At 31.9% G+C, this 143,880-nt stretch overlaps 17 protein-coding genes across 27 annotated transcripts; 7 read left to right on the top strand and 10 right to left on the bottom strand.

Moving 5' to 3' along the window:
- Positions 1-1,228: 1,228 nt before the first annotated feature.
- On the top strand, positions 1,229-2,360 carry LOC25499451 (transcription repressor OFP13). Its single transcript, XM_013594718.3, has one exon. It carries the CDS (start codon positions 1,400-1,402, stop codon positions 2,261-2,263), a length of 864 nt encoding a protein of 287 aa, XP_013450172.1. The 5' UTR covers positions 1,229-1,399; the 3' UTR covers positions 2,264-2,360.
- Positions 2,361-17,590: 15,230 nt separating this feature from the next.
- LOC25499452 (transcription repressor OFP6) lies at positions 17,591-18,806 on the bottom strand. Its single transcript, XM_013594719.3, has one exon. It carries the CDS (start codon positions 18,560-18,562, stop codon positions 17,963-17,965), a length of 600 nt encoding a protein of 199 aa, XP_013450173.1. The 5' UTR covers positions 18,563-18,806; the 3' UTR covers positions 17,591-17,962.
- Positions 18,807-20,796: 1,990 nt separating this feature from the next.
- Positions 20,797-28,374, bottom strand: LOC25499453 (lipid droplet-associated hydrolase). 4 transcript variants are annotated; one of them, XM_013594720.3, is made up of 14 exons: positions 28,221-28,374; positions 27,966-28,070; positions 27,793-27,866; positions 27,220-27,291; positions 27,094-27,122; positions 26,972-27,022; positions 26,736-26,786; positions 26,212-26,271; positions 26,023-26,105; positions 25,558-25,705; positions 25,005-25,055; positions 24,504-24,608; positions 22,807-22,954; positions 20,797-21,187 (listed from the first exon to the last, which is right to left on the bottom strand). In XM_013594720.3, exons 2-13 carry the CDS (start codon positions 28,034-28,036, stop codon positions 22,808-22,810), a joined length of 942 nt encoding a protein of 313 aa, XP_013450174.1. In that variant the 5' UTR covers positions 28,037-28,070; positions 28,221-28,374; the 3' UTR covers positions 20,797-21,187; position 22,807. The 4 variants fall into 4 exon arrangements, with proteins under 4 accessions (XP_013450174.1, XP_039683705.1, XP_024626967.1 ...); XM_039827771.1 differs by having other exon boundaries at positions 20,925-21,201; XM_024771199.2 differs by having other exon boundaries at positions 20,925-21,187; positions 22,779-22,954.
- Positions 28,375-31,391: 3,017 nt separating this feature from the next.
- Positions 31,392-34,163, top strand: LOC25499454 (putative HVA22-like protein g). Its single transcript, XM_013594725.3, has 8 exons — positions 31,392-31,597; positions 31,784-31,933; positions 32,018-32,057; positions 32,181-32,279; positions 32,751-32,807; positions 32,897-32,960; positions 33,130-33,345; positions 33,819-34,163. The coding sequence occupies exons 3-8, from the start codon at positions 32,026-32,028 to the stop codon at positions 33,924-33,926; spliced, it is 576 nt and encodes a 191-aa protein (XP_013450179.1). The 5' UTR covers positions 31,392-31,597; positions 31,784-31,933; positions 32,018-32,025; the 3' UTR covers positions 33,927-34,163.
- A 134-nt stretch (positions 34,164-34,297) lies between these two features.
- Positions 34,298-34,977, bottom strand: LOC25499455 (uncharacterized). Its single transcript, XM_013594726.3, has one exon. The coding sequence runs from the start codon at positions 34,883-34,885 to the stop codon at positions 34,424-34,426; it is 462 nt and encodes a 153-aa protein (XP_013450180.1). The 5' UTR covers positions 34,886-34,977; the 3' UTR covers positions 34,298-34,423.
- A 4,400-nt stretch (positions 34,978-39,377) lies between these two features.
- Positions 39,378-43,414, top strand: LOC25499456 (2-Cys peroxiredoxin BAS1, chloroplastic). Its single transcript, XM_013594727.3, has 7 exons — positions 39,378-39,722; positions 40,929-41,003; positions 41,078-41,159; positions 41,242-41,321; positions 42,394-42,519; positions 42,783-42,896; positions 43,029-43,414. Exons 1-7 carry the CDS (start codon positions 39,519-39,521, stop codon positions 43,143-43,145), a joined length of 798 nt encoding a protein of 265 aa, XP_013450181.1. The 5' UTR covers positions 39,378-39,518; the 3' UTR covers positions 43,146-43,414.
- An 825-nt stretch (positions 43,415-44,239) lies between these two features.
- Positions 44,240-46,239, top strand: LOC25499457 (uncharacterized). Of its 4 annotated transcripts, none has more exons than XM_013594728.3 (3): positions 44,243-44,811; positions 44,923-44,986; positions 45,839-46,239. In XM_013594728.3, exons 1-2 carry the CDS (start codon positions 44,398-44,400, stop codon positions 44,983-44,985), a joined length of 477 nt encoding a protein of 158 aa, XP_013450182.1. In that variant the 5' UTR covers positions 44,243-44,397; the 3' UTR covers position 44,986; positions 45,839-46,239. The 4 variants fall into 4 exon arrangements, with proteins under 4 accessions (XP_039684209.1, XP_013450182.1, XP_024625857.1 ...); XM_024770089.2 differs by having other exon boundaries at positions 45,858-46,239; XM_024770088.2 differs by having other exon boundaries at positions 44,245-44,811; positions 45,914-46,239.
- Positions 46,240-53,715: 7,476 nt separating this feature from the next.
- Positions 53,716-55,581, top strand: LOC25499458 (probable aspartyl protease At4g16563). Its single transcript, XM_013594730.3, has one exon. The coding sequence runs from the start codon at positions 53,820-53,822 to the stop codon at positions 55,227-55,229; it is 1,410 nt and encodes a 469-aa protein (XP_013450184.1). The 5' UTR covers positions 53,716-53,819; the 3' UTR covers positions 55,230-55,581.
- Positions 55,582-61,384: 5,803 nt separating this feature from the next.
- Positions 61,385-62,510, bottom strand: LOC25499460 (NDR1/HIN1-like protein 10). The gene has a single exon (XM_013594732.3). The coding sequence runs from the start codon at positions 62,371-62,373 to the stop codon at positions 61,687-61,689; it is 687 nt and encodes a 228-aa protein (XP_013450186.1). The 5' UTR covers positions 62,374-62,510; the 3' UTR covers positions 61,385-61,686.
- A 7,401-nt stretch (positions 62,511-69,911) lies between these two features.
- LOC25499461 (uncharacterized) lies at positions 69,912-71,886 on the top strand. Of its 4 annotated transcripts, none has more exons than XM_024769763.2 (3): positions 69,912-70,063; positions 70,517-70,877; positions 70,971-71,886. In XM_024769763.2, the coding sequence occupies exon 3, from the start codon at positions 71,088-71,090 to the stop codon at positions 71,778-71,780; it is 693 nt and encodes a 230-aa protein (XP_024625531.1). In that variant the 5' UTR covers positions 69,912-70,063; positions 70,517-70,877; positions 70,971-71,087; the 3' UTR covers positions 71,781-71,886. The 4 variants fall into 4 exon arrangements, with proteins under 4 accessions (XP_024625531.1, XP_039683189.1, XP_024625533.1 ...); XM_024769765.2 differs by having other exon boundaries at positions 69,922-70,063; positions 70,548-70,877; XM_039827255.1 differs by lacking the exon at positions 70,517-70,877 and having other exon boundaries at positions 69,921-70,063.
- A 10,775-nt stretch (positions 71,887-82,661) lies between these two features.
- LOC25499463 (protein DYAD) lies at positions 82,662-86,694 on the bottom strand. 2 transcript variants are annotated; one of them, XM_024770262.2, is made up of 8 exons: positions 86,656-86,694; positions 85,973-86,072; positions 85,644-85,744; positions 84,728-85,323; positions 84,201-84,584; positions 84,024-84,099; positions 83,808-83,891; positions 82,662-83,433 (listed from the first exon to the last, which is right to left on the bottom strand). In XM_024770262.2, the coding sequence occupies exons 3-8, from the start codon at positions 85,644-85,646 to the stop codon at positions 83,197-83,199; spliced, it is 1,380 nt and encodes a 459-aa protein (XP_024626030.1). In that variant the 5' UTR covers positions 85,647-85,744; positions 85,973-86,072; positions 86,656-86,694; the 3' UTR covers positions 82,662-83,196. The 2 variants fall into 2 exon arrangements, with proteins under 2 accessions (XP_024626030.1, XP_039683397.1); XM_039827463.1 differs by lacking the exon at positions 85,644-85,744.
- A 9,351-nt stretch (positions 86,695-96,045) lies between these two features.
- On the bottom strand, positions 96,046-96,955 carry LOC25499465 (NDR1/HIN1-like protein 10). Its single transcript, XM_013594737.3, has one exon. It carries the CDS (start codon positions 96,857-96,859, stop codon positions 96,176-96,178), a length of 684 nt encoding a protein of 227 aa, XP_013450191.1. The 5' UTR covers positions 96,860-96,955; the 3' UTR covers positions 96,046-96,175.
- A 1,898-nt stretch (positions 96,956-98,853) lies between these two features.
- LOC25499466 (uncharacterized) lies at positions 98,854-102,351 on the top strand. The gene is made up of 5 exons (XM_039828328.1): positions 98,854-98,958; positions 99,263-100,017; positions 100,362-100,604; positions 100,795-100,944; positions 101,775-102,351. The coding sequence occupies exons 3-5, from the start codon at positions 100,371-100,373 to the stop codon at positions 102,036-102,038; spliced, it is 648 nt and encodes a 215-aa protein (XP_039684262.1). The 5' UTR covers positions 98,854-98,958; positions 99,263-100,017; positions 100,362-100,370; the 3' UTR covers positions 102,039-102,351.
- Positions 102,352-112,994: 10,643 nt separating this feature from the next.
- LOC25499467 (NDR1/HIN1-like protein 10) lies at positions 112,995-113,987 on the bottom strand. Its single transcript, XM_013594740.3, has one exon. The coding sequence runs from the start codon at positions 113,850-113,852 to the stop codon at positions 113,169-113,171; it is 684 nt and encodes a 227-aa protein (XP_013450194.1). The 5' UTR covers positions 113,853-113,987; the 3' UTR covers positions 112,995-113,168.
- Positions 113,988-118,691: 4,704 nt separating this feature from the next.
- Positions 118,692-119,453, bottom strand: LOC25499468 (NDR1/HIN1-like protein 10). The gene has a single exon (XM_013594741.3). The coding sequence runs from the start codon at positions 119,375-119,377 to the stop codon at positions 118,694-118,696; it is 684 nt and encodes a 227-aa protein (XP_013450195.1). The 5' UTR covers positions 119,378-119,453; the 3' UTR covers positions 118,692-118,693.
- A 6,377-nt stretch (positions 119,454-125,830) lies between these two features.
- LOC25499469 (NDR1/HIN1-like protein 10) lies at positions 125,831-126,717 on the bottom strand. Its single transcript, XM_013594742.3, has one exon. The coding sequence runs from the start codon at positions 126,634-126,636 to the stop codon at positions 125,941-125,943; it is 696 nt and encodes a 231-aa protein (XP_013450196.1). The 5' UTR covers positions 126,637-126,717; the 3' UTR covers positions 125,831-125,940.
- A 13,467-nt stretch (positions 126,718-140,184) lies between these two features.
- LOC25499471 (NDR1/HIN1-like protein 1) lies at positions 140,185-141,333 on the bottom strand. Its single transcript, XM_013594744.3, has one exon. The coding sequence runs from the start codon at positions 141,133-141,135 to the stop codon at positions 140,503-140,505; it is 633 nt and encodes a 210-aa protein (XP_013450198.1). The 5' UTR covers positions 141,136-141,333; the 3' UTR covers positions 140,185-140,502.
- Between the last annotated feature and the right edge of the window lie 2,547 nt (positions 141,334-143,880).

Consider the following 143,880-nt stretch of genomic DNA (forward strand, 5'->3'; position numbering starts at 1 on the left):
GTATTAAATGTGGTTGTTGAGAGTATTCAATTTAGCCAGAAGACTGTAGTAAATAAACACTATACTGTACAATGAAAATCGCAGTTCAAGGATTCAACATAATTGAATAATTTTGTTGAATATAAGGATATACATTTGAATGATATATAATAACTTCATGCAAATAAATGAAAGATGAACACTCTAGTAAGACTGACATCCTTTAATATTGATTTGCAAAAACACATAGTTACACATTGTTTCTATTTGCAGCCATTGATTTTGAATTGGACAGTTCAGATCAAACACAATCAAAATCAACTATAAACAATTGCGGACGTCGCTCTTAGATCGGACAGTCAGGATATGTAATTGTGTGACGTAGTTATCTCACTAAATTCGATTATGGGGTTTGATATCCTTTAATGTTAAATAGATGTAACATATTTATATGGATAAATATATAGGTCATGCTAACATTTTATCCATACCAATAGTATGTATTTATTAAAAAACATTATTATCAAAAGTTTGAAACATAAATCGACACAATTTCAAAGACATAATTTTCATCTTTGATATTTTAATATACGTCATTATTTCTTAAAAATAATCATGTGTTTAAGGGTACATGTTAACATTTCTTTCAATATCATTATCATCAACATTTTTTTTTTTTGGTACAAATTATCATCAACACTTTATTCTCTAAAAAAAATTATCATCAACATTTTTTATTATTGAAAGATTATATGATGACATGCATGTCTGCTTATATTTATCTCCTTAATTCAGTTTACACACATATGTAATATGTTATCTAGGGTTTTAGCAACTTTTTTTTCTCTAGAGAAAGAGACTCACATAATATGAAATTGGACTAGAAAATAAGTAAGTTGAACTAATAATTGTTTCATTCAAAATTAAAATTTAGCCTTCTTCTAAATCATTCACATAGAACTCCTTAATACTACTTGAGTCCAATCATCTCGTTATTTATATACTAAAAAAAATATAATAAAAAAATGTTTCATATTCAACAGATTAATAAAAATATGTTATTTTACAGGATAAATAGAAATATTTTTTTAGGCAAAAAAATTATGTTAAAAATTGTAATATTTGTAGTATTGTCCATGCATTTACTTCTAAAGCCTGTAAAAATTAAATAAGAAACTACTGTAAGGTGACCCCAGCAAGTAATGTACAGCTCTCTAAATTGTCCCACCACATCTTTAAAATCTTCCCCCCACAAGCAGATAACCACATCTGACTTCCCATTAATGCCCCCAATCTAACTTCAATACTCATTTCTTCTCAACCTTCAAATTTCATTTGAAACTAAATTTATTCATTTCCCATCCCTTGTTTAATTTCTTCCCCCCTAAGAAGAAAAAATAAAAATAAAAAAACTATAGAGATGGGGAAGAAAAAAACATTGAACATCTCTTCTCTTCTCAAAAACACAGAACTCAAATATTCATCTTCTTCTTCATCATGGCCATGGCCATATTGTCACCAACCAAAAACACTCTCTTTTAGAGCTGATAACATCAACAAAGATGACACTTTCAAAACCATTAACTCAGTTTACTTGGATGCTTCTGAATCCTTCTCCACTGTTTCTCCAAACTGTGATTCTAGCTTTTCAAAAGCTTCTAATGATCAAGAATCCAAACAAGTTGATTCGATCGAAACTGTGATTCGTGGATTATCTTCTGATCGGTTTTTCTTTGAGCCAGATGAGACCAACTCCATCTTAGAGGTTAATAATAAAGCTGCTGCAATTGGAGGTGGTGAAACTCAAAGCTTGCCATTCAAAGATAGTGTAGTTTTATCTATGGAATCTCGAGATCCTTATGTCGATTTTCGAAAGTCTATGGAGGAAATAGTAGAAGCTCACGATGTTAAAGATTGGGAAGGTCTTCAAGAGCTTTTGAGTTGGTATTTGAAGGTCAATGAGAAAATCAATCATGGCTATATTGTTGGTGCTTTTGTTGATTTATTGGTTGGTCTTACATTTGCTTCGACTTCTTCGTCATTTTCTACTTCATCTTCTTCGTCTTCTCGTTCTCCTTCTTCTCCTTTATCGTTTTATAGTTCTTCTTTGTCTTCCTCTTATAGCACTCGTTGTGTTTCTTGTTCGGAAGCTCGCGAGGAAGAGGTTGATACTCCTAGTTCTTCTTTGTTGTTAGAACAAGTTAGGGAGGAGATTGATTGTGAAGATGAAGTTGAAGCTTCACAAACTCAAGCTTCAACTTCATCTTCGTCTTCAAGTACTTAATTTAAGGTTGAGGGGAATGATTTTAATTATGTATACCAAATAGTAGTAGTAGTGTATCATAAAGTAACATTTTTTGTTTCATTATTTTTCATGTTAATTTCCCTCTTTTGCTTACGTATTTGGTTCTTTGCGCTGACAGATTCTTCACATTCACATAGTTGAATGATATTTTGAATATTAAAATCAAAAGTATAGTTTACATCTGTTTCAAGATTATCTGATCTTGACTGAATGACCATCGATATCTAGACTCTTGGCTACCTGAGTGCGAATCCTCTTTTAGACAATGTCTATTTGAGTTTGTGTTAGTGGTCACACGTGTGGTTGAAAATGCAACCGTGCGAGGGTATATTTGATTTGAGTATTTGAGTTGAGATGGTCACTTTCTATTTCCTTTTAGTACTGAATGGGAAGAAATAGTTGTGGAAATTTCTAATCTTGTCTCGATTAATTATGTCATGCGTACCATTTATGTATAGTCATTATCTTTTGTAAATCTATATACTTTTTTATGTAGCTATATGACAGCAAATCCTCTATTGCTTTCACTGAGAAAGACAGTGTATCCTCTTTTCTCATTTTGAACATTATTTTTCTAGCCAAACATGACTTTATTTATGGAAATTAATAAATGTACGATAGTATTGTATTATGAATATGGTAGATTGTTAGGTTAGTGTTTTGCTTCAACGGCATTCTATAATTTATGACATACACATTTCCGTGCGGGTAACCTGTTAGTTGTCCTACAAATGATTAAATATGGCAAAGGTTTTGTTAAGTGGGGAGACAAAAAAACATAAGTTTTACAAAAAATAACTGACTTTTTTATTAAGTTTGTTTGTTTATTTAATTTAATTTAATTTTTTTTTTTAATTCTTTGATTTAAACTTGTACAACCACAATCAAAGCCTTCATTTTTTATACTTGGTCAGTTTCAAACGCTTATTAAAGAATTAAAAAATAAGAGTTTTTTATTGAAACCATATAATATTTGTTAGTAAGGAAAGGGAAATCGTAAAACAATGAACACACGGTGTTTGGTTACAAAATTGGTCGTTCAATTATGCATACTTCGCTGATTACAAAGCAAATGTATTTCCCTATTAACATTACTTTGGTTGAATGGAATAGTGGCAGTTTACAAATCTTAAATAAATACTATGTTTCATAATACAACAACACTCTGAACTGTATCGAGGGGGTGCACAACCACTCCGTAAACAAACAGTTCGGCCAAATAACAAAGGCAGAGGTGAAGTTTGCTCCATTCGCTACACTCACTTTCCCATGCCTACTTGCACTACTCAATTTCGTCTTTGGGGAGCATCAAACCTCTATGAAGATTTACTGCATGACGATCACATCTTAATGACTCGACCTTCTTAACACTAAGAAACATGTAACAACTTGAATTTGTCACATCATGTGACTTACTTGGTCAACATATTATTTGCATTATATGAAGTATGACGAACATTTTCATGTAACATTTGTTCAAATGCATGTAACTCTCAGATCTTGTAAAACCTCACATCAATATGCTTGATCCAGGTGAGATACACATGATTATTTGCGAAATAAGTGACACTCTGAATATCACAATTCATTTGATCTCATGCCCTCTACCTACTTGACACTACCTATAAGTCATACTCAACGAGAAGTATTCCATGTATTAAATAGTAATTTTTGAAGTAAATTCTTACACTTTGTAACTATATATAGCATGTACATTTTTTGTGGGATGGTAAAAAAAATATAAAAACATTTGCTATGTTGGGACACGACTCAAATTCATAACAACACTCTTTACCGCACTTTGTGTGCGTGTGTGTAATTTTATCGCCTCATTTTTTTTTGTTAAACATCCTAGTGGCTAGAACTCACATAATTAAATTATGGAGAAGTTGAGTGTCCAGGGTTCGAACCCCCAGCCCCTGCATATTAATATCCATACCAGACGAGCTACCCAAACATTTGCCAAAAAAACAGTGATTCTGTGTAACTAAAACTTACGTACGTAGTTACCCCACAAGTGGGACATCTACCATTGGAAAACATGAGGATGATCAGAGCCGTTAGTTTTGAATTATGTAGTCATTATCAAATGATGGGTACAAATCCAGCGCAGAATTTTGGAATGGTCCTGCTTAACTAACGTCCTCTGCACCTGCAAAGCAACAACATTATCATGCAAGGTCTTTGGGCCAGAGAAAGAAACTCGGAATCTATATATATCACACCACTTGTGTTGAAAAACATTGTCTCTATATGTCTCTAGTCTATACTATGTCTCGATTTAATTTCAAATCTAATATTTAGCTACCTTCACTGCAAGATTTAGGAATCGTACAAAAAATCTGCCATTCAATTCAGCTTTGCAATGACAAAATTAATTATTCAGACCAGCAGAAAAACATTGTGTCAATATTTTTTTTTTTTTTTTTTTACTGCATGAAATCGGTTTTAATTTAATATTTTATTTAGTTTTATAACGTGTTTAATAATAATAGTTCACAATATAAATTCTCAATATAATTTCATATTGATCATTATCCTAAATTATCCACCTAATAACTGAAATCATTGTCACTCATTTTCAAGAATACTAGTGGTTGATGTAAAAAACAAGAGAGGCGACATGTTATTGAGAGGATGAAAGGAACACACTATTTAAATTTGCTATCCCTCGTGATTTTATTAATAACAATGAAATATCTTTACTAAATCCAGCACCTACAAGTCCCTCTCTATCCTCCCTCGAAATAGTAAAATGAAAATACTTGTAAAACCAAGTGCATTATTGGTCTTCAAAATATACTACTTTTGTCATTTGTGTGAGTTTGTGCTCAATGTTTTGTACCTTGCAATTGAATCTAAATTATACCTCTAACTTATCCTAAGACAGAGCTAGCTATTCAAATTCAAAAACAAAATCACTGCAACATGCAGATTTAATTAGTTTGACTTTACCATATGATGCTATTTTTCAGTGATACAATGCGATGTCAAAATGCTATAACGACATTTAATTTAGATGAGGGCTAACAACACACTCTTTTAATTCACACACCATCTTAAATTGGTTGAAATTTAAATAAATTCTGCTAAATCATGTTGGTCCATATAAATTTAGTATGATTCGTTTGAAATCCAATCGATTAGAGAGATTTATTCAAAAGAATGTGTTTCAGAGTGTATTGATGGCATAATTCTTTAATATGTACATTGAACGGTATATATTTTTACATACATGTGTTCCTTTTCTTTTGACAAAATAAAAGGCCGTTACTAGTTACAATCAATTATAGTATAAACAAATGGTTGAGATGTGAAATTGGGATCACCGAACTTAAACAAATTAAGAAAACCAAACCAAACTTAGAGATAAGTGTAAGTAATAAAGTACTAATAGGTTGCTAACTCCAAAAACTAGTGTCCCCTTATGCCTATCTCAATTTGCTTTGTTTTTAAAACATAGATTCCTAGCCTATGATTTATGTCAAGCACCGATCGAAGTTTCTAAACCTGGATTCTATAAAATAAATATGAAAAATCCATTTTACAAATACTCCCAAGTAAACCTAAAGTTGTCTGCATAGTAGCTTCTAAATATCCGGGGAGGCAAAGCACAAATTTAATAATACTATTTGTTGATATCTTGTTTTGTAGATTAGATTTGAAAAGTTTTATAAAAAAATAAGCTTTTATTCAAAACGTTGGTAGGATTGGTTCTATTTAGATGAACATGAAAATAACAACGGACTAATGATCAAAAATCGTAAAAAGATCGAGAGAACACATCTTTGACAAAATTTATGAAAAAATATTAAATATATGAGTCACATCGACAAAACACAATTAGAAGAGAGAAAAAAAAAAACAAAAAATAAACTATCAACAACCTCTCCACAACCTTTAAAAAAAAAACAATCTCTCCACAAAATATTTTTAATGCATACCTTCACCAAACCAAACTTAGAGATAAGTGTAAGTAATAAATTACTAGTAGGTTGCTAACTCCAAATTCTAGTGTCCCCTTATGCTGCCTATCCCAACTTGCTTTGTTTTGACTTAAAACATAGATTCCTAGCCTATGATTTATGTCAAGCACCGATCGAAGTTTCTATACATGGGATTTTATAAAATAAATATAAAGGAAATGTTAACGTTTATCTTTAGGGTAAGATAAGGATCTTAGAATAAGAATAGTAATAAACAATAAATATTGTATTAAAAAAATAACTTTTTAAGTTTTTAATGTTATGAATGTACAATTTTCAATGTTAAATTTTTATTTAGTTTCTTATATTTTGTGTCCTTAGGGCACAATTTTTTTTTATTTAATTTCTTATTTTGTGTCCTTAGGACACAAGTTAACAAAACCTTAAATATAAACAATCCATTTTTCAAATATTCCCCAAAGCAAACCTAAAATTTTATGCATAGTAGCTTCTAAATATCTTGTTTTGTAGATTAAATTTGAATTTTTTTTATAAAAAATAAGCTTTTATTTAAAATGTCGGTAGTATTGGTTATGTTGGATGATAATGGACCAACAATCAAAAATCATAAAATGATTGAAGTATCACATCTTCGACTAAATTCATAAAACTCATTAGATATATGAGTCACATTCATACAAGACAATTAAAAAAACAAACAAACAAACTCTCAACAATATATCCGCAAAATATTTGTAGACACTGGCGGAGCCACGTTTAGCAATGTGTGGGCTTGTGCCCCCCCTAATTTGTGAAGATTTCTTCATGCATATGCATACACATTACACACTCTATACATTTATTATTTATTTAAAACATTTACTCAAAAAAATGTGTATTAGAACCTATGAACAAAAATACTCACTGCATCTCTAACATCAATATCTTTTACCTTTGTTTAATTTTTTTAATAAATAATAATTAATATATAATATTAATGTAACGTAATATTATGGAAAAATTTAAAGGTATTGAATCAAGAAGGGTTATCAATCTTTCTATTAAAATTACAAAAATAAACTTTGTTTTTTATTTGTCATTTTGATTTTTAAATGTGTCTTTAGTCAGTTAATTTAATCTTTATATATATTTTTCAATAATACTATACAATTAGTAACAAAAGAAACATTTGAAAATGTGTTCATAGTTTTGATAAAATTCAAATTGGTATTGGTTTTAATCCTTATATATATATATTGTTTTGATAAAACATCACACATGTAGAGACCAAAATGACTACTCTAAATTGGTATTGGTTTTTAAATTATTATTGTAAATTGGCGTCTAAATTATTTAAGATAACCCTGCTACAAAATTAAAATAAGATTTCCAAATTATTTACAATGACCTTGCTGCAAATTTTTATATATAGTGCCCCCACTACTTAAAGTTTATGGCTACGCCACTGTTTGTAGACCCTCTCAAATACCTTCACAAGATATTTGTATACCCTTACGTATGGTGCAATATCCCTTACCAAATACTCCCTCCGGTCTTATATATAAGAAAATTTTCAAAATTTTTTTTGGTTCTATTTATAAGAAAAAGTCACAACTTTTGAGATACATTTATTGTTTAAAAGATTTTTCTAATTCTCATTTAATGTTGGTCTTTTCAGTATTAGTGGATACTCACTCCGTCTCACAATAATTGTCTTTTTACCCATTTTTCTTTTTCTCAAAATAATTGTCACTTTAGAATACAAATGCAACATTTATTATTTTTTCCAATTATAATACTCTTATTTATTGAACTTCATCCAACTTAACTCCTCCTCCACTAACTACAATTAATAAGGGTGTTTTAGTAAATGATATTAATTTTACCATCAAAATCAACACAATTAATCATTTTCTTAATAACCGTGCATCAACCTTAAACGACTATTATTTAGAGACGGATAGAGTATATTACTTCACAAGTTTTTAAGAGGGTATATTTGTAAAAACATGAAAAAAAATTGCAACAACTAATGATTGTCTTGATTTTTGGTTTCTTTTCTTATATAAAGGACCGGAGGGAGTACTCCACTAAACTCATGTTTTTTTTTTTTTTGTCTTGTTAACGAGTTCCCCCGAGCACTCTCTAAGCATTTTAAAACTAGTAATTATTCTTTTAAAAAATCAACTATTACAATTTCAATGCATTTAATACACAATTTTTCATTAAAACTTGCTATTTAAAGTGTATAAAGAATGCCCCGAACACTCGTTAACATTTTTATTTTTTTTTTCCCTTCTCTTGAAGACAAATAAACAAACACACCGCAAGTTTTACTTGTGTAATTAAGAGCTTGGGGGAAACCAATCCGGGATGCAAACTTTAATGTTGAGTACTTCATGCCATAAACAATGTTATTTAGTGAGATAATGACCTTACAATGACACCCTCATTTTCCGAGAAATTTAATATTGAAATAATTTCCTCTATAAATTGTGTTTCTCATCTCATTGCTTTCTGTAGTTTTGCATTAAATGCACTTCTGAGCACAATTCACTATCCCAGGTTGGCCCTTTTGAGTTTTTGGAAAATGCACAACAACACACCTTCTTTTTTTGCGTTACTGGGTGATTTCAAACATGCATCAACGCTAAAAAACAAAATACGAGTACCAGTAAGAGAGAAAAATGTCAAATCTTATTTAGATTAAGAAATGTCAAACTAAACGTTACCGCTCTTTAATCCTGTAAAATAAATTACCACTCTTTTAAATTGTGATCTGTTTGACCAAAATAATTAAGTGATCTGTCAAGTAACGATCGAAGATAAAGGCAACAGTGGTGTGTGATGCTTCGGTGCAGCGGCGGTGTAGTTTTCATGGTAGAGCGAGATGTGTCTGCAAGCACATTAGCACTCCAACCCTCAGTTAAACATGAGAAATGAGGTTGAATGTGTTAGTCTATGTGAGAATACGAATTGTATCTACAAGGTGACATTGAGTCACCTATATATAGGAGAACGAGGCACTAACGACTTCCGTGAAATGTGGCAATTTATTAAAGAACTGTCGGAGGCCATGTGTACGGTGTAGGAGTGACAGGGCTGTGTTTCAAAACGGTGATCTACACCGAAATTAGCGTGTTCTCTCAAAATGATACGTCTTGTTCTGATGGGTTGGATCCACATGGCTCCATGGAATTAGGCACTCTAGCTAGTCCAAAACAAGAAATGTTTACGTAAAGTGAAAGTAATTCAGAAGACTGATTGTTTTAACATTCTATGTGGTTTTGATGATTTGAAATTTTGCATTTATCTTAATTTCGAAAAAAATGAAATGTTCGCTCTAAAGAAATTTTGTGTGGACGAACTTGTGCAAATTCTACTGTGCACCACCACATATTTGGTTTAGAGACAGTTTGACAATATGTTGGAGGTGGATCTATGCTTTTGGTGTGACTAAAATAATAGTCATAAAAAGTAGCCCAATAAAATAAAGAATTATGTGTTATTTAATTCAAAATAATAATTTTAGTAGTTTTGTTTGGGCTAGTTTTATTAATTCAAATCCATTTGTAACTCTAACAAATGTTAAATAAAACAAAATAAGTCACCAATGTTATGAATATATATATTAGTGGATGTCCATCTATAACCCTTCCAGATGCTTGTAACTTCCACTAGTAAGTGGGTTGTAATGTGATCATTCATGTACCTATATGTGTCCTATAAATAGGACCAACATTACAATGTAATGACACACTTTTGAAGTAATACAATATACTCTCTTGTTCTTCCTTTATCCTTTCTCTCTATTCTTATATACTTTACAATATCTTGCAAAGCTCTATCAACATGAGATTTACCATTTCTTTCAATCTAAACCAAAAGAAGAAGAAAAAAAAAAAGGAGTAAAAATATAATACTCTTCATCAACCGGGTATGTCTAAAGTATGATTAAAATATAATTGAGTATTGAATCAACTATTAGTATTTTTTACTATTCTAATTTTTCTCTTCTCAATTAGATTTTATTTTGTACATTTATCTTTGTATAATCATAAAAAATTCTTTGACTTGTATAATTATCATTTGTTTCTTTATTATTCTTGTTAAATTTTAAAGGATTTAACATTGAAGCGTCCTTAAAGGATTGCTTAAACAATGAAAATCTTTTATAATACAGTTCCTGAAAAACTAAATATATATGAAGATCAAAAGAATTGTCACTGAAGGATTGCAAACAATCAAATTTTTATCATTATTTATGATGGATTGAGATATATATAGTTCTTGAAGAACAAAATATTTAATATCAAACATCCTCGAAGGATAACAAAAATTATGATCTTACTTTGTGTTGATAGATTTACGATTGAAAATAAAATCTATTTTATCTTTTAGAAAAGAAAAATAATGTATCGAAGAATTAATGTTATTTTAAGAATCCTTGAAGGATTGCTCAAATAAAGAATTAATTTGTCAGTAAAATTTTACTATTGGATGTATGTGATATAGACTTATGTTTGCTTCGCATATAGTCACTGTAAATCCCTCCCAACCATCTCTTGTTGTTATTTGTTTTAATTAAGTTTATGAAAATATTTCTTTCTTGGCTTCTTAACATCTATTGTTTATTTACCAATTATGAATTGATTTTGATTTTGAGCAACACTTTTTTGTCTTCTTGGATATGGATATTAGTGCTACTTTCTAAATTGTGGTGTTTTATCTTCTGAAATTAATTTAGAGAAAAATATTACATTAGATGTTATTCTAATGATCGATAATTGTATCTAAATATGTTTCTTTTCATGTTGAAGTTTTTACACATTAGGAGCTATTACCATTATGAGTAGCATGTTAAAATATCCATAATTGTTCATGTGTTATACCTATAATTGTTTCTTTATTTTATGAGCATAATCAGATCATTTGATGTACTGATCATTGCATCATACCCGTGAGTATACTTCCTATGTGTAAACAAAAGAAGAACTAAAATTTAACATTGAAAAATTGCTCAAACAATGAAGATATTTTATGATATAGTTTTTGAAAAATAATTTTTTTTTCTTGTGATATTATTAATGCATCTCCGAAGGATTGCTCAAAGAATGATTTCTTGTTGATAGAGGTTTGTGTTTGAGTTCCTGAAGAACAACACATTTAAAACTTGATATTTATAAGATCTATTTGATCTATAAAAATAAAAGAGAGAGAATATGAGACAATATGTATATTTCTATGTCATTCGAAATGCTTCTGAAGTAGCAAAATAGGTGAGTATCTTCAAGAATATTTTTGAAAGATTAGTCACATTTGTAATTGAACAAAGAGTAACTCTTGATCAAAATGGTAAAAGGTCGCATTGAACGTCATTCCTAGAAGAGAATGGTTCATACTATTTGTTTCATATAACAAAATCAATGTTTTGGTTATGGTAATTGATTTAGTAGAGTCTACTATTGATACAATGCATGCCAAGATCATAAAATTTCATTAGTATGGACTTAGATCGTTTGGGAAATTAGTGTTTGATCAAAGATTTTCTTGATACGATCATGTCTCTCTATTATATGGATTGAAACGTGCAATATTGTTTCCTTATTCTATGATCAAAGTTTGGTTATAATTTTCTTCTTTCTTATTGCATATGACTTCTAGAAGGTCTGAATTATAAGGTAAGTAAGCACAAGCTCTTTTCTACAGAATTCTTGTAAACATCTTATATGAGTTACATTCTCTTATTTACTTCTAAATCCTTCAAGATTATTATATGTTAGATATGTATATTTTCTTTTGAAATAAATTTATTTGATTTTGATCTTATATATAATATAAACTTTGGAGATGTCAAACTTTAAAAATATATTCTATTGATAGTTTGTGTTGTCTATCTACTCACAGGATAAATGTGTATGAATATATATATCAGTGGATGTCCATCTACAACCATTCCACATGCTTGTAACTCCCACTAGTAAGTGGGTTGTAATGTGTTCATTCATGCACCTATATGTGTCCTATAAATAAGACCTACATTACAATGTAATGACACACTTGTGAAGTAATACAATATACCCTCTTGTTCTCCCTTTATCCTTTCTCTCTATTCTTATATACTTTACAATATCTTGCAATGCTTTGGATTAATTTCATAACAACCAACTTGTTCTAACATTCATTTTATAGACATCCTTTGTATGTAATAGTTTTAATTTGGGAAAAATTTGATGCGGTTATAGCCACAACAAGCTGTATAATGCATCTGCCCCTCCTATATGCAATCATCTCACTCATTCGATCAAGATCAAACAATTTAGATATTAAAAACTTTTGATTTTTTAAAAACAATTTAAATTCTAACATTCGTTTTATATACATTGTAATTTTCTATAATAAAAAAAAATACATTGTAATTTTTACCTTCCTCATTCACCTCCCTAAAATCTAGTTAGAGTTTTTATTTTGTTTTCCATAACGAGAGGCTTGGGAGTCAGACGATAGAGCTGCCAAACAATGTAAAATAGACAGTTCACACAAAATATAAGATTGTGGGTATAATTTGTTGCGATACAATGTAAAATCTTCTGACATTCCATTGAACAGGAAGAAGCCAAACAAATCTAAGCTACCACCACTCATGAGTCATGGGTGTATGTGAGAGTATTTAAGAAAATACTTTAAAAACGGAGGGGTGTGAAGAGAAAAAATGGGGTAGCAAATCCTCAAAAAGAAAAAAAAATTAAGATCCATTCCCTATATAAAACTAAAAAAAAAATCAACAAAAATAACTTTTAAGGTTACTTGTCTTTAATTTCTAATTTTATCAGTAATATCTAGAAAACATCACGAAAATGCCAAAATAACTTACTGTCGATGAATGTTAATCGCGGTAGTTAACTGTCGATGGAAATTGAAGTTAAATTTGTTATTTCATGGTGTTTCTTATCCTTGTGCAAAGTGTAAACAGCAATTTTTAATAAAGTACCTTCAGTTGGGCCTATAATGCAGCCCAAAAAATTTAGTAGAGGCGGTAGAGTTTATTAGTAGTAATGTGATACTCCCTCCGTCCCAAATTATATGTCGCTTTATAATACCAATGAAATATTTATGTTACTTTTCCTATTATATCCTTAATTATTAATTACTCTCTCTTCTTTCAATTATTTCATTTATCTTTTCCATACCATTTATTAGGGATAATTTTGTAAAACAACTCATAATTTCTCTTCCCCATGCAATATTAATTACATTTCTTAATACGTGTGAAATGACCAAAACGTCTTACAATTTGGGACGGAGGGAGTAGATAAAGTACTTTGAGTGGTTTAAGTGATGAAAACCAAAAAAGATAATAAATTTTGATAACCTAAATGTGAACTTAAAAACTGAACTCTTTATTTATTTTGTTATTTCTATATTTTATTTTCTACACAAGTAAAAAAAGAAATAATAATTGTATTTGTCACTACCCCTAAAAAAGTATTCTTTGTCGCTTTTTGGTTAACAAAAAGTTTATGGCAGGTTAGGTCCCACAGATCATCAAGGTTAGCGTTATGTTTCAATAAATATTTATAGGCTTAAATGCAATTTTACCCCCCATATTTTGATTGAATCTGAATTTTACCTCTCTTATTTTAAAATTTGGAATTTTACCCCCTCTATTTTGATTGAATCGGAATTTTGCCCCCCTTATTTTAAAACTCGGAATTTTACCCCCTCTATTTTACGTTTTTCAGAATTTTACCCCCTATTTTAAAATAAAGAACCAAAAAATACTAGAAAAATAAAGAAACGATTAAAAAATATTAATTTGGTAAAAAAATATAAGGAAAACAAGAAAACCCAAAAAAAAAAACTAAAAAATAGAAAAACAATGAAATTACAAGAAAAAAATCAATTAAGAATACATGAAAAAAACTAGTTTGCACATCTAAATATTTGCTATTTTCATGTATTTTCATACTAGTATTTTATTTTATTTTTAGAGATCATACCAGTTTTATGCATTTTTTTCTTGTATTTTTTATTCATTTTTTTTAGTATTTTTTTGGTTTTATTTTTATTTTTTCATTAAAAAACATTTAATACAAATAATTAATTATGTGGATAAAATAGGAGGAGGGGGCAAAATCCTGAAAAACATAAAATAGGGAGGGTAAAATTTCAAATTCTAAAATAGGGGAGGCAAAATTCAGAATCAATAAAAATAGAGGGGGTAAAATTCCGAGTTTTAAAATAGGGGGGTAAAATTCAGATTCAATCAAAATAGGGGAGTAAAATTGCATTTAAGCCATATTTATAAAAGTATTTACGGATCACTCACTAAAGTCAAAAATATCATCATGGCAACATGATATTGATTCAAGAGCGGTCATATTTATATATCTAATTGATTCAAAAGCAGTGATATTTATATATCTAATTGATGATAATTTTGGTGACAACCTTGTTTTTCTCTATTCTTATTGATTAAAAACAATGGAGAAAGAAAAAGTAAGAGATAAGATAAGAATGTCATGTGAACATAAGATAGAAAGTTTTCTAAACATTATTACAAAGTGGTTGTACAAATATCATTTCTCTTTGATTCAAATCCTTACCAACTTAATCAATTGACATTGTAATATTCATTATATCAAACAACTAGACAACCATTTTACGTTTTTCTTTTTTACATCTCAGTTTATTTTCTATCAAACTAAACAGAACAATAATGTCAAAGTTAATACCGTATCACAAGTTCACGTAAAAGCATCTTTATTTTTTGATAATATAAATATACTCAAATATGCAAAGACCAGTGACTCTTGATGATGAAGGTCCCGTCTCACTTCAATTAAAAGTTGTATGTATTAACTATAGTCTTCAATGCTTTGCCTCCATAAAAATCAATTGTCATCTTACTTCAATGTTTGCAGAACCTGACGACAACTATACCAAATGATGATATTTCTTTTCCCTCATTCAATTAATTGCCATTATTTCAAAAATCCAATAGTAGGATCCGAAATGGAAAATCTAGTTCTAAGTTGCAACTAAAAATTTTCATCTAATTCAAATTAATGATACAAGATCTCGTTAACTTGTGTCTTGAGAACATGCGTTAAGGATTTCAAAAGAAGTAATTTTGCATTGATATGAACATTTTTTTAACTTTTGAAACATCATGTGCACGACTTTTAAGACGTTATTACTACATTAAATTCTTTAACATATGCCCTAAAATTACATGTGTACTAGAGACACATTTTATAGCATTCTCTGATGATCATGAATCTAAATATAAAAAACACATGAACAGATCTATGTGGATTGTTTCTTGTTATCTAAAAATTACTCAGCTAATCTAATCTTATTGTTAATTAACAAAGAAAATTGAAGTCTTTGCTGTCATGATTTAAATGCTCCCTGACCTTTATCATCTATTACACACTCTACCCCTCTTGTGTAGTTTAAATACACAATTAAAGCTGCCTGCAGATATATTATCAATGCCTAAGTTAATATACGAACTTGAATTGGACGCATGCACTGTCACAGTAGTAATGAGAAGTGAAAACTGATACTACTGGGACACATACTTTAATTGAAGCAATCTTACAAAAAACAGTAAATGGTAAATATTCAGCTCAAATCTCACAAAGAACCTGAAGATTTTGTTAGTAATACAAAAGAATGTACTGTCAAAGCCTTAGATTTTTCTTGATCCTTATGAGTCCTCAAGACTTAAGTTATCTAAATTTGTGTTCATAAAAAGTTTAATTGCAACTTTAATCTCCTATTATCTCTCGATCACGGAATTAGTCCCTCCATTTTAAAATCTATCGTCTATGATTGGTTGCTCAGAATTTTTAAACAAATATGGTGATTTGTTGATTTTGTATCAAATGGCCGACTATGTTTCGTGCTATGTCAATACAAAACCTTTCTACTTCACCATTTTTTGTTTAAAAATAGGAAAATGTTAACAATCGTCCCAAATACACTTTATAAGAAGTCGAAAAAAAAAAACTTGCATGCTACTTCAATACGAAAACTTTCTACTTCACCATTTTGGGTTTTAAAATATTAGTGAGATAAAAAAAAACTAGTAAAAAGAGAACAATTCCATAAAAAAGTGAAAATATGAGATAAGTATAGAATGAAATCTTAGATAGAGAGAGATAGAGAAATGCAAGTGGCAATTCCTTAAGTGTATATTACTGAAAACAGAGAAAAGAACTTAAATATCTTACCTTGGAAAATGCAGTGATGTCAGACCCTAAAGTTTCTATTCTCATCTCATTGAAAGGGCATTAAACCATCTGTCCCTAGTCCATCAGACCATTCTTCTTATATTATAAAATTCAAATCCCTATGTCTATATTTTCCCACCACCATCCGTGGTAGCAGTACCATACCAATACCATACTCCACTTAAAACTAAGCATTTACTTTGACCAAAATCCTACACGCCAAAACTCAACTCAACTCAAGGAATCAGACACAGTTACATACATGGATACGGGTCCTAATCCATTGTGTATTGTGTATACAAACACAACATGGTCCATGAAACTAGGAAATTAGCACATTAATCAATTCTTAATTACTACTATAACTTGTCATCTTATGATTTCTAGGGAAATTCAAAGAAGATGAATTCCACTTTGCACTCAAGGAATATCAAATTCCATGATTGTTGTGAAGAATCACCGGATGATAGGATTATAGATCATACTCCTATTTATAGAGCTCAAGAAAAGGAGCATAAAAATGCTCATCACTAGGTAAAATCTCAAGAAATCATTTTGATTTATAAAAGTAGCAAATTTTATACATAATACCAGTAGTCCTATTTATAAAGTTCAAATATATCAACTAATTGATTAACTAACTTATAATTCATTTCTAACAGACTAACTAATATTAACAAACTCTAACTATTTTAACAATTGTTGTTGCATTGTCAAAGGTTTTTTCATATTTCTACTTTATGAAAGTGACAAAGACATTAGTGATGTGGTCATTCTAAACACTCAAAAGGATCATTTGATGCTTGAACTTTGGATTTTATCATGAGTAATCAAACAAGGATGCAAAACCTTTAGATTGCAAACCTTAAGATTACGGAAGATACAATAAATTGTAGTCGATACAGTCAAAATTATGGTTGCAATACCGTTCTGGAGAGAAATTTAAGGAGTCTGATTTTAAATTGTGGTTACGCTGCAAACTTTGATACTGAGATGTTATTGCAGAGATCTTTAAACCTTTTATATTGTGGTTACAATTCCAAACTGCGTTTTAGAACATTGATAAGGAGACTCACATCATTTAACCGAATATGAAAAGAAATCCTTGATAATTCTAAAAATAATTAAGGATCATTACATGACTGAAAAAATGCAATTTAAATCTTGATTTCCAATAAGGACAAACAAAAGTACCATTTTTAACACTTGGATGATAATCACCAAAATGTGCAGCACAATACAACGTTAGCAACTTCATTAATTAGCATAGCTCCTAATAAGATATAGCTGGACTACATTCAACCTAATACATAGTACATAGTGCAGCTTTTTACACAACTACTTGGTTAACAAAAGACCTTGCACTAGAGAACTTAAAGCTTGTTTGGTATCATAGTGGGTTTGGCAGCCGCCATGATTTTACAAAAGCTACATTTTTGTAGCTTCTACAAAATCACGGTGCTATCAGGAATTTGTCAAACCCACCCTAATACCAAACACAAACTTTATAGTTAATGTTGACGTGGCTTACGGGTACGGGTATGTGTACGAGATGTATGCAAACTGGGTGAACTAGGCCTCATAATGGAAACTCCATTCCAAATCTCAGTAAAAGCTCTAACAATAACACCATGATGGTAAGGTGCATTCAGCTGAAGAAAACAGTTCAAAAGCTCTCTAAGGTCATCTTTAGAGTATATTTCATTCTCCAATATCATTTGAAGCATGGAATGCCTGAAATCAAGATAAGGATCTTCAGAATCTTTCTCCACCGCCACGCCTTCTCCTCCGGCTCTTCCTAAACCACCTACTCTCCTTTGGTCCTTTGCATAGGCATCTGAGTCAGAAAAGTTTGAGGAATAGTAGGGTGAAAATGTGGTGGCAGTGTTTGTGGTTGTGGTGTTTGGGGTGCTTGTGCTATCATATTTGTCTTCAGTCCATGGACCAGATGAAGAGTACTGGTTATTGTAAAGTTTGTGTTTTTGGTAAGTGGGGTTCTTGGATTTTGGTTTTGGGCTGAATATGTTACTCAGTTTTAGCCTTCTGCAGCTTCCACAACCTAGTTTCACCGACACAGTGTTCAGAAGAAGCTTCTTTCTTGAACCAGACATTGCTATGTTTTTCTGTGTTATGTGACTGTTTGGGAATTAGAATATGAAAAGAGATAAAAGGAATGGAAGAAGGTTGCCTTAGTCAAAGGGTATAGTGTTGCTTTAGAAAGTGGCTATTTATTTATGAAGATGAGTTTGTGATGAGGACTGTATGTATATGTTAGTGTTGCACGTGAACTAATAAAGGATGCTTTCTTTTTCATTTGCTTGGTTAACTTTGTGGACAGCAAAGTGATCTGGACCATAGATTTTTTAAAAGCAAACCATCATTTTGGTTTTTAAATGTGTGACTCGTTGCAATAGTTATCGATCGTGTAAAATTTATATGAATATATGAATGTGTTTTTTGTTAATTATTTTAGTCTACAAATATGTCTTTAGTCAACCAATTTAATTCATAAAATTATTAACGAAAGAAATATTTTAAATGCATTTTAATTTTGATACATCCAAAGAACGATAAAAGTAGTTCACAAGTTAAGGACAAAAAGATTTGGCCATCTGATGGCATGCATTGAGTATCATAGAGGCATGGTATGAATTGAATTGAATATTCACAAGGTGATCATTTATTTGTCTTGCTAATGTGATAGGGGTTTTGATTTGGAAAATAATAAATATGCCTACTTAACTATGAATTAAATATGAGATTTTGAAGATCTTGTCTTTAATGACAAATACAAGTAGGAGCTCAGCTCATATGACAGCAGAGCAAGACTAAATTTTTCGGTGTTTTTTATTTTCATAATATTAAAAAAATTGTACGGATAGGAATATCCCTTTGGTTTTGTAATTTTAAGATATTTGTTATTTAGTTCGATCTCTTTCATCAAAGAGCATATTATAGGAGAAAGAAAAACAAATTACGATTCTGTATATTGTGGCCATGATAGAGCCTGTAAAAATACAGAGGCATGAACCATTAGATAAAAGAGGAAACGCCCAAATCAATCATCTAATAGAAATGTAAGACATTAAATGAGTTATGTCCTTCGTGTGATTTCTAATCTAATAGAAATTATTGCAATTCATTCTTGGTATACTTTAGAGTATAGGTCCATTCTATTTCTAAAAAAATGGAGTTCCATTACTATATAATTTTATGTGTGTATAAGTGTTCTTCATTTCTTTTGAGAAATGAGAAGTATCTCAACTCCATCATTAGTTATATGTGTGCATTGTAGAACGTCAATAATATGATGTCGTTGAACTTGAATAGGACCATTTTTTTTTCTGAAGGAGTCTTTTCTTGACGTAAAAGAGAAGGTTATCATTTTTTTTCTTTCAAATATCATTTATTTATAAATACGAAAAAAAATATCATTTTTAAAACGGTGTACATAATGTGATTAATCCTTCATTTGTTTATGATCATGCTACCGTTCTTTCGTTGCTTGTAAGCAACAAACGAGTTTTTCAAAATATTCCGATTTCAATGTTATATAAGTGGCAGCCATACATTTCATGTACCCAATTTGACACAATTGGAGAATTATTTCAAACCTTTACTGCGGAGCTAGTAAGCACCTGCAATTTCTCAAAGATCCAACTGATGAAAATTTGTGATCAAATAAAAAATAGCAAAGTAAATTACTCTCATCTTGAACAACCGACAATGAATTGATTGTTAATGTTGTTAAACTCGAGTTTGCCCTTTAAAAGCATTATAGTTTTTATCTTTTTTTTTTTAAGGAAGAAAGCACTATAGTTTGTGACACACTATTGCCTAGGCGTAGATGCAGATATTTAGAAAGGAATCATGTTTATTCATATAAAGAAAAATTAAGGTAATTAAAAAAAACATTTGGTTTGAACAATCACATGTAGTCACGGGGTACAAGCTAATTTAGATTAAGCTTTCTGAAAGACACTCGTGATTTTGCTTATCTTCATCACCAATTTTGGTTACTTGTTATTGATGGCATTAATTATTTTAGGTCATTCTTTTAATTAATTAATACCTTTATCAAGTTAGTATTTTGTTGTCAAAATATTACAGTGGGCATAAATTCTAAAGTAAAATGATATACAAAATCAACAAGGCCTAGCATAACCGGTAATATCGACATTGTTAGGTTCGATATCTTTCGTGGTGCTCGGACCCAAACCCGGGATTTTCCACTTTGCGTGTGAGTTTATAGTGGTGTTTGCCACCACCAAAAACTTCCCCGCAGTAACAGTTGTCAAAGAATGGCAAATTCTACAAGTGCATGGTCCTACAACAGACTTTGAAGTTTAAATTTATTTATTCCTTTGGTTTTTCAATTGATTTAACTCTAAATTTACAACTGGGAGACGACACCACCATTGTCATAGTAGAATAGAGTTGGCTATGATAAAATTAAGAGAAACAAATGCACTATTGACACTGATAAAGATATGTAACTCATTTTTTAAGCTATAAATGTTTCAAATTTATCAATCTTTCTGTCATTAACTTAAAACTCACATAACATTGGCCACAATAGCAAGAGAATCAGACCTTATTGGTTTGTACATGCTGTCGGATTCTTGATAATGTTTGCCACATGTTGAGCCACCCATGATGAACCAGCCTCAGTGCAATAGAAACCACAGGTGTAGTTTTCTCCCGCAACCTGCTACTTGGAACCTGCTTTGAAATCTCTGGCCAGAATAAACTATATATTATGCTACAATAATCATTCTATGCCATAGTAAATGAGGAAGAAAAAAAAAACTTGAGAACAAACAGATTATTAGGGAAGCTTATCAAAGAAACAGAAGCACCGTGATCATGGCTAGTTGTCTTAATTACAAAAGTATTTACCCCACTCTTTCTACAACTAAGGTGGTTTTCACTTTTTACGACGGGGAGACAAGCGCTACAATGTCATAGAATGCAGTTGGCATCTGGTAGTGTGTGTCGCATCTGTATAGTTGCTCATGTTTGAGTAGTTAGTAGATCTACCTAACTTTTTGTTTGGAAACTTGGTATCTGGCCCAAGGAACGACTACTCCGGGGGGGACCAATCCCATCGTCCACTACCGAAGGGACCAATTGAAGCCTAACACAGGAATTGTCGCCACCTAGGAAATTCGAACATGAAACCTAGAGAGGAGCACACTCCTAGGTCCCAAGCCTTCTACCTAACTTTGTTAGTTGTTACAGTCCTGTTGAAATTCAATTAATTAGAGCATTAAGCAAACTACTTGTATCTCTATAAGGAGGTGTTTGAGTAAACAACTTAATCCAGCGTTTTTCAATAAGCACTTATATTAGAATTCAACCTAAGTTAGGTAGATCTACATAGATTTTGTATAAGTCATTTTTACAAACGAATAGAACATGAGGGTAGTCTCTGCATAGATTTTGTATAAGTTGTATTCTATAAGTTAACTAAGGAGCTTATGAAAATAACTGGAAACAACCTATAAGCCTATCTTTAGCTATCTGCAAAAGTTCTTTTAAACACTTACAAAGTGCTTATAAGTCACAAGATAAGTCTATACACACTCTTCCAAACACCCCCTAAATATTGATTCGGTATTCATCTGGATTGGTTTTTCTCATTCAAATAAAACCACATAATTACTTCATTAACTTTTCTCGAACATTCTCTTCATTTCAAAAACCCTACAGATCTAATAGCTTTGATTGTTTTATAAATGTAATAGGCACAACATAGTGGATAATATGAAAATTATAACTGGTGATTGAAAAATCAAAAACTGTATTTGTGATAAATTATATGTACTTATATAGTATAGAAAATTATGAAATTATAATGTTCTACCATGTAGGTTTTTCAATCAACAATGTACTTATACATTTCACCCTTCGAAATTCATCACTTTCTTAGGAAAAAGATAGGTAGACACCCTTTTTTATACACCTAGCATGTACACCCCATGTTTCAGGGGTATTTTAGTAATTTCATCTCTTTTTTCAATGTATTTGCCACATATCACAAATGTGTGTGGGTGTATGCCACCTAAGGTGGTTCATGTCTAAGCTCTAATTCTTAAAGGAGTCAAATTCTGATTTTTACCACTACATTAGGAAATGAGCACTACAAAGTCATTGAATACTCTTAGCAGGAAATGAGCACTACAAAGTCATTGAATACTCTTAGCGATGATAAGCATGAAGAAAACAAATGCATTAGTAGCATTGATAAAGAAATTCAAGTAAGCTTTTTTGAGCTATCATTATGAAATTTATCAAATATTCAATCCTTTTAACTTGGAAACTCACATACAAACCAATAGCCAAAGAGCCAGACCTCATTGGTTTGTACATGCAATCTGATTCTTAATTAAGTTTGCCACATGCTGAGCCACCCATAATGAACCAGCCTCAGTGCAACAGAAACCATGGGTGTGGTTTTCTCGTTCAATGGATAAAGCAATACCCGGAACCTGGTTTGATATCTGTGACCAGAATAAACTAAGAGTTATGCTGTGATAATCATTCAATACTTCATAAACAACGAAGAAGACTTGAGAACAAACAGAAATTACTAGAGAAACTTATGAAAGAAAAGAAGCACTACATTTGTGGTAAGCATTTCAATCAATGGTTGCCTTTATTACAAAAACTATTTACCCCGCTCTTTTCCCATAATTTACTGTTAACACATCTTATATCACTGCAAAAACTTACTAAAAAAAAAATTAAAAACAATCCCTTCCTGGAAGTACAAATATTTTACTGGAAAGTTTTGACTCTAACTAGCTGCCTAGTTTACTCAGAAAACATGAAAGGTGATGCAGAGTACACTGGAAGACTCTGATATCCAACTTTGGACAGCTGGTTGACTGGGGCAATTTCTTTTCAGTTTCATTTATGCTAAACAACAGTTCATTGGTTTTTCCAAATTATAAGAGCCCAATTACTTTGAAGCAACAAAGAGAATGGTAAAAAGAAGGTGCTCCAGGTATCGTAGATGTATATATTATTTAGTACCATGTTTTTTATAATCAACGTATTGCAACTTTACATGCACCTGTTATGTAATAGTATATTTTTGGCTTAAACGTACTTTTGGCCCCCTAAGTTTGCACTAGTTGCGATATTGGCCCCCTGTTAAAAAAAAACCACATTCCAACCCCCTAAGTTTCCCCCTTTTGCAACTTTCAATTTTGATCATTCAAAACAAGTGGGCAGTTTTGTTGAGCAAGTTTCAGATTCATAGGGTAAATAATATGGCTTGCGACTGATTTCTTGATCTTTTACTGTCTTGAATGGTTGATTTTGAATGATCAAAATTGAAAGTTGCAAAAGGGGGAAACTTAGGGGGCTGGGATGTGTTTTTTTTTTTAATAGGGGGTCAAAATCGCAACTGGTGCAAAGTTAGGGGGCCAAAAGTGTGTTTAAGCCTATATTTTTAATTTTACTGATTGAACTGAAAACAGAGAAAATCAATTAAACTTTCTTGTTTTGTGTATAATTGAAGGTCCACAGCTTATGGTAGGGAAATATAAGAAGAGGAAGGGGAAGATCAGAATCATCAGATCATAGTTCTTGTAAAGATCTCAACACAGACCAAAACTTCAGCTTAATGGTATGGACAGTTGTAAGCTTGCATATTGTAAGCAAAATCTACAACTATAAAACTTTCTATTAAAAAAAGAAGATAAGGTTCTTCTTGCTTCAAGTCGAAAATAGGTACTTACTTTTTCACTGTTAATATTTAGACTTTAGAGAGAAAACTTCTGCAAATTTTGATACAAAAAAATATTTCCTCAATGATAAAAAGGAGGCTCAACTTTAATCATTTTGTTGGATCATTTTGGGACCATAAATTATCATCAAGACTATGGTACAAACTCAAGCATGTAATTATCCTATACACACAAACACACACTGAAAAGGAGCCACTCCTGGTCCCGGACTACGCTTGTGGCACAAATCTTCCTTGAGAAGATGCAAAAGCTTTCAAGATAATAATAACAGTAACCAAAATACACAATAACATACCTCTTCAAGCAATTGAAGCGGGCCCCAATGATCACCAACACCAAATAAAAATGCACATTGATCCTTCCTTTCTCTTAAAAATGTCCAATCTGGTGCCTCCGCTAACTAACATAGTAAGCACATGACATGACTATCAATGCAGTTGATATTTTCTAATATAAGCACTACTAAATTTGTGTTCAAACTTCAAAATAAGATTTGTATACTTGATCTCTCAGAATACAAGAAAGTTGAGTAGAGACTCCCCCATTCTCATAAAATTACTACACTCCAATATGGAGAAATCCAAAAAATTGTTTAAAAACTATCTTGCTCCTCTAGGTGACAGAGGACAGCTGAAAGTACATGCTAGATATCAGCAAAACAAAACAGCTATGATTGTTTATTAATGGAGGAGGGGGTTAATTATTTAGGGGGGAAAATGTTACATGCAAAATGTAAAAGAAAAATATACTAAATGGTAAAAATAAAAGGTATATTGATAGAAAGGAAGTAATTTACCTTTTTAAACTCAGACATGGCCATATAGAGAACGTTTCGCATGGTATGGTACTGTTAAGTTATCAAAGTTAGAGAAAATCAATACAAAAAAGATGCAAATGTAACCCCACCGTGAATAAATATAATCAGTATCATAAAATAAATGTAGATGTTTTATTAATATTCCCATTTCCAAATATAACTATATAAGAAAAAGGATCAATAATAAAAAAAGGGTAAACCACAACTCCCTTTGTTCAAAAACTTCGGTCGTTTAAGCGTTTTCATTCTGTTTCAAAACTTTGAGGTTTTTTAGAAATCCAAGTTGCCTTCCAAATATACCCCTAAATAGGATTAACATCATTTTCTTTTTACAAGATTATTTATGAGATATTTAGAATTTGAAAAAAAGGGGGGGGGAGGGGTATTTTGGTACTTGTACATATGAATTAAGTAATTACTTAATCTATGTGCAAATATTTTAAACGACCACAGTTTTGGAATAAAGGGAGTAATTTACATGTTTAATGTGACCTAACATTGAAACCCTTCTTCATTCAACAGTAAAGCTAACCTGTGACAAGTGAGAGCATGCAGCCTCAACTGCATTGGCGGACCATGACTTCCCGAGAGATTTTCCGACAATAAACCTCAAAGCCTTGACTGGTAAAAATCCTAATGATGCTGTTAGGTAGCTGAGAGCAGCAGCTACAAATTGGTATCTGAAATCCCATTAACCGTTTCAAAAAACATCTAGGATTTTTAAATTAAAAGCATCATAAAAATTAGTTTTGATGATAAGTTGATAACTGTATTTCCGTAAGAGATAGATAATTATAATTACCAATTTTTAATGCGAAATGTATTTTCAGATTAAAGTATAAAAATTGTGTAAATTGAATCTCATCAGGTATGAAAGTCTGAATCAAATCAGAAATGTGATGTCTAAACTCATAACATCACTACTAGTTCATGTCATATCTAAGAAAGAAGGCAATATCAAAGGGGTTTGACTTTGAGGGGCAAATGTCAGACTTACTGTGCAATTTTTGCAATAATTAACTGTGTTGTTGAGTGTGGGTTTAGTGTCAAAAACGGATAAAGTCCAACACAATAATTCACCTGCAGAGTCCAGGAGAAATGCAAGCAAACAGTTCACAAAGATCAGAAATTATGGAGGGTGGAATGATGCGTTCATGCTTAATTAAATATGCAGAATTCGGGTCACCTTCTCTAGAGTCTTCTTGAACATTTCAATAGATATGTACGAACCTATAGAGTGCCCAACCTGGTAAGAAAACTCTAAAATTAGTTATCAAAACTTCATTTGAATAAAAGTTATTAAACTTCTCTGTATGCAGAACAATTTTTTGCATAAAACAAGTTTTACTTGAAGAATATAATTAAACCTTCATGTTAAAGAGTTGCTGGTTTCTCATTCCAATAGATATTTATGTTGTGAAAACATAGATGACATTAAGACAACCGCTTTCAAATAGTTTAGCGAAGAACCAGACTCGTTTAGTTCATTTTTTCCAACATTGTTCTCTTTTAAAGAATAAAAGGATGTTAGCTGACACATGCAATTAAGTTTTGAACTCGGTATTTCTAGCGACATCCTTCATTCCTTATACTCAAAGGGGAAAGGAGATTGATCAGATTGCAGCAAATTGGTGTTATAGTTCATACAACTCTACAAATCAGAATAACACTGGAGAAAACAATTGGAGGTGTTGATGTAAAAGAACCCACCAGTATTATAGGAATCTCGATATTTTGCAGTTCTTCTTTGATAAAATCAATCTACAAAAACACAGAAAAGAAGACTACTGTTACACATCAATACAATGTTAAAAGTATATTTATCTAAGTCAAGAATGGAGAAAAATGGCAAGTATATAAGTATCCCAGTTAAACCAGAAAACAAATACAGGAATGCAGTATTTGGTCCAGCCGATGATATGCGAATATCAAAATATCGAGCATACTTTATGATCAATCTGATCTTGTAAAGAGAACAACCGTCCATGCTCCCAATCCTAACAACAAAACACTGTATAAGAAACACACGAATGCCACTGACATTTGAAACAGAACAAAATGCGCGTACCTTTCTTGAGTGAGAGACTTGGCCAATAGCTGATAAGTGACAAATAAACATGAATAGTAAGCATATACTAGTTAATCAGAGTTCCACATTATAAGTAACAACAAAAAAAGAACAACCTTTACTTGCCTGTGACAGATGCCGTTCCCCCAAGAAGTTCATACAGAAATTCCACAAAGTCCTTGTAGAATAAAATAACACCTGCAGTAACAAAAGACACTGAATGTCACATTGGTTATCAGTATGTTAAAATACATGTGAGTTGTATTTCGATTCGATACAAAACTAAACCCAATCAATACGAATCTTTAATGTATAGCTATTTTAATTGAATACAAATCTCATTCTGGATTCTGATTTATTATGATGAATCTTGATTCAGTATCTCGGTTCACTAGCATGGATCTCGATTCATTCTAATGAATCACCACATTCTAATGGATCACCACCTAAACTTAGTGTAACCAACCACTTTTCTTTTATCGTTTAATTTATGACTCAAATCTTCAATAATTTTGAGGTTCATGTATAATATATGAACTTTTAATTTTGTTTATGTCATTTAATTTTACTTAAAATGACATACTTTTATTAGTAATGTATCTGAATATTCATAATAAGATTCAATTCACATATTCGAAAATAAGTCTTGGAATCTCCAGTATAATCTCGCGGAGAACGAGAAACAAATAGAAGCCACACCTGGGTTTCCAGGAACAAAGAGAACATGCAAACTTGGAGCATCAGCTTGTATCTCCAGTATTTCAGATGTATAACTAAATAAAATTACAAAGTAATTCATAAATCATAAACTATAAAAACAATTAATAAAAAACATTGTTGTCAAATTCAAAGATAATATAACTATTACATACTTTGACAAACTGCATAATCGAAAATTAGCACGCTTTCTATCCTTGGAAAGCAAATTATTTTCTTCATTCATTTTCTCGTTCAAGCACTTTGCACTAAACCTTGTCCTAAAAAAAATGTGATAATAAAATATTTGTGTGGTAAATTAAATAAATCAAAGTATGAGACAAATGTTATAGATTAGATTAGGGATATTCTATGTTATTGCAAATGTAACAGATTCGAAATGAATTGGAAGGTACTAAGTACTAACTAACCTGGAAATGGAAGAAGGAAAAAGCGGAAGAGAGTGAGAGTGTTCTTGGTCGAGTAATCCAATATGCAAGACGTGGAAGCATTTCAGAGTTTAACATCTGGAATTCATAATTTCTATGCACTGCAACAAAAACGAATAAACATAAACAATTTATTTATTTCTTAATCTATCAACAAAAATATTATTTCTTTCTTTCATAAAAAAAAATAATAAAAAAAAAAATCTTGTCCCTAACAAGTTGGTAGCTACCAGGATAATTTGTGTATAGGTCGAGGTTCGAACTTCGGATTTCCTGCTTAAACGGGGTTAGTTTTAAGTTTATTATTAAATGAGTAAAACAAAAAAGAGTGAGTAGTCAATTGCGTTTAAAAGGTTAAATTATATCGGAGGTTTTTTAATTTATTTAATTATAATAAAATGGTTTTAGGTTTTTTTTCACATAACTTAAAGGTCGTAAGTGGTACGAAAAAAACTTAATACCAACATCTTATAATTCAATAACTTAAATGACCTAAAATGTAATTTAACCCCCCAAAATTGTAACTTAAGTAAAAAAAATCCTTCTGAATTTTGCAAAACTTCAAAATCCCTTTAAAATTGTCAAACGACGTTAGTCAATTATCCTCACCCGTCAATTTTAGTCGTTACACCCTATAACATGGCAGTTCACCATACATGTGGCACATCCATGTGGACTAAAGGTTATGTTACTTCGCATGGGTAATTGACCATTTATTTATTCACCTTCAGCCTCGAAATTAATTAATAGAGAACGAAATCGGCTTCCAAATCTCTGACATTTGTCCAACTTTTATTCAATGAAAGTTCATTAGCAAATTGTAGGTGAGAGATTCCCACCCCTTCTACCTATACGATTTTATAATCGGAAAGAAACCAACATCTACAGCAGAGTTTAACATTACATTCAACCCTTCAACGATTATCCAAAAAATAAATGGGGATAGAGGATCACCTAGACGTAACCTTCTTTACAAAGAAAATTCAATAGCGAGACTACAATTTGACAAAGAACCGATGGTGGTGCCCTACACACATATATTCCATTATCCACTTATGCGCAACATTGGAATATTCATTTTGCTCATTATCGCTTGCAAATAATTTAATCAAGTGAATCGTAAGTTTTTTCAAAATGCACTTTAAACAACAATAACTCCTTTAATTTGCGTGTCTCATCCACCACCTCCATAGCAATAAGAATCTCATCTACAATCTACCTCCCTTTTATAAAAGCTTATTGCGACTCATAAATGACACTCTCAATAGCCTTATGAAGTCTATCGGTCAACTCTTTAGCTAAAATATTGTACATGCACCCATGACCCAACTAAAAAAATGTATCTGAAATCCGATTAACTCTAAGATTCTCAATTTTTGTAATAAGTGTTAATAATAGTACAATTCAATCCTTTCACATGTTTCTGATATGTTGAATTCAGAGACAAACCTCATGACATCATATTTAATTGGATTAATATATGTTTACCCCCTGTAATTAGCGATTTTTGGTTTACCCCCTATAAAAAAAATTGTTTAGATTCTAACCCTGTAATTTGAATTTTTTTTGATTTTGGACCTTCATGACATCAAATTACAAAATTTAAGGTACTTTCGTCCCTTGTAATTTGAGAGAATTTCGATTTACCCTCTGTCATATCCTCGATATTTCATGTTACTCCCCTGCTATATCATTGATTTTGTACAATCAAAGTTCATGAAGGTCGAAAACCAAAAATCTTCAAATTACAGGGTTAGAATCCAAACAAATTTTTTTACAGGGGGTAAACCGGAATTCACTAATATTACAGGGGGTAAACATATATTAACCCTATATAATTTCAACCCAAAAATCCTTTATGAAACCAACATTAATTCCATTAAAACTTTTAAAACTGTCATACTCTCATACCGCATATTTAACCTCCTCTTCAGTGAACGGACGGTCTAATGAGTTCACCACTTTTTAAACTAGAGAGTTGTTTAAATGTAAAGTTTAATGAACGGTCTAATGAGTTCGTCACTTTTAAATCGGAAAATCGTTTAAATGTAAGTCGTCCAATTCAGGTTTGATCAAAGTTGGTGATTTGAATTGAATAGAAAAATGATTTAATACAATCGCTCTAACATTTGCCACCCTTCAAACTGAACACCATTGGCATTTGAAGTATTAAGGGCACTCGACCTTAAATTATTGGATACTCGAATGCTCAATTAAAGAACATAGTCCTCCTCATCCATTAACAAGTCTTATAATGTCACTCTTGTACAATTAAAATTGCTCCCTCGTCATCTTCACCACTTTAATTTTTTATTATGTTTTTCCAACAATGATTATCGGAAAACCATAAGTATAATAGACCACTTGTATATATTAATAATACTGACTTTCGTGGGAAAGTTTCGGGATTAGGGGAAGTTTACTCCTAAAATTTCCATGCATTATTATATACCATTCCACAACATAATTTTGTGTGAAAAGTTCGTGGAAGTTTTATCCTTCAATTCAGGTTGAAATCACTGGTCCAACTTTGATACTTATCTTGTGTTTACGATGACATCATGTTATGAATGAAACTTTTATTATCCCTATCCTTCACTTAAATATAATAACTCAACGAATCACACAATTTTGTTGCGTTTCGCCGCTACGATGGATATATGAAGGTAATTAAGTGATGACGAACACGTAATGATAAAAACCAGTAAACAGCTTTATTATACGACATATATAGTTGCTTAGTTGGCTCAACAACCCATCTCTTTATGAACAAGTCAATGCGCGTTATATCATCCTCTACACTAGCATTAACTAACTAATCTACCTTCCTAAAACAACACTCATCTAGTCTAAGTCTATTTCCTTTTTAATAAAGAAAGCCAATTCCATTTATTTTTACGTGTGTGGACATTTTCTTCATGTTAAAATAATATTATGAACAAGGAAAAAACTTGCTTTAACCTCTGATGATTAAGGTTCTTTTCCCTAAAAATTAGATGGTTAACACCAAAATATACACTTCATGGGTTTAATTGTAACCACTCATTTTTTAGACATTAGAATATGACACAGACATCGTATTTTAATGTCAATTTTGTATCAATGTATTTTATACGGTGTGTGTTTGTATACGTGTAAAAAAAATTGTCCAAATATCAGTGTCATAAAGGAAACGGTAGAAATTATTAACAAGCAAAACTGACAAGTATAATGTATACGAAATGGGGTTTAAATAGATCGGTGCGTGCATTAACTTGGAAACGGTGGTGATTCCATGATACGAACAGAAAGAATGAATATCCCCAAACCAAAACCCCAAGCAAGCAAGAGTGGCGTCTAAGATTAAAGAAAATCAAAGCGTACGTGGCAAGAAATCTTTCTCTCTCTCTCTCTCTCCCCCTTTTGATTTTTTTATCTATTTTATCATTTCAATTGAGAAAAGTAAAACAAAATTCCTTTTCCTTTATATATATATACTCGGACTCGATGGAAGTTAGTTATTATTCCTCCTCTGATCTGACTTATCATTTTTTCATTCTCTTCAGGCCTTCTTCCATCCATATAGAATAATACAAGACTATTAAACCCTTTTTCCAAATCAAAAGTTTCAAACTCTCATTTGAACTTGTCAATTTTCTTCAACAGTTAAGCGGTTTCAGTTTCGGACTCTGTCAAACGCGTGTGGGACTAAACAGGTAAATGCTTAACATCTTTATACTATTTATTTCATGCTGTGTTTCGGAATTTTGATGAATTTTTGTTGTTGGTGCTGTTTTAAGGTTTCAAAATGTTAGGGGATTTCATTACTCGATGTCTTATGTAAGTATATAACTACTTTTTCCATTTCTTCTTGTTTCCATTTTCTTATTCTTCTCTACATAATGTTGTTGTTAATTAATGTATAATTATAATCTAACACTTTTGTTTCATTTTGAATTTCAGATTGCTTCTCGGATATGCATATCCTGGATTTGAATGCTACAAAACCGTTGAGAGAAACAAAGTTGAAATGGATGAACTTCGTTTCTGGTGTCAATACTGGTATAATCATCATTCACCTTCTTCTTCTTCTTCTTCTTCTTCTTCTACATCTTCATTGAAAATACAGTTCTGAAATTGTCTGTTTGTGTGATTGTTTTGATATAATTAGTGCACTAAACAAATTTACATGATAAAATTGCACTGAAATTGTTGTGGATGGTGACAAACATGATTACAGAGAATGTTTAAAGTAGAAAGAAATAGGTAAAGAGCTTTACTAATGATTTAGTATAAGTCTTTTGAGTTTGTTCCAAGAAACGGATCTGCTTTTTAAATGGCTATATCGAGGTCAATAACTTAAAAAGCGGTTCAATCATTGAACAGAACCATGTGCACCTTTATCAGAAGCATGTTTGGTAGTAGTATACATAATTATATGCTATGATAATGTTGTCTGGCATGTGCAAATGGAGTTAATAATCATGGTTTGATTTGATTTATGTGTTTGTTCATCATTAATTTAATTTGCAGGATCATTGTAGCTTTTTTCACAGTACTGGAAAAGTTTGCAGATGTAGTTATTGGATGGTGAGTGCTTGAGTTTTTAGTCATTTGTATATTGTTGAATTTTCATTAATAAGATTTGTACAAAAAATTAATGCTGGAACTTTTTCAAGGTTGCCCATGTATGGAGAATTGAAGCTTGCCCTGTTCATATACATGTGGTATCCCAAAACTAAGGTAAGAAGAACATATCATGTTTAAGACAATGACTATTAGGCAACTTTAACATATTCTCTTTTTCTCAACACTTTTTTTTGTGTGTTTAATTTCTTTTCCATTTACCAAGGAAAGTGAAAGTTGTGTCTATTCTTCAGTTAGATAATGAGATAAATGTTGCTTGATGCAGGGGACAGGATATGTGTATAATAAAGTGTTGAGACCATATGTATCTAAGAATGAAATTGACTTTGACAAGAAGTTTCAAGAGTGGAGAGTTAGAGGATGGGATTTGGCAATTTTTTACTGGCAAAATTGCACTGAGTTGGGGCAAACTGCATTTTTTCAAGTTATTGATCACTTGGCTGCTCAATCCAAGAGATTATCAGGCAAATCCTCCAAGAAGGTGAGTTGCAGCAACCTCTAACCTTCTCTAAATTGACTAATGAAGCGAAGTCTCCTATGAGATTAAGTGTGTCACCGTGTCAACACTCCAGACACATGGTGTTCGACACCGACACATATATTTAGATTCAATTACTTAATTTTTTAAATTTTTTAAATTTTTTAAATTTTTTACCGGCGTCGACGACGACCTGACGTGACCGGTTCGTAGCTAAGTTATCATTGTTAGTAAACAAATTTGCATGTTGCAAGTTAAATGTTTCCAAATGGCCAAGTCTCAATTGTCTGATAACAGACTACAAAAACACACAGTAGTTGCCAAACAAAACATATTGAATCAGGTCACAATCACAGAACAGGCATAGTATATTACATACATTTGACCATCAATTTTAAATCATTGCTTGCTTGTCATTTTTTAATGTTTAAATCGTTGTTACCAGTACTGTTACTAAGGATAACATTATTTTGCAGAAAAAAGATGGGATGAATCCTGTTCCTAGTGCCCCACCATTGCCTGAAATACGATCAGCATTGTTTGAACTCCACCAAAATGATTTCGTGGGCCGAAAGAAGAAGTAAGGAACCTCCAAAGTCCAACTAAGTTGAACTAACCCACATCAATACAGTGATACAGCCTAATCTGGAAGCCTATTAAGTCCACTTCGTGTTGAAGTGTAACATTTTTGTACATACTCAAATCAAGCCCAGCAATGGAAGAAGAAGAAAAAAAAAAAAAACATTGACCATTTGACCATTGCTGATGCTTTCTTGTAAATAGCAACATTAACATTGTGTTTCTGAAGATTGATTGATTTATTTTGTTTTTGTTCATTTCCATTGTGAATTGTGATCAAATGACTATTCTTTTATTAGATTTCACTCTGAATTTGAGGCATAATAACAATTGCGAACCATATGCAAAAACTATACAAACTCTATGCAAAGGGAAATAGAAAATGAAAATTGAGAAACATAGGGTATATGTTCTTCAATATTGAAATTTTAAGTCAATCTAAGAAAAAGCAAAGGATTACAAAATAAGCGTCCACTACTCCATTCCATTATGAAGGATAGTGTTATGTTCTTACTTGGCCACGGAAAGTATGGAGTATCTGATAAAAAATTCGGGTAAAACCCGAAACCATGGAGATGAAACAATCCGTAAGGTGGTTGGCGGAGGAGAGACGGTGCCAAAAGCGGCGGAGGAAATTAGGAGCAGAGGAGTTCCCGACGGAAGAACACATGGGCTGGAGATAAGACCTGGCAGCTTGCTTGACAAGACGGTTGCGGATTGAGATCTCATAGCCGGAGTTCATGGTGGCAGAGGAAGCGGTCGGAGAGTTGACGGCGTGAGGAGAAGGAAGCATGTCTCTGAGTGATGTGTATGAAGTGAAAGAAGAAGGAGATTTGAGTAGAAGAAGCTCTAAATCCAAGCTTGATGTGCGTATTGGTGGCTTTGTTGGTGTTATCGCCGATATGGAGTTATGGCGGCGGAGGGGTGAATTGACGGCGGCGGCGGCAGTGGTGGAATCAGCCATGTTTAACGGCGGTATCGAGAAACACGTGATTTGGAGGACTGAATGAAACAAAAAATGAGGAAAATAAGACACGGTGATAAATACTGCACTATCAAAATAAAAATATTTAAATAAATATAAAATATTGATGCTGTCTATGTCAATTGTTTGAATTATTTTTTATGTTTTTATTTTTGTCTTTATCTTTTTTTCCATAATAATTCAGATTCTCCTCTCCGCTCCAAGTTGAATAACCAATTCTAAAATAAGGTGTATTAATTAAATTCGGATTCTCAATCACGTGTTTGGCGATTTTGATTGGTTTGTGATTCGTCACGGATTATTATTTTTCCTACTATAGCTTGTTTCCATTAAAGCTTATTCCAAATCACTTCATCTATTTTTCCTAATAAGAAAATTATAAAGTTTGTACCCAAAAAAGAAGAAGAAAAAGAATAATTTAGTCAAAAAAAAGAAAAAGAAAATTCATAAATAAATCAAATAAACAATTTTACCAAATTAATCTTACTAAAAAAATCTAAAAGAATCTTATTAAAAATTTTGTGTGTTATGTTATCACTAGCGAAAAGACGGCCACTCATGTGTCATCTTTCCGCTCTTTTTATTGCGCTAGCATTTGAAAATTATGAACGGTGTTTTTTTATGAAACTTAAATTTTGATTAAAAGTAAAAAATATAAATGTTTTTTGCTTTCAAATTATAACAAATCAAACTAACCATAATTATCTATTTCAATTAAATCAACACTATAACAAAAATATATAATCTAAATTCTTATTTTTTTTTTAATGCCATCAATAACAATCTTTATTTTAGAAAAAGTTTTTGTTTAAGAGTGGGTATAATTGGAATAATGAAAAAGTAAGCATAAATACGCTAATCTAGTTTGTTACACTTTTATTTTAATATTTAAAATTATTCTTATCTATTTGTTACATGTGTTATTTATATCGAGAATTGAAGGTATATATATTGAGAATTGAGGGTATTTTCTGGAAAGATAAAAAGTCAGCACAAAAGAGTTGAAGATGTTGTTTTCTTTATATACGTATAGATAATGAAAAGTTGATTTTTTTTTTTTTAAATGGATTGGAAATAAGTCGAGTTGAATCAAACTTCCCTCAACTCGAATCCATTAGATAGGAAGATTCAATAGAAATTTATTTAGCTCGAAACTCTACCTGAGTTTGATACAAACTTCTTGTTTAACTCGCATTCATTTCGTTTAAAGCTCACAAACAACTCGATTCAACTTGTTAGATTTTACTCAAATCATATAATTTAAATGTGTTTTTTTTTCTTCAAAAACAAGTCAAAATTTTGAGATTTTAGACCTTTTAATTTCTTCTTAAAAAGGAAAAATTGAATTAAAATAAAGGAAAATAATTTAACATAATTTTTGAAATATTTAATTAATTATCAGTGGTTGAGGTAGACAGTTTTATAAAGAAAAAAACTTTTAAAGTTTAAGTGTATAATTTTAAAGTTTAAGTGTATAATTTTAAAAATAAAGTTTAATTGTACAATTTTAAACTTTTATAAGCCGGATACCAAATATTAAGGCCCCGTTTGAATAAACAGCTTATATATATGCTTATAACATTAGAGCTTACATCATAAGCTCTTATATTTGATAAGCTATTTATGTTTGGATATGTACACTAAAAAGTACTTACATAAATTGAAGTGTTTCGATGTGACATTACATAAGCAATTATCGAAATTTTAAATATTTTTAATTTAACAAAAAAATCAAAGAATCGAACCACAATTATCAAGATTTTTTTTGATAAAATTAACCAAGATGTAAAAAACAATATTATAATATATTAATTATAATTATATATATAGTATAATCAATATTCGTCCTTAAAAAAAATATCAATATTCATATAAGACAAAATTAACATTCGAGGTGTAAATAAATAGTCTAAACATCATTATACACAAGTATAATAATATATTATAAGCTTTCTTTTAAAAAAAAGTATAATAATATAAATATAAACTTGAGAAATTATGATCGTAAATTTACCATATATATAGATATTAATGTACAGTTTGTTACCAAAAAAAGACAAGTTAAGTTTATTTTTTTTATCCAGTTTCATTTTATTACGTAACAAAAAAATAATAAAAATCATCCTCTTGTTGTAATTTTTAAACTGCTTGTATCGTTTTAAATATTCTTTTCGGTACATCTTGTGCTGAGGGGGCTGCTTTAGCAGTGTTAATATAATCCATTTTTGTTTGTTCAAAAAAAATAAAAATCATCCTTAAGAAAAATTTTTAGTTACGTGTGTTACTTTAGTAAGATAAGTATATAGCAATTTTGTTACTCATGCACAACCAAAGATAACTAACATTATAATTAAAATATATGTTTTTTTTTTTCTAAAAACAAAAAAATAAAATAAAAATATATGTTTTGAAAAAGTGGATCCAGAGAGAATCGAAGGAGGTTACATAAATTCATAAGCTCCTTGTTAAGCTGGAGGGTAAGCTAAAAATTTAGGCTTATTAAAATATGGCATAAGCAGCTTATGAAACTATGATAAGCTATTTTTATTTATTTACCCAAACACCTTTAAAAAGACTTATGGGAGTAGATAAGCCCACATAAGCTCAAAATAAGCCAATCCAAAAGGGGCCTTAAATAATTAAATAAATGTCTTAATTGCACTTTTGACCTCATTATTTTATCAAATTTATGAAAATAGTCTCTTTTTAAAAATAAAAAAAAAAATTGTATTTTATGGTCCCTCTATCAAATTAAAAGTTGCAATTTTAATCCTAAATCCCCATATTTCTCCTAAAAATGGTGATTTTTGCCGAGAAAAAAAATGATTCATTGCTCCAATGTTGAATCTAAAGAGAAATATCACTTTTGAAACTAGAATTCACCATTTTTGGAGCCAAAAGTACCCTTTTGTCCGAAAAAAAAAAAAAGGGTTATAGCCCAAAATATCAACAAATGTGAAAATAGAGGGATCAAAAATTATCTCACAATCGAACACTGAATTATTAAAAATGCTGATTTTAATAATTGTTCTTTTTAAATATGATGTTTGTTATGCGACGAACAAAATATATGGATAATGAGTCACTCTACGTCTATTTTTAATTAAATTATATAAAATAGTGATTTTTGAATGTATTCATGATGGACTTACTTGATCCCTCAAAATAAAAAAAATGATGGACTTACTTGTGATGCCTCTAACTTTTTTTTATCCATTTTAGGTGATTTTTGGCGTCACTTTTTTTTCGTAACAAAGCTATATTGTTGAGTTTACTGAATATGCAAGCAAATTATTTTTGTTCGCCATTTACCAAGGGTGACTTTCCTCAACAATTATTGTTTTTTATTCTGCATCCTCTATCTCGATGATATGTTATGTTGTTTTGCAAAGGTGCAAAGGTGCATTTTCCAACATTAAGGTACTCTCATACTTCTTTGAAAGCTATGCTCAAATTTAAGACTAACACATTAAACTTAAAAAATCTACAATCTTTGTTGGATCAATTTCTCATTCGAGACTGTCTATGATAGCTAATTCACTTGGCTTCAATACTGGATTCCTACCTTTCGTATACACGGGGTACCTATCTTCAAGGGAAATCCAAAGTCGTTTACTTTTAGTCAGTAGTAGACAAAATCAAGGTGAAGCTTGCTTCATGGAAGGCCTCACTACTTACTTTGTAGGTAGACTGAAACTTCTCAAAAGTGTTATGCAAAGCATGGTTATCCACTCAATCACAATTTACTCTTGGTCGATAAGCCTCATTAAGGAACTTGAGAGGTACATGAAAAATTTCTTGTTGTTGTTGATGATGATAAGAAAATTGCAAAAAGGTACATATTATTAAAAAAAACATAAAAACTGGGGGATATAAAACCTGATCCAGTGAATTCAAGTGCATGAATTCTAACGTAAAATACAATAAAAAACAGCAGCACGTCCGATTAAACCCTAGTCAATTCTAACAAACGATGTTTGCGAGCACCAACCGGGTCTATAAGTTGGCGAATGAGGCTTTCACGTCGGAAGAACACCAAATTGAACAACTACACTACGACGAGAACAAGAGAGAGCCGCCATAGTTCTCCACCGGATACAAACAACGTCTGTCGTAGGAAAACAGAGCCGCCATTGAAAGAACCGACAAAAGAGGACGATATGGATGTCTTGGCCATCATCGCACCACTAAAGTTCTACTGCACTTTAATTGTTGAAAAAAAAGTGAATTTGGAATACGAGTAAGAGAAAGAAAATTTTTAAAAAATTATCATAAAATGGTTATATAAATACAATTTCTCAAATAATGAGTACATCTATAAATATATAAATAGAGAGTTGACAAAGTTCTAAATAGATCATCCTTAAAAAAAAATTCTAACCAAAAACAATAATATGTCGAAATTGATAAGGTTAGAGGTGTTAAGAGACAAAGAGAGTATTTGATGAAACAAAGCGAGTTGAATAGTTTGTCCGAATGGGTGGAGGTGGAGCATAGTAACATCCATCTTATTTTTTAGGTGGGGTTGGAGCCTTTGAGGTATAATAATAATAACATACTTTATCTCTCTATCTTGGCTTCTTCCACCTCACAGGCTCACACTCACTCAAACATGGCCTGCTGCTCAGCTCCATCTGCTTCTCTCTTATCTTCAAACCCTAACATCCTCTTCTCTCCCAAATTATCTTCTCCACCACATCTTTCTTCTCTCTCCATCCCCAATGCCTCCAATTCTCTCCCTAAACTACGCACTTCTCTCCCCCTTTCCCTCAATCGCTTCACTTCTTCTCGCCGCAGTTTCGTCGTTAGAGCTTCTGTAAGTTCTTCAACAATCCCTCTTTGTTGAGCTTATGTGTTTTGTTGTGGTTGAATTTCTGTTTGCAGCATTGTCCAGCTTATCAATTGATAGTCTATGTTTGGATTTAAGTTTATAAAATTACTTTCGATTATACTTCTTTTTTGCAAAATTAAGTTTCATTAAAATATGAGTTTGGATAACTTTTTCTCAATTACATGTATCACATAATGTAATTTGTTTAGTGATACTTATCAAAAGTGCTTTTGAATGAGTAATTCGTATGACTTTTTATAATGCAGTATAAGGGTCTATTTGGCAAGTCCAAATTTTTAGCTTATAACTTATGTCTTATAAGTCCATTTGATTAAAAATGACCCGTTTGGTAACAATCACTTTCTTATGAGCTTATAACGTTTTTCGATAAGCTAATTCAAGTAGCTTAAAGCTTATCACTATTTATTCAAATTTTACCCATGTATTCTTAATTGAAAAAAAAAAAAATATATTAACTAAATATATTATCTTTATGTCATTTCATATTTATAAGCTAGTACAATGGCTAATTTACTATCTTTTACAAATTCAATCGGCTAGCTTATTAACCAAACATTACAAATTCAATCGGCTAGCTTATCTGCTATCACCTATAAGCTAACTTATCGGCCATTCACTATCTTTTACCAAATAGAGGCTAAGATGTATAGGGTAAAATGGTAAATAAAAAAGTATTAGAGACATTGCTTTCATGGACACATGCACAACATCAGGTAGCCCAATGAATCTTTGGATAGACTTTGATACCATCTTAGAATTTTAGGTTGGGCAGAACTTTACCTTACAAAACCGACTTGTAAGCTGAAGATTGCACTCACTTATAAACCCATGTTCAGACCTTATATCTTCCAATGCGAGTCTCGTAACAAATATGAGCCATTGTTGCATTGCAGTGAATAATTTTTTTTTTGTAATGATTGTAAATTTTGTAATTAGAATTTGAATAGTTAAAAACAAGATGCGCAATTAGGCATTCCTGACTCTTCCTCCTTGAGGCTTGTAAGCGTTGAAATGGAATCTCTAAAATATTTCATTCATTTGTGTGCTGGTCTTCATCTCCAATTATTGACTGTTGTAACTTCATTACTAAAGTTGAGAGCACAAGCTATAGAGCATACTTTTTCTCTTGCTTTAATCTGTGAATTAATTTTTTATTTTTCTGTATTAAAGAGCGAACTACCATTAGTTGGGAATGCAGCACCAGATTTTGAAGCCGAGGCTGTTTTTGATCAGGAGTTTATCAAGGTAAACAGATTGTTGCTTGTGAATTGTTTTATTTCATAATTTATTTATCTTTCACTAAAGCAATGTTTTTTCAGGTCAAACTATCTGAATATATTGGGAAAAAATATGTTATCCTCTTTTTTTACCCATTGGACTTCACATTTGTTTGTCCCACAGGTTAGTTGACCCTTTAGTAAACTATAGTTGTAGATGCCAAATCTTTTCTTTTTTCATCCTAACATCTGTTAACTGTCTACAGAAATCACTGCTTTCAGTGACCGCCATGCAGAATTTGCGGAACTTAATACAGAGATATTGGGTGTTTCAGTTGACAGTGTGGTTAGTTCTGACCTTATCTTTTAACTCATATAGATTTTATTGATATGACATTGTTTGGTTCACGCTGCTGATTTTGTCTAGTGGTAAAAGGCATTGCTTGCTGTCATTTTTTTTCGTGATATGAATTACTTATGCGTGCCCATGCATATTTGCCAATGAAGAAAATGAAGGGTGTTCAAAGACTTGGATCGCTTGCAGTCTCACACATTTTCCACCTGTGCATAGTTCATGTTTTGAAGTTCTTAGTATAGTAGGCAAATCTGCATGGACTCCTTCAGTGGCGGAGCTACTATTGGGATGGGCTGATGCCATGGCACCGTTAATTTTTTATATACTAATCTAGGAGAATTTCGACATGAAATTTGCACCTGGCGCAGTAGTTAAGGCCATTGTGTAGCTTAGAGGTTGAGGGTTCCAGTCAGTCTGAACCCTGTTTTAGAATTTTCGTTGATGTAAATCCTCCCTTTTTTACACTTTCTTTAGCAAAAATGTTGAATGTCAGTTTTGAAATCAGTTTGTATAGGTTAAAATCACAGCAAAACTAATCACTAGACCAGCAAACTAATTTATATATTCTTTATAGATATGACACTTACAAATTTCGATCATGCTCCGCAACTGGACTCCTTAGTTTTAATTTTCCTCTGCAACTGGCTACATGTAGTATGGAAAAATAGAATGGTTTGGGGAAATTCCTTCCTAGATAATGGAAAGTCAGAATATCAGTTGGTGAACTCATTCAAAATTTGTTAATTGCAAATGTGTTTTCGTTGATCTTCTGACCACAAATGCAGTGTGACACAAATTTCCTACTAGCACATGCATGCATTATGTGGTGATATACTATATCTGTACATTCACAGTTATCTTTTTATATCCAATCCAAAGACATTTAGAGGTTAATGAGTTGGATCCAAATATGGTTTATGATTGAACATTATCGTATAATTTGATCCATGTAGCCGACCCCACTTAGTGGGATAAGGCTTTGTTATTGATGTTGTTGTCCAATCCAAATACACTTTTAAAGTCTGCTTCTTCTTGATTAGTGGTGCTATTGTTATTATTGTAGTTCTCGCACCTTGCATGGGTTCAAACTGACAGAAAGTCCGGTGGTCTCGGCGACTTGAACTATCCTTTGGTTTCTGATGTCACCAAATCCATATCAAAATCTTATGGTGTTCTGATTCCTGATCAGGTAAATTTTGACACCACGACTTAAATTGTGGCTATTCATTTTCTTCCTATCAAATTCAACATCTGTTGTACTATGATTTCAATATATTCTCTGGAATGAAATATAGGATGCTTTCTATGTAATAGCTTTACTATCTTGCATGAAGTAGCTTTGTGACTTGTCTAGGTAGTAGGTTCAAATGCAACGCTATGAGCTGTTGTTTTTTATTCCACTTTTTTTACGGATCTGTGTTACAATGATTGCAAATGTTTCTGATGATTTAGGGGATAGCATTGAGAGGATTGTTCATTATTGACAAGGAAGGGGTTATCCAACATTCTACCATCAACAACCTCGGAATTGGTAGAAGTGTTGATGAGACAAAGAGAACTCTCCAGGTAATTATATGTGATTTGCACCATACCAGGATTTACCACTTTTTAGTTATCTGTTTTTTCTCTTCTTCCTTTTACCCTTCTAAGTTCTAGTCTTAAATAATGTTTGACCCCATACATGCATTGGATTTGCAGGCCTTGCAGTATGTGCAGGAGAACCCTGATGAAGTTTGCCCTGCTGGGTGGAAGCCTGGTGAGAAGTCCATGAAACCAGACCCTAAACTTAGCAAAGAGTACTTTTCTGCAGTGTAGGGTGGCGAATAGTAGCACTTAAGAGTATTAACTGCTCATCTGTATCGATTGGGGATGTAAAAGGTTTTCGTTTTATGTAATTCAAGCCATTTTAAGTTATGAGGCGCTAAAGTGTTGTTATAAAAGCATGTTGGTGTACACCTTGATTTTGGAGTGAATTATGTATTAATATTCCAATTCTTCTGTTCTTATCTGTATATCATGAATGTGTACGAATAATACTTTCATTTATAATGGAACTTTAAGCAGTCCTTGTTCTTTGATTTAAATAAGCAAGGAGCTATTTCATCTAAAGAATAAGAAACCAATTTTAGGTGTAGTTAGAAACTACATCGTGTGTTTGACAGTGTTTCAAATAGAATCACATCATGTGTAAGTAACTTATGCGGAAAAAGAAGTTACCGCCCACCACTACCAGGCAAGTACATGTAACGTGCAACTAGGTAGGTCATTGTCTTTATCGGTTACTTTCTCCTTGACTCGTCCATGAAGTGCTAGTAGTTAACATATGGTCTGAAAGTACGATGGGTTACAAATCTTGAAACATTTTTGTACTTGGTAAGTATTGCATTAGGTATAGCATCAAGTATCACGTTCTTTCAAATCAGTCAATGAAACAAGTTATTGTTGCATGGAATCCATACAATCTAGAGTAGTTGAACTTTGAAATCAAATTCTAAGTGGTAATTTTTTTTTACTGCATTGACACATTTGACGCATCTGTGGTCGTTTTATCAAGATAGGTCGGTTCAAATTTTAATTTGTTTTAAAATAGTAAACACTAAGCTTAAAATTTGGACCGTATAATCTTGATCCACCAATTGAGGATGTGTCCAGTTTATTTTAGATGAGAGAGAATGTTGGGCGAATGATTAAAATAAATTATTTAGATGAGAGAGAATTGATGGTTAAGAGAGAGATAGAAACAAAGGCACCAAAGACAAAGGCAAAGACACTGAAGTGCGGCCCGAGAAAACGTAGATTATTGAACTTATTACAAGAATAGTTTTAGTCGCTATTAAAGTTGTTTATGATCCCTTTTGCAAGAGAAATCCCACTTTTTTTTAACTAAAAAAATAATATTTTTAGTGAACTTATTTACTGGCTGAGTCAGACAGTTGTAGTTGTAGTGCTTACGGGTGTTCTGTTAATTATCCATATCCTATTCTCAACACTCCTTTGGTTGTGCTGTTTCCTGTCTGAAACTCTTGCTATAGAAATTCAGGCATATAGCAGTGTAGATTGAAGGAGTATGTCCCTATCCCAGAAGGCACTGTCACTGTGTTGTAGCTCACTTAAACTATGTCACACTACCAGTTACTCTACACAAAAACCTCCATTCATGACACCCAACATCCACATGCTCAATTATCCACTTCTCACCAGTACAACAAGGTGCAAACTGCATAGGAAGTTGAAGCCTTTATCAGCATCTCTTTCGGTTGAACCACCACTTGACCTCACAGAAGACAACGTGAGACAGGCTTTGGTCGATGCTCGAGGTGAGCTTGGTCAGATCTTTGACACTTCTGTTGGTATGACAGGTGTAGTTGAACTGGTGGAGTTGGATGGACCTTACGTGACCATTAGCTTGAAGGGTCGGTTTTGGCACAAGCGTTCAACTGTCCTTGCCAGACTTGCTAATTATCTCAAACAGAGGATTCCTGTAAGTCTCTTTCTCTTCTGCTTCTTTCTCCATTTTTTTTTTTTTAATCCAAATTGTTAAAGCAACCTTCAAGATTACAAAACTTGTTCAGTTTTTATGTTTTGATTTCAGGAGATTTTAGAGGTTGACATAGAAAACGAAAAACAATTGGATGATAGTCCTGCGAATTTCTAAGGTACTATATTACGCACGGCTCTATTTGGTTTTTGTTTTATTTTTTTTAGGTTCATATATCTGCATATTTGTAATGTATTTACTATGTGCTTGTAATGTTTGTTACACTTTATTTGTTCTCATAATTCTCATTATCATCACTTTTTTTTTTTTTTTTGTTTAAACTTTTGTTTCACTTTTCTTTCTTTATTTATGAATATTAACTGGGAAAATGTTACCTGAACATCCTTTATTCCTACACTCCATTGTACACCTCATGTATTAGGGATATTTTGGTAAGTTCATCTCACAACCACATTTTATCTTCTATTTGTGTGGGGTCCAAGTTGCCACGTGTCAGAATTTTGTGTGGGTGTAAATGGTGTATTGCCACATAGGATAGTACATGTATCATTACTCTATTAACTGTGGTCCTGTATGCATTTGAGGGTGTGCAAATACACATCTAGCTTTAGTCCATGATCATCAAAAAAGAAATCTAACTTTGGTCAATTAAGTTGGTTTTAAAGTTTCATTTTAGTTCTGCACATTTCTAATGTTCGCCTATAGGCATTAGATATTTTTTTTACAAGATGAGAATGTCTGAATGACGCGTTCAAATGTTAATGTGGCCAAGTTTGGTTAGAGACGTGACTACAGAAATTATGCTTTTAAAATTTGCAAAAACGGCACAACATGGATTCAATTCAGAAACACAGGGACAATGAAAACAACTTTGCCGATAGGCCAATACATCTATTCGATATATATATTATTCTATTGTAATTTTTCATTGAGGTTATTTGTTATGCACTGACATGGTAAATCAAATTTAAAATGCAAACTTGAAAAGCGAGTTGTCTGATGTTTTCAGAAATTGTTCTACTTAGCAGTTAGGATGCTAAAGCTTGTTGCACCTTTTAAGAGTTTTGTTTCCTCAACTATGCAGTCTTCGATATGAAAGTACTTCTAAACATGTATGAGAGATGATGATCAATAAATCCTTCTCAATTTGAGAAGCTTGGATAAGGGGATGCTCACTATTGACTCTGAGAGTTGCGATGCGCAGTTGCAATATTATGTAGTTTTCCACTGATGCTTCAAGCTTCTTAGTACTATAAGTAGTAGAGAGCATTTTGAACTTGTATACATTTTAATACGTAAATGCTCAAAATACTTTAAGTTTTTCATCTGAGAGTATGTTATCATGGAAACATCACAGGAGAGATTTCTCGTAACAACTTTACTATGTTATCTCATTGTATTATTAGCACATCTTGCGCTTTTTATTTGTGAACATATACGAAATTAGGTGATAGTTTCGGTCTGATCTTTCCTAGATATGAAACTAGTGACCATATTGTCGAAAAAGTTGATGTCTTGGATGAATTTGCAAGCAAAGGTTAGAAGAGCCTCGTCGGCGTGAACGAGGTGGTGAAAAGAGTAGGAGGAGAGAGTTTAGATTTTTCACCACCTCGTTCACGCCGGCGACGCTCTCCTAAAAACTCTTAAATTTTTCAATGATTTTTTTAATATAAGTTTAGAACATTACAAAAGGTTCGTTTACTAAAATTTAGAATTATTTAACATGGAATAAATTAAATATGATTTTTTTTTAAAAGACAAAAGTTTGAAATAAAAGTAACAAAAATCTGGACGCAGAAATAAAATTTTGAGATAAGTTTTTGGAGATGAACTTTTCGTAATGTTCTTGACACTTGTGCAAAAAATTGTTTAAAATCTTAAAAGTTTAAGCATAATTAAACAAATGGATAATGTTTCATGAACACCTTTGTTTCCATACACACATTGTACACTCCCATGTAAGAGTGTGTGAGTTTTTTGTGTGTGTGGGGACCATATGAACACATGTCACAATTGTATGTGGGTGTATAAGTGGTACATGCCACCTAAGGTGGTTTATGTATCACTACCCTAAACAAATTTAGATTTAGTAAGGACTAAAATTGAGTGCATAATTTTTTTATATGAACTAAAAACACTATTAAAATTAAGTAAGGACTAAACTTAAAAGGTCCCAATTTTATAGGGATAAAAAACATATGATGTCATTTACCACATGGCAGCCATGTCACTTGAAATGTCCATGTGGCATGTCTGGGTCAGCATTCCGTTAGCCTAGTCAGCACTGTTTGACGGCAAAAACCAAACTTACAAACGGAAAAAAAGGTTGGGGATGAAAAATTTAATAAAATTTTAATAGGGACCAATGTTAGAAGCTCGCTTATTTGTAGGGATCTTAAACATACGGCAAATTCTATGGTACACCCAAACATATGAGTGCATTGGTACACCAAATCATTAAATTAGTAGTTAAATGTGTTATTTTTTGATGAGAAAAATTGTTTTCTATCACCTATAATTATAATAATTAAATCTTATTTATCAAAAACATCGACGAAATAAAATTTGATTTTTCTGAATTTTTAGTACTCGTAATAGAGAATTTTGATTATTTTTTACAATAAAATGTAAAAAAAATTAGTATGATTTTTATAAACAATGAAATGATGTTTTTTTCTTATGAAATGATATTTTCTAAAATATAAATATCAACAAATAGTTTTTTATTTCATAAAAATAATAGTTAATTTATAAATTTTTGAAGTAAAAATATCGGTACACCTTAATTTACGGATGTACAATAGAAGTTCCCTAAACATAATAATTAACTCTAAAACAAACTACGACTGATTTCTAATAAGAGATGTATACACGGTTGTTTGGGATTGCCGTTTCTTTTCTCTTTTGAAACTGATTGTTATGCCAATTGCAATATCGAACCTTCCATCCATATCCATATGCCATAATCTCTCCATTCTGCTCACAACCGTCATGTGATAATCGTTCCTTCCATTGAAAGATATCGAGTCTCTCAACTTCAATAAAACAGTCACCTACTCCATCTCTAGTTTCATACTAACCTCTCATTTTCGACTTTACAAAATATCTCCCACCATTGCTTCTTTATCGTCAGCCACATTAAACAACCGATTAAAGTGCTCTCAAAAGCTCCTGCCGTCTAGCCATGGCTCCTTTATCGTCAGCCATGACCTTTTAAAAAATGTGCATTAATTTTGCTTTGGTTTTTTTATTTTTGTACTTCTGCTCCTAACTTGGGATACTTATTGATCGTCCCTTGATTTTGTGTGTTCTTTCACATGATCTATTGTTTCAGATTGATCTTGTTTTAGGAGAAAAGTATATTGCTTGAGTCATACCAGCTGGTGTCACAAAAATAGAAACTTTTAAAAGGGATTTCCTTATGCCTCATCTCTTGATATTTAAAAGATTCCTTCTGTTGGATCGTGAGCAGCGTGGGAGATCATCACATTAGGTCATACTACCATTGTTAGGTTATGAAAGGGTTTGAGGATCATCACATTAAACTTTGAGAAATCACATAAGTAACTTGAACACCATATTTTAGCCCTAAACCTTAAGACGGTTCAAATCTCTAAGACAGTTTTAAATTTTTTGTTTAATATAAAATTGCGGTATTGAAATCAGGGTCTATTTTGAACTAAATTGCAGCCACTTTGCTTCATAAATCGGGTTTTATGAAAAATGGTTTGGTTATCAAACTAAAACCATTTAAATGGATTGGTTCTATGATTTGGTTAACCATGCAGACCCCTGGTGGGTTATCCTGTATTTTCCACACTTATAAAATAATCGAAAATCATGATCAATGTGTAAGACTCGGATATATTTTAGAAAATTGTGACATAGGCAGATGGAAATAGTTTTTCTAGAAATAGTAGGGAAACACTATATTTTATGGGGACAACTCTTTTAGTATTTAATTTATAGGGGACACCCTATAATAGATGAAAGTAGGTGAAACTAGTTTTTTGTATTAAGAAAATATTTTTCTAAAGCTTTAGTGATCAATTTAATGTTCTTTTCCTAAAATCAAATTTTTTTTTTGTCAAGTAGTCTAGTAGGTAGAATTCACCTTTTTTAAAGTGAATAAGTGGAGTGTCCGTAGTTCGAACCTCGATCCCTACCTATAACAATGTATGTCCCTGTCAGAGCTGTCAAAATAGGTCGGGCCCGTTTAGCCCAATTAATTATAGGGCTTGGGTCTTAAATATTGAGCCCAAATTTTAATAGGGCTTTTTAGCCTGGCCCTAAAAAGATAGGTACCCATTAGGGCTAGCCCGAACGGGCCGCGGGTAGCCCGTTAGCCCGCATAACAAAAAAAATCCTATAAATTATATATATTTTTCAAATAATTCTTTCCTTAGTTGATTATCAAAGTAAAAAATAAAAGTGAAAATTCAATGAATTAACACATGAATGTAATATAAAATTATATTTACTCGTTTCGTTATTTATAATTTTAAAGATCAAATATATAAATATCTATAACTTTTTTTTAGGAAAGTAAATATCTATAACCATAACGTATCTAATTTATATAAAATTGTTTTCCTCGCCGTTTTAGTTTACGACTAGTGTACGAAAATGTTTACAATTTATTTTTGTGCTGGACATTATTTAAACATATTAAAAACTTATTTATAGAAAAATCTATAGGAGTATTTTATAGTACTTTTTTATATAAAAAAAAATGTAATTTTTAATACGGGCCGGTCCGTTAACCCGCTGCCTGTGTAGGGCCGGGCTCGGGTAGTATATTTCAAGTCCGTTTTACAACCGAGCTTTTTGGCCCGGCCCAATAAAACCCGAAGCTCGGTAGGGCCGGACCGCCTATTTTAACAGCTCCCTGCCAACTAAACTATGCTCACGGGACAAAATCAATTTTGTTTAAACAGTTCTTCTGTAGCACTAATTGTGTTAAATAAATAACTTATTTTTATATTTTACTTCCTTAACACAATCAACTTTTTACGTTATACAAATTAAACTGTAATATTGTATATTTAAATTAAAAAATTAACTGATGTATTTTTATTTGAAATGAAAACCTCAATGACAACTACTTTTCTACGAGTCATATTACCAATTATTTGATTTTATTTTATATTAAATTTGTGGATTAATAATAGTCACTAGAGGTGGAGATAGGTTGGACTAAGTTAAGTTTTGCAAGATCAAAGTCTAACCTGTCAAAAAATTTAAGGCTTAAGCTTGATCGGTAGCTTATCAAAGACTTATATTTTAGGTATGAGTCTGATCAGTCAAAAATATGATATTACTTGTTAGCCTGTTTACAACACTATAACATATGGACGTATTTAAATAAGTAATCTGATATAAGTTTAAACAGATTGAAAAATTAAAGGATCAAAGCGCTTGAACACTCTTAGAGACTAATATATTACCAAATCAAAGTGACATTCCTAGTACAAGATGTACTAAGGAAGACACAAAAGAGTCTGTACAATATTTACAAGCTAGAAATAGGAAAGAGCACTAAAAGCAAAGAAATAACTATCAGTCTATGCCCAATAATATGGTAGACAGACTAAGCCACCAACCATAATAATTGAGGAAAAGAGAATCAACTTTAACCTTCAACCACATGAAAGTGAGGGACTTAATCTTATTTACCAGACACACAATTGAGCAAACCTTTTGATATTTAACTAGAGCTTTTAAATTTTTTGACCATGTTTGATATCATATACTTTATTTTAATTCTAGTTTACAGTAATACATTTAAATATATGAAAAATTAATATAGAAATAAGCTTAAATTTAAAAAGTTAACAAATTTATAATTTAATTAAAAGTATAAAATTTAATATAATAATAAAAGATAAGAGAAATTCCGAGTTTTCTAGTGAGAGAAACTCTAACTTCTCTCTAAACTTTCTTTCTCCTTCGTTCATCGAGGAGGGGTGGTTTTAGGTCATTTTTTGACCTAGAATCACCACTCTACATCTTTTTCTCCCCTTTTCGATCAATCTAAATAAGTGGTTTTCACATATATAAAGTTTTTCCTTTTGTGTTCTTTTGTGATTTCGTCGTCTAAGTGCGGCGTTGTGTTGTTCGTCGTCTTGTGCGGCGTTTGATTTCTCGTTTTATCGCGGTGTTCGTTTAGTTCTTATTGAAAGATCGACATCAGTCAATAACAAATTCAACCAATGATTTGGGCGTCAACGTTGCAGATCCGGAAGGATGGGTATTTCGGTGACTTAGGTTTTATCATATTATATGTAGGCATTTTGCCGTTGTATGCTATTAACTTGGGTGTTGTGAGTTCGTTCGCAGATTCACCCTTTACGTTTTTAGCGATGTTTGTATCTGATGGACTCTATCAATTTGAATGAATATCGTTTTGTTTTTGTCAAAAAAATATAATAATAAAAAAATATTGTCATTCTACTTAAATATGCCGATATGGTAATCCTAAAGTAATTTTCTTATGATTCGTAACTAGTTTTTTTTTTTTTTTTTTTTTTTTTAATTAAACAAAAGATTTCTAAAAAAAACCTTAACCTTTTCTAAAAAAATCGGTCAAATGCATCTAAAGGTCCTTTAAGTTTTTCATTTTTTCAAAAGTGTTCCTTTTAAGTTTCAAAATTCTAAACAAGTCCTTTTAGTTTGTGAATCGTTTCAAACAAGTCCTACTGTAGATAACATAGTTGGTAATTGCTTCGTTGAACTCATCTTTGATATCAAATCTGACTCCTAACATCCACTTAAAATTAGTCATCTTTTTAGGCATGTCAAATTGTGGATAATGCTCTTTGTTGCTATCATCTGAATCATCACCATCATCCTCTAAAATGACTTGTTTGAAACGATTTAAAAACTAAAAGGACTTGTTTGAGACTTTTGAAACTTAAAGGACTTATTTGGAACTTTTGAAACTTAAAGGACGACTTTGAAAAAAACGAAAAACTTAAAAACCTTTAGATATATTTGACAAAAAAAATTCGACCTAGGCCAGAATGTAGGGTGGTCAACTCCCATCCTTAATAGTCACGCATATTTTGTCTTTTGTCAAAGAAAAAAACAAGTTGCTCCTTCTTTTTCCTTAGGTGTACTACATTAATTAGCAAGTCATACATTTCAACCTGCATTAAATTTGTTACCAACAAAAAAACCTAAATTAAATTTAGAGTTGAACTTAATAACATATACGTGCATATTATTCCTCTTATTATTATGGAAGAATTTGTCAAATTAGTTGTTTTTTTCTATATATAAAAGAAATTTAGGTGAGGGTAAAAAAGACATTAAGCTCAAAGAAAAATTACCAAATGGTTTATATTTATCTTTCTCCAATAACTTTAGCAGGCTTGAGCCTAAAATCTCTAAAACATGTCTTTTTATCACTAGGTTAAACACTTGACATACATCTTTAAAATTATACTTTACTTTCTTATTTATCATGTTATAGATTTGAAGTTTTCACCTCTGTTTGACAATGACTAATCTTCGTCACATAAGTCGAATTCTTCCTTCCCGATCGATTTTTTTCCGTACACAAAAATAAAAATCGAACTCTTAATCACTTAAAAGATACAAGTCATTTCAAACTTTGGTAAATCCATTGTTGATAGTATAAAATGATGATTTTATAAGGGTGTGTTTGGTAAAAATAAGTTATAAGCTAGCTGAAAAGTTAACTTATAGCTGATGACTGATAGTTGATAGCTTATAGCTGAAAAGTTAGCTTATTAACATAAAAAGTGTTTGGTAAAATTAGTTGTTGAAGTGCTGATAAATATAAAATGACGTAAAATAGTATGTTTGTTTAATTATTTTTATAAATCATATATACAATTTTTTTTGTTACATATATACAATTTTTATTACTTGATGTATTTCTTTTAAAATGTTAAAATTTATTTCAAAATATTTTCATCTTCACAATAATAAACGTGCTTTATGAATTCAATTGACATTTTTTATTCGACAAATAATAAAAGAAAGGTCATAAAAAATAGAGAACAACAAAATATAAAGAACTATAGGTAACTAGTTGTGAGGGAGGTTGGTTGCCGTAAGCAATTAGTGGGACCGTGGGTGGTTTATTTTTATATAAAAATAATAAAATTAAATTGAAAGAAATTATAAGAAGCTATAAGCTACAAGCTTAAAAGCTACTTTAAATAGCTTTTCAAAAAAAGTTATAAGCTCATGAGAAAAACTTATTACCAAACACGTCACATTTTAATCCAACAAACTTATAAGCTAGTTTTTTGTTTTACCAAACACAGTCTAAGTGATACTAGTAACTTATTAATTTTGATTTTTATACGCATAGTTAAGTGTGTAGACGTACGTAACATTATGTGTGTTAGTGAACATGAATTGAATATAAAAAGTACCTGAACTGAATGTTTCAAACTTACCATCATGAAAAATTGGAAGCGATTGTCCTTTAGGGTAAATATCATCGTATTTTATGCTCACGTATCTTTTTCCATCATTTATCCCATTTATCTTTATTTCTCCTCATATCACATGTAGTAATTCTTTCGTTCTCCTAATTTACATCTCTAATCGACGGATATAACAATTTTATCTTGTAATAGAACCCAAAAATGGAGAGGTGCATGCGTACATTCAGAGTGTGTTAGCACTCAGTATTCGAGTCCATAGCAACAACAACGTGAAACCTCAAATTCCACCGTTACCGTTGGGGCGTCTAAATGTATACACAAAATGTAATCGACCGAAATCTAAATACCCAAACCACATATATATTGGATTTAATCTATTCTTATAAAACTTATTAATAAAAAGAACTCCCTTATGTGCCCGTTGGGGTTGCTTGGCTGCTTGCTAATGTAAACCCAAACTAATAATGCATTTATAAACAGAAATCCCATAATTCATTTCATTTCATTCCATTCTATCTACACTTCTCAAAGGACACACACTCCCTCCACAAACACCCACCATTTCCAATGGCTTATCCTAACATTCTCTTTATCCTTTCTCTTCTCTTTCCCCTCCTCACATTCTCTTCTTCAAACCAAAACCCAAACACCATTACCCTCCCTCTTTCCCCTCTATTCACCAAATCCCCATCCTCAAATCTCTTCAACTCTCTCAAAACCGCTGCTACATCTTCTCTAACAAGAGCACACCACCTCAAAACCCCAAAATCAAATCACAACAAATCCAAATCCTCTCCCTCCACCAACACACAAATTTTCTCCAAAAGCTATGGTGGTTACTCAATAAACCTCAATTTTGGAACACCACCACAAACCTTATCATTTGTCCTAGACACAGGTAGCAGTCTTGTTTGGTCCCCATGTACCTCTCGCTACCTCTGTTCCAATTGCAACTTCCCAAACATCAACCCAACAAAAATCCCAGTTTTCATCCCAAGAAACTCATCAACCAACAAAATCTTAGGCTGCACAAACCCCAAATGCGGTTATATTTTCGGACCCGACATCGAATCTCGTTGCCAAGGTTGCAATCCAAATACACAAAACTGTAACAACATCACTTGCCCTTCTTATTTAGTGCAATACGGTTTAGGTTTAACCGCTGGTGTCTTACTATTAGATAACCTCAATTTTCCTGGCAAAACCGTAGCAAATTTTCTCGTAGGTTGTTCCATTGTATCTGACAGACAACCCTCTGGCATCGCTGGATTTGGTCGTGGAGAAGATTCTCTTCCATCGCAAATGGGTCTTAAAAGATTCTCTTATTGCTTACTTTCTCATCAATTTGACGACTCACCGGAAAATAGTAACCTCGTTTTGCAAGTTTCTTCCACCGGCGATAGAAAAACAAACGGATTAAGCTACACACCGTTTCGAAACAACCCATCAACGAACAACACTGCATTTCTTGAATACTATTACGTGAATCTACGTAGTGTCGTCATCGGAGGAAAACGTGTTAAGATTCCAGAAATTGGAACCGACGGTAATGGTGGCACTATCGTTGATTCTGGATCAACGTTCACTTTCATGGAACGTAAAATCTACGATTTGGTGGCAAAGGAGTTTGAAAAACAGCTTTCGAATTTCACAAGAGCGAAAGATATTGAAGGTGAATCAGGGTTGAGTCTCTGTTATGATTTCACCGGAGTGAAAACAGTGCCGTTTCCGGAGTTGGTGTTTCAGTTTAAGGGGGGTGCAAAAATGAAGTTACCGAATGACAATTATTTTTCTTTAGTTGGTGATGGTGAGGTTGCTTGTTTGACTGTTATAACTGACGGAGTTTCAGCACCGGAGAGAAGTGGTGGTCCGGCGATTATTTTGGGGAATTATCAGCAGCAGAATTTTAACGTTGAGTATGATTTGGAAAATGAAAGATTTGGATTTGGACCTCAAAGATGTGAAAAAAGTGCATAATTTTTTAAGTTTTGATCACAGATTGGAAATTATACCGTTGCATGTGAACATGTGGTAGCTAATTAAACGCCGGTGAAAATGAAATCACGATGGTCATCGAATCTACGATGCGGCGTGGCGGCTAAGTTTATTATTTATGATTTTTTTTTTTCTATTGTTTATGGGGGTCAATGGTGTAAGCATAAGATTACCCTTGGCTTTGTTTTTTTTTTTAATTATTTACTTTTGCATAAAGTTACCAAAAGTTAATTTAAATTTACATAAATAAATAAATGTATGCTTACTCATCGGTTTATCAAATCAAATCAAGTATATAAAGTAGGAACATGTAACATTACTTTTGGTGTTTAAAGTTGAGAAATTAATAATGGACATATAGTTTGTTTTTTTTTGAAAGAGCCAAAGAGTTATATTTCTTCCGTCCATATATCTAAGCATCAATTTGATTTTATTTTTGTCTTTAAATATAAACTCATTTTCAAATTGTTAGATCTATTTATTATTATTTTCCTAAACATACCATTAATTAATACTACTAACTTGTCTTGAAATATGAAAAGTCAAATTTAATACACATACAAACATAAGACAATTTAATAATATTAACATATAAAAGAGACACATTAATTACACCATCAACTTTTTTCTCAAGAAACGTGAAAAATGTAAAAGGGGCTTACATATGGGGTAGAGAGAGTATATATAAAGCATTTTTATTTAATTCTCTTAGACAAAGTGATATACCATGTAAAATTGAATTCGAGCCATCTCTTTCATTCATTGTCTATTTCTTTCTTATTTTACGATTTGTGTTTATCTTTATCTAAATTTTTGGGAGAAGATAAATTTCTTATTTTACGATTTATGTTTATCTTTCTCAAAATTTTAAAGAGAAGACAAAGGGAGAGAGAAAAGATAAAGAAATTCAAGAGAGAAAATCAAAAGAGACACATTTTAGAAGGAAGGAGAAGGAGAGACCATTTTGCATAAAATCACGTTGATGTACAATGTGTTTGGTATGGCCTTAGGACATGTAAAAGTACGGTAGAAAATTATGTTGTCGTAATAACCATGTTTTCCAGCTTCTGTCTTTTCACGCTGAAGGTGCATTGAGAACTGATATTTGACTTCCAAACGTATTTTCAAACACACGGATAAACTAATAAGAGGATAATAATGTTCGAAAAAAAAAGTTACAAATCGAATCTTTTACACATTCTAAATATTTATTAATTGAAAAGAAGTAGTGAATTTTTTTGAGCAAAAAATAAAATAAAATAGTAAAACAACCAAAAAAAGTAAAACAGAAGAATCGAATATGGTATTATGATCCAAGTCAATAAAAGAATGATATTATGATCATTGCCTGGCATGGAGTGATTCCCAAAAAAGACCTGCTGCACATGCCATGAACATATTCTTTAGTTTATTTTTGCGTTTTCCTTTAATAAAAATATAAGCTAAAAGAGCATGTTCTTTCGAAAAAGAAAAAAGAAAGTTTTCTTTCACGTGTGAGGAAATTAAAGTAAAGCGGTGAGTTTCTTATTATTCGTTGTTGTATTGTGGCTTCTGTGTTGTGTTATTTGGGTTTCTTATTTGAACTCTAATAAATGAAATTATTACATGATATAGTAAGCTCATGTTTCAGCTAGATATGAAATTTGAGAATGGCAATACTAATAATAGATGCGGTCCTCCTAGTTGCTAAACGTTACATGTAGTCATGTACTGCAGAGCAGTATTATTTTGTTATATATTGATACCGACATACTAGGTCAAACAATGCCAAATTACTACTTTGTTGCTATTTGTCACATGCATATATTATAACTTACTTCGTCTAGTGACTTTATGATATATATACAGCAGAAGCGCAAGTCATTCCAATTACTACTTTTAACTGCGTCGAATGATTCAGAAAAATGATATGAAATGTATAGTAGTTGTAGCAGGAAAGACAGGCATCTGTTTGGATTGTAGCGAGGTTTAGCTTATAGCTTGAGTGGTTAAACCCCTAAGTCAACCAACCCTTAGACAAATCCACCACAAGACACTATAGATCTTAGAAATTATGGTTGAGTCTAACACAACCTCACAAAATCGACTTGTGAGGTGAGGATTGCCTCCACTTATAAACACATTGTCAAACCATCACATATCCGATGTGAGACTCTTAACAATAGGTGCCATCACAGAATGAGTTCATGATCCCACTCATAGAAGGAACACGTGTGATTATAATGTTTTCTTAAAAATCACATTCATGAGGTGAATTTGACCATATCCATCACCCGAAGCACATATGTGTCCTTCCTAAAAAAATATGCAAGCATTTTGAGATCTGCACAAGGATCACACAACAGATTGTTAGATTAATAATTCGGTGCCATCAAATCTCCACAAGGACAACTATCTCATCTTGATCTAACAATTATCGTGGTATAATTACAAACTTTTGACAAATGAGTGGAATCCAACTTAATAATTTGGAAAGTGTGCATTCGCATCGCACACATTTAACATTTTCATTGGATGCATATATTGAAAATAATGATGTTAGCGTACTGAAAAAATGCTTGATCCCTATAGAAAAGTGTACTGCACTTCCTTTTTAACCGTTCAATTAAGTGTTTGATTGGGTTGCTGGATCCATTCAATACAAATCAAATGATACATGCAACATTGATTACATTTTACTTATACTTACGTCTAGATTAGTCATGACCCTTTTTCTATGAGGAGCAGGAGGATTAACAGTTCAACACAAAAATTCAAAAATAAATAGACAATGACTAAATGCGTTCATAATGTGGGAAGGTAGGGGTGCAAATAGTAGTGCTGGGGTCGGACATTCAAGGGACGAGGATTCCCTACATAACGTGCTGCACAACCAAATACAATTCTTATGTTTTTGTCACCGTTTGCACATGTTGACACTTCCTGGCTCCTGCCTGGCTTACAAGCTTGGAGTTGAAACAGTGGATTGGGCTCACGTGTGTGATTAAACCAGCTTATACTACTACCATGTCCCTATAAAAATTACGAGTTCTCAAATCTAGATTTTGTAAAATTTTCATAACATGTTTAGTACCACTTATTTATATTATTGCTGCGTAAGATTTTATTATTGTCCCATCGACACACATTTTAACACAACTTTTTGGCACATTTTCTCTGATTGATTAAAACTCACACGAGTCCACCAAATCATGTGAGACCCATTTAAATTTGGTGGGATCTATGTGAATTTTAATCAATAAAAAAAAATATGTTGAAAAATGTGTTGCTAGCATTTCTTTTTTCCGCTAAATCAACTTGGATTGTTTGGTGCTGAGTTGGTTGACAAAGCTCCATGTCAGCGTTATACAATTAGAAAATGGAAAGATCTTATCAATTTTTTTTTTCTCTAACACGTCTCTCATGTTTTATCAATCTCACAATTGAACGGGTTTATTTTCAAATTATATATTAAAAACTCATTGCACCGTTTCCCATTTAATAGTAAGATCTATAAGCTGTGAGACATGAGAGAAACAAATTGAAAGGATTTCTTCTAAAGTTCAAAACGAAATTTTGAGTAAAGCATTTTCTGTCCGTAAGATTTTCTTAAAGGGTAAGTTTCAGTTTCATTTATACAATTGTTATTGTTTCTCGCACAAAAATGTTTGTTTTTAAAGGGTAATTAATACTAGGTGATAAACTATATAAAATCATGCCTTCAATAACATATTTCACCAATTGGACTCTACCCATGATAGACAAAAGACAGCCTTTTCAAGATGAGGGTTTCATCTTTATCTTATTAACAATAGGCCTAAGGCAAATTTCTTTAGGCTTGCTCTTAGAAGATAGGAACACCATTACACCAAGGTAATTGAAAGGAAAGGAAACTCACCATGTGCAAAGCCAACAATGACAAAGTTTCTTGCTGACAAAGAACCAGAGTAAAGTTTGCATTTTTGACGATTAACATGTTGGTTAGCTGTGTTACCATTGAGCTTGAACAAAGACATAGCATTTTTTAAATTCTTTTTAGTATCTTGGCAGAAATCGTAATCTCATCAGTATAAAGAGAATGAGTATGAGTTTGACACTCCTATGATTAGCTGGACATTGGTTTTCAAAATTTATTTTCAATGAAAATCCTTAATTTTAATTTTTATAAACGATATGTGCCATAATAGATATCATTTGCCAACCGAGATTGATCTAGTTGATAAGTAGTTGACTTATATTTTACAAAGGGTGAATTCAACCTCTCTTATCTTTGTTTGTAAATAAGAACCTCGTTAAGTATCTCTTCCTGCGCTCTTAAATTTTGAGGTATGTTATGATCCTGATGAACTCCCATGACTCAATTTTTTTAATGAAATAAATAAATAAAAGCATCCACAAATAATTTTGAATTTTTTTTTTAAACTCAAACAATCCATCAAAATTGAAGAAAAAAAAATCGAACACGAGATTTTGAGAAACACACTTCAAATTCTTAAATCAATACCATCAAACCTACCCAAATTGTTTAGTTTTTTTTTTTTTTTTTTTAACGAACCCAAACAGGTTAGTAATTTTTTGAGTTAGTGGATGTAAACTTCCAATCCTATTTAATATAGTAAATATGATTTCGTTCGGGGCTCAGAGAAAGTCTTAGATGGGCACTTTTGATTTGAGCACACTCACAAAACATAGAAAAATTTAAATGAAAATAAATTAAATGATCTTAATTGATGTGACTGATTTATTTTTGTTTTAATTTTTTAATTTTATATATGTGCCTAAATCTATTTGATTTAAGGTTGTGACTATATTAAACTTTCTCCTAGGCAATGCCCATGTTATATTTATATTCTAAAAGAAGTTTTTTTCAACAAAAATTAAAAACTATCAATTGAAACCCGAGACACCAACTACAAACTGCAGTTAACCAAACACATACTAACAACGTTGAAAATGCAGTCACAACCTCCCCCATTAGAAGTTTTCAATATGTATGCCACAATAGGAAGAAATTTGGCATCTCTTCCAATTATAAAGATTTTTTTTTTCTTTTATAAGAACTTGAAGGAAAAGAAAGAATATTTGTCTAAGTATATATGAGCATATCTATATTGGTATGGTCTATACTATTTAAGACTCGATATCTCCAATGTAAAAAGAAAAAAAAGTTGGAGGTCTCTTAAGATCGGGTTTCACTTAAGACTCCAATCTTAAGTGTTCTCACACTACTTTTTACTAAAATAATTATTATTTGAGTTGTTTTTGTTGCTTTTCATTAATAAATAGTTATTGGTGGAACCCGTTTAATTACCTATTAGATACTATTATTAAAAAATAATAAAAAAGTGATGTGCCAATGTGTGACCTGTTTAAGACTCATATTTGAGAGTCTCTATTGTAGAAGCACTAAGAACCTATTTTAAAAGTCAACATCATTATCATACTTAGTTGTTACATATCTAAAAAACAGATGTGTAATTCTTCCATATGCATATAATCGTTTTTTTTTTTTGAAAGAATATGCATATAATCGGTTGTTTTCAGACTTTCAGTAGGAAATAGTTTTTTATATTATCTCCGCTAAAAAAAAGGTTTTATATTTTATATTGTCTTTCGCTATCACCTTGTACAAAAAGAAGTCTTTCGCTATCACAACATGTTACATACGTACTTCTTTTCCTTTGTAAGAAAAAAATAAAATTCCATTCCGTGGGCGGTTTGGCATTAGTCAGTAATCAACTATAATGTTTTTTTTAAGGATAAATAAGTTTTTTGTCTCTTTAAATATAATCAATTTTAATATAAGTCTCCGTAAAAAAAATGGCATTTTTGGTTTCTATAAAATTTACATCACATATACTTTTAGTTATTGTCAAATTAAAATATGTTTAATAATACTAAGATATTTTTAAATTTTTGAATGATTTTTTACATACTTATTTAGAACATAGTACAAAGTTCCAGCGTAAAAAATAGCTCAAAATTGATTTTTATATCCAAAGTTTTATTACTTTAATCTTAAAATTTTGGTGTTTAAAAAAATTCATTTGAATTCATTACATGTTCATAAATATAATTTTTAATAAATTTTTTTTTTATAATGTTCTTAATTTGTACGTAAAATATCATTCAAAAATTTAAAAATGACTGTTTATATCTAGAGGAAGAACAAGGGAGAAATATATTTATTCATTTAACAATATAACAAGTATATATGTGATATAATGATAATCCAAAAATAATATACCCTCCACCAAATGCAAGCATTATAGGAGGAGGATATAAATAATACACATAATGAAAATATAAAATCCCGAAAATAACCCTCTAGAATAAGTATGACTATGTCCAAAAGACCAACACTGGTCTAACCAATAAACTACAAACAAATAAGCATATGATACAAAACAAATAGAATAGTCATAGAATCGGGTCAAACACAAAGATCCAAAAGAATCCATCAACGATCCCAATCACACTTGGTAGCCTCAAAACTCCCACCCGCCGGCGAACCACCGCCGGAATTCAAAGGAACACGTAACTCACATGTAATCTTTGGCTTCATCTTCCTTGTCTTAAAAACTCCCAACTTAAACCTCACTTTAAGATACATCTTCACATCAATCTCATAAACACCTGAATCCTTCTCTTTATTCAGCTCCAAACTTTGATCGCTACTAAGAACAACAACTTTCTGACCCTTAAAGGAAGGGTTCAAAAAATGAGTTGTTTTGTGTCCTTGATAAAAAGGATCAAGAATAATAGAGTCAACCCTAGCATCATGGTATAAAGCCCTAGCTTCGATGGAATCGTAGTAGATGCCAAGTCTTCTGTTAGGGTTGCGGATTGTTATGTTTAAAGCAAGATTGTAGTTGAGGTTGCTGTTGTTGTTTGTGTAGTTGAATTGGGTCAAGGTTGCGTCTGTGACGTGGACTTTGACAGCGTTGGGACGAACTATGAGCCAGAAGAGGAAGACGGCGATGCCGATGATTATTATGACGGTGAGGATGAGTTTGAAGATTAGGTTAAAGATACAGCCGCAGCAGCAGTCGAAACCGCCGCCACGAGATGGACGGTTGTAGGATCTTGTTGGTGGTGGGATTGATGGGCCGTAGTAGGCTCCGTTTAGTTGTTGTTTCTCATGCATGGCTAAAGCAATTTAGAGAAGAAAAGAAAGTGTGGAAAGAAAGAGGTGTATGAGAGAAAAATAACGGAGGACTTGTAATAAACTTGTCCTAGTTTGTGATATGAAAAAGTGTGAGAAAAGTATTCGTATATATATACAAATTAAGTAATGATTTTAATAGTAATATTAATAGAAGCGGAGGTATGAATGGGAAAATGTTCCATTTGGAGTAGATAAGAAGAGAGGTGAGAAGCTAACAAGAAAGAACAAGTGACAAAACGCGTGTAATAGTCTCACATTAGATTTTAGGCCATGTTTAGTGCTTTTAGTTGGAAAGAATTTTTAAATTAGTCCTTTAAGTTTTGAAAGTTTTAATTAGGTCATTTTAGTTCGACAGAATTTTCAAGTTAATTTTTTAAGTTTTAAAAGTTTTAATTATGTCATTTTAGTTGATACACTATTTTACCGTTACCCATGTTGTCAGTTAATAATTAATTGATGCTAATGTAGCCGTTAAGTTGTTGACTTGGATCAAAACGCTGCCTTTTAAAAGTTATAGGGTGTCAAAATGTTACGTTTAATCGTCACAGATGATCATTATAGCATTATAAATGTCGTTTAATAGTGCTAGAAAGACATTTGTTGTTGTAAATAGTTGTATTTCTAGCACTATAAAAGATCATTTATGACTATTAAATGTAGCGTTTTAACACCCTTGAGTTTTTAAAATTCAGCATTTTGATCCAAGTCAACAACTTAACGGCTACATTAGCATCAGTTAAATGGAGACTAACAACAGGGGAAACGGTGAAATAGTTTATCAACTAAAAAGACCTATTTAAAATTTAAAGATTAACTTGAAAATTCTGTCAAACTAAAATGACTTGATTAAAACTTCCGAAATTTAAAGGATTAACTTGAAATTTTTTTCAAACTAAGTATTTGACCTTAAATTATACCAACTAGTTGAGAAAATAATTACGGCAAGAAGCATTTGGAGTAGTGGTTCGTTTTCGAAACGCGCAAACGTCTTGTTTACGAGTGTTCAGCTCAGCGTGTACAATCTTTGAATTGTCGCCTCCTTTTTACAATATTGTTATGGAAAATATTTGGTGTATACCCTATAAGATTGTGATAGTAAGAGAAGAATAAAAATAAAATGTTTAAAAACACACAATTCGATACTAACTATATTGACACTTTGGAATTTGATTATTGGTTCACCATTTTATGTAAAACTAGTCACTTAAAGTTGATTTGTGATTTGTAAACGCAAGACATTAATTCAATTGTTACATAAACATCTTATTTGTCACATCATCAAAATTTAACTTCAAATATCAAGCGAGTAAAAAGTCTACATTTTAAAAACTAAAAGACCGGTCAAAACCGTGAATTTGAAAAAATGAGAAATAAAAATGTTACATGAAGTATTTGGACCAATATTGTAAATGTACCAATATTGTATTTGGACCTATTTTTATTAATATATTTTCGACACTAAATTAAAATTATTGAAGACTCTATAAAAGCCAATATATTGTTACATCGGAGAATATAGTTACATATTTAGAATGTAATATATTCCTGTAACTCTCATATAATTTTATTATGTTTGAAGAATATTATTCTAAATTTATAGCATATTGAAATAAAAACGAAAGAGATGTTGAATATCTCTATATTATGAGACAAATTTTAGATAAAATAAATGCAGTGAAAAAGTTACATATCTTTTTATATGGATTGACTACGATTAGATTAGTACAATTGAAGCACATACTATTAAAAACTTAAAAGTTTACGAATCATATTAAGTTTGTCACAATGACAACTTTCAAATGGAATTATTCGCCATTGATAGAGCAACTCAGAAATCACACTTTCAAATTAAATATATCTCTTGGGCTTCTTCCTATTCCTTGAGTCATAATGCAATACGTCGTATATTTGAACAAGATCAAATGTAGGTTGATCTTCTCATTCTTGTCCAGATGGTACATAAAATCCTGGTCCGAGTTGTTATAGTCAGCAGAGTTGTCTTTGAGTTTGGGGGTGATGTTGTCCTGAAGGATTTTATGCCTAATTTTGAATTTGTTGTGGAGGTTGGACACCTTGAGTGACTTGGGGTTCCTGGAGTATGAAAAATCCAATTAAAATAAAGAATAAACAAATAAGTATAAGAAATGTCACAACACCAAAAATATATATCTTAAAAACTGACAAGTCTAATTTCCAATAAATTTTATTTATATTTAGCTTATATTAAATGATCTAAAAAGTAAACAAATTAAATTTTGCTAAGAAATTAGCCATTGCAACATTTAAATTGTTGTAAATTGATTCACAACTTGCTTGGATCAACCGGCAAAGAGAAGTATTTTAGAAACCAATATCAAACCATAGTGAATGCATATTTTATTAATTAAAAAATATAAAAAATACAATTAATATATCATTAAGTTTAAATATTAAAAAATAATTTTGAAAATTTGATAAATCACGCAAAATTAATTTTCTCCAATTCTCATGAATTAAACATGATCGTTGGAGTCATGCATTTCAATCACAAACAACTATGCCAACTACATGGATGAACCACCAATATTAGTGGCAAATAATACATATTTAGCTCATTCTTAATGTATTGAATATGACTCTTGGTGTCATATCTTTCAATCGCAAATACCACCACCAACTACATGCAAAAATCACATATATATCTTGTAAAAAATACATATTTTTTCCATTCTTCGTGTATTAAATATAACTCTTTGAGTCATGCATGTCACGTGAGAATAAATATTATATATGGAAAAAATAAAAAGTAGTTGTAAACTTTAATCCCTAATATATTTATGTATTCCCTCTGTCCCTATATATAACCACCATTTGACTAAAAAATTATCCATAAATATAAATCTTTTTTCAAATACTAGATGTATTTATTATTTTTTTCCTAAACTTATAACACTAATTAATATTATTAAATTATCTTGAAATATGAAAAATCAAATTTAATACACATACTAACAAAGGTTAATTTGATAATATTAACACATAAAATAGACACGTTAATTGTATTAACAACTTTTCTTAAGAAATGTAAAAAAAAAAAAAAAGGAAAAAAAAGGGATATATATAGGGACAGAGTGGGTATTATGTATCTATAATCCATTAAATAAGTGATTTTTTTTTTTGTTACAAGTAACCACATAATATTTTGTAATGTTTTATTATTTTATGAAAAACTATTATAATTTACATCGCTTATCACTTTGAAATTAGACGAGGAATCTCAGCATTGTTAATTATATATTTAGTCTCTCATTTATTCTTTTGTATTTTATCTACTAACTATTTATTAAAATTAATGCCATATAAATTTACAATTTTGTCCCTAAAAGGGGCAATTTGGTAATTCCATAATTTCTTAACTTTGGGGATTGCCACCTCATCCAATTTTTTTTACTTTTGTATTATTTTCTTTTTTATATTTATTATTTTTTATTTATTTTATATTATTTTCTTTTTTATTTTATATTAATAAAAATAATCTTAAATTCAGTTGTTTCTACATTGCCGTTGTGGGAGATTAAGGTATCGTTTGACGCGACTTTTTCCAACTTCTCTACATTTTTAAGGAGAAGTTAGACTAAACACAATATCAATTTAGTACTTACTAAAAAAAAAAAAATTGAATGCCTAAAATTGAATGGAATGAACTTTGGCCAAAAGTTGTTGAATTTTACTTTAAAAAACTACTTCTCGATCATTTATTTCACAAGCATCTCTTTTGAACTCACGCTGGGAACCTTTTATTTTATTTTATAATATTATATTTCAATATTTTTTTTTTCTTCCATTTAACTTTATTTTATTTTTTGAAACCGTTCCATTTATTTTTTTTAAGGGGGTTCCATTTAATTTTATTATCTTTTTTTCAAGTGAATTTTATTATTCTTTTATCACTTATATATTTAATTTCAATATCGTTTAATCATCACGCTGTCATTTAATAATACAAAATATTTTTATTTGCTTTCTTCAACCTCGCGAATATATACACAAACACATTAACGTTTAGAGTAATATTTTATGTCGGTCTGTCTGTTTTTTTGTTACGCGAATGCATATAATTTTTTTTATTGTTGATTGGTTGAGTGCTACCTCACCTATTTATTATTTTTTTTATCTATTTTTCAATTTTAATATTTTAAAAAACTTTTAACTATTTTTCAATTTTTTTATTTTTAACTATTTTCCAATTTTTTCTCCCAAATTCAGTTGCTTCTACACTACCATTGTGGGATATTAAGATACCGTTTGACTCGGTTTTTTTTCAACTTATCTACATTTTTAAGGAGAAGTTAGGCCAAATAAAATATCGATTAAATACTTATTTAAAAATGTACTTTTTTAATGCATAAAATTGAATGGAAATGAGCTATGGTCAAAAGTTGTTGAATGCTACTTCAAAAAACTATTTCTCGACAATTTATTTCACAAGTATCTCTCTTCAATTTATGTTTGGAACCTATTCCTTTTTTTTTAATATTATATTTCTATATGTGTTTTTCTTCCATTTAATATTTTTTAACCGTTTCATTTAATTTTTTTGAAGGAGGTTCCATTTAATTTTATTACCTTTTTTAAAGGAATTTTATTATCTTTTTATCACTTATCTATTTAATTTTAATATCGTTTAATCATCACAACCTCACAAATATTTTTATTCACGTTTTTCAAATAGTTTTATTTTCTTTCTTCAACCTCGCTAAAAAAATATGGTATTCTTATAACGAAATTTGTTATAGAGTATAATTGAAATAGAAAAAACTAACTCTTTTGATATTATTTATGTTATTATTTCAGGCTTCTTAAATTGTTTCTCCTATTCAAATATTTAACAAGTCATTTATATGATGATACAAATTTGTATTCATGTTACACAAAATAAACGTTATTGAGTAAATATAGTATTTGTCAAAAAATATCTTTTATTTTTTAACATATTTAGCCTTCAGAAAATATTTTAAACATTTTATTATTTATTATGTTAATTCATAATAAATTCAAAGTTTTGTCCTTGTGAGCTTAACTCAGTTGATAGGAACAATGCACAAATATATGTCAGGTCCGGGGTTTGAACCCCGGACACCATAAAAAAAAATTCAAAGTTTGTACAATATTTTTGCAAACAACATTTAACTTAAAAATAGCTTTAAAATTAAGAAAACAAAGAAACCAAACAACTTTAGATTCTTTCTTAAAGGCCTTTATTTTAACTTTGTTTTGAAATAACATTTAGACCGTAAAAACCATTGGTCAAACGATATCAGAGTTCGGATGGGAAAACTGTTACACTTTCTTCGTCTTAAGAGGTCATTTTCTTCCTTTTTTTCATGGTTCTGAGACCATGCATGACTTGAGTTGACTGATTTTTATGGCTTGAGGGGTTCATTTTTTGACACTGTTTGAGTTTTTGCTTCAACATAGGTGATTTTCTTCCTTTTTTCACGATTCTACATTTTAAGAGTTTTTTTTTTTTTTTTTTTTTCCAATTGTTAGTGGATTATGTACCAGAAATTTTTATGTTGCATGGTTGTAGAAAAATCTTCCTTTGTTCTGTGGAGTATAGTAGAGGTCATGATGATTGAATTTTAGCTCATGGTAAGATTTTGACACAATTGTTATTTTAGCTTCTCGTACTATAGTTGAAAAAAATTGATGCATGTGAGTTATTTTAGGTTTTCTGAGTAATCATAAAGTTGTAACAGTTTTCATATTTGATTTATGATCAGGTTGATTTGATGATACAAAAATTGATCAGGTTTCTTTAGCTTAAAATTTGTCATGCTACCTTCATTTTATAAATTATATGTAACTATATTCCCATACATCTTATCCATATTAATATGCATTAGACTAATATTGCAGTTATTTCCCTGTTTAGCATTTCCCAAAAAAGGTGTCAAGAACAATTATGAAAGAAAAGCGCAAAACAAACATTCTCATTGATGACCAGACACAGAGAAAGTATAAGTGTCGCCTCATTACCGCCGAAAGAGCATGCTATGAAAAATACTTGGATGGGCAGTGGTTCAATTTCTGCAGAGAACGTGTCATGGAAGAAGGTGGTAAGCTCATCTTTGATCTCGAAAAGTCACTGAAGAACTTGCACGTTCGAGTTAAAATAGATCTTTGCTGCTGAACTATTTGAACTTCTACTATTTTGGCATACCGTTTTGGACTGTAATCGTAAACTATCTTGTCTTTGGGATGCCATTTGTTCTTTTCATTTTATCTGATGTAAATATTGGCAAAAATCCCTTTTTTGTTAGTCTATGACACTTGTAGTCTCTTTTATAAACCTAACTATTATGTAACGTTAATATGCACATTGTTGGTTCCTTCGTTGGTTTCAATTAGTATCATGTTAATTATAAAGTTGTTTTCCTAATCTCTTGAACAAAATAGAACATGCTCTTTTCCTACATCAAATCTTTATAATGCTTTGGTAAATGTTTTAGAAATGTAAATATAGTTGAGATTTGTGCAATATGCTTGCTTGATTTTGACATTTATGAACGACAACATTTTCTTAAGAAAAATGCAGATATTTCCCTTAATTTGCTCATTTCTTCTTTATAACAAAGTTTTTCAAAAATACAATAAAAGTGATTCATTTATAATATCCGAGTTTGTGCAATATTCATTAATTTGCTCATTTTTCCTTTGGAACAAATTTTTTACAAGATATGTTATTCAACCTGTGCGAAGCACGGGTTTGTAACTAGTTTTAAGAAACAATAAAATACCCTCTAACGAACCCACAAATACCAAAAGTTATATACCTTTAAATATTAACATAGGCTTAATTGCACTTTTGGACCCCTATCTTTCCAAAAGTTGCGGTTATGGACCCCTAACTAATTTAAATACAAAACAGCCTCCTATGTTTTGATTCTTTGGCAGTTTTAGACCCCAAAACAAAAAAACAAAAAATTGACACGTGGCACCTCACTTAGGGTGCCACGTCAGCGTTGACCGAGTCAACAATGGACTGGGGGTCCAAAACTGCCAAAGAATCAAAACGTAGGGGGCTGTTTTGTATTTAAATTAGTTAGGGATCTATAACCGCAACTTTTGAAAAGATAGGGGTCCAAAAATGCAATTAAGCCATTAACATATTAGTGGCCTCTAAATATTTATACATTACTATAAAAAAAATGGTGTCCATTTATGTGTGGTGTAGTGGGTGGTCACTCACCCATTCTGACCGTGCTTAGCGCCACCAATGTACGGAAATTGGACAATCACATTTTAGGCTGTGTTTAGTAACACTAAAAAGTTACTTTATAGTTTGTTGGACTAGCTTATAAGCTCGTTGGATGAAAACGTGATGTGTTTGGTAACAAGCTTTTCTCACGAGCTTATAGATTTTTTTGAAAAGCTAATTCAAGTAGCTTTTTACCATATAGCTGATAACTTTTTACATTTTCTTCCAATAATAACCTTATTAATTTATTTTTATTACTTTTTTACCCTTCTGTAAACAAAGCAACCTCCCACTCACTCACCGCTCACTCACGTTTTGTTTTCCTTCTCTGATACTATTTCATTGTTTCATCCACTATCATATCACTCCTTGCTAAGAATTGAAGAACCATGTTCAGAGACTTTTTACCAGACACAACAATTGATTAAGGTAAAAACTTTCATATTTGTGTTTTTTCTTTATCACGTTATAAATTCTTAAAATTGTTTGAAGGTTTTCACTTTTTTTTTCATTAAGTTTTCAATTGAGTTAATTGGAAAAGAATTGGGTTTCTTCCTCAAAAATTCAGAAACAAGAACTAGAAGAAAATATGTTATTGATGGTAGTTTTTTTATTTGTGATAAATGTTTTGATTTATATATATTTGTTGTGTTTTTAAAACAAGTGACATACCTTACCAGTTACCAGCAACTAATGAAAATATGAGGAAGTTGTTTACACACAAGTGTGTGTGTGTGTGGGTGGTTGAATTGAATGTGTTAAGCTTGAAAGCAGAAGGTTACGAGTTCTGTTGTTTTTTTAGCAATATAAGGTGACATTGCCATTGCTTGATTAAATGAGATGTAGAGGAAAACTATTTATCACAAATTATTTTTGTTATAGGAAATTGATCCATTAGTTTGTTTTGATAAAGTTATAAGATGGCATCAAATGGTGAAAATATGGACGGAGGAATGACTTTTAAATGGACCGAAAATGACCATGAAAATATTTTTTTGAGCTCTGTATCAAGTTCATTAGGAAGAACGGCCGTGTATCATTTAGATGGAAGGAGATTAATCAAGAGTTTGAATCTATCATTAAGCGGAAATGTGTGGACAAAACTTTGAAAAATAAGTATGATTATATGAAGAAGGATTGGCGATTGTGGAAATTTTTGAAGTTTGGAGAAACTGGCTTAGGATGGGATCCTCTTACAGGAAAGCTTAGTTGTTCAGATGAGTGGTGGGATAGAAAGATTAAGGTTAGTTTCTTTCATATGTTCATACAATTAAGTTAGAATAAAAAAATGTGGGTAAGATCTCTACTTTAATGTTTCAATATTCCCCTTTTGTAGGAGAAACCCGAGGCTAAAAAGTTTCGTAATAAGTCAATAGATCCTTCACTTGAGGAATTATAGAATCAACTATTTGAAGACAGTTATGCAGATGGGACAGAGAATGTGGCACCCTCTATGGATCCTAATTCTGTTCGACCTGTGAAACATTTGATTGTGAATGTTGAGGATGAAGATGATGAAAGTGGCGGAGAAGATATGAATCATTATGAGAGTGGAAAGGATGTTTATGCTGAATATAATCGTTATGATCCTCGTATCAAGGACTTATTAAATAATGATAGTGCATTTTGGCCTGATTTTATGGAAGGGAGTAGCGGCCAAGTGCCTACCCAAGGTGTTAGAGCTACCCAAGTATCTAGTCAAGGTGATGAAGCTACCCAAGTACCTGCCAGACGTGTTGAAGTTAACCAAGTACTTAGCCAAGGAAATGGTACAAAAAAAACTGCATTTACTCCAAAGGTGGCTAAGAAAATCGTCAAGGAAAAGCGGAAAGGAAGACAATCAGGAGGGGCAACAAAATTAAGCAATCAAATAGATGCCTTAATATCAAACACTAGCACTGCAGTGGAGCTATTGAATTCTGATGACAGTTCGGGTAAACATGATAACGCTAACTCAACTGTTGCAGCTGCAATCACAGTTATTAATAGGATGGTTGTTGAAAACAATCTAGAAAAAGGGAGTGCTTTGTGGTGTTTTGCACCTACTCTGATTGAGAATGAAGTGAGACGGGACATTTTTATGAACATTGAGGATGATGATGGAAGGAAATCTTGGTTGATGTATATGCAGGCTAATCAGAAGTGATTTCAATTAGTGTATTTTTAGTGGATATGTAATATTTAAAACTTCTATGAGCATCATATGTTTGAATTATGAGATGGGAACTATGTGTTTCCTTTTTTTTTTTTAATCATGAGATAGAAATTATTTATTTTTTATTTCTGAATGATTGTTTTTATATGGTTATGGATGTTTTATATCGTTCTTTTACTAGTAGGTAATCATGGATGCCGAACGAAAGAAAAAAAGAAAAAGGCATGCACTTTTTTGGAGTGTGACATCTTGTGCAATAGGTGCAATAGCTACATATTACTATAAATATATTTTCAAAAAACCATGCAGGAGAAAATTGGGTGCCAGAGATACTAAATGGGCATCCTGTTCGATGTTTAAATGCCTTTAGAATGGAGCAAAACTTATTTAACCAATTATGTGAAGACCTACAATCCAAATATGGATTGAAGGCAAGTAAAAGAATGTCAGTGCATCAAAAAGTGGCGATATTTTTATATATACTTGCAAGGGGTGCCTCTAATAGGGATGCTAGAGAGCGATTTCAACATTCTGGCGAGACTATTAGTAGAGCATTTCACGAAGTTTTGGAAGCCATTAGTGGTAGGAGCAAGGGATATATGGGACTTGCACGTGATGTTATAAAACCAAAGGATCCAACTTTTCAATTTGTGCCACCACAAATTGCTGATGATGAGCAATACATGCCCTATTTCAAGGTAAATACTAAAATATAAATAGTTTTTTTTTCATCTCAAAATGAGCAGCTGATTTAACTTGTTATCATAGGATTGTATTGGATGTATTGACGGGACCCATATCCCTGCATGTATTCCGGAGGCAGATCAAATGCGTTATAGAGGAAGAAAAGGAATCCCTACCTTCAATGTCATGGCCAGTTGTGATTTTGATATGTGTTTCACATTTATATCAGTTGGATGGAGGGATCAGCACATCACACACGTGTTTTCCTTCATGCAATCAACACACCAGCATTAAACTTTCCAAAGCCACCACAAGGTATTGTTATTTTAATGATTTTTTGTGATTAGTTTTTTTTATTATAGCTAGCAGAGTCTAATTTTTGTTTTCTTTCTTTAATAGGTCGTTATTATTTAGTTGATAAAGGATATCCAAATCAAGAAGGATATTTGGTTCCTTACCCTAAGGTAAGGTATCATCAGTCTCAATTTGAAAATGAGCTCCCAACCAATGCTCAAGAAGCCTTTAATCGTTCACATTCATCTCTTCGAAGTTGTATTGAAAGATCTTTTGGAGTGTTGAAAAAAAGATGGAAGATACTTGGCCAAATGCTAAAGTATAGCGTAGAGACCCAAATTGATGTTATAATTGCTGCATTTGCATTACATAATTATATTCGGATGAACTCACATGATGACTTACTCTTTACTATGGTCGAGCATAATCCAAATTACAGGGGTGATGAAGAACTTCCAGATGTTTATGATGCTGATACAAGCAATGAAATTCCAGAGGATAGATCAACTACGATGAAAGAGACTTGTAACAATATAGCCAAGTTAATATGGAAATGATAGCAATAGGCATGTTTTTAATATTATTATGTCATATGTATTTAAAGGATCTTTTTTTTTCTTCTAAGTTATTTGGCAAGTTTGATTTATGGTGTCTGGTCGTAATACATTTTATTAATTAAAATTGAGCCTTGAATCTTGTTCAATAATTCGTTTGATCCATGATGTTGATTTTAATGTTGTGTACGTTAATTAAGGTTTTGTGTGTCTCTCTTCGTTGGATTTCCTCGTGCTCTTTCTGCTACTGTAACAGAAGAGAATGTATGTGTTGCTCTATGATTCTGATACAATATTTACTAGAGTTATAAAAGCCTTCAAAATGGGGAGCTGACAGTAGCTCTATGGGATGGTTTGATGTTGTTGCGGCTGCTTGGTGCTGTTTGCAGCAGGCGTTTTGCTTCATGTGTTTTGGTTCATTTGGGACCACGCTGCTATTTGTTTTTTTTTTTTTTTCCTGTCTGTAGGCTTTGTTTTTGGAGTTTTCATTGTATTAGGTGATGACAACAGCTCCTGGTGTTTTTGTGGTGTGCCTTTCGGTTTGGCTGTGTTATGCCAGACTTGTTTTTGGCCTCTTGATGTATTTTTCAATTGGTACCAGTCCAATTCTCTACCTATTATTTCAAAGCTATATGAGTCAGTGAAAAACACAATGATCGATGGGAGAAGTCTGCAGAACTTGGGTGTGAAGCAAAGGAGTGGATCATTAGTTGCGACATCGTATAGAAATACTAGTGTGAATGAGTTGATTACTAGTTCAAGTTTTGTGAAGCTAACAAATATGGATGAAGAGAAATGGAATTAGTTTCTTTAGAATTTTCAAAGGTTATTGGTCCTAGCTTCTGTTAATTGCAAAGAAAGGAATGTGAGAAAGAGGGAGAGACAAAGACTTGGAACATCATACCAGTTTTAGAGGCATTATACATGAATATTGTGTGAAACAATAAAGTTTTAGAGGCTTGTGCAATGTGTCACACGGTATACCTTGAATTATATATACATATATAGTTGGTAAATGAGAGGGTGAGTGTTGAATAATTGAGGTTACATGCCATAATAAAAGTGTGTATAGTAGTGCATACCAATGTTTTAAGGAGATTTAAATGATACTTTATGTGGAATGGGGAAGGTAGAGTACTGCACTTGTTTTGTTCCTGTCATGACAGTTTCTTGGTTTTGGCATGTTTGTTTTCTTTGGTATTCTATTAGTAGCCATTTTATTTGGAATGGGGAAGGTAGAGTATTGTCATGTTAGGGGTGTACTTGGTACAGTGGTGTGTATAGTGGCTTCCTGAGAAGGGACCAAAGACAATACTTGATTTTCATAGGTTTTGATGAATATTCATTTTCAAAGGTTTTTTTTTTTTTGACATAATTGATTTTTTCTTTTAATTAAATAGTCATGTACTTTTAGGTCATTTTATATTTATAACAGCTAATTTTACCAAACACACTATTTTTAATAAGCAAGCTTTTCAGCTATAAGCTATCAGCTAGCTTATCAGCTATCAGCTAGCTTATGACTTCTTTTTACCAAATAGAGTCTTTGTATTTGCTAGTTATAACATAATTGAGGCTTATCTGAGCCTTTAGCTTTGCAGTTGTAACCGCAAAAGTATTGAGGAAGAAACAAATATATAAGGAAAAAAAGAAGATTGAAGGTTGAATTTTTTTTTCTTACAAGAAATGTTGAATATGTTAAAGCACGAAGGTAGTTAGAAATTACAAAATAATTTCAGTCATTTTTAGTTCTTAAGGCGTTTGGAGGAATTAGGAATTTTTCTTCATGATGAAAGTAATTTCATTTGTGTTGCTGGATGAATATTGTTACCGTGAAAAGTTTTATGCTGAACAATATTGATCAACCATACTTGTGTATATTTTGTAAGCAAGAATGATAAACTTAGACCTATTAACAATACTGGTTTTGTCTTTTCTTATTCTCTCTTGGTGGCTTGGTGCATTACTTTTTTTTTTCTTTACACTTTTCGATGCGTTACTTTGAGAATAGTCGTTTTAGGGGTAGGATTTTCTCCAAATCAAACAATTGAAAAAAATCAAGTCACATGTAAATTGACAAAATTTGACTAGTCTTTATAAAGAAAGATATCTTTCATTTTACGGGTTAATTTTGTAAAGATGAGATAAATTTGATATAAAAAATCTATAATCATATCAAATCCTATCAATTTGATCCATCTACAATTTATACTAACACACCAAATCCACAATAATAATAATAATAATAATAAGCATGATGAGTTTATTTGAAAAAATAAAGTTACATAAAGAAGACCTGACTAGAGTTAGACAATCCTCGATTTATAAGTCACACGTGTCATCTTATTAGTCGATTTATAAGGTTGAATTAAATTCAATATCAAAATCTTAAGACACCAATAGATAGGACAATAATTGGCCTTCCACGAATTAAAAAAGAGAAATAGGAATTGTTTCTCATTTTGACAGCTTACTCATAAGGCTCGTCCCAAAACATAGAAGAAAAGTCAAATGAAATAGTTTACTAATTACTAATATACTTCCCACTAAAATTTGTCCTTAAAGAAAAATATTCACTATCCAGATGAATGTTTCCAAGCATTATGACTAAACTTTGATTTTCAAGCACCGCACGAGAATTGTTAAAAAATTAAAGTTTTTTTACTACCTAAATTCAAGAATTGTTAAAAAATTCAAGAATTTTTTTACTACCTAAATTCAAGCATTATGACTATCCAGATGAATGATTCCATTGATTATGAGAATGGTCAACTAGCTTAACTTTTTAAAAATTATTGTTGACACATTTGAGAAGGCTGAAAAACACATGTAAAATACTAAAATGCTCTTCGATAATTAACTGCCGATGATATACTGTCAGTGGTGCTTATCGAATGCTTGCATCAGGGGCGCCCACCACTATGCATGTTCCAACGACTTTACTTTGGAGGAAGGACGTTCTACTAAAGGTCTCCGTCTTTGCTTGGCGTCTTTTTCGAAACAGGTTGCTGTCGCGTCATTTTTCGGAGATCAAGGCTATTTGATTAACTTTTGACTCACTAATTATTTCACGACTGAACATTTAATTTTTTTAGGAAAATGGGAAAAAAGTTCAAACTACCCCATTGAAAAGATTTTCGGTTCGGGGGTTAGTTACATAAAGGGAAAATATTAGCACCCTTTATGTTTGTAGTATTCTACGGGAACCTCTTGGTTTCATTTACTTTTTGTGCTATAAACTTGATTGTTTTTGAAAAGAAGTTAATGTGATGATTAAAAGAAAAAGAAAGTGAGACCTAATCTATCTACATTTTTTATGATTTGGAAGGACGAATGTCCTTTGCCAACGTATCCGTGAGGATCAAAACCTCGTAGTTCGGGGTAGAAATTGACGTTTGATTGGTTTTGTGTTTTTTATTAGTTTTTGAAAATGTTTTAAAATAAAAAGGCAAGTGGCAAATAAGATTTGGTTTGTACTATTTTTTTAATTTAAAAGAAAATGGACTCACGGTATGATTAAATTGATTGAAAGTTTGATTAAGAAAAATAAAATAAAAAAGGATCACTTGATTTTGGAATCAAGGTTTATTATGATAATTTGCATGTTTTTGTTGTTTTTGTAATATTAAATGAAAATTAAACCAACGGAGGAATAAAAATAAAAGCGCGTGGATTTTTGTAGTGACGTTGGATCACCACAAAATTCCTAATCTAATTTTTTTGCATTTTTTGATATAAGACGGTAAAGAAATAAAAGGACACACACACACACACTTTTCTCATTTATATTTACATAGGACCTAAATACATTCTAATTGCTGGAAAATAAATAACAATAATTAAAATGCTAAATAGAAATAAAATAAAATGCAAAAATGCTGAAAAGAAATAAAATGCAAGAAAATAAAAGAAAGAGACAACCGAAGGGACAAAATTCTGAAAGGACTTTTTCGAAGGGACAAAAAAAGAGGGAGAAGAAAAGAATAACTCGTCAACACAAGCTAAATAGGGAGAAGAGAGAAAAAGTTCTTTGACAACTCAAGAGAACTTTTGGTGTTGTCAAAGAACTTTTGGTGTGTGAAATTATGTGGAATGAGGGCTCTATTTATAGGTGAGGAGGTTGATGAAAAATGAAAAATTGGTTTAATGGAAATGAGGACAATATGGTGAATTTTGAAAAAGGAATGTTAAAGTTGACACTTGACTTGAATTTTTTTTTAGACATTGGACATTTTATTTTTGGACCTATTGACACTTTGTTTTTTTTTTACACTAATTAATTAAAAAAGAAATAAATAAAATAAAAACAAATTAAAATAAATTATGTAAAGTAAAATAAAATTAAAAGATGGAAAATAAAAGGTAAGATAAAACTAAAAGACTAAGAAAATAAAAAAAAGATAAAAAAGTGAGAAGAGGGGTCGGAATCGGTACAAAGATGAGGTATTTTAAAATACCTTTCTGCCGAATTTTTTTCGAAAAGCCAAAGAATATTTTGGGTCAGAGGGTGTATGAATGTAGGTTCTTAGGTAAAAAATTGGGGTATGACAGTTGCCCTCCAAGACAAACTTGTTCCGTAGAGGCATTATTCCATTCGAGGCTTAGCTGTGTGTTTCTGGATGTGGCCAACAAGAATCAGAGACTCACTTATTTTTGTGTTGTCATTTTTTTGGCCAGTTATGGCAGTTGGTTAGAAACTGACTATGTGTTTATTCAACAGATCCATCTAATATTGTGGATTATTTCTATCAATTTGGTACTTCATCCGGTTGTGGTAAATCTCGATGTTCTCTATTGCATCTGATTTGGTTTGCTTGTTCGTGGGTGTTATGGAAGGAAAGATATGACAGGTTGTAACACAATACCAAAAAATCGGCGATGCATATATTGGAGAATGTTAAACTCCTTTCCTTCTCGAAGTTTAAAGCTAAATTTGTAAACTTTTATTATAGCTTTCATAATTGGTGCCAAAACTCGTTCTTATGTGCGGGTATTGGCTAGTTTATTTTGCTCTTTGTTGCACTGTTGTTGTATTTTTCAGATGTCTTAGGTGGTATATCTTGTGCCGTCAAGATAGTCTGTTGTTTCATGTTAATATATCATTTTGATTTCTTAAAAAAAAAAATGGGGAAAAAGAAAAGGACGTATTTAATTCGTTTTCATGTTTACACATAACGTATTTACAATTATTTAATTTTTTCCTTAAAAGCAAATTATTTAATTTTTAGGCTTAATACATCATTTGGTCCCTTAACTTATTTTTGGTTTTCAATTTGGTCCCCTAACTATTAAGTGTCTCAATTTGGTCCCCTAAGTCTTATGCCGTTTGCTATTTTGGTCATCTCCGTTAGTATTTTACAAAATTTGTTAACTCATTTTCACATGTCATTTAAGATTGGTGATCAACAGTTGAATTTAAGAAGCACACATAGCATACCGTGGACTCTGAACATAGGATAACTTCTATTACCATCTTCATAAAAAAATCCAGTTTTTTTTTTTTACGTCCAATTTTTTTCCTTACAAAAATTCATCATTTCAACTTCATAAAAAATCATATAATCAAATCCTTAAATCTGGAATAAACACCACCACCATCATGTAACTCACAATCAAACTCATTTATCAAATTCATGAAAATCTTTAGAAACATTTTCCTTCTTCATCGAACTCTGCACATAAAGCAACACAAGAAACAATTCAAATCACCACAAGCAACACAACAAAACAACATCACAACAATCATCAAATTAAAACTCATATAACAAATCTCATCTTCATCAACACAAAGCCAAAAAACCCTTAATTTTAATCTGTTTTTTAGGAGAGTTATGAGAAGAAGAATGGAGGTCATCAAATCAATATGATGATGCTTTTGGGTTTTCTAGGTTTCAGGGAAGGAAAATGGGTTCTATGAAAAGGGAAGATAGGTTCAATGAAGAATAATGGAAGAAGGCTTCATAAGGGTCGATTGAAGAATGAGAAAAGGGTTTAAATTTGACATACATATTGAGATGGTATTGATCAAAAACGTTTTTGAGTGATACCCATTTGAGAATACATGGTTATGAACGCGTTTACCTTCTCTAACAGCTTTATGTGCCAAACAACACTTGATGATGATGGGTTCCTGATGAGTATATGGTTCAATTGAGAAAAGGGTTAGTGAGGTTTGTGAGTTTGTGAGGTTAGGTTCAATTCAATGTCAAGAATGCTTTAGATTTTTTTTATTTGGGAACAACAATTTCTTCATCACCATCATATCTTTTAGGGGTGTTTGGTGTCTGCTATTGCTGGATTTTTCTATTGATGTTTTTTTTTTCTTCCTGGGTATGAAGTATGGAGATCAAGAGAGAAGAGTGTGAAGATTGTTGGTACACTTCAATTATCACATGTTGTAAGTCCATGGTATGTCATGTGTGTTTTGTAAATCCAGCCGTTGATCAACAATTTTAAATGACACGCGGAAATGAGTTAACAGATTTTGCAAAATACTAACGGAGAGAACTAAAATAGTAAACGACATAAGACTTATGGGACCAAATTGAGACACTTTATAGTTAGAGGACCAAATTGAAAATCAAAAATAAGTTGAAGGACCAAATGATATATTAAGCCTAATTTTTTAATAGTATGAAGTACTTCTCTGTCCCATAATAAGTGAGTCATTTGCAAAATAAAATAAAAATTGTCTTAAAAAATTGACTCATTTCAATACAATATTAATTACTTCTTTCCAATAATAACTCTAATTAATATTATTTTCACCACTCTCAATTCAATATATTCTAATTTAAATTTATGATAAAGAAAAATGCACAAATACTTGACAAAGACACTCAAAACTATTTTTCCCTCTCTTTCACTTATACGTTTTTTTCTTAACATGTGTGAAATGAGCAAAAAAAACTCACTTATAATGGGAAGGAGTGAGTACTTAACTACTACATTCATCCCTAATTATAAGACTTTGTTGAGAATTTTTCTATCTCTTTTTATAAGACCCCTTTGTTATTTCAACTATATTAATTACTTCTTTACCTAAATACCCCTAATTATTATACAAATTTTTCTTTAATAAGCAATAATTATTTAATAAGCAATAATTATCATGTTGAAAACTTAAACTAACTTTCTCTTAAAGTATAAATTGTAAAAACAGTAGTGATTACAAATATCTTTAATACAAATATCAACTTTCTTAATTCTTGCAATTTTGGCAAAATGATCTTATATTCAGAAACGGAGGTAGTAGCACTCAATTTTTTTTAATCAACTCCTTAATTATTTTTTTTGAATTTGTGGTCTTACTGATAACTCTTTAGTAGATCACCATGTTTATTTGGGTTCATGAATTAAATTTTTAACGTTGGCCGTTTAAAAAAATCAATGACAATTCTAATAGAAAAAAAAGCATAATAACAAACTGGATCTATATGTTGTAATGCTGTTCTGCAAGGCAACAATTCTTATAAAAAGATGTAAACGAAGCATTTTTTTAATTAATAAGTAAACTGGAAATCGAAGGCCATTTGGAACCTTATCTTATCTAGTATGTAGTATGAAAGATAAACCATAATTGACAAATCTTCTACTTAAAAAAGCACAATGGACACATCTTTGTCTATTACTAGGAGAAGAAGTGTTGGTTAAAATATCATCAAATATTTGGCATTTGAATATTATTTATTTTTGAAGAACACTTGTTTTGCGAAATAACATCCAAGTGTTCGTATATGAGTGTGGATTGGTGGATTACATAGTTGAGTTCAACTGCAGGACCTTGAAAGTTAAGAAAAATCGAAATAATTATATTGCGATCAAAAGAAGATGCAAACATGGACTATAAAGAAAAATCGAAATAATTTTACTAGTTCGGTCGGCGAGTTAAGAAAAATCGAAATAATTTTACTAGTTCGGTCGGCGAGTTAAGAAAAATCGAAATAATTTTAAACTTAGTGTCTAGGCTTTGAACCTTGAAAGTTAGTATGTGGACTATAAAGAAGATGTAAACATGCTTTTAAACTGCATGCATTAGATCAAAATATGAAAACCGCTGTTGGTGCGATCTTAATTGTTGTTGCAACTTCAAAATCCTTTGTATTGTGGCTGCAATTGCAAATTAAACCACGAGTGAATAGTTAAATTTATCCTTGAATTTGTATGAATCAGACAAAAACGTCCCTCAATTTATCGAAATAGCTATTTTGTCCCTGAATTTAACAAATGTCCATCAAAATGGAAGGAAGAAAGTTCAACCAGATTTGCACAAATCATCAAAGAATATTTAAGAAACTTTTTTCTAAAGAACATACATCATGAAATAAAAAAATCTAAATACTAAATTGCATAACATTTTTTGCAATCAATCAATTTCGTCCTTGGAAATTTTGGTCACTATCGGCCAAATTAGTCCCTACTTATGTGACATCTGACATGACAATCCATGAGAGAGGTCAACGGCCACGTCATCACCGTTAACACCCTAAATGGACGAAGGAACTAGTTTGATTGACATATGACAAATTCGGGGACAAAATAGCCATTTCGATAAATTGAGGGACGTTTTTATCTGATTCGTGCAAATTCAAGGACAAATTTAACTATTCACTCTTTAAACCACTTGCATCTTAATATCAACTTCTAGAAATAGAAAATTATTTGAACATGATTTCAATCCAGGCATTATGGAAAAATGCTCATTCCTTAAACCAAAAAAAAAAAAAAAAAAAAAGTTCATTACAACCTAGTAGAATGTCAGCTTGTGATTTTAGTTGTTTTTGTGGTCCCTTTGTTTTGGGTAAATTCTTTGTCCTTTGTTGTACTCTCCAATCTTTATCTGGAAGTCCCAGCTTTCATTGCTACTACTTTTATTTTCAAATAGGTCTGAGCACCTCTTCTTATACTCATTTCTCTATTCATAATGTATATGTGATTTGCCATAAAAATAAAAAAAAATAAAATAAAATAAAAACCTCTAGTAGAATTAGCATTTCTATATCACAAGAATATCAATCTTGAAATAACATTAAAGTGCACTTGTTAAGTAATAAAGAGTCATTAAGTTCAATAAACTTATGAATGAAGTACTGTTCTTGAAAATTATTTGGTATGATATTTGAGGGTTAAAGTACACAATATAAACCTTTATACAGAGCTGAAAACTGGATGAAGCATCAAAAGTAGTTATATTCGTGGCCGAGGCATGAGGGTCATTAGGTGTAACGATTTGGTTTGGTTCACAGTCATAAAATGTTCAAAGTGATCAAATTTATATCAATTCGGTTTGGTTTTCAATATTTTTCAGAAAATTGAACTAAACTAAAATGAGAATATACGCAATTCAATTCTTATTTGAGCACACACATTATATATGCAATTGAAAATATTATCTTCACTACATTATAAACTTTAGCAGCTTCTACCTAGTTACGAGAAAAAAATCCTACCTGATTGCACAAATTTTGCACCTTTCTAAAATCTCCACTTGGAGGATGTTAGAACATTACAACAATGGACAGCAGCTGATCATAAACGACATCCAGCATTGGCTTGTTTAATGTTAACATTAAATGTCCCTATAAGTTGGCTCAATCTACTATTACCAACAGAGTCTCAAAATGGTATGCAGGAGCACTTTGTTGGCAGCATTACTCTTGGCCAAATTAAAAGGAGGAGGCTCATTAAGGTTAATAAATGGTGATGGTGGTAGTGATTGGGGTTTTTGTGGTCTCTAGTGGAGGAGAAAGATAAGTGGAAAAGGGTCCAATGACATGACATGTGTCAAAGTAGTTGTGCTCACAGGGCGCCTCTCTGCTAATGGCTTAACAGGCTAATTGGGTGCTGAGGATGGGGTTGGGACCACAGTGTGTTCATCAAGGTTGGTTACAACATGTGGATACAAACTCGTATTTGACCACATAAAGGTCCCTCTTGTTTTGTCCTCTGCTTCCTACTACCATTTGTGTGTCTGCTGATTTTGTTTTGTTCACGTTAGTACCTTTCTCTTCCTCCCTTGTCTCATGTCCAATGTTTTCTGTCAATGATGTTGGTCCAAGCAATGACGCTGGTGGTTCTTCTACTAGTGTTGGTTTCAGCATTCCCATTTGATCCTGCGTTAAGTGCTTTTCATCAGGACCAAAAAAAAATCCAGTATTGATTTTCATCAGTCTTCAACATTTATTCGCATAGATGGATGAGAATATAAAGTAAAATACTGTAACAAAGTACTTGTTCAAAAATAAATACTATAACAAATTAGTAATATCAAAATGGGAATTTTTATAATTCTGTTCATACCAATCATAAAATCATTATTTTGCAATGAAAACGCTCAATCCTATGACCTCTCAATAGAATATTTCAAAGCAATCATCAGCATCATTATTTTATTGTATTCTGATGAATGTAGGTAGCATAATTATTTTGCATTGAAAAAATTCAATCAATAAGCAGCTCAATAAAATAAAGAGTTTATATATGTTACCTCCATGCCATTCAATGCCAAAGAAATTTCTTTTAGCTGTTCTTCAATTTTAGCCTTTTTATGAACCAGCTCCAAATAAATATCCTGAAATATAACAGATAGAATAATTATTAAAAACTACTGTTGTCTATATGACATGTGACCTCCCAAATTCCCAGTTTTTACTATTCATGTTAATTGTTAGCAATGAGCTGGGACTACTATGCTTCCCCTCACCTGCTTAGAAACCTGGGAAAAATTCAAATTTGACATAGCCAATGCTTTTCTATTTGATTTTAGCTCCCTCATTTCACTGTTTGCAGATCAAGAAAAGTATGTGATAAATCAAAATCAATAGAATAACCAATAACACCAGTCATTCAATCATAAAATGGAAAATGAAACTGGCAATACCGTTTCAACTTAATTATTTCCTCCTTTATGATCTCTCTGAGTTCATTACTAGTAACATATTCTGGTGCAATGCTGTCTCCAGGCTTCCAGCCAGGGGGAGGAGTCCAGTAGGGGTCTTGACCCAATTCCTTTCTAAGATCAGCAAGATCAGCACTCTCTAACCAGTATTCCATTGAACCTTCGGCATTGTGTTTCCGTCTGAATCTATCAACTCCTCCTGGTGCCACTTTTCCAGCCATGTGTTTCAACAAATGATCAAGTAAACCTGTGTCACCAATATACTTTCTTGCTTCTGATCTAAGCTCTTGCCTCATTATTGAGTTTCCATACACAGCTCCTTTTTCCTTCATAACCTTCAACATGTTCTCCTCTGCTAACTTATACCTTCAAATGTACAAGGTAACATATATAAGTATATAACATCAAATTAATAACTAAACTAACTAACACCTATATATCAAAGCAAGTGGAAAACTGAACTGTGTATTGAAAAAAGGTTACATCTATGAATACAAATAACCATTTACCTCTCAGCAGCCCATCTATAAATCCCTAGTTTTGGCTTGTTTCTGCTATAAACCACGAGTTCCTGCTTCTTGGTGTCATTCACTGCTTTCTTAGATTTTTTGGCTCCGCTGCTACTACTCACACCTTGTTGATTTTTGTTGCATTGACGAGTTGTCCTCTGTACCTCAAACTGAGCTACCTTGACAGCTTCTTCCATTTTGTTCTTTCTCTTCTTCACATTAGTCCCATCTCTGGCCTTAAAATGGAAAGGTTTTTCCTTCTGAAGTGGAGGTAAAGGTTCAACCTTTTGCTCCTCATGACGCCCCAAGAACCGAACTTGTTGGCGTTGGCCCCACTGCACCATACCAGTGAATTTGATCTCAGACCAACATGAACCCTGCTTGGGAACCAAACTAGTAGCAGCATCATTGATAACTGGGCTCATAGGAGGAGAGACCCAAAAACTCCATGAGTTTCCTTTCTCAGCAAATTCGTTAGCTGAGATGCTTCTACAGAGTGTTTCTGGCTTTCCAAAGCATTGATCTTTAAAGTGAGTGCTAAGAGATTTGAGGCTTGGATACCTTAGAGATACTTCCTGCTCCCATTTGTCAGTGACCTACAAGATTTCAACATCTAGTAAATGAAACCCAACAAAGATGACATTTTCAGAACTTCAATTCATAAAATGTTTTTATTTGTTACAATTCATAAAGCGTTTGAAAATAAAAGAGAGCTTTTCATGTAATATTTAAAATGAACATATAGTATTTATAAGAGTACAAGCTCGTAATTACAAGCTAATCTCAACTATTAACTAAGCTAAACAAAGTAAATTTTACATCAAGTAATCTCACTAATAAGAGCTTTTCTCTAATAAGAACTTTTGGTGTAATATTTATAATCAAATGAAAAAGAGTGAGAGCTTTTTTATATTACCATTACAAGGTTCACACATTTGATTTGAACTGGGCAATTTGGTGGAAGATAGGAATGATTAATTTGGTAAAATCGACCCACTTCAAAGTCCACAGGAGTCCCTGGAATATTTGTTGAAGTTTTTTATAGCAAAAAGTGACACTTGGTCAGAAATGTGGAAACAACTTAGGGTAAGGACAAAATAACTAACAAATACAAACAGTTGTAATTATAGTACATCTAATTATTACCATATAATGAAAGTCAACATTTATTAGCAAAAGAAAATTGGAAAATATGAGAGATGACTGTGCAAAAAGGATACAAAATGGTCATTTCAGAGATATTACCTAAGATAGAGGTGGGTTCCGGGAAGAGCAAGACAGGTTTGTCCAAAGCAGAGATTATTTTGCTTTTCCCCTTGTTGACGTGGACATGGTCCTCTTCTTCCTGGTATAGTAGAATAAAAGGGACACAAATTATTCAAATCCCAATAAAATCATCATAGTACTTGATATTGTTACTGAAAATGACTGAAATTTTAATTTATACAATACCCTTTATCATATAGTACTTCTATGTTATGAATTAATAATATTAATATTATTTCTGACAGATGACTCAAATTTAAATTTAAACAAACCCCCTTCATCATATATTTTTACTCTAAACAAACACCCTTCATCATTTATTAGGGACCATTTTAAATTATTGAATATATATGTAAAGACCTATTTGAAGTGGTGTTATAAAAAGTTAGGGGCTAATTTAATAATTTATTTGAATTTGAAATAATAACATTAACCACATGTTAATTAATAGTATTTCATTTTATCAATTATTTTATTTAATCAATCAATCATATCATCACACGTCTAATATATTTAATAAAAAAATGTCATACAAATATACAATGAATAAAAAGATAAATACTGTCATTAAGTTAGCAATATTTGTTATTCACTTTTTCAACTATTCACTTTTTTGTGCAATGAATATGAACAAACAAATCCATGAGAGAGAGAAATCACACACCAAATCTTCAGCACCACCACTGATAGCAGAAACCAAAAGGACAAAACACTTCATCACAAAAATTTTAGCAAACAACACTCACCCACAAGGTGAGGTTTAGTATGGGAAAGAAAAGTTCTTTCTCATGATGGGAAAGTTTAATAATAGCCATTGATTTAATATTTTTTTATATGGATGGCTCAGATCTGTTACTTGGTAATGGTTTGAAACTTTTTGTTGGCTATTGGGTAACAAAAAAGCTGACCCCACCAAACTATTAAAAAACAATTATACATTTGTTTTATTTTAATAGACACATGAAACCCCAACTAAACCTTCCTTCTTCTTCTTCTTCTTCCAGAAACATGCTAATAGTCCCTCTAAACCCCATCAACACAATCAGAATCACCATCACAATAACCTTCTTTTAAAATTCAGGGGAAAAACAAATGGGGGTTTAGAGAATTCATGTGTTGGGGTTTTAAATTTAACCATGTTAGTGTCTCTAAAAAACTCTTCTCTTAGATCCTATGTTCTCTTTGTCGCCACCCCAAAACGTTTTCAAATTAAAGCATTGTTCTTAACATAACCATTTTTTTACATCAATTACTGCATTATTTTTCCAGAAATTTTATGATTCTTTCAGCAAAAAATTGTAACTCTTTCACTATTACTAGATGAAAAGAACATGGAGGGGTTGCTATTTTGTACACCAGGAAACCAATTATATGAAAATAGTTCTTCAAGAGTAGAATGTATTTAAAAATTCAATTGAAATGTTTAATGAAATTTCCAGAATCAAAATAAGAAAAAAATTCAATAAAAAAAAAAATTCAATTGAAAATAACTCTTTAGATATGGGTAAAACCCATTTCCAAACACAATGGTGTTTAATTTTCTTCGATTAATAACGTTGGAAGATGATGAAAAAGTGGTTTGTTGTTTTTGCAAAAAGCTGAAATCTGAAATGGATTTTAATGTTTCAGATTAAATACTAAAGGTACTTTGTCCTGTTGTTAGAAGGATGGGGAGGGGTTAAACTGAGTTTTTTTTTGTTTTTGATATAGCCGGTCAAAACTGACATACAATTTGGGACAAATATTTTTTTTAAAATGACATACAATTTGGGACGAAGGGAGTAACAAGTATCCTTCATTTTTTTTTTATTGAAAACAAGTGAGTGTAATTAATGAATGTGACGAAAAAATGAATGAAGTATAATTTTCTTAATAAATTGATGAAATGAAAACAAAAATTTCAATCAATACATTCACATATATAGTACTAAAAGGTTTTGAATCCAAAAATGGAGCAGAATCAAGTTCAAGAACAAACACTGAACCAAAGAAATAATTCCACATTTGTGCAACTCTGAAAAGAAAGAAAGAAAAAAAAAACACAAACTGCACAAGCATAGATGGAGCAGAATCAAGTTCAAGAACAAACACTGAACCAAAGAAATAAGAAAAAAAAACACAAACTGCACAAGCATAAATGGAGCAGAATCAAGTTCAAGAACAAACACTGAACCAAAGAAATAATTCCACATTTGTGCAACTCTGAAAAGAAAGAAAGAAAAAAAAAACACAAACTGCACAAGCATAAATGCTTCTGAAATAATAAAATCAATGATGGAAAATGAAGATGAAAATTGAGATATTAGCGAAAACTTCACACTCACTTTGATTTAGTTTAATGAAGAAAAAGAAGCACAAACTTCACACATTATGAAGATGGATAAAAGTTGAAAGAATAAATAGTTGAGAATGTTGTTTTTTTTAGAGAGAATTTTGTTGTGCGTGTTTGATAAAAAAGATCAAGTGAATAAATATTAGTGGAAGACGAAAACTTGACCAAAATAACCAAATTTATTCATTTTTTGTTGACCGAAAGCGACCGGAATTTGTTAGTATTATGTACGGACGGAATTATTCGCTGCATGCATATCTGACTGTTATTATTAGGAAAAAGATACATAGACCACCATTTGTGTACCCACTTTGTACCACTGCTGATGTGGCAGGGGTAGATTGCTAATTTCATATGCTAGGGGTAGTTTGGTAGTTTTTACTCACAACCACACAATTTTTTTCTCTTCCTCTCCTCTGTGCTCACCAGATCGCTCCTCTTCCTCCTCTCTCTGTGTTCTCACCCTTTGCGTCATGTTCTGTCGTAGTGAGTTTTGATGACGGCGAAAACAACGGTTGTGGTTAGCTCGGCAACAGGACTGGTGGAGATGGTGAGATCTGAAGGTAAAACGACGGTGGTGGGGTGAGATCTGAGGTTAAAGACGGTGGCGGCGTTATTGTGAGGTGTTGTGAACGGCGACGGGGAAGAGAAAAAGGATGAAGGAGTTGAGAACAGCGGTGGTGAAAATGGGAACAGCGGTGGTGATTTGGATCCGTTTTCTTTTTCCGACACGGTTGCGGTTTTGAGGGTGAGGACGGTGGTTGTATTGGGTTCTGGGTTCTCTCTGCAGGGTCGCCGTTTATGGGCGCATTTTGAGGGTAACGACGGTGGTGACGTTTGTGGTGACGGTGGCAGTGGCGAGTGAGTGCGGTCGGAAGTGGTGGTCGGTGGAGGAGAGGATGGAGGAAGAGAAAGGACTGTTTTACTTTTTTTTTTTTTTTTTTTATTTTTATAAATTCACACAGTAAAATGAGGCCACATGTCGCATTTTGGTGTGGAGGTTAATGTGTGTATGCCAAGTATGGGTGTACACCTATAAGAGCTCTATTATTATGATTCTCTTCACGCTGACAATTACGCATATGTCCCTTGTTAGAATGATGGGGGAGTGAGAAACATGTTAATATCATAGTTTTCTCAGACTCATAGTATTATGTAAACGGGATTTTAATTGGTGCGTGAAATTCACGACGACATATATGTTAACATTTAAACCAATATACATGTAGTACTTTATTTCTGATTTATTTTAGGGATAATTTGTAGACTACATTGAATGCTTGAAGTTGTGGCTTGGTCAGGTCCGAGAAGTCCATGATACTAAACATACACTAAATTGTTCGATACATGTCACATTAACTTGTTAAGTGTATGTTTGGTTTTGCACCAACAAAAAGTTGGTTGAACGTGAAATGATCACTACTACAGAAATGATTTTTTATATCAGTTGGAAATGAGTTTTCACATCAGTTTGTAACCGATGTAAGGTGATATGATGTGGTAAGTCCACATCCTTTCACATCAGGTTGCGATTGATGTGAAATCTTGAATTTCTACATCAGGTCCGCTTCCACTGTTGTAATAGACGGACTTTGAAATAAAAACATTTGGTGGTTTACTAGAATTTGCTGAAGAACAACCTATGATGGTTCTTGTTAAAAAATTTCAACGTTAGTAGGCGGCCACGACAAATTGAATATTAACAGTTGCACTTTCTTCAACAAGAAGTTAGGAGATTTGGTTAGGACTTTTGGTGATAAGTCGTCTAAGATTTTGTGGTGACAATCATCTAAGACTGGTTGTGATAAGGCTAGTCGTCCTGAATTTCTTCCTACAGGATTAAGAGTAAGTTTTAATATTTTTGATTTAGTTTTATAGTTCATTTTTCCAATGGCCATGTTTTAAGGATTGATGCCTATTTTGTTTTTTGCTACAATAGTCAAAAAGTTTGTTTTCCTTATATTTTGTATAATGAAAAGAGGTAAAACAACTTTTGAAGTAGCTTAGGATTGAGATGGGACACATCAACTTTGATTTTGCATATATGTATGAAATTTATTTTATGTTTGAAATTTCTTTTGTTGAGATTAATCTTATTAAATTAGTAGTAAATTAGTGGAGCAATTAATAATTGTTATTTCTATTTGGATCAGTGATCCGATTTCGATTGTTTGTAATGCTGGTAGATACTTTTTTAGGTTGCACCTCTTCCTGTTAGTTTGCACTATGTGAATTTTCATTATGGTGGTTAAGCTGGTGCAAATGGAAATTGCATGTTTGAATTGATTTTTTTATTTTTTTGAACATCATCAGGTCTAAAATTCGATCAATTTTTGATCAAGTAGGTAGATTGGTAATAAAATCTTATATTAGGGGAAAATACGAAAAATATCTATAACTAACATGCATTAAGAATGCATGTGGATTTCCCTCACTAATTTGTGCATATAATTCTTCTAAGTTTGAAGGCCGACGGAAGGTTGAAATAATTATATTTAAGAACCAATAATTTCTACATTTAGAGGCATTATCTTTGGTTATTCACCAGAAAGCCTAAGAAACAAAACTTATACTATGTCAACAAATTTCCATGTAGAGAATTACACAATATGAACCAATTTTTCTACGTGGACAAGTAGAATTCAAACTCAGTAGGATGACAAATATTTGAATTTACCACAGTTCCTACATTAACAAATTAGTTATGTTTCATTAGAGATGTATTTGAGAGTGTTCCAAATAGAATTATTGCATAGAATTTTTTTAATTTGAGTCGCGTATCCTACATGGTTTTTTCCCAGTTGCTTTCTGAAATGAGAGTAAGAGCTCTCTGTAGTAACATAGAATGTTATGATCCAAATTAGCATGTTGATGAATGATTGAAGGTAAAGAATGTAAATTCTGATGTTTGAAGATGCGTTGCTTAATTATCTGATCATCATGCCACTATAAATGATACCGCGACGAGGATCGTTCCAACATTTGAAAGAATCTTTAATATGTTCCTCGTGAGGAGGCTGATCACTTACCAGTCCTGCATACTTTGTCACTTCTGGCCAGTCTTGGGAGGCTACAACCTGAATAACAATAGTCTGAATCGATCAAACACAGGGTGAGCTGTTTATGAGTTCAGACGAGTGTTACACATCTTGAATGATCCTTTTTACAATTTCATTATGAAAAATATTTGGTATACGTTCGTATGAAAGAAAGAGATAAGAAACATTGATGTGATAAATGTGATATATTAGCAATATGATAAAAATAAAAGAGGAAACACAATCAGACACCTATATTGATACATTGGGTTTTGAATATTGGTTTACCGTATTGTGTGAAAATATTCGTTTAATTGTCCGCTTTGCGATTTGTATACCGTATACATTTGAATGTCCAAGAATCACCAAAGTTAATTTTAAAAGAAAATAGCTCTAATCTTAATCATTTTAAGAAATAGAAGTGTATAAAATGCTCAATTCCCCCAAATACATTTTAAGTTAAAGGAATCTATCTCTTAGAAAAAAGTTAAATGAAATTATATGTCAAATGTGTTTGTGACCCAAAAATGAGTTTTTAAGTGAGTATTCAACTAACTAGACAATATCTTATATCAAATTTGGTTAAATTTATGATATAGATAAATGTATATGTTTATTTTTAAGGGAGATAAACTTATATTATTTTAAGGGAGATAAATGTATATTTTGATGCCCGGAAAACGAATTGCTAAGTTAGAATTCACTAAAATAAAAATCATTAATTCGATTGTCATATAAGTTTCTCAATTGTTAACATCATCAAAATTTAGCATCAAATGTACGGCGAGCAAAAAGTCTGACACTTTGTTTAGAAGTCATAACTCAACTGATAAAATGTCAAATTTGTTCGGTCAGACGCTATGGTCGGATTTAAACCCCAACACCTCCACTTATGTGTGTGAATTTATAATGGTATTGACATTTCAACTATCTAAAAAAATAGCTTGACACTTTAAAAACTAAGGGCATAGTAAAAGTTCTAAATTTAAAAAATAGAAATAAACATGTGATATGAAGCTAAATAATGCACTGATATCATATGTCCAACTTGATAATTAAACAAGGACATCTCAACAAAATATGTGATATGAACATCAACTTAAAAAGAAATGCACCGATATTGTATATAGACCTACTCGTATTAATATATTGTTTTTTAAAGGAATAATATACTGTTAGATTTATATTAAAAGACTCGCTCATTTTCCATACAAGTAATGATATAATGATATTTTAGTGGTTGTGTACTTGGAGAAGAATAGGAGAGATAAGGAAAGGAGAGGTAAAAATACAAAATGGTGAGAGGAAAAAAGAGGAGAGCAAAATTTCTTCTTGACCCAATTTAAAGTAAAATAAAAATAAAAAAAATGAAACTTCTATCCAAAAGTAGAAGGATTTGGAGGTATCCCTTTTTCTTATCTTGCTGTCTTTATTTCGTTTATTGTTTCCTTTTATTTTTTTTAAAGGATTGTTTAGATTCTATTTAAATAGAATTTTATTTAATGTGACACTTAAATATTATAATATTTTTTTAGGGAACTTAAATATTAAATCATTTAAAAAATCTACTTGAATTAGTTTGAAAGTGTTAACTTCAAATCTTAAAGTCTGTTCCGGTCAAAATTTCATTTTCATATTTGATTCTCGTTACTCGTTAGTCTCAATTTTAATGAACAAATTATCTTTCTTAAAAAAAATTATAATCCATCAGAAGCTAATTTATCATTTCTCCTCATTAAAGTTTTGGTTGAATAAGGAAAAAACAACACATATTTTAAATTCATCTTTTTCTCATACCTTTTTTGACTTCATCTCATCATCTACTCCTTTAAAATTTCTATCTTCTACGTAATAATTAGCCTTAGGCCCTGTTTGGATAAACAACTTATATAAATGCTTATAGCATTAGGGCTTACATCATAAGCTCTTATACTTGATAAGTTATATATGTTTGGATATGTACACTAAAAAGTACTTCCATAAATTGAAGTGTTTGGATGCGACATTACATAAGCAATTATCGAAATTTTAAATATTTTTTATTTAACAAAAAAATCAGAGAATCGAACCACAATTATCAAGATTTTTTTTGATAAAATTAATCAAGATGTAAAAAACAATATTATAATATATTAATTATAATTATATATATAGTATAATCAATATTCGTCCTTCAAAAAAATATTAAGTTAAGTTTGTTTTTCTTATCCAGTTTCATTTTGTTACGTAAGATAAAAATAATAAAAATATTCCTTCAATTTTTTTTTAATTACGTGTGTTACTTTAGTAAGATAAGTATATACAATTTTGTTACTCATGCACCGCCAAAGATAACTAACATTATAATTAAAATATATGTTTTGAAAAAGTGGATCCAGAGAGAATCGAAGGAGGTTACATAAATTCATAAGCTCCTTGTTAAGTCGGAGAGTAAGCTGAAAATTTAGACCGAAATATGCCATAAGCAGCTTATGAAACTATAATAAGTTATTTTTATTTATTTACCCAAACATCTTTAAAAAGACTTATTGAAGTAGATAAGTCCACATAAACTTAAAATAAGCCAATCCAAATGGGGCCTTAGTGAATTAGGTGGCTGTGTTGGGGTTTTATGGGAGCAGGTGCGGCACTGGATAGGTTGTGTTGGGGTTGACTCCAACACTACTATGGCTTCTGACATCTTGGGTGATTTGGAATGAGCGAAATATTCGTTTGTTTAAAAATGTGATTACCGAGGTTCCTAGGTTACTTGATAAAATTAAGTTGTTATCTTTAGCGTGGCTGAAGGTTAAAAATGCCACTTTTGTTTTTGGAACTCAGATGTGGTAATCAAGTCCTATGGTTTGTTTGGGCTTTGACTAATCACCGGATGTTGTTTTCCCTTGACTTTGTTACTGTGTGTTCTCTTTGTTTTGTTGTTAGTGGTCTTTTGGCACACCTTATGCTAAGAGATTGCTATCGTTTATGGTAATATAATTTTATTTTGGTTTGTTAAAAAAAAATTAGGTGGCTGTGTTAATTTGTTTCTTATAACAAAAATGAAGGACGACTGAATATTACGGGAAAAATTGCACATATGAAACGCGTGAAATTAAAATATCAGGAGCTTGTTCGTGGAAACTTCCAAGTTCCTAAGACATTGACTATTTGTATGCTTTCATTTTATATTTTAAGCTTCTAGCATTTTAAGTCATTGACTTGACTTTTGTAGATGCTTACCTTAATTTTATTTTTTCCCGACTTTGTATACTTTGACCTTTTAAGCGTTATAGTATCTATCCCTCAAAAAAAAAAAAAAGTATCTAAAAATAATAAAGTTAGAATATGATGTTGATGGTTTTTGATATAAATTTTTAGACATGGATAATGTAAAACTTTAGTACACACTCCTCTAATCAAATCACCTTATTATGTCATTTTTTAAGTTAGTTCTTAAAATTTCTTTACAAAAATTAAGCTAAATGATGTGATTCAACCGAATATATGTGTGAAATTAATTAAAGGTGAACGTAATTGTCCCCAGAATGTTTGGTTGGTATGTACATATCATCTAATTATGCAATGTCATATTTTATATTTTTGTTTTAAATTATTTGATTTTGTTTTGTCAATCGGGTACTCAACAAAACTTTAAAGGTGTGTTTGGATCAGAAAAGAAAGTGAAAGGAAAGAAAGTAATAGGAAAGAATGTAAAAGGAATGAAAATGGGTAGAAAGTGAGATAATTTGTGTGGTTGTTTGGTTTGAGTGATACTGAGAAGAAAGTGAAAGGAAAGATAGTTATGTAGATAGTAAATTGACATAATTATCCCTACATAATAGATATAATATTTAAAGTATATATATATATAAAAGTACCGTTCTTTAAATTTAAAGCAAGTAATTTATAAGTATATATATATTTTTTTGGAAGTAATTTATAAGTATATTATAAATTAAAGAAAAAGCATATGAATTAAAGAAAAATAACGTTGATATATGCTTCAATCCAATGGTTATTTGGTAATTTCATCAGAATGGCTGCATTCCCTCATGTTTCTTGGCTTTGTGGGGAGGAAAAGTTTCAGACCATGGGCCCCATCATAATTACACTTTCTTTCCTTTTTGACAATGAACCAAACTATAGAAACACTATAGAAACACGTTTTTCAAAAATCTTTCTACCCCTTGTGTTTTCTTTCCTTAACCTATCAGCCGAACCAACACACCCTAAGGGTGACTAAGAATTCTTCTAATTAAATCCGTTTTTTAAACATGGTATCGACCTAAAGACCAACTAATTTGGGGATCTAATCCTACCGTCAATTTATGGAGGCATCAAGCTAGAGCAAAGTTTTATATGCACTAAGATACTAAAATTAACACTGGAAAAAATCGAACATAACACTTTAAGGAAAACACGTTTTAATGTCTCAAGCCAATACCATTTAATAAACTCAAGTAGGTTCAAAGAGATGCTAAATGTAAAAGAGATATGTTTAAGACAATGTAAGAATGCCAATTTATGTAGTTATTAGTGTTTCTATATTTTTGTTTTGTATTTCTTTAATGACAAATGTTACTCTGTTAATATTTTTTTATATAAATTAAATTGCTTCTTGTGTAACAAGTAGCCTTTTTCATTGGAAATTAAATATTAAGATTAATGTTACTATAAACTAAATTAATAACAGCAAACAAATGTAGGGAATGTACCGAATAAAAAAAAAAAAATGTTTATTGCATAGACAAACATGATCGTAAAAAATAGTGTGAAGAGACAAATCCCAATCAATACTGCTGTGCCAAGAAAACGATCCATCAGAGGCGCAAGTTAGTAGAGATCAACATCGCACTTGGTGGGCACAAGCTGAGTGAAGGTATTCTTAGAATTCAAAGGAACTTTGAGGTCACATTTCACTTTCGGATTGATACGACCAAATATCACATTCCCGAGTCTGAATCTAATTTCGAAGTAGAGTTTCACATAGATATCATAAACTTCAACACTCTTATCTTTGTTAAACTCAGAGACTTGATTATTGTCGAGCATCAATAACCGTTGTCCTGAGAAAACACCGCTCATAGGATCACTGCTCTTCTTAAATTGGCGGAATGAATTCATAGCTGTGATCACATCCACATTCGCCAACCTTGAACCTTCGTAGAATGCTCGTGCCTCAACTTTGTCGTAATAGAAGTTGAGTTTTTTGTTTGGGTTGCGAGCGGTGAAGTTGAGCACCATGTTGTAGTGCAGGGTGTTGTTTATGTAGTCGAATTTTGTTAGATTGGCTTCGTTGACATAAAATTTGAAGGCATGAGGTTGAACGATGAGATAGAAGATAAGGACAACGAGTGCTGCAAGAAAGACGAGTGTGACTAATAGTTTCCAGAAGAAACTGAAGAGACAGCAACAACAGCTTCTGCTGTGGTGGCGCTGAGGGCGAGGTTGGGCTGGTGGTGGAATGGCGGGGCCGTAGTAGGCACCATTTAAATGTGGTTGTTTGCTATCGGCCATGTATACGTTATGAGCAAATGAACACAAGAATTGAGGTTTTAATTATATGACAGAAATTAAAGGAACAAGACAAAGGGTAAACTGTGAGATAATTGAGCAAAGAGTGGTGCGTATGTAGAAAAAGATAACGCGGTTATGAGTACGTGTGCGTGTTGAATATTTGCAATAACTGTGATTCAGTTTCTAATTGGTTAAGGAACTTACATCAGTAGTATGTCATATGATTAAGACTGAGTTCCCTTCCTAGCTAGATGGACCCAAAAAAAAAAAGGTGAAATGTATCTAAAGGTGATTTAAGTTTCAAAAGTTTCAAATAAGTTCTCTAAGATTCAAAAGTTTCAAACAAGTCCTTTTAGTTTTTGAATCGTTTCAAACAAGTCCTTTTAGAGGATGATGGTTATGATTCAGATGATAGCAACAAAGAGCAATATCCATCATTTGTCATGCCTAAAAAGATGACTAATTGATAGCAACAAATCCTTTAAGTTTCAAAAGTCTCAAACAAATCGTTTTAGTTTTTTTAGGCATATACCTCAAAGTACTTACTTAAAATTAGTCCGTTATTTACTAATTTTAAGTATATACCTCAAATGATGTATCACATCATTTTTCATCTTCTTTTTATTTTTAGGTGTATACATTCTTAAAAAAAAAAAAATATTTGAACAACCATTTTTTACAATTTTTGTGACAACTTTATCTCTCATACTCATATTATCTTTTTACTTTTTCTCTCTATTGCTTTGGTTTTTGTGCCACTATCTCATTTCCTTTGTAAAATTTTAGTTGTTACAAAAGTTGTCACATATATAGATGTTCGAATAACACAACTCTAAAAAAAAATACACAACGTTTTTCTATCAATTAACATTTTTCATCTTCTTTTTGTTTTAAAGTGTATACATTCTTAAAAGAAATAAACATTTTTCCATCAGTTAAATCCAAGATATAAAATTACATTAAAAAAAGGTAAATATATATATATATATATATATATTTTTTATGAACAAGATAACATTCTTAAAATATTAATAATAAGTCAAAAGAAAAAAGAATTAATAATTTCCTAAAAAATATTAATTAATAATTAATTTAGTTTTGTCATATATAATATAAGAGAAATGATATTTGTACAACCACTTTTTGATAATTTTATGACAACTTTCTTTCTCGTATTCACATTATACTTTTATTCTCTCTCTTCCTTTTTCTCTCCGTTGTTTTTAACCATTGAAAAGAGAGAAAAAAGAAGTTGTTACAAAAGTTGTATCAAATATCACTACTCATAATTTTTATTTTATATATTTTTTAAAAATTGTTACTATAATTAATGTGTCTAATTTGTGAAACTACCAAAAAAAATGTGTCTATTTTGTGTGTGAATATTATTAAACTATCTTTTGTATGTATGTGTATTAAATTTAATTTTTTCATATTTTAAGAGAAGTAAGTAGTATTTTTTTTAAGAGGCTAAAATGAATTATATTACCACATCAAAAACTTCTTCCTAGCACAAGGTGTGCTAAGGAAGAAACACCAAAGTACAACCAAAGTCGGATCAATAATTACAAAGCTTAAAACCAGGCACCGACACAACAACAAGCAAAAACAATTAGTCGATGCCTAAGATAGTAAACAGACTGTGCCACCACCCATGGTAATTGAGAGGAAGATTTGCGAGTTTCCCCTTCAACCACATGAATGTAGGCGCCTTGAAGCCATCTAAGAATATAATGCTAAACAAAGCAAAAAAATTACAATGTAATAATAAGTTAATAGTATTAATTATGAATATACAAATTTTTTTCTTCTTTTATATAGTGCTTATGATTAAAAACGAAGGGAGTAATTACATTATAGAGTTCACAATAAAAAAAACAGTAGTTGTGATAGAAATACAAAGGTTAGAGTTTTCATCATAATTTAATTTGCTTTCTATGTTAGGATATTAAGTACTACTAGTAATTTTGTCAAAAAAAAAAAAAAAAGTACTATAATTAACAAAACCTATCGCTAAAAGGAAAATAAATTGTGACTATAAAATAGTATTGTAGTTTCATCCAAGCCAAGCCGTCGTTCATCATCACAAACAGAAACAGGTACCTCAAGTATCTCTATCTCTCTTCTACTATCCAAGCGATACTTACTTAATTATGTTGTAGCATTATTGTAAAATCAAAATCATGTGATTTTAATCGTTTTTTTAAATCTAGGGTTTTGGTTTCGATTTGTAATTGGGGATTTACAATGTGGAGGGGTAATTCAGTGCGGGTTTATAAGTGTCGTCTGGTAATTAGGGATTTACGATTAATTTTGTATTTTATTTAGTCCTCTGCTCTTTTATGAGTGGGAGGACTATCCCGTCGTGTGCTGGTTTATAACTGTGTTCGTTATTGCTTGCAGTAGTAGCAATGGAGAGGTGTAAGAAGCTCGAGAGTGAGTTCCAAGTTTACTTTGATCTTCATACCATGTTTGACTATAACACAATTCAAGACCTACCAAACACACTTCCACTTCAATCTCAATTTGCCACAGGATTCGATCAATTTATGCTCCATTATAAAGGTGCCATCATCCGTTCAATCCGAGTAAAATTTCCATTAGGTAATGAACATAGGGATGCCATTGATAGATTGATCTCCAAAGGAATTGCTTGCTAAGGGGGTCAAACGAATTGAACTTCTCTTGTCATCTGAAACAAATGATACCGGCTATGAAGCACGGACACTCATCGGATTAGGCGTGTCCCGGTGTCGGACACGTGTCGTGTCTGACACGACACCGACACTTGTATTTACACTGCATTATGTGATTTTTTCAAATTATTAGCTGGGTCGCCGTGTCAGTGTCCGTGTCGTGTCCAGTGTCCGCATCCGTGCTTCATAGGATACCGGTGATTCTATTTCGCCATACAAATTTCCCCTTACTCTTTTATCTGACTATGATTCTCCGACATATCTGCACCTACAAAAGTGCCTCCTAGTAGAACCTCTGGATTCAAAAATTTGAGAATTCTTGTGTTGCATCTAGTTTATGTGACGCGGAAATTGCTTCAGAGTCTGTGCTCCAATTGCACACATCTTGTAGACTTGACCCCTTGATGGTTGTCAGTTCGCTTCTAGCTTGATAATAAACAGTTCAACATTGCTTCATTTGAACATTGTTAATTGTGAGGTTGACTTTCCAAAGTTGTTAACTATCATTGCATCAAATCTCTCATCCTTTGAATATTCTTGTCATGATAATTTTCTAGTACCCCCCAGTCAACATTCAGGCTCATATGTTATCCAAGTTTAGCTTTAGAGGTACTCTATTTTCTAAATCTGTTAGGTTGTCTGGATTGAAAAACGTAACAACAATTGTGTTTGATGGACTACTAATTGAAAATCTATCTACGCACATCTTGCCTCATTTGTTTTCTGAATGTCTTCAACTTGAAGACGTCACCTTTACGAATTGCCTGCTCATAAGTTCAATAAAAATTACCAGTCGAAAGTTACGTCATTTGAATATGATTGGTTGTGGTTGGGCGAATGATTCTCCTTCTGAGTTAGCTATTGATGCATTGAATCTCTCATCCTTTGAATATAGTGCTTACACCACGAGGATAATTTCTTTTACGGCCCCAAGATTATTGAAGGTTTTCTGGAATACAGCTCTGAGAAAGACAACACCAGACCTCTTCGATCCGATTGCAAGATTACCACATATTGAGAATTTAGCTGTGAACATCAGCACTTCACAGGTGAGTCACTCAAAACCCGTGTTTGCTAGTTGGTGTTTATTGTTTGTATATATAGGTTGCCAATCTCGGATAGCGTTTGGTCCCAAATTTGAACAACGGAATAGTGCAATGCAGCACTGCCTAGGTTTCTTTTAATTAATTTGTTCAATAGTTGCTTTTAATTCGCTTTAAATATTACTATTGTACACAGATAAAGGAATTAACGAAGGTCTTGGTTCGATTTCAAAATCTTAGACAATTGGACTTACTTATTGAGGGAGCATATGATCGTAGTAGGGACTATTTTTGGATTTTAGATATTGCAATGGCTTCTCAGCATCTCCAGAAACTTTCTCTGACAGTAAGTTATTCAAACTCTATTTTTTTGGATGTTCACTTTTTTTAACTTGAATGGAACTTGAAGTTTATTTTCCTAATTTAATACTTGCAATGTGTTTGTCTGCATGTATCAAGAAATTTATAAATTAGAAGCTTATTTTATATTTTCTGCAATTTTGCATGTATCAAGAAATTTTAAACTAAAAACTAATTTTATATTAGAAAATCATAGACAATTTCGCAGATAGATTTACATCAAATGATTTATAATGATCTTGATTGATAACTTAATAAATGATTATTGTAATCTTTTTATTTACTTTCTTAAATTAATTGTTAAATTTATATGTGTATATCTCGGTAAGCATAATTCAGCTTGAAGAGACAATGTATTAAACATTTTATTTACTTCAGTTTTTTGAATACACGGAAACCAAAAGTGCATTTAAGTTTGTTCAAAAAAAAAAAGTGCATTTAAGCAACAAAAAAAAAAACCACTATCAAACAACTCTATTTTGGTCTTGTGTTTAGATGCTACTCCCAATTTGTCAATTATACATTTTCTCAATTACTCATACTTCTTTTCAATAATAAGTTTTTTTTTTTTAAACAAGCTTTTGTTACCTATAATAATGGATCCCATCAATGTATTTGAAAAATTCAAGTTTTTTTTTTATTTTTTTTATTTTTTAAAACAAGTTTTTTTAAACAAAGGTTGCATTTACTTAAAACAATAGCTCCATGAAGAGTAGATATTCTATAAATAAAACTGTAACATTGTTATATAATGCCTAATGAAATTTTAAAATTTTCATAAATGTAAAATTATGATCGTTATATTTCAATTTTCAGATTAAAAATCTACATCCGGAACATTCACATATAGTTGGATTTATGAGGCAAAAAAGAGAATGTACAGGGTTTTCTCATACCAATTTGAAATATGTGGAATTTCGTGGTTGTGTTGGCTCCATAAATGTTGTTGAGTTAGCTAGTCACCTATTGAGGAGTGCAACTTCGCTTGGAAAAATGACTTTCAGTTCTCGTGACAAAGCCTATATTGGAGCTGGTAGAGATGGACCAGAGACACTAATGATCGTGACAGATACTATATAGGTGCTCGTAGATGGATTAATTACTGTGGTGGTGGTTGTTGGTTTGGAGAGAATGTTATTCACGAGATGCTTAAAGATGAAGTAAATGAACAATGACAGCTTATAATTTTATAGTGTTCATAAATCCATTTTTGGTAATGGAAGGAAAAGAGAAAAAATCGTTACCTCAAATGTCCAATATGTTAAATTCACAACTTTTTGTAATGCAAAAGTTTACAAAGTCATACATGAGTGATCCCTTGTAGGTTGTGATGTTAATCCTATTATCATGTACTTCCTTCTAAAACTTCCTCTATATGACTTCTACTTTCACACCTCTTCAGTCTTTCTTAATCTGCATGAATGATACCACAAAGATTTCGTGGTCAGATAGTGTTTAACTTTTAAAGATGATATTATCGAACTAAAAACAAAAAATTCTAGTTTCCATAGAAAAATAAATTTCTTACGGTCTGCATTTGACAATGGCTTTGAGGGCACATGTTTTCATAAAATTTGAGCTGCAGTGTCAATCAAAAGGAGCGGCTCCATAGATTAGAAGAAAAATAAATTAGAAGAAAAACAAAGAAATGCATCTTGTGTTAAGGATGAAAGTGGTTAATGAGCTTCGGTTAAAGACAAATTGTTTGGGAGAATTCTAATTCGAAACTTGACTGAAACAATTATTGGTTAGACTTTACTTATCGGCCTAACTTTGGATTATCAAAGCCCTTCTCCCCCAATAAGAGGAGGGCCGAGACAAAAATCTCATTAGAAAAAGATGAAGATATGGTAGAATTCTCACCAACATCATGTGACAATCCCATCTGAGTAGGCCTTATACTTTGCAAGAAACCGCACCATGATTCCAAGCCACCACTCAGCTTATGTGGTTTATTTAAATCCGGAGAATAGTGTAAGCTCCCAAATGATGCATAGATAAAGATGCAAATTAAGGTGTAAGAAACAATAATATGATATGATAAAATTTGAAAGACCAGGCAGAAATTCACCTATGAGATGCAAGCTCTTTCAATAAAATGTCAATGGCATTGATAGCTTCTTGGGGAGTTTCCACTTTTTTTCCACTGAGAAGCTTGTAACTGATCCATGCAAAAAAAACTCGATTGCAACTTCAAATTCTCTTTCCCCTAAAACACACAAATTTACAACTCATATTTGTTACAAAATCCAAAAGTTTAAAGAAAATTTACATGGTATTTTTTTGAACAATCAATCACCTTGCTTGCAGTACCAATACCCTCAACATCCTCAATCAATAGTATATTGAACTGTGTGTGTAAAAGGAAGCGAACTAGCAGTGTAAAAATTCCTCGCACCATCATAAACAGGGTGCTTCTTTCCCAACTCAGTGTTCTGGTGAAGCTTCACTAGTGACAATGAACATAGTATGCGTATGTATTGTAAATACATATAAGAACTTCCTCTCAAACAAAAACCATACACGTATGGTATTGTAAATCTATACGTGATTGTTCGCTTTGGCCTTTGGCGTAACTAGTGACTGTCTTAAGAAAGTCTCACATTGTTGGAAACAATGAAAATACATCTATAAGTAGTGGGGAAATTGTGTTCACTGATTCGAACTTTTGATATGAGACTTAACACAAATACACGTGTTTGATATGTTTTTAATACAACCAATAACCAATTCAATAATACTAAGTTTATTCAGTTTTCCTTTCTTTCTTTCTGAGTGTGATTATTAAAGTGTGAGTGAGAGTACATAGTGATCATTCCGATCCCATATCAGAACATTTTGATCACATTAGAACATGCTAATCTCTCTCAAGTGTATATATGTATCATCCTCAATTGTTCTAACACCCCATGCACTCGAGAACCCAACTAAAATTGACTACACAACTTACAATACAATTCTGCTATATTTTATTGTATAACTTTTTAGCTTGACCCATTTTTATTTTTTTTATTTTTTTATAACAATGTTATAAGTGCGTAGTATTAAAAATTGCAGCGATGTAGCTACTGCTAGTGGTGGTGCTATGAGGTCATCACTCCGCACCACCGTTCCACCACATCGAAGTAACCATTAACCTCCTTTTTTCTAGAAGCCATCATCTTTTCCTTCACGTTGTCGCATGCGTTTTCTCTCTTTTGGATTATACAATCAAACACGAGTAACCTTCACTGTTGTTGCTCTTGAGTTGCTGTTATCGAGATGGATTTCAGGAGGTGACTGTATTGGGATGTAATTGTGTTAGGAGTGCTAATTGTGTTGGGTCCGGCTCATCTAGACTTGTCCATTTCATTTTTTTATGGAGTTTCCTACTATGTATTCATGGAGTGTTTTGTTTGTTTTGTCTCGTCCGGCTCATCTTGAGTTAACGGTGATGTGAGTGGTGGTTGGTGTTAGTAACATAAGGTGACGGTTGTTGGTTTTTTGAGCTAACGATGATGTGGGTGGTTATTGGTGTTGGTTACATAAGGTTTTGCTGTTGGGTTGGGAGTTAGAATGTAAATGGTGTATTTTTTGCGTGGTGGTGATATTTTGGTGTTGATGATGAGAAGCTTGTGTGTTGGTTTTGTTTTTGGAGATTTTTTTGTTTTTTCGTTTGTGGTGCTTCGTGGTGGTTTATATGGTGGTGTTGATACTCGGTCTTTTGTGGTGGACAAAAACCCGCAGCTCGAGAAAACCCGTTGAACCCGGTCCGAAAAATGATAAACGGGCGGGTCGAAACGGGTCCAAGAAAGAGCATCTTCAGTTTACAACGGGTTGATATGGGTGGGCCCGGGTAGGAAAAACGGACCCCTCGGTACCCGAACCCACCCGCAGATGCATATCATGTGAGCGGAGGATAATACACACGTCCCAACAGCTGTTTCTCGAACAGTGTGATATTCCTTTTCTTTTCTTTTCTTGACAGAGTGAGTGGACAATGCCTTATCAGTGGGATATTTAATTCATTTAGTAGTATTTTTTTAACTAGGTTTAATTAATTGATGATAAGAGTAGATGAGTAGTACACTGTATATAGGAAATAGGGTAGCCATCAAGTTCAGATTTTTACTTTGAGTTTTGCTGTTCCCACATATAGTATGGCTGTGCCACACCAATAATTTACGCAAATACCCTCTCGGTAGTTAACTGCCGAGGTTTTTAGGAAACCGGCGGCAGTTAACTACCGAGGAATTCCTCGGTAGTTAACTGCCGAGGGAAATGTTTCATACGATGAAACAGCTACCTGCTCCCCCTACACACTATTTTTCATCACCTTCATTTCCAACCTCATTTCAATCCCAAAATCCATTATTTCTATAATCAATTTTTGATCCAAAATCATTCAAGCATCAAGCATAGGAGGTATCAACACACTATTGACGTAAAAAAACAGGTATTGTGCGTTTTATTTGAGTCATTTTTTGGGTGTTTTAGGGGTATCTACGTCAGTTACGTAGAACCCTGTCATGGGAATCCTCGGCAGTTAACTGCCGAGGAAAACTTCGTTTGTTTAGTGCCGAGGAAAACCTCGGTAGCTAGGTACCGAGGAACTCTTGGTGAAAATTTTCACCACGAAAAAATGGCAGCCACTGCCAAATTTTCAAAAAAAAATTTCTTTTGTTTTTTTTTTTGTTTTTTTTGTTTTGATTCATTATGGCATTAATGTTTATGCATTACTTAGATGTTAATTCATATTTATGTGTTGTTTAATTATAGTAATGGTAAAGAATGCGAAAGATGTTCCGAGAGAGACAAAAGAAAATTTTGTCGAAAATTCCGGAGATGTCAAACCGCCTAATTTTGAAGCGAAAACAAACATAGATGAAGCTTCCGTCCATGTTGAAGCTTCAAAGTATGTTGGCGGCTCCGGTGTACTCCCACTTCAACCCCACGAGGTCGACACGGCTAAGTTTTTTTCAGACGACGTTAAGTCGAAAAATAGAGATGAATTGCTTGAGTGGGTGCGCCGACAAGCAAATAAGGCGGGATTTACCATTGTCACACAAAGATCAAGCTTGATCAATCCAATGTTCCGGTTAGTGTGTGAAAGGAGTGGAAGTCACATAGTTCCGAAAAAAAAACCGAAGCATGCGAACACGGGCTCAAGAAAATGCAGTTGCTTATTCATGATTAGTGGATATCAAAGTAAGCAAACAAAGGAATGGGGATTGAACATTCTTAATGGAGTTCACAACCATCCCATGGAGCCGGCTTTAGAAGGACACATTCTTGCCGGTAGATTAAAGGAGGACGACAAGAAGATCGTACGTGACTTGACCAAGAGCAAGATGCTTCCAAGAAATATTTTGATACACTTGAAGAACCAGAGACCACATTGCATGACAAATGTGAAGCAAGTGTACAATGAACGTCAACAAATATGGAAGGCAAATAGGGGTGACAAGAAGCCGTTGCAATTTCTAATCTCGAAGTTGGAGGAGCACAACTATACTTATTACTCAAGAACACAACTTGAAAGTAATACTATTGAAGATATTTTTTGGGCTCATCCAACATCCATTAAATTGTTTAACAATTTTCCAACGGTTTTGGTTATGGACTCCACGTACAAGACCAACATGTATAGGATGCCAATGTTTGAGGTAGTTGGGGTGACTTCAACCGATTTGACATATTCGGTTGGGTTTGGATTTATGACACATGAGAAAGAAGAAAACTTTGTTTGGGTTTTAACAATGTTGCGTAAACTTCTTTCGTCAAAGATGAATATGCCTAAGGTGATTGTTACCGATAGGGATATGTCTTTGATGAAAGCGGTTGCACATGTTTTTCCGGAAAGTTATGCATTGAATTGTTTTTTTCATGTGCAAGCTAATGTTAAACAAAGGTGTGTCTTGAATTGTAAATATCCTTTGGGCTTTAAAAAGGATGGGAAAGAGGTGAGCAATCGGGATGTGGTGAAGAAGATAATGAACGCATGGAAAGCTATGGTTGAATCTCCCAATCAACAATTATATGCAAATGCATTAGTGGAGTTCAAAGATTCATGTAGTGATTTCCCAATTTTTGTAGATTATGCCATGACCACCTTGGATGAAGTGAAGGACAAAATTGTGAGGGCATGGACAGACCATGTGTTGCATCTTGGTTGCAGGACCACAAACAGGGTCGAATCGGCCCATGCTTTGTTGAAGAAATACTTGGACAATAGTGTGGGTGATTTGGGTACTTGTTGGGAGAAAATACATCACATGTTGTTGCTCCAGTTGACCGCTATACAAACATCCTTTGGTCAAAATGTTTGCGTGTTGGAACATAGATTCAAAGATGTCACTTTGTACTCGGGGTTAGGTGGTCATGTGTCTAGAAATGCTTTGGACAACATTGCTTTGGAAGAAAAACGTTGTAGGGAAACATTGTGCATGGACAATGACATTTGTGGTTGTGTTCAAAGGACATCTTATGGACTACCATGTGCATGTGAAATTGCTACAAAACTCCTTCAAGAGAAGCCAATTTTATTGGATGAGATATACCACCATTGGCTTCGGTTATCTATGGGTGAACAAAGTAATGAAGATGCTTTTTGTGTCGAGGTTGAGTTGAAGGCTATTGTAGAGCGTCTAAAGAAACTCCCTTTCCAAATGAAGCTTGAGGTCAAAGAGGGTTTGCGGCAATTGGCATTTCCTGAAACCACCTTGATGTCTCCACCACCACGAAATACCAACCAAGGGAGCAAAGAAAAAAGTCGACATTGCGAGGTCTAAAGGAAAAATTACATCGACTAGTCGGATCCCTTCTTCTTGGGAGGTTGTTGATTCCCAAAATCCGGATAGCCAACCATCACCATCACCAACTACATCATCATATAAAAGGAAAAAAGGTGCTCGTCTTGGTAAAACATCACTTTCCCCACTTCCACCACCTACTCGGTATCCAAAGCCTAAAGCTATCCCGGTTATGCGTCCTATTGATTATATGCCACGCTTCATGGTTCCATTTATTGAAAAAGTGGTGGATGTTATCGGCGATGGACATTGCGGATTCCGGGCTATAGCGGAGTTCATGGGCTTGACCGAAAAAAATCATCTCATGATCCGTACACATCTTATCCAAGAGTTGATGGATCATAGAGATGATTATGTTGAAGTATTTGCGGGTGAGGATCGTTATAACTACATTTTAAACGGATTACATCCTTCCGCAAATACAAAAACTTGTGCACATCTTGTTGATAAGTGGTTGACATTTCCGGACATGGGACACATTGTTGCTAATTATTACAAAATGTGTGTGGTTGTGTTGACAAATCTTGAAGTTGGAAAATCGGAATCGTTTTTCCCACTAAGAGGGCCACCACCGCCGGGTAATCAAAAAACTCCCATCTTGTGCCTTGGGGCAATTCCAAATCATTTTGTGCTTATTTCCTTGAAGAATGGTTGTCCACTACCTCCATCATCTACGGAGTGGCACAATCACAAGAAAGAAGATGCGGTGACTTGGGAAGATGAGTATTTGGATCGACATGACTTGTTCCGAAAGCTCATGGTTATTGAAAGTGGAAACAAACCGTGCAAACCACAAAAGGAGTCAAACAAAGCGGCGCCTATTTTGTTGGACACTCCCGAAAAACCAAAGCAACAATTTGAAGCTATTGCGGAAGATGAGGAAGATTCTATGTCACTTGATCTTCTCCAATCACTTGGTCTTTAATGAGTGATTTTTTTGTCGGTGTTAGTTCTTTTTTTTTGGTAGAAATTACACCGATGTATTTTTTTGGGTCGAAATTGTAACGCCAATTTTTTGGTGGCCAATATATAACTAACATTATGTAATTTATATATATATATATATATATATATATATATATATATATATATATATATGATTTTTATGTGGAGAAAATATTGCAATACTAATTTATAGCTTTTTAATATTTTCCGCATTTCATTTATTCGTTATTACATTCCATTTAATTTTGTTCTAATATATGATTCTTTTGTTACAAAATTTTTCAAGTGAGACATGTCTGAGGTTGCACAAATTGAAGGGCGGGTTAGGTACTCCGTGTTTAAAAAGACGGTTAAGGTTATGATAACGCCGACGGACTCTCTTGACAATTTGAAAGCACAACTTAACACTTATTTTGAGCATCTTGGTGAAAATCAATATACACGTCACTTGTTTGGTCAAATGCCATGCATAGACCTAGGAGAAGATAGAGATGAATACGCATGGAAAACGGCAAGCTATATGCCTTTGCTTATTCGCGACGACGGCGACGTCGGATTTATGTTTCGGAATATGGTGGAAGACAATATATTATATATGTATGTTCGTTCCATATGTAATTGCATTGAATGTAAGTAGGGATTTAATTTAATGATGTGTAATGAGTAGTTTAATTATGGACACTTTGTAATGTTTTGATGAATTTCAAACGTCTGTTTAATTTTAACCAAATGTCGGTTTAATTTAATTATTAACAATTGTAAAAGATATTGTATTTATCTTCATTATGTCCGAGTTTCAATCATACATATGAATTATATTACCTTTGGAATGCTCTGATTTAATTACAGGTAAAAACTGGCCGAAAAAATGGCTTGGAAATACTTAGAATTATGCAGAACCTGCTGTCTGCATAATCAAATTTCCTCGGCAGTTAACTCCCGAGGTTTTCCTCGGCAGTTAACTGCCGCCGGTTTCCTAAAAACCTCGGTAGCAAACTGCCGAAGGGTATTTTGGTATTTTACTCGTGTGGCACAGCCAAACAACATGTGGGAACAGCAATACTCTTTTACTTTTACGAAGCACAAGCTTTGAATTAATCCATAAAAATAAAAACAAAAGCTCTAGTATAATAAAAAAAAGAGTTTTTCTATTTACACCCCATGTTTTTCTGATTACACCCAAATTTTCTTAAAAGTTTTTTATAATACCAAAATTGCCCTTTTATATAAATTTTCTTAAAACCCTAATTTTATTCATTGTCAGTGAGTTTCACCCTCTTTCACCCCACAAAGCGATCGATCAAACAATTTGATGTTCAATATCAATCTCCATTGAAAATTAAAGAGTGAATCAAAATATTTTTCATCCATACTCAATTGGATATAAGTAAGTGAATTTCTTCTTATATTTGCTAGTTTCAATTTTTTTCCTTCAACTGCACTGATGCACTATACGATTACAGTTTTAATTTACATTGGCAAGGTTAACTTAAATTCAGTTTAAGTAGGTTCATGTAAACTAAGTTTACATGAACCTACTTAAATTGAGTTTACATGAACCTACTTAAACTAAGTTTACATGAACCTACTTAAACTGAGTTTACATGAACATACTTAAACTGAGTTTACATGAACATACTTAAACTGAGTTTACATGAACCTACTTAAACCGAGTTTACATGAACCTACTTAAACTGAGACATGAACATACTTAAACTGAGTTTACATGAACCTACTTAAACTGAGTTTACATGACCTACTTAAATTTAAATTGAGTGTACATGACCTAACTTACATAAACCTACTTAAATTAAGTTTACATGAACCTACTTAAATTGAGTTTACATGAACCTACTTAAACTAAGTTTACATGAACATACTTAAACTGAGTTTACATGAACATACTTAAACTGAGTTTACATGAACCTACTTAAACCGAGTTTACATGAACCTACTTAAACTGAGACATGAACATACTTAAACTGAGTTTACATGAACCTACTTAAACTGAGTTTACATGACCTACTTAAATTTAAATTGAGTGTACATGACCTAACTTACATAAACCTACTTAAATTAAGTTTACATGAACCTACTTAAACTGAGTTTACATGTGCATACTTAAACTGAGATGAACGTATAATCATTGAATAAGATTGAACTTTTAGATGTACATTTAAACTAAGCTTGCATGATCTACTTAAACTAAGTTTACATGACCTACTTAAACTTAGTTTACATGAACCTACTTAAACTGAGTTTAAGTTGGTACACTTACTTAAATTTAGTTTACATGAACTCAGTTTACATGACCTACTTAAACTCAGTTTACATGAACCTACTTAAACTGAGATTAAGTATATACACTTAAACTCAGTTTATATGACCTACTTCAACTAAGTTTTAGATTAAATTTTATGAAAGGGTAATCTTGTCATTTTAGGGTGCAACCATGATTAACTAGGGTGCAAGTAGAAAAACTCTAAAAAAAATTATGTGATTTTACTATGAAACTCTACCAACACCACAGAGAGACAGACTATGGTATCACTCTTTAGAAAAAATGAAGAATACAAATCATGTGATCCATCTCCTTCATTTCATTTCATCCATATTCTCCTTTTAATTTTGAAGGCTTAGCTTCCATTGTTGTCTATGTAAAACAGAGAATTCCATCAGTTTCAAATGCCACTGTCTTAGATCTATGCAAGATCTTCTACTCGATATGTACAACAAAGAAGAAGAAACCAAACAATTCATGATTTCTTCTGTCCGGATCTTCCAAAAAGTGTTACCTTCACTTCAATAAAAATTAGAGTTGCTGGAAAAATCACCGAAGGTTTCTCTGCATCTGACCCGCGTTAACCCAACCCGTGAACCGTACGACCCGTAACCCGCTGGACCCGCAACAAAAAAGGGGTTGAAATGGGCTTATGTAGGACACCCGCGGGTTGGGCTAGGTTGGTGTTTTGAGCCCGAACCCGCCCGACGCCCACCCCTACTCGTGGTGATGATGCTCGTGGTGGCTGGTGTTGGTTTTCGTGGTAATGTTCGTGGTGGTTGGTGCTGATTTTTTGTGAGGATTAATGGTGGTTTTTGTGGTGGTTAATGATAGTTTTGTGTGGTGGTGGTGGGCTGGTTTTTGTGGTGGTGTTTGTGGTGATTTTTGGTGGTGGTTATGTTTTTTGTGGGTTTTCTTCTATGAGTTTGTTGTTAATGGGGTTTTCTAATACTTAGGTGGTGATTTTACTCGTGCTTAACTGCGCTCAACTGCAGAAGAGAAACAAAGTGCGGTTACACAGATTTTTGGTAGGTTTGATGGTTATTTTGGATGGATTTTGCAACGGTTTTACACAAGATTTGTTTATGCTATTGCTCGTGCATTTAGACTTTGGTTTTTGGAGATGACTTTTTTGTTCTAGTGTTTAGTTTTTATTGGTTTCGGGGGCCCTCAGTAGAGGGTGTTTTTGGTTTGTTTGTAGAAGTTTGTATTTGATGCATGATTGTTTGTTTGAGTGTTCTACATATATACGACACATTTTTCCTTTGTATGTTCCTACTTAAGTCTCCTAACCAAGCATTCCTTGTGTTTGTTAGGATTCTTTATATTTTGAATAAACTTCATTTTAACTTCTTCAAAAAAAAAGTGCGTAGTATTAATCAAATTCTTCGATTAATCAATGATCAACTTAATTGGTCAAACACCTTTAGTTATGACCATATTTTTTCACTCACAAGAATCATAAGTCATAAGACCTTGCTTTAAGTAATCCGAGTTGAATTCAACTTGACTCAACATAATGTTAGTAACGTACTATAAATTATCACTCTGAGAATATTTAATTCCGAGATAATTAGTTTTTATACTATTTTTTTAATTCGGTATTCACTTGAAGGATCAACTAATCCAGAGACCAATTGAATGTCTCCGAGTTTTACGACGTGAATCCTGAAAACCGTTAGAGATAATTTTGACGGCTTTGGTTGATCATGGTGTGCTCCTATGCGGTAATATGCATAGGACTCCACGTGCACCTTCACAGTACTTCGCGTACAAATTAGCCAAACAACGTAACACCCGGACCTCTTAAAAAAAAAATGGTCTAACACCCGGACTTGAGGGGAGTTTATGGTTGAGAGTATATTGCTTGACTGAGTTTATTAGCTAAATATTATTGCTAATGGTCTTTTTTTAGTATATAACGAGTCTTTTTTTTTTTTTTTGGTGAATGGTCTTGTTTGTTAGAAACTATTAGGATTAATGGTATGAATTAAATTAATAACAAAATAAAAATCCAGAGAACTAATGAAAATAATTATTTATCGCATATAAAGGTATGATCGTTATGTACAACCAAAGAATGAATAGAACAACAACAAATATCACGTACAGAAAAAAAATAATGAAGAAAACCGTAAAGAAATCAAATCCTTATGAATACTGTTGTGCCAAGAAAACGATCAGATGCTGACATTAGTAGAAATCAACATCACACTTGGTCCTAGTGAATGTTGCATTGCTAATTTTAGAACTCAAAGGAACTTTGAAGTCACATTTCACCTTAGGCTTGTAATCACCCGATATCAAATCCCCAAGTCTGAACCTAATCCTAAAGTAAAGCCTCACATAGATATCATAAACTTCATCACTCTTGTCTTTGTTAAACTCGGAGACTTGATCGCTGTCGAGCACGAAAACATGTTGTCCTGAGAAAACAGCACTCATGGGGTTGCTGCTCTTCTTGTATTGGCGAAATGAGTTCATGTGTGTGATCACATCAACATTGGCAAACCTTGACCCTTCGTAGAATGCTCGTGCCTCCACTTTATCATAATAGATGTTGAGTTTTTTGTTTGGATTACGTGCTGTGAAGTTGAGCACCATGTTGTAGTTTAGTGTATTGTTGCTGTAGTCGAATTCAGTTAGATTGGCTTCGTCGACATAGAACTTGAAGCCGCGGGGTTGTACAACGAGATAGAAGATAAGGACTGCGAGGCCAGCAAGAACTATGAGCGCAATTAAAAGCTTCCAGAAGAAACTGAAGAGACAGCAACAACAACTTCTGCTTCGGTGGCTGCGAGGGCGAGGTTGTGCTGGTGGTGGAATGGCGGGTCCATAGTAGGCACCATTTAATTGTGGTTGCTTGTTATCGGCCATGTTCTATGATGAGCAAATGAACACGAGAATTTTGATATTTTAATTTGATAGTAATTAAAGGAAGAGAAGAAGATATATAATGAAGGTTTGATGGAGAGAAATTGATGTGGGTTGTGATGATATAAATTAGGAGCAAAGTGTGGTGTGTATATATAGAAAGGAATAGGGGTTGGATTTTTTATGGGATAACGCGGTTGTAATAAGTTCGTGAACGTAACGTGTTGAATATTTGCTATAACTACTATTCAATTTCTTCTTTGTTAAGGAAGTTATATCAATGTGGTAGATGATTTTGACCGGTGCAAAGTTTGATGGAGATTGTGGACTGAGTTTCGTTCCCAGCCTGGTCCGAAACAACTACGAAGGTGATTGAACAAAGAAACATTCTTACGAGAGACACAAATTCCCTTTGAGTGGGTACAATTTTTAAAGAGTAATGATATATAGACATCCTTTAAATGTAACATCCACTTGTTAATAGCCGCAGTTATACTTATATAAGTCTTTGACATTTAATCTTGTCATCACATAGGTATAAGTAAGGCTAATTTGTCTTTTTGGTCCCTTAACTATTTAATTAATATTGGTTTGGTCCCCTAATTAAAAATTGATTTATTTTGGTCCCTTAAATTTCTCTTTGTTACATATTTTGGTGCTTTCCGTTAGTTTAATTTAAAAAAAAAAAAACGTTAGGATTTATGCAATCATCAGCTTCATTCAACTTCTTCATCATCTTCCTCATCCACCTTCATCAACCCTCATACAAAAAAAACCCAGCAAAACAAATAGTTTTTCAGCATGTTCATAATTATAATTTTTTTTTTTTTTTTTTATCATTTCTTTTTATTCTTCCCTTCTCAATTGATTCACTTCAACTCAAATCCCTAACCCCTCTTTTATTCTTCCATTCCCAAATTCATCAACAGTCACCGTGTCTTTCCCATTCAAAATTACTTATGCTGAAAAAATCATTGCTTTCGCCTCTCACCTTATAATGGCTTATAATTGACTCTTCTAATTTCTTTAACAATTTCTTTGCTTTTCTTCTGCAAGGAGTAAATTTCCAGGAAAAATTAGAAAATAAAGAATTCAAAATTCTATCTCTTTCCAAATTCACCAAAGAAATCCATGAACATCTAACAACCTGGCTTTAGATCCGCACAATCACCGTCTTTTTCCTCTCGCCGTCACCATCGATACGCTGGCCACCGTGACTACCTCCCTCGTCACTGTACCGCTACGAAAACCCAACACAATCATCACTTTCTCAACCCCACTTCTAAACGAAGGCTGCAACAACAACCAACAACAATAAACGAAGAAGAAGAACCCACAACAACAACAAATCTATGTCAATAAAATCTGATGTTATTCTTTGTACTAAATTGATCAAGTTTTTTTTTTTTTTAATTTGATTAAGGGGTTATTCTTTGTACTAAATGAAATATGATGTTATTCTTTCTACGCCAATAACAAATCTACCTTTGCCGTTTTCAAATAGCTCTTAGCCAAAGCTACCTCACATATACACATATATAGCTCCGAGCCTCTGATTCTACTCCCTCTAGTCTTTAATATAATAAAATTTTCAAAAATATATTTGGTCCTATTTTAAAAATGTCACAATTTTTAAGGTGTAGTTATTGATTCAAAGACTTCTATAACCAACTTTGTATAAGGTTATTTTTGTAAAAATATCAAAAAAGTTACAACAATTAATTTCTGCATTGGTTCAATTAAGGTTATTTTTAAGGTGTAATTATTTTTGTATAAGATTATTTTTTTCTTCTTATAATAAGGACCGGAGGGAGTGTATATATATAGGGGAATGCTACAACACACCCACTCACTTTTGTGAAGGTGTGTTTTAGCATGATGCACCTTTTTCATTTAAGGTGTGTTTGGTTTATAAGAGAAATTGTGAAGAGAGAAGTATGTAGGAGAGAGTATAGGAAGAGAGAAATAGGTGAGAAATATAGTAGATTTGACATATTGTTTGGTACAAGAGAGAAGTGAGAGAAATAAAGAAGAAAGAAGTGTGTTAAATTTTTGAAAAGACCAAAATATCCTTGCCCTAAGAGCTTTAATATACAATTTTATTATATTTGAATTAGTTTCTTATATAAATTAATTGATATAATTTTTTACACTAATTTAATTAAGAAATTAAGTTTTTTTTACAAAGAAATTAAATAATCTATTTTACTTAAATAATTATTTATTTAAAATACTATTTCATTAGTTAACTATATAATACTATACTCTAGTTGGTTAAACTATTTCATTACTTAACTAAATAGTAGTTTAATTTTATTATAATAAAAGAGATCAAAGAGGTAAAGGCAGATTTGAGTTTTAGTTTTTTTTTGACATGCTTTCGTTCTTGACATAGTATAAGCCTACAACCCAAAACTTGAAAATACTGTATGGTAGTTGTATGTAGGGCTGGAAATCAGTCGAGTCGAACCGAACCTGCCTGAGCTCGGCTCGACTCGATAAGAATTGGTTCGGCTCGAAACTTGGCTCGAGTTCGACACGAACTATTTTTTCAGCTCGAGTTCGGCTCATTTAAAGTTCACGAACAGTTCAGTTCGGCTCGTTAGGTTCAGTTCGGTTGCTCAATTTGTTCAAAAAAAATAAAAATAAAAAGTTAATTTATAGATCTTTGATATTATATATATATATATATATATATATATATATATATTTTAAAATTAAATATTGAATTAAAATAAAAGTTCCCACAAGCATGCATATAATAGACATAAATTATATAAAGTTAATAGTTGCATAATTACGAAGAAAAATATCTGATACAAGTAACAGAGACAAAAAATCCAACAAAATTCAATTAGTTGTGAACAAAATTCATAATATTCTTTTACTTTTAAACTCCAACTGCTCTTCCCTTCAAGACAAAATTGTATTCAGCCACATTTGAATTAAAAAAATTTAAAAACTAACTCAAATTGATTTATATATATAATCGATAATCGAGTCATCTCATGAATCTAACGAGTCGAACTATATGTAGCTCAAGTTCAGCTCATCTAATTAACGAACTTAATTTTCGGCTCAAGTCCAGCTCATTAGGTTCATGAACCAAGTTCAACGGATTAAATATCGAGTCGAATGTCGAACTATAATCGAGTTGGTTCGGTTCATTGCCAACCCTAGTTGTATGTATATTAGCGACCCCACTAGGGACAATTTTGGAAAAGAGGAAAAAGTTAAGCTGTGTACTCCATTTCTTTGCACTCCAGGAGAGAAATAAAACAGGCATGGGTCCCACAAAATTTGGTCTCTCTCTCTAATCTCTCTTCTAAACCAAACAGGAGAAGTGGCTTCTCTCTATCCAACTTCTCTCTTCCCTCTTTCTCTCTTTCCTATTTTATCTCAACCAAACACAGTGTTAGGCAAAAAGACCCTTTAGTTTATTTTAAAAAAAGACAAAATTAAGGGACACAATTGTAATTGACATTCAAATGTTTATTTTTTATTTATTTCTAAATTCCCTAGTCTTGGGTCCACCAAATTCTCTTTCCTAAGTCTCTTAGTCACTGTTCTTCACTTTCTTTTCCCGTTTCCTTCTTGTTCTAGGAAACTTGCAATGATCTTTGTGGTGGGCTTGCATCCCCTTGATCATCAAAAACTTAGAACACGGAAATGCATATCAAGCTTCTTCTTCATGGCATCAATTTTTTTTGTCCATTTCATACTAAAATGATAGTATGATATGAATAAATCATAGGAAACTTCTTCATTATAATTTGCCAACATCAAATTTGGCTCAAAAACTATATGATATGATATTGTTAACCTTAGTATTTTCTCCATCGTGTTGTTAATTAAGTGCAAGGGAATGTTCATTCTAAAGAGTAGATAGACCACACCAATTTGGAATCCATTCCAGCCATTATTAACGTGTGAAACAGGTGTGGAAGAGGAAAAAATCTGGACAATTTTAATTTAAAGAAATAAATTAATATCAAATTACAAAACTGGCCACTACTTAAAACAGCTTTTAAAAAGGAAAAGTGGTTTTTTTATCCATTTCATAAAGGTGCATCATGCTAAAACACACCTTTACAAAAGTGAGTGGGTGTGTTGTAGCAGCATTCCTCATATATATATATATATTAATTAGCTACCTAATAATATAGACTCAACTAAAAAAAATGAGTTTATTTATTTTATAATTTATTCAAATTAGTCCCTCTTTCAAATTTTTACAGATTGATTCCTATACCTATCCAAAATTTGCATATTGACCCCATAAATTATATAAAAATAGACCGGTCCCTAAATATTTCAAATTTTTAGTATGGGTCACCATATTTTTCAAAATTCGTAAGTTCATCTCTCAAATTTTCTAAAATTTTAATTTCAGCCCAAAACATTTAAAGTTCTCATTCTGAATCACGCTTCATCATATCACCACCTTAAAATCACGTTTCATCATATGTTAAGAAAGAAGAATTTTAATAACTCCTTCTAAACAAAAAAAAAAAAAAGTAATATAAATGAAGGTAGATATATTAGCTGAAGCATTTGAATCATCTAAGACTAATTTCTCTATAAATATAATCATCTCATTCAAACCCACTCTATACAAAAACAAGAAAAATAAAAACAATTTTTAAGCACTACATTGCATTCCCATTAAAACAAAAACAACTAGAGTACATTGCATGGATGGTACGTATGATCGTATCACACTATCAAAGAATAAATAATATAACAACAAATTTCATGTCCATTATCAGAATTACGTACAAAAATATAAATGAGATAGAAGAAAGAAATTCAAATAAAATTTCAAGAAATTACTAGCTTAGAACTTAGAACTCAACATCACACTTGGTGGGTATAAGTCGAATGAAGGTAAAGTCAGTTGCATTACGAGTGCTCAAAGGAACTGTGAGGTCGCATTTGACCTTAGGTTTGAACTTTCTGGATATGGAGTCTCCAAGTTTAAACCTAATCCTAAAGTAGAGCTTCACATAGATATCATAAACTCCAACATTCTTATCTTTGTTGAACTCCGAAATTTGATCATTGTCGAGCATCAATAGTTTTTGACCAGAAAAAACACCGGTCATGGGATTGCTATTCTTCTTGTCTTGACGAAATGAGTTCATGTGTGTGATAACATCTACATTAGAAAACCTCGACCCTTCATAGAATGCTTGAGCTTCAACTTTGTCGTAGTAGATGCCAAGTTTTTTGTTTGGGTTGTGGGATGTGAAGTTGAGCACCATGTTGTAGTATAGTGTGTTGTTTGTGTGGTCAAATTGTGTTAGTTCGGCTTTCGTAACATAGAACTTGAATGCACGGGGTTGAACAATGAGAAAGAAGATAAGGATTATGAGACCAAAGAGAACAATAAGAGCAATTATAAGCTTCCAAAAGATGCTGAAGAGACAGCTGAAACAGCTTCTGCCACGGTGGTGGCGATTGCGGGATTGCCCTCGTGTCGGTGGAATGGCAGGTCCATAGTAAGAATCGCTTAATTGAGGTTGCATACTTGCTTATGATCAGTAAACAAACACGAGGTAAATATGTGATGTAAGTGTGACAAAGAAAACAAGGAAGGGAATTAGAGATATTGTTGTGAATTATGAGATGATGAACAAATGGATGGTGTGTGCGTATATATAGAAAGGAAATTCATTGAAGAATCTATGCATGTTTTGATTTAATAATAAAAAACTTAGGTCGAGTAAGGAAACGATCAATGGCAGATTAATGTGTTGACGGTAGTCTTAGATTATCCAATGTGGACATGGCCCATGGGCATACAACTTGGGTGGAGTAGTGCCATTTTAAAATACTGGTGTTGGTCTAGCCTCCTCTTCGTTATTTTGGCTGCTACTATAATTCTCCAAGACTTTGACATTGGATCTTGTCATCACATGTGTGCGTAATAACATTATTTACATCATATTTGTAGCCGTTCAAGGTTAATTAAAGAATTAATATAATTTGTTTTAAAATCACATCATTTAAAAATTAAGAGTTTTTTTTACTTTTATAAAAATAAAAAATTTGAAGAGATAAATTATTGCATACAGTGTAAAAAATTCTATACACTTTTTTTTAGAGGATTAATGGATACACTTATCTAATCACATATCTTTATATGTCATTTAGTTATACAACTTTTTAAATTATTTCAACAAATATCTCTATGATCAGTAAAAGAATGTAAACTTTTCAGTTTTCACAGTTAATGCATATCTTTATACCAATCACAGCTAAATATAAGTAATGTTATAAGAAAATTGGTTTATCTTGTAACTGCAACTCAGTTGATAGCTCTATAAATATTGGTGCGTAGGGGTTAGGGTTCAAAATTTGCCCTAATTCTACACACTTAAAGTGTGGGAGGCTAACCACTAAGTTATTTGACAAAAAAATGGTTTTAAATAATAATATTTTAAGTAGAAAATTTGATTTATTAGTTAAAAGATGGATGTCTTTGCACACTAGAAGAAAAATGGCAGTCTCACATGAGCAAAACACTAAAAATTAAACCACACAAAACCCTTCTAAAATGCGTGCTTTTTAAGGGATTTGTTCACAAAACAATTCATCGCCTTATTTTTTTGGAGTCCTGCTATATAGCACGACACACGAATACACACGACAGCTTGAAACAACGACCAATTTGCGCAGTAAAAGCAAATCTAACACTTCAAATATAAATATTTAATTCACTTAACACTTTAACAATAACAAGTATTGAAATGTTGGTACTTATCCTAAATCAATCAATAAAGTGCAATGATTAATAAGAGAAAAAGGAGATAAGACATAATAAAACCCAGGCTTAGGTGATTTAAGGGGGTGTATTGAATTGAGATTTTAAAAGAATGTTTTGATAGAAAAAATCTTGAAGATTTTAAAAGACTTTGTTGGATTGTATTGATTTTGTGGGATTTTAAAAGACTTTTTTTGAAAGACTTTTTACAATCAAGATTCTTTGCAAGATTTTAATGGATTCATGATATAGATTTTAAAGGATTTTAAAGATTTTAAAAGGATCAATAAATTTAAAGATACAGTAAATCTCAAAAACAAAAGTACAGTTATAAATCAACCGAAAAAAAAACATTGAATCAATGAGTGTAATATTTCTTCAAAAAAAAGACTATTAGATAATATACTACTAGCAGGTTGATTGATCTTAAAAATTCTGGACATATGATATCAAAATAAATAGACCTAAAAATAAGTTATGTTAATTTATTGATTATAATAATTTGATTGAAAAATGCATGTTACATGTAGAAAAATGCAAGTAGAAAAATTATTATAATACCAATGAACGTAAAGTTGTGATTTTTATAATAATTTGATATATAGATAGATGGTAAATTAACCACAAGATTATACAGTACATTCTTTTTTTTAATGAACGTAAAAATTATGTTAAGAAAAGTGCAAGTTAGAGGCATGATGATTTCGACAATAAGTTTGTCAAACAAAATATATAACCTGCCATTGCATTGTTACAGTAGAACAGAAAAGAATTTGAAAGAAACGTAAAAAAAAAAAATGAATTTGGAAGAGTATTACAAAATCTCAAGGCTATGTGTGGGAGATAGAAAAGTCTCAAGGCTAGGTGTGAGATTGTTAGTAGGTACATTTTACACTAAACAATCTCACAAAATCCATTACTCACAACAATCCATTAAAATCCGTAGAGTTTTGAATACTAGTAGACAATTTTTAAGTTATGCAAAATCTCAATTGAATACCACTGGATTTCATTGGACTCATTAAAAAATCTTGAAAATCCTAATTGAATACCACAAGAATGTTTTACATTCCTTAAAAATTTTGATTGAATACCACAAGACTTTTATAAAACAAAAAAGTCTTTTAAAATCCTTTGAAATCTCAATCCAAATGATTACCTAATTACCCAGTCACATTACCCAGTGATTTAAGTCATAAAAAATATTAACTGTTTAGATTTATTGACCCTTTTAAAATCCTTTGAAATCTCAATCCAATACACCCCCTTAATTAATTGTTTAGAGAAGTGGCAAAAAAAAGATAATGTGACTTTTCATAAACAATTAATTACCTAAATATTAACTGGGTCATTTTAAGTCATAAAAAAATTAAAATGAAAGCAATTTTGTATTGTCGTGCATATGGCACGAAAAAGACTGTCGTGCACTTGAGCATTTTTGTATTTTTTGTGGAATTTGCTCTTAAAATATTATTAGAGTAATGCAGTGACAAAGAAGGATTATGTTTGGGGTACTCCACCAACTAGTCAAAATTTCAATGCCATGGTTGCTCATGATTTGCGCATATCGAAAGAAGTTTTGAACAAAAATGATCTCAAGGCTTTACAGAAGTGGTCTCCAAGTCTAAAAAGAAAAAATCGACACAATCAGAGAGTATATCATAATACCTGTTCTAGGAGCGGTTCTCATAATTCTTTGTAATTTATTTTCCTTTTTCTCTTTGTGATTTTCCTTTTCCCCCCTCAAACTTATGTTTTTTCCCTTTTTTTTTTTATAAATAAAATGTTAGCATATAAAAGAAATTTTAGTGAATTGTTAATGGATTAATTAATATAGATTGCTTTGATCCATCCAAATCCAAACTCATCTAATCTATCATTTTGCATCACTACTAAGAATTTTGGACACTTTAGGCACACTATTTTTTTTTAACATTAAAATAAATGGTGTTTTAGAGTTTTTTTTATAGCTTAGATTTGGTTTTCTTGCTTTTCATTTTACTTTCCCTAAGTTCTAGTGCAGTACCTAATTTTTTAGTAAGAAAATGTTTCTTTTTTTGCCTAGGGTCTCTTCGGAAATGAACTATCTAACCTCGTGATTAAGTGACTTTAAACTTTAGTATTTTACTTCTCGTTAAAAAAAACTAAAATATAGTTTTAGTCCCTGCAAATATGTCTTGTTTTGATTTTAGTCCCTGTAAAAAAAATTGTTTTTGGTCCTTGCAAAATTTTTTGTTTTTGAAAATAGTCCCTAAACCCTAAACCAATTTTGTAGTTTTTGGTCCCTGCAAAATATTTTGTTTTTAAAAAAGATCCCTGCAATTTTTGTTTTTGGTCCCTGTAAAAAAAAAAAATTCAATTTTTTTTTACAGGGACTAAAACCATATTTTAGCCCAAAAAAATTGATATTTTGAAAATATTCGATGAAACAAATCCAACAACATCACATCTTATATGTTACTCTTTTATCTTTATATATTAGAAGAAAATTATGGTAAAACTATGCAATGTAAATAATAGAAATAGTCAAATTATGTCACATTGTGGGATGGAGGAACTCGGAAGTAGTATTAAAAGAGAAAGCATGTTTTATCCTTATTTATTAATTTTGTTACTTAACCTAATTTTTTCTCGCTCATTTGCTTTATTAGGTTTGCAATTATTTAATCTAACAAATTCCATCTAAAAGAATGCATTGCACACACACCAATTTCAATCTAACAGAAGACTAACACTCAAGATTAGAAGGAGGCTAACAATTCAGCATACATGAAGAAGGAATGCAAACTGGTTATCGTTTATGTTTTACTGATTTTTTTTTTTTTTTATATCTTTTATGTTTTTGCATATGTTTTATTTTTCAGAATTAATGGGATATATTTTTGGTGACTTTTTGTTTATCTTTTTAGTTATGCTAATATGTATGTATGATTTTAATTTTGTGAGTTTGTGTATTTTGACATTGAATTTTGTTTATTTGCCATTGAACCAATGACTAAACAAAACTGTTTGAAAGTCCTACAATAACTTAACTAGAAGATATATTCTGCACTCATTCATAGTTGGTAAAAAAAAATGTTCTTTGCAGGGGTTGATTGATTATGGTTTAAAGCTGAACAAAAGATGATTTTATTTTAAGATTGTATGCATTTTTCACAAAATTGGTCTATTAAATTTGCGAATTCAAAATACTAATTATGTGCTGCATTATTTTCTTTAGCACATTGCTGACAGGCTGCAATTGCATCCGCATAATGAGGCGAGAGTTTGTACTCTTTTGAGCAAAAAATTGTTTCCACTCAGTAGTCTTCCTTTTCCTGAGAGGTTCAGGTAGATTACTCGTCTGTAGCAGTTTATTCCTTGGGTCTGTAATGAACGGTGCAGCTGTTTTCCTCTGTTTTGTATCAATATGGATTTTTGTTTCCTGACAATATTGAGATGTTCTTTAGATTTTTTTTTTTATTGCAGAGGTGTTTTTGTTGAGCAGGCTGGAAGTAATGTGGCATTATTTTTGCATCTTTTACAAGTTTTAGGATTTTTGTTTAATTTGTTGCAAATGCATCCTTATTGTGCAGTGTGCTCTTTTTGTTTATATAAGATATTTCTTCTGCTGACAATGTGATTAATTTATTGGCGTTTGGCAAGCTCAAATTAATTTGTGATGTATCTATCTAATTGTTTATTGTTCTATCTTTCGACCCTTCTAGCATTTATCAATCTTCTACTCATTCAGTTACAAAGAACAGATTGTGCCTTTCAAGTTATCCATTATGTTGCTTTTAGTTCCATTCAAGTGTGTAAATAGATATAGATAAATGTTGAAGATGCAACTCCAAATGTGGTATGTATATAAGTATATCCTAATTTAGGATAACTGATGTGTTGCCTGCAACTATGTTTAATGATAATACAATTTTTTCTTATGACTAAAGTTGTAGTCGATAGGACCCGTGCGTCGCGTAGTTTTTACTTTTGGTTTTGAACTTTGAACAAGCTATGACTCTAAGATGCTTATGTGTATTGATTTGTAGAAAAGAAGATTAAGGGAAAGTTGATTGTTGATGTTTGAGACACTTAAAGGATATTGAGGTATGATATTTTATATGCTTGAATGATATTGTGCCTTGCAATTAAATCGGGTCACAAATCACTGGAATCTGGTCACAAATAAATTTCATATGTTTATTGAGGGCATTAATGCATATAGGGTTTAAATGTAGTAGTTTGGTAGTTTTAGTTTTGGTTTGGTATATTTCTATTACTGAATCAGGTGTTTTTCGCGTGTGTTTTTCTGCATAATTCATAGTTGGTTCAAGGTGATTTTCTGCATTGGAGCAACTTTGAGGTAATTTTCTGCATAGTTCAAAGCTGGTTTTTGGCATGTGGGTTGCTGTTGTGCAGCCGAGCTGTTTCGATGTTGCAGCTGGTACGTAGCCGCATTTCTTCCGCACCTGGGTTCTGATACGACTCCAAGTGTTCCAGCTGCGTTATATCAGTTTTATTTTCCGCTCTTTCCTTTGGCATGCAAGTGTTTCAGTTCAATTTACATATTTTATTGTCAGTTTTACCTGACTGTTTGTATTTGTCTCCTGCTGGTTTCTCAGTATAGGTGGCTACAATTTAATTTGGCTCTTTAGTGTAGTTTGTTTTGGTTCGTTTTCAAGATGGTTAAATAAACACTTTCAAACAAATAGTTGAAACTTGCTGATATTTTTGTTGATGTTGGAAAATTGCAGCAAAGTAAATACAATCATAGTTGTATAAAAATTAAGTATGTGTGTTGTGAGTGTGTACGGTTGCGCATAGTATGCACGATGTTGCAACAATATGAGAATTGGAGACGACAATGAAAGTTGTAACAATGAGTACATATGATTATATGAATATAGTAGTGGTTAAGATAAATATGTTGATTTACTGCTTTTCTTCACACTAGAGCAAATTTTGTTGAAACCTTTCTTGCAAACTAGAATTTTTTCATTCTGAGCAGTAAAATTTTGTTGAAACCTTACTATATGTAACCTGGGCAACGCCGGGTAAATACGCTAGTTATATGAATTTTTCATAAGTTAATGTTTCCCATTAAGAGCTAAATTAGAAAATTAATCGCAAGCAAAAGAAATCCAAGAAGCATCAATGAGTTCAAATTCAAATAAAAAAAAAAAATTCTCGAGAACCAAAGTACACACTACATGATGGTATAACATGTTTAACAATGAATGAATAAACAAATAAAAAATTTCATCGCAAATCATTAGAATTACAGAAAAGAAATATTTGGTAACTAAAATAAAATTCTACGTATGCAAATACCGTAGGTAGAACCTAGAACACAACATTGCATTTTTCGGGCAAAACCCGGGTGAAGGTAAAGGTTGCATTATTGTTTGATTTCAATGGAACTTTGAGGTCACATTTGACCTTAGGCTTGTATGTGCGAGATATCGAGTCTCCAAGTTTGAACCTAATCCTGAAGTAGAGCTTCACATAGATACCATAAACTCCAACACTCTTGTCTTTGCTGAATTCCGAGACTTGATCATTGTCGAGTACCAACAACTTTTGTCCTAAGAAAACGCCACTCATGGGGTCACTAGTTTTCTTGTTTTGGCGAAACGAGTTCATGTGTGTGATCACATCGACATTTGCAAATCTCGATCCTTCATAGAAAGCTCGAGCTTCAACTTTATCGTAATAGATGCTAAGTTTTTTGTTTGGGTTGTGTGCTGTGAAATTGAGCACCATGTCGTAGTGTAGTGTGTTGTTTGTGTAGTCAAATTGTGTTAGTTCGGCTTTAGTAACATAGAACTTGAAGGCGCGGGGTTGAACAATGAGAAAGAAGATAAGGATTATGAGACCAAAGAGGACAACGAGTGCAAGCAGAAGCTTCCAAAAGATGCTGCAGAGATAACTACAACAACTTCTATGGTTGCTTTGGTTGTAGCTGCTGGATTGTCCTGGTGCCAATGGAATGGTAGACCAGTAGTTAGCGTCGTTCAATTGAGGTTGCATATTGGCCATACTTGATGTATTATGTTAGGTGAATGTGACAGAAATTAAAGGAAGAGTAGAAACAATTTTGGTTTACTAAAGAAGAGACAATTGTTGTTGATTGTGAAATTAATGAGACAGAAGTATATATAGGAAGGATATGCATTGGAGAATCCATGGAACAAACGCGGTTATGACATGAATATTTTATGCATGCATGTTTGGATATATTATTAATAGGTGTTAAACCAACAATTATAAAATCCGGTCAGTGTATGGAAATGATCAATGGGGTATGTGTTGACTGAAGTCTGCGATTCCTTGGTCTTTAACAATTCCAACTGTGGGGGGCTTAGTAACATCTTTATTTAAATAATAAATAATGTAAGTTTAGCCTCCATAATGCCTTAATGGCAGCTATGATAATTATCTAAGAATTTGACATTTGATATTGTTATCACGTGTGTATAATAGCATATACTCACAAAATTCACAATGTCTCGTCGATCATGTAGTGAATGTAAATACTCCGTCACTTTTAGTTGTGTAAATGGTTAAGAAAAAACTGACGAAATTGAAAGTATAAATTGAACTAAATCGAAAAGGTATTCGATCTTCTATGATTCGGTTCAAAATCGATTTGAATCAATTTAAATCGACCTTGTTTGGTTGGATTCTCGATTTTTTAGTTTGAAATTCAAGGGACCGATGAACCGAACGGTTCGTAACCGATTTTAAAATATGAAGAAATAAAAGGCGCATTTATATGTTATTATATAATGACATAATATATGATATTACGTACACCATTAATTGAAATACATTTTTTGTTGTACACTTTAATGGTTATAAAGTCAGTTGATGTAGATAAATATCGATTGAGAATTCAAGTAAATAATGAAGAACTAATTTGTCTTGAAGTATCATATTTTAGTTCAATTGACGAATAATAATGTACCTTGAAAGTTATTCTTGTTATCATATATTATTTGTTATTTTAGATATTAAGGTTATTTTCTGATCCTCAACACTAATATTTTGGTTGAGGTCTATGATTGAACATATAGAAAAAACTTGTGATTTGTCTTTCAAAAGAATGAATACAACAATCATTTACGAATATAATACAATGTACACCGATGAGTTGAAAGGATGGTATATTAAGAAAGATAGAAAGAAGAAAAACATTTTTTCATAGTTTTTTTTTTCTTCACATATGATCTTCAGAAGAGTGCTCATCTAAACATTCAACAAATTTATTCATGTGATATCTTCGATACCCTTTACAAAGTAACTCTCAAGCTTTTGAGCAACCGGCACAAAAAATTTGGTATTCATCGATTGTTTGGTTAGCGAGGATAAATAAATATATTCTACACTCTTTTTTCCGTTCACCATGATTTTGTCCTACTGAATTTTTTTGATAAAGTTTTTAACGAGACAAATATATCGGATACCGTATCTTTTTATGACAGTTTGTATATTTTTTTGACAAGTCGTTATGTATTGTCTTGCACAAAACAACATTTCTCATAAAAATTATGAAATGCTTTTGATTTTTAAAATATATCTTCCCTTAATCTATAAATTACATTCCAGGTTTTTAATTTTTTTCACTGGTTAATTGCGTTTATGAACATTATGTTTATTAAATTCTATTCTTGTTTCTTTTGAAGTGTCACTGTTTTTTTATAAAAAAAAAATTCTTCTTTTTATATTTTCATTTTTAAAATTTAAAATTTATACTATATATATATGAGTTAGAATTCGTTGACATCAAATCTCAACCGTCTATTTTATTCAATCAAAGGCTCTTGGTTACTTTGCGTTTCTATTTCCTAAGCATGTTTTCTCTCAATCACATACTATAACTTTTTTCAATCGTGAGTTAAAAAATAAGAAATATCAATCCTTGAATAACATCGTGTGCTCTTGGCTTTGATCCACATATTTTTCGTATGAAATTTTTTATTCATTGCCAGACACAACCATTAATACTATTCTTGTCTAAATTTCATTCCATCTCACGGTTAATTTGTTGTATGGAATATGGATCACATCTCATGAACACAATTTATGCCAATTTATAAAACTAATCGCAATCGGGAGAGGAAGGTAGTAATTCTAGGATTCTAGGGCGAATAAATCATAATTCTCATCTTATTTTATAAATCTAGGTAACCCTTTCCAATTTGTTTATAAATCATAATTCTCTCTCAATATTTCAATCCCAAATTTGAACTTGTAAATGAATATTGAGATGGAGAAGAGGATGCAGTTAAAACATTGGTGAACAACTTAGATCTCAAACTTTCAATTGATAAAAATAGATCTCAAACTTAATCCCAAATTAAGGAGAAGGAAAAAAAACTACTGGGCGAGAGATATGGAAGATTAGTGAGACTCATGAATGGTGGTGCAATGAAGAAAGGGGATAAGAAATGATCGGGGAAAGTAGTGATCACTTAAGGTTTTAAGTTAATTAATACGAGCCATTAGATCAAAATAAATAAAGGGACAAGATTTGGTGTCAACGAATCCGTTGACACCTGGTGTCAACGGATCTTTTATATATATATATATATATATATGGGATAGGATCAAATGACAGTGTCAAACTAAATTTTGACACAAAATCTTAACCATCTATTGTAATTCAATCTAAGGCTAGAAATTATTTGGTTTATATGCTCTCTATTTCCTTTTTTTGGAGAAGCAAAACAAAATCTTTTTTATTTATTACCAGATGACACATTTACATTACTATATCTTTCTATCAACTTGCCTTGCATCAATGTCTCAATGATGATGAAGAACAACAACTAGGTATTTGGATGGTTGCTAAATGTCTAAAATGTATCCCTGGAACACATTCTTTATGAATTGTAATCACTTTAAGGAGTTCCCTAAAAAAAATGACTTTAAGAAGTTGAAACAAGACCAAAATAAAATTAAATTGCTCATTGGAATTTCAAATTAAATGTGATTTACTTGGCCCACAAAATTCCTGAGTTTTTTAATCGGACCATTTTCTAAATGAATTGAGAGGATGGAAATTCCATTTTCTTTAATGATGCTAAGTGGTTAAAACTTTATTAATTTTTCATCATCGTAAATCAATAGAAAGCAATATATTCAAAAGAAAGAAGAAAGAAATAAATGATATCGTAATGAATAGAGAGCATATAGACCAAGTAATTTTTAACCTTAGATTTAATTAAAATAGATGGTTAAGATTTGGTGTCAAATTTAGTTTGACATCATGGTGTCATTTGATCCTATATATATATATATATGGAATGAATTGGTTATTTTAGGGTGGTTTTTTCTCTTTCTAAAAATACTCTCAACTTTCAATACAAATAATACGTATAACAAATAGATAAGAGTAAATTTAAATAGGTTAAAATATGTTTTTTATCCCTGCAAATATAGCGAGTTTGAGTTTTGGTTCTTGGTAAAAAAAAAAAATTGAAATTCATCCCTGCAAAATTTTTTATTTTCTAAAATAGTCCTTGGCCCTACTTAATTGATGATTTGTTGCATTTTTGCCTATGTGGCATTCTCTGACTGTGCAAAAACATACACGTGGCACACAAGTGGCAATTGTTTTATTTTTAGGTATTTAAAATTAAAAAATGTTTTATTAATTTAATTTAACATTTAACTATTTAATAAAATAATACAAATCCATCATGTTCATCTTCAACCTCAAAGTTCTTCATCTTCACCCATAAAAACTCATCAAACCCAGAAATTGAAGCAATGGAATTGAATGCCATCCACAAATTCCACAAATTATCACTTTACTGCTCATATCCCCTAATTCCAAACCATTTCATGCTCTCACCCTTAAACCCTTATCCTCTACTGTCAATCACTTTTTACATTCAACAAATCTCAGATCCATCAAGAATCCCTCCCACTCTTGTTTGCTGGTTCACACTTCGAACAACAACAACGAAGAACACGGTGATGAATCCATGTAGATTGGAACAACAACAAAAAATTGGAACAGAAACACCAACAACCACAAAAAAGACAATGACAAATTTGTGCAAATTGAAACATCATTGAGAAAGCAACAAGGTTTCTCTCTCAACACCCCTTCGTCCTCTCTGTCAAAACCGATTTAGATTTGGACGTGACCCACCATTAACACCACCACCACAGAACATAATTAGATTCAAGATCCAACTATATATTTTTGTTATATTGTTGATGTCGTTGAAATAGAAAATTATGGTTAGTTTGATTTGTTATAATTTGAAAACAACAAACAATTATATTTTTAGTTTTAATTAAAATGATCAAAATTTCATAAAGAAATATTGTTCGTAATTTTCAAACATTAACACAATAAAAAAAGAGTTAAAAGACGGACACGTGAGTGCCCGCCTCTTTGCCGATAATAAGAATGACTCCATCCGTTTCAAAATATAAGCAAAATTTACTTTTTAGGTTCATTCAATTAATGATGTATGTGGTTCATAATATAGACCACATACATCATTAATTTAATTGAATGAACCTAAAAAGTAAAATTTACTTATATTTTAAAATGGAAGGAGTATCATTTATCTTTTATTTAGTTCACTTTTGGTGTATAGAACTATTCTACCATTCATACTCTCGTTTTAAGAAGGCAAAAACATACACATTACCAACAGTTATATCATAGCTAGCACAAAGTGTGCACATGTAGAATTTAATAAGAGTCAAAATACAAAAACATACGGATAAATATTGGTGGACATCCTTTTTCTGTATCTTGTACACCTTTATTAGATAGGGATATTTTAGGAATTTTACCATTCTCTCCCTAAACACAAAACAAATCTCCCACTCACCACCACTTAGGGTCCGTTCGGATAAACAGTTTATATAGATGCTTATGGTATTAGGGCTTATAACATTAGAGCTTACATCATAAGCTCTTATACTTGATAAGCTATTTATGTTTGGATACGTACACTAAAAAGTACTTACATAAATTGAAGTGTTTGAATCTGACATTACATAAGCAGTTATCGAAATTTTAAATATCTTTAATTTAACAAAAAAAATCAAAGAATCGAACCACAAAAATCAAAGATAATAGTGTACAGTTTGTTACCAAAAAAAGACAAGTTAAGTTTGTTTTATTTATTCAGTTTCATTTTGTTACGAAACAAAAAAATAATAAAAATCTTCCTTAAAAAAATAAAAATCTTAGTTATGTGTGTTTCTTTGGTAAGATAAGTATATAACAATTTTGTTACTCATGCACCGCCAAAGATAACTAACATTATAATTAAAATATATGTTTGTTTCTAAAAACAAAAACAAAAAAATTAAAATATATGTTTTGAAAAAGTGGATCCAGAGAGAATCGAAGGAGGTTACATAAATTCATAAGCTCCTTGTTAAGCCGGAGGGTAAGCTGAAAATTTAGGCTTATTAAAATATGACATAAGAAGCTTATGAAACTATGATAAGCTATTTTTATTTATTTACCCAAACACCTTTAAAAAGGCTTATGGGAGTAGATAAGCCCATATAAGCTCAAAATAAGTCAATCCAAACGGGGCCTTACTCCACCATCTGCAAACACAACAAAATCCATCACGTCGGCGATTTCACGTTGCCCCCGCCCTCAACAACAATTTATTTTAATAATAAAAAAACCAAAAGACATACAAGAAAAAATAGAAAAGGAAGGACGAGGGGTGGACGTCGCCGCCGTCATCAGTGCCACCCTTAACAACAGTTCCCACCAAACCTCTTTCTGTCAAACCAATCTATGCATCTCTCTCTCATATCAGTGTGTAGGCCGAAATAAAACGAAGAAGAAGAAAGAGTAGTAGATATGAGACGGTCGTCGTTGTTGCTAACGTTTTAGACTTGAGACAGTCAAGCCAAAACGCTGGTTATAATGGACGAACAAAGGGAATGGAGAAGAAGGGGTTGTGATTCGGTGATGGGTTACAACTGGTGGGTGCTGGTGGCAATGGAGGTCAGACACGGTGGTGATGGTGATGGTGGTGAGGTTTGTTGAGAGAGAGAGAGAGAGAGAGAGAGAGAGAGAGAGAGAGAGAGAGAGAGAGAGAGAGAGAGAGAGAGAGAGAGAGAGAGAGAGAGGATGTGGATGAAAGAGATGGAAGAGAGAGAGAGAGAGTAAAAAAAGTTAAGTTTTTTGTGTGAGACCTATGCGAACACATGTCAAAATTATGTGTGGAGGTTTAAGTGGTACATGCGACCTAAGGTGGTATGTGTATCACTGCGGAAAACATAATAAGTGTTTAAAAGGAAAAAAAAACAAACAAACTTTAGAGTGTGTACGTTTTCTGCAGTTAAAAGGAAAAAAACAAATTTAGAGTGTGTTCGTTTAGATGACTTATTTTTGAACATATAAAAAAATAACGTATGTAAATGAATGATTTTTTACGGTAATTTTTAAGTTTTTATTAATCAAAATTGTATCTTCATACACTATTTTTTATAAACTATCTTAATAAACTTATAAATAAGGCAAATTTTATGGTACACCTAAAGACTTGAGTGTATTGGTACACCAAATTATTAAATTAATAGAAATGTGTTATTTTTTGGAGAGAAAAAATTGTTTTTTATCACCTATAATTATAATAATTAAATCTTATTTATCAAAAACGTCGACGAAATAAACTTTAATTTTTCTGAATTTTTAGTACTCATAATATTGAATTTTGGTTATTTTTAACAATAAAATGTAAAAAAATTACTATGATTTTTATAACCAATGAAATGATGTTTTTTCTTATGAAATGATATTTTCTAAAATACAAATATCAACAAATAGCTCTTTATTTCTTGTCAGAAAAAAAAAATAGCTCTTAATTTCATAAAAATGATAGTTAATTAATAGATTTTTGAAGTAAGAGTACCGATACATCTTAACTTACAGGTGTACCGTAGAAGTTCCCTATATATAAATACATAAAAACTTATTTATTTATGTAAAATAAAAAATAACTCAATTCAAACGGGATGAAAATCTATTAAGTGACAAACTCTCGTCAAACACAATAAGAAGGATATTTCACTCTTGAATTCCAAATGATAGAAAATTGTATGCCATTATTTTGATTGGTAGCATGTTGTTTAGTTTTTTATTTTATTTTATAGAAACCATGTTGTTTAGTTATATTTTGATTGATATTCATTTTAGTTATATATATGGCGGCTAACTTACTTCCACCTCAAATCAAACTAGTTTAAATCAAAGAGTAATAAAGTATTTTAATTGTTTAAAACACAAGTAATCGTTTTTTTTATTTTTTTTTGTTATTCCAGGCTTGCTCCAGATTTTTTTTGCACGTATTTTATGTTAGACTTTGCACGTTTTTTTTTCTCCAGACTTTGCACACTTTTTTTTTTTATCTATAGAGTATTGGACGTTATGTAATACTCTGCACGGGTTACCTTTTATTCATTAAAAAAGTACATGCATTGATTCGTTGGTTGTATAACATTGGTCAAAAGATTGTTATAAAAAAAAGTAATTAAGATGCCCTGTTCATAGATGGGGTATTCCAAGAAGTGGAACCAGAAGTGAGAACAAACTAGGACTATTATCCGTGTTAACGTCCGGGACATTAAAAATGGAGAAGCTAAAAAAGTTCCGATATTATTCATTACATAAAAAATAAAATAAATAAACATAAAAAGTATTTAAGGGTATACAAAATATTGGGTCACACATTTTCGAATATCTCCTTATAAACTACATTTGAAGTGGTGCTGATACAATCCCCATTGTCATCCGTTAATAATTTCTTCAGACCATCCCTTGATGTAACACGTGATATTGCAACATATAGCTGCCCATGTGAGACGACCGACTGTGGAAGATAGATGCCAACTTGCTTAAGTGATTATCCCTGACTTTTGTTTATAGTCATTGCAAAACACAAAGCTATAGATCCAAACAGCTGCAACCGCCAACCCTATAGATGCTAGCCAGCAGCTGAAACCAACAACTAAACTGCCAACAGCACCATGACAGCACCCTGAAACCACCAAAAACCTGCACAGCACCACCAGAAAAGCTCCCAAAATGACAGCAGAACCCGCGCAAGATAAAGGAATTGAACGTAAGGAATGTTGAATAACTAAATATACTTCGCAATCATATTTTTAATTTATAAACACAGAGCGAAGTGGAAAGCACAATCATTAAAGGTCAGCATTAATGGACATATTGGTGTGTTTAAAAAAAAATACACATATGATTTTAAAGTATCAATCAATTTATTAACAGCATAATACATGATGGTAAAATCTATTTAAATATCATCAATTCACTTACAAACAAACCAAAAATGTAATGGAATAACAAAGTTAGGGAAAAGTTACAGGAACAACGATTTAGGATATATATAGTAGCATCTTCAACACACCTGGCTGATACGATGCCGCAGACGACAACGGCGAAGGTGATGTCGGAATCGAGAGCATTGGTGAAGGGCGACGACAGGAGAGAGCTACGGCGACGGAGAGAGCGACAACGGCAGAGAATTTTGTTTGAATGTCTGAGAGTGAGGTGGAAGATGAACAACTCAAAGGGTGAAGAGATTTTTTTGAGTAAAAGCAATCTGAATTCCAACACATAAAGAAGGAATAATGGGAGAGGAGAGAAGAGAACTTAAAAATGAAGGAGAAAGAGGTGGACATCGATAAGTGTGAAGTCAATTTGGAAATTGGAGGATAATTAATGAGTCAAAACTTGGATAAGTGCATAGGAAATATACATCAAATTTGAAAATTTGACTCAGATTAGATCAAAGGATGAGATGCATGCTTAGCTAAATGATGAGATCCAACGGCCTCCCTTGTTTTGGAGCCAAAACCATTTAGGTTTAGGGTTTGCAATTTCATTAGCAATGTTAACAAAGATTAGATATAAGTATGATAGAATTAAATTAATATAGACAAAAAACTAAAGAAATTAAATCACATAAAGGAAGTAATTAAATCGGACAGTGAGCGTATGAAGGACGAAGAAAACAGCTTGAAGACTATTTTTTTTTATTTAAAAAATAAAATAAAATAACATTTACAAAAGTACCCATGTGTTTAAAAATAGTTTGAACTAGTGGAGTTAAGTTTTTAGTAAATGGCAAGTGGGAGTAGGGTTGCTAACTTACTCCTTCATGTTTTTGGGTGAGAGTAAGTTAGCAGTCCCCATATATATTACAAAATTTATATTTTTTTTATAAGAGCTAAATTGCTTCTTCTAAAACAATGAGATTTTTTCTATTTTTCTTTTAAAAATGATAAATTTTAAAATGTTAATTGTTATGTTATGTTAGTATATATTTTCAAATTTGCCAGAATTTGAACTCTTGAATTTTAATTTCTTTTTAATCTCTTAGCCAAACCAAATTAGATACAAGGCCTCATGTTTTTTATTTGGGATTAACTATTAATATTAATGGTATAAAAACAAATGAGAGTCAGAGGGTTCAGAAGGAGAAGGAGAAGGGTCTGGAGGGGGCGTATGGAAGTTCTATATATTGGAATTTTCTGTTCCCGCGCTTTAGCCAGAGCAACATAAGCTGTCATGACTTATGACCTCAGGATGATCATGCTTTAGTGATTATTAGGAAGTCCTTGATCTGATCCAAATGCTTTGGGGTGGGTGTAGCTCAATAATCACACTTTCAAAAGGAATCCACCCTTTGGGCTTCTTCCCATCTCTTGAGTCATAATACAATCCCTGATATATCTTAATTAACAAGATCAAAGGTAGGTTGATCTTATCATTCTTGTTCAGATGGTACATTATGAACTTTGACTTTGTTGTGGAGGTTGGACACCTTGAGGTTCTTGGAGCTTAAATCATACAGAATTGATTTCCTCCAATTCTCATGAATTAAACATGATTGTTGGAATCATACATTTCAATCACAACACAACATTGGCAAGTAATACATATTTTTCTCATTCTTAATGTATTGAATATGACTCTTGGAGTCATGTCTTTAAATCATAAATCCTAGCACCAACTACATGCCTAAATCACTAATATATCTTTTAAAAAAAATACATATTTCATCCATTCTTCATGTATTAAATACGATTCTTTGAGTTATACATGTCACATGAAAATATATATTATATATGGAAGAAATATAAAAGGGTTGTAAATTTTAATCCGTATTATATTTATGTATTATGTATCTATCATCTATAAATTTATATAAATTTATTTTTTCTATAAGTAACCGCATAAAATTTGTAATGTTATATTATTTTATATAAAAAAAAATAGGGTTAATTAAGTAAATGGTCCCTATAAATATTCAGAATTTTGTTTTTAGTTTCTATAAAATAAAATCACAGTTTTTAGTCTCTATAAAATGTTCCATCAACATTTTTAGCCGTTATAAAATTTTCGATCACCATTTTTAGTCCATGTCAAAAATTTTCATCAACATTTTTGGTCCCTAAAAAGCTTAAGAAAAATGTTAGAAGAACTAAAAAATGTGATTTTATTTTATAGGGACTAAAAACAAAATTGTGAATATTTATAGGGACTAAAAACTTAATTAATCCAAAAAAAAATATAAGTTAAATCGCTTACCACTTTGAAATTAGATGAGGAACATTAACAATGTTAATTATATATTCTTTTGTATTTTATCCCTTTTGCAAAAATACTCTTTAACGAACACACAAATACCAAAAATTGCATTTCTCTAACTATTAACTTATACCATTATAAAAACTTAGTGTCACTCTAAATATTTTTACATACTATATTTAGGCATTATTATAAATAAAAAAAAGTGCTGCCTTAGGCGGTCGCCCATTCAGACCGTGTTTAGGGCCACGGAAGTAAGAAACAAATCCAAGCACAGAAGTCATCCATGCAAGACTTTGACATTTCATTTATTTTTTTCTTCTTTGTAAATTACTTTTTCTGGAGGCAAATTACCATACAAGGTTTAATAGTCTATAGTAATTTAAGTATTTTTAAGTTCAACAGTGGTTGTCATTTATAAAGAATTTAAACTTGGCTCTTCATGTTTATATATATATTTATTTATTTTTAATTAGTTTCGATTCAAAAATATCAATTATCAAAGTTGCAGAAAGTTATTTTAATAAGTTTTACCTAAACAAGTTGTGAATAATAATAAATACTCCCTCCGTCCCAAATTATATGACGTTTTGGGTATTTCACACATATTAAGAAATACAATTAATATTGTGTGGAAAATAGATATTATGAGTTGTTTTACAAAATTATCCTTAATAAATAATATGAGAAAGATAAATGAAAGAAGAGAGGGTAATAAATAGTTAAGGTTATAATAGGAAAAGTAACATTAATGTTGCATTGGTATTGTAAAGCGACATATAATTTGGGACAAATTTTTTCCCCTAAAGCAACATACAATTTGGGACGGAGGGAGTATATAATATCATAAAGTTAAAATACCAAAAATATAAAATAATGGGTTTTGCCTATTTCTTCAAAAAAATGGGTTTTGCCTATTGTAAAAAAAAAAAATTACGGGAAAGAAATTGTTACTCTACTACCTGCATTTTGTACGATCAATTTTCCTACGAGAGTCATAATCTTACAATACACCATATAATGTTTATTTTTTTATTTTTTTTACTTTTTTAAATTCCATTTCAATGCTCATGACTGCTTCACCCACATCATCATCAGACCGAAAATGTTGAACTCACATCTCCAACCTATACTTAAACCTAGGAACAATATGTACCTCTACTCGTAATTAAGGTGTTATGTATTCACGTCAAGCTTCTCAATTTAATTGACATAACATTGATGGTTATAATTGAAAACCAACATGGATGATGTGCATCAAATGGATTGAAGAGTGGCAAAAGTTGTACGCATGAGATAAATTACAACTGTTTTCGTGAAATTTTGTTTTGTTTTTGAGTGGCTACCCCTTCTCCGACGAGGTGATTTTTTTCCCAGAAGTGCAATTTTTGGCAGGGTTGGTTTATGGATGGTATCAATTGGTTTATGGATCATATCAAACTAGCCTAGGCTTGATGACTTGGATTTGGAACACAATTACTTTAGTCTTTTGGCTTTGACATATAATACTTTAGTCATTTGTTTTTGGATGTCATTGTGTACATACACTCCTATTCATTTTTTCTTCTATTGTTTTTTATCAATAAAAGAGAAAAGAATAATTTTGTTTCAAAAGTTGTTAAAATATAAATGTACGTATTTTATTTTACGACTCCTTCATATACCATTATTCCAAGGCAATACGTGCTCAAAAAGAATAGTGAGAACAAAAAAAATAGCCGAGTAATCTGGCTATTGTCAATGCAACATGTTAACATAGAGAGCATGTGATCGATGACTGTGTTCCGTTAGAAGCAAGCAAAATACAATAATACAAAGGTGACGTTTCAATGTATGGATAGGCTAAATTCATAGTCTTTGATGAGCATGAAATGTAGCTTCGTGAGTCGTTATCAAAGTTGCATCACATCACATGCACATGGTAGCCGGTTTTGAGTGTAGACGAATCAAAGTAGGTTCCTTTTAATATGCACAACCTTGACGGTGCTCACAATACCAAATCTGTTTTAGTTTTAAACTACTTGATGCTAAGCATGCATGTGTTCTGTTTGGCTGTCCACACCCTCTAATTTGATCATAGATTTTTTTATTTTTATAAGAATTAGGTATTTCTCTGCGAAACGGTAGAGAATTCTTAGAAATCGTGGTTGAGCTCAACACAACCCCACAAAACCAACTTGTGAGGTGAGGATTGCCCCCACTTATAAACACGTTGTCATGTCATCTTTCATTCCGATGTGAGACTCTTAACAAGAATAATCTCTCAAATCGTTGATATCACACTAGATGATAAAGTTAATTTAACAATGCATCTAAGAACTGGATTCAAACTCAAAATCACAAGAGATGTAAATTTACCTCTTTTCTATATTTGATTATAGAATATATAATAGTTGAACATAAATAATTAGGTGCATCTATTATACATAAGCAAAACCCTTTCTTTAGGCACGGTAGGTGAGGGCGTGAAAAGGACCACCACCACCACTCTACCATGTGGAATGAATATAAATAAATCCTTCAATCATTGACCTTAATTTCTAAGTGCGTATGTTAATTAGTTTCCTTTAGGGAAATCATCTTTTAACAACAAAAAGAAAATATTTACAAATTTAGATACTAACCCTTCTGCGGAAGAACCAATTCAGTCCATTTCAATGACACACTAAAATGTATAATTGGTATAGTTTCATTTTTAAAAATGAGAAAGAAGTGGTCAAACAATATAGACATTCAACTTTCTATTAAAAAAGAAAGACCTTCAATTTGAAAATTAATTATATACTACACTCTTCATTATTGATCCAATAATATACTACAGGTGGCCAAGAATATAGACAAGGATATACACATGCATAAGTAAGCATAACCAATAAAAAGTAACCAAAAGTAAATAATAAACGAATCATCCATTATATTCATGAATATTCTTAAGTAAAGAATAAAGCAAAACAACACATCTTCTATCCAAATTGACACAAAAAATTATTTTATTAATGTATTGATTCACCTCAAATGACAGTGTTACAAACTTACAGTACATATTACAATTTTTTCTACACATCTCTATCTCCTCCATCAATTTTTCACATATAGCTCCAAGTGAATTTTTATTCTATAACAATAAATTATATGTAATAATAACAACAACAAAATGTACAATTCAAATACCGTGGTAGAAAATAAGAATACGTGTAAAATGAAACATTATTACTAAACAGAGTAATATACCAGAAGCAGAGAAGAATAGAGGAAGGAGTGAAACACAATATACTCAACATCGTTGACTATCAAACACTGACAGTGCACCGTTGAACAATCTGATACTTAACAGCGCCGCTATCACCGACGCTAATACCGTTACTTCTTGGACCAAACGTGATAAAAGCAGGACAACGAACAAAAATATGGTAATGACCAGAAATAAAAGCACCAACCTTCCACCTAACCCTACCATCAAATTTAACGACAACAAGAACGTTACCGTTATCCTGGTCTTGGCTAAGAGCAACAGAGTTATATGGAGCTACCGGAACGTTTGTTCCGTAAACAAACGGAGACCAAACATCAACCTCTTTGTGTCCCTGATACGACGGAGGTATGGCGGTTCTGTAAGTAATTTGTTGGCTCCGGTATGTGACGTAAGAATCAAGACGATCGTAGTAGATACCAATTTTATCGTTGGGATTACGTGAAGAAACTGTGACTTGGAAATTTGAGGTTAAGAAATTTGGAACTGTGGCGTTGAAAGCGTAAACAGTGACATCTTGGAGAATGAAAGAAGGTTTAGAAGGTTTTAAGACAGCCCAAATGATTAGGATTGTTACTAGGACAATGAAGAGGAAGATTATGATTCCCCAGAAGATTTTTCTGAAGCGTTTGTGTTTCTTTCCTTTGTGGTGGTTGCACTCTTTTACCGACATGGTTTTGAGGTTGATGTTGAGGTTGAGGTTAAGGTTGTTAAGGTTTTGTTTAGTGGAATTTGGAGAAAGTGAGGTTTGAAGTATTTGAGAGAGGAGTGAAAAATGGTAGCTAGAGAGTGGTTTTTGTTAGGAAAATTAAGAAGGTGGAAAATGGGTTGGAAGTTTATCGCTTTCAAGGTGTTATAGTTTATTTAGAAATAATAGTGATGATGATGATGTGTTTGAAAAGATGTGATAAGATTATGTTACTACTAAGAATAAATATTATATATATTATTAGCATGAATATGTTAGGTGGTTGAGGCTAATTTGTATGACATGTAAAAGTTTTTTGGATATTGAAATAGGGTTTTGCTAGAAGACGCCTTTTAGATGGGTCTTTTAGCAAGCCACACCTTAAGGTGTGATATCTTAAGGTGTGATATTCATTTTTTAGTTATAACTTTGCTAAAAGAAACCTTGATAAAAATTAGTTGGTGTCTTTTAACAAATGTCAATAGAAAAACTTGCTAAAAAACACCTTCATAAAAGGTGTCTTCTAGCAAAACCCATTGAAATATATGTATTTTTTTATTTATTTCATATCCTATCTTCTTTCTTTTTAGACTTAATAACAATTTTGACCCCTATGTTTTAACAAGTTGCGATTTTGGTCCCCTAATTAAATAAACTATAAAATCGTCCTTTTAAGTATTGATTTTTTTTGCAGTTTTGGCCCCCCAAGCCAATTTTGACCAAGTCAAAGCTGACATGGGCACCACATGTGTATTTATTATTTTTATTTATTTTTTAATTATTAAAAAAGTAAAAAAAAATGTATTTTTTTATTAAAAAATTAAAAAAAATAAATAAATACACACGTGGCATCCACGTGTGCATTGACTTGGTCAAAATTGGTCTGGGGGGCCAAAACTGCAAAAAAAGTCAATACTTAAGGGGCTGTTTTGTAGTTTATTTAATTAGGGGGCCAAAATCGCAACTTCTTGAAACAGAGGGGGCCAAATCTGCTATTAAGCCTTCTTTTTATTACTCAGGTTTGTTAAAATGTAATTTTATTTTCATATCAAATTCAGTTAAAGCATAAAAGTAAAATGAGATTATTGTTAATTTCATCATTACTCATTACATTGAGTCCAGATCTGCTCCGGTTGGTATTTTGTCCAGTTTCCCGTTAGCTTAACGGATGTGTGACACAATGCAAAAAACATTTGAATGGTTCAGATTAAAAACAAAATCAGGACTCCCTCACGTTCTTCTCTCTGTGTTTTGAAGTCTTCTCCCTTACGCGTTTATCATCTTCCGCACCTTCCACATCCGTCAAACCCAAAACTAGAAGAACCCTCACTTCGCCACACCGTCTCTCCTTCTTGCAACGTCGTCCTCCTCGGCACCCAGAACCAAACAAGGTTTTCAATTCACCGTCGTTTACACCATTTCCCCCTTTTCAATTGGTTTGGGAACAAATTTTGCATGAAGATTTGGGAGAAAAAATTCAGAGGCTTAAGAACAAAATTTGCAGGAACATTTGGGAGGAAAAAAATCACAGATCCAGAACAGTGAGTGGGAAAAGCAGCGATATGTTGAAATGGAGAAGAGAGAAAAACGCGTACAGGGAAAAGTTTAAACATGGAGAGACGAGCGCATAGGAGCGCGATGGAGTTACATATTTTGTTTTTAATCTGAACCGTTTAAATGTTTTTTGCCATGAGTCACACATCCGTTAAGCTAACCTGGAAACTGGACAAAATACTAACTGGAGCAGATATGGACTCCAGTACATTAGCTCCTGCACTATGATATCATTTGATATGTACCCTTTTTTTTTTACCTTGAACAAATTAAGCAAGTATGAATGTGAGGAACACGTGTCGGGTGTGCACGTTATAGTTGCAAGAGAATTTATTAGCCTTCATTGTCTATTGGATAGCGTGTTTTGAAATTGCCACTTGATGAGAGAAACTCTTGGGTGGACACAAGGATTTGGACCCTTTATTTGGTTACACACACATAAAAAGAAAAAAGGTAGAAGAAATAATAATTAAATATCATTAATTTTCAAATGATTATATCATGTCCATTTTTATTGTGTGTGACCAAATAGAGGGTCCAAATCCTTGTGTCTACTCAAGAATAATTCATTTGGTGATTGGGGTTTCCTTTCTGGTTCAATATTTCAGTTGAGTCATTAATTAGGACAACATGATGTGAGAGTTAACTATTGTTAGATGAAAATAGGCCATTGGTACCAAATTTGAAAGAAGGGTCTTGCTAATAAGTGTTTTAAAGATGTTGTTTAAAAAATTTATAAAAAGAAACTTTGTTTTGAAAATACAAGTTCAACATTTGTAAAAGTTATAATTATAGTAAAAATTACTATTTTTGGATTTTTAAACAATACCTAAGGCATTTATTGGAAAGAGCAATGATATTTGAACAACCATTTGGTAAAACTTATTTGACAACCTTTCTTTTCTCTCTTTTCATCATTGGTCAAAAACAATGGAGAGAGAAAAAGGAAGAGAGAAAGTAAGAATATAATGTGAGTATGAGAGAGAAAGTTGTCCAAAAATTATCACAAAGTGGTTGTACAAATATCATTTCTCTATTGAAAAATGTTAGTAACTAGTAGTATCCATAGAACACTTGTTAAATAAACTAATGTAGATATTTTACATTAGAAAGTGGAATGTTCAACTTTATGAAAGTCAAAAGAATGTTTTTAATGAAAGAAAAGTTTATATTTTT

The sequence above is a fragment of the Medicago truncatula genome, chromosome 7, assembly GCF_003473485.1.
Source record: "Medicago truncatula cultivar Jemalong A17 chromosome 7, MtrunA17r5.0-ANR, whole genome shotgun sequence".
Lineage (NCBI taxonomy): Eukaryota > Viridiplantae > Streptophyta > Magnoliopsida > Fabales > Fabaceae > Medicago > Medicago truncatula.

What these genes read in the sequence shown, in the direction of transcription:
- LOC25499451 (XM_013594718.3), top strand. Translation starts at nt 1,400, where the DNA reads ATGGGGAAGAAAAAAACATTGAACATCTCTTCTCTTCTCAAAAACACA.
- LOC25499452 (XM_013594719.3), bottom strand. Translation starts at nt 18,562, where the DNA reads ATGTCTGGTTCAAGAAAGAAGCTTCTTCTGAACACTGTGTCGGTGAAA.
- LOC25499453 (XM_013594720.3), bottom strand. Translation starts at nt 28,036, where the DNA reads ATGAATGAAGAAAATAATTTGCTTTCCAAGGATAGAAAGCGTGCTAAT. An exon ending in TCAAGAAGACTCTAGAGAAG is followed by an intron (nt 26,106 to 26,211) that starts GTGACCCGAATT and finishes TGGACTCTGCAG; the next exon opens with GTGAATTATTGTGTTGGACT. An exon ending in CCATGTCTGAGTTTAAAAAG is followed by an intron (nt 24,609 to 25,004) that starts GTAAATTACTTC and finishes TTACTATGTTAG; the next exon opens with TTAGCGGAGGCACCAGATTG.
- LOC25499454 (XM_013594725.3), top strand. Translation starts at nt 32,026, where the DNA reads ATGTTAGGGGATTTCATTACTCGATGTCTTAT. An exon ending in TGTGGTATCCCAAAACTAAG is followed by an intron (nt 32,961 to 33,129) that starts GTAAGAAGAACA and finishes TGCTTGATGCAG; the next exon opens with GGGACAGGATATGTGTATAA. An exon ending in CAGGCAAATCCTCCAAGAAG is followed by an intron (nt 33,346 to 33,818) that starts GTGAGTTGCAGC and finishes ATTATTTTGCAG; the next exon opens with AAAAAAGATGGGATGAATCC.
- LOC25499455 (XM_013594726.3), bottom strand. Translation starts at nt 34,885, where the DNA reads ATGGCTGATTCCACCACTGCCGCCGCCGCCGTCAATTCACCCCTCCGC.
- LOC25499456 (XM_013594727.3), top strand. Translation starts at nt 39,519, where the DNA reads ATGGCCTGCTGCTCAGCTCCATCTGCTTCTCTCTTATCTTCAAACCCT. An exon ending in TTGATCAGGAGTTTATCAAG is followed by an intron (nt 41,004 to 41,077) that starts GTAAACAGATTG and finishes ATGTTTTTTCAG; the next exon opens with GTCAAACTATCTGAATATAT. An exon ending in AGACAAAGAGAACTCTCCAG is followed by an intron (nt 42,897 to 43,028) that starts GTAATTATATGT and finishes TTGGATTTGCAG; the next exon opens with GCCTTGCAGTATGTGCAGGA.
- LOC25499457 (XM_013594728.3), top strand. Translation starts at nt 44,398, where the DNA reads ATGTCCCTATCCCAGAAGGCACTGTCACTGTGTTGTAGCTCACTTAAA. An exon ending in ATCTCAAACAGAGGATTCCT is followed by an intron (nt 44,812 to 44,922) that starts GTAAGTCTCTTT and finishes TTTTGATTTCAG; the next exon opens with GAGATTTTAGAGGTTGACAT.
- LOC25499458 (XM_013594730.3), top strand. Translation starts at nt 53,820, where the DNA reads ATGGCTTATCCTAACATTCTCTTTATCCTTTCTCTTCTCTTTCCCCTC.
- LOC25499460 (XM_013594732.3), bottom strand. Translation starts at nt 62,373, where the DNA reads ATGCATGAGAAACAACAACTAAACGGAGCCTACTACGGCCCATCAATC.
- LOC25499461 (XM_024769763.2), top strand. Translation starts at nt 71,088, where the DNA reads ATGGATCCTAATTCTGTTCGACCTGTGAAACATTTGATTGTGAATGTT.
- LOC25499463 (XM_024770262.2), bottom strand. An exon ending in TATAGATGGGCTGCTGAGAG is followed by an intron (nt 84,585 to 84,727) that starts GTAAATGGTTAT and finishes GTACATTTGAAG; the next exon opens with GTATAAGTTAGCAGAGGAGA. An exon ending in TTTCCCAGGTTTCTAAGCAG is followed by an intron (nt 83,892 to 84,023) that starts GTGAGGGGAAGC and finishes GTTATATTTCAG; the next exon opens with GATATTTATTTGGAGCTGGT.
- LOC25499465 (XM_013594737.3), bottom strand. Translation starts at nt 96,859, where the DNA reads ATGGCCGATAGCAAACAACCACATTTAAATGGTGCCTACTACGGCCCC.
- LOC25499466 (XM_039828328.1), top strand. Translation starts at nt 100,371, where the DNA reads ATGATTGGTTGTGGTTGGGCGAATGATTCTCCTTCTGAGTTAGCTATT. An exon ending in TGAACATCAGCACTTCACAG is followed by an intron (nt 100,605 to 100,794) that starts GTGAGTCACTCA and finishes TATTGTACACAG; the next exon opens with ATAAAGGAATTAACGAAGGT. An exon ending in TCCAGAAACTTTCTCTGACA is followed by an intron (nt 100,945 to 101,774) that starts GTAAGTTATTCA and finishes TTCAATTTTCAG; the next exon opens with ATTAAAAATCTACATCCGGA.
- LOC25499467 (XM_013594740.3), bottom strand. Translation starts at nt 113,852, where the DNA reads ATGGCCGATAACAAGCAACCACAATTAAATGGTGCCTACTATGGACCC.
- LOC25499468 (XM_013594741.3), bottom strand. Translation starts at nt 119,377, where the DNA reads ATGCAACCTCAATTAAGCGATTCTTACTATGGACCTGCCATTCCACCG.
- LOC25499469 (XM_013594742.3), bottom strand. Translation starts at nt 126,636, where the DNA reads ATGGCCAATATGCAACCTCAATTGAACGACGCTAACTACTGGTCTACC.
- LOC25499471 (XM_013594744.3), bottom strand. Translation starts at nt 141,135, where the DNA reads ATGTCGGTAAAAGAGTGCAACCACCACAAAGGAAAGAAACACAAACGC.